At 38.8% G+C, this 144,179-nt stretch overlaps 4 protein-coding genes across 7 annotated transcripts; 1 reads left to right on the forward strand and 3 right to left on the reverse strand.

Moving 5' to 3' along the window:
- Positions 1-816: 816 nt before the first annotated feature.
- On the reverse strand, positions 817-13,330 carry LOC107226395 (calcium/calmodulin-dependent protein kinase type IV). Of its 4 annotated transcripts, none has more exons than XM_015667197.2 (10): positions 12,936-13,330; positions 7,015-7,181; positions 6,856-6,928; positions 6,011-6,079; positions 4,712-4,867; positions 3,632-3,776; positions 3,423-3,498; positions 2,431-2,530; positions 1,751-1,894; positions 817-1,674 (listed from the first exon to the last, which is right to left on the reverse strand). In XM_015667197.2, the coding sequence occupies exons 2-10, from the start codon at positions 7,101-7,103 to the stop codon at positions 1,603-1,605; spliced, it is 924 nt and encodes a 307-aa protein (XP_015522683.1). In that variant the 5' UTR covers positions 7,104-7,181; positions 12,936-13,330; the 3' UTR covers positions 817-1,602. The 4 variants fall into 4 exon arrangements, with proteins under 4 accessions (XP_015522683.1, XP_015522685.1, XP_015522684.1 ...); XM_015667199.2 differs by lacking the exon at positions 12,936-13,330 and adding an exon at positions 12,443-12,807; XM_015667198.2 differs by lacking the exon at positions 12,936-13,330 and adding an exon at positions 7,892-8,011.
- A 6,930-nt stretch (positions 13,331-20,260) lies between these two features.
- LOC107226394 (A disintegrin and metalloproteinase with thrombospondin motifs 12) lies at positions 20,261-75,999 on the reverse strand. The gene is made up of 17 exons (XM_046734054.1): positions 75,589-75,999; positions 66,063-66,268; positions 48,691-49,025; positions 30,796-31,030; positions 27,505-27,824; positions 26,598-26,872; positions 26,362-26,508; positions 26,139-26,289; positions 25,975-26,064; positions 25,559-25,874; positions 25,348-25,475; positions 24,972-25,219; positions 24,776-24,893; positions 24,167-24,429; positions 23,565-24,076; positions 23,242-23,415; positions 20,261-22,889 (listed from the first exon to the last, which is right to left on the reverse strand). Exons 2-17 carry the CDS (start codon positions 66,133-66,135, stop codon positions 22,741-22,743), a joined length of 3,534 nt encoding a protein of 1,177 aa, XP_046590010.1. The 5' UTR covers positions 66,136-66,268; positions 75,589-75,999; the 3' UTR covers positions 20,261-22,740.
- A 17,003-nt stretch (positions 76,000-93,002) lies between these two features.
- LOC107226273 (A disintegrin and metalloproteinase with thrombospondin motifs 7-like) lies at positions 93,003-105,048 on the forward strand. The gene is made up of 17 exons (XM_046735981.1): positions 93,003-93,048; positions 95,781-96,193; positions 99,037-99,199; positions 99,648-99,949; positions 100,335-100,459; positions 100,805-100,954; positions 101,041-101,190; positions 101,269-101,419; positions 101,501-101,599; positions 101,672-101,881; positions 101,962-102,198; positions 102,362-102,482; positions 102,550-102,676; positions 102,756-102,876; positions 103,709-103,852; positions 103,928-104,046; positions 104,143-105,048. Exons 1-17 carry the CDS (start codon positions 93,003-93,005, stop codon positions 104,885-104,887), a joined length of 3,423 nt encoding a protein of 1,140 aa, XP_046591937.1. The 3' UTR covers positions 104,888-105,048.
- A 307-nt stretch (positions 105,049-105,355) lies between these two features.
- On the reverse strand, positions 105,356-113,922 carry LOC107226274 (A disintegrin and metalloproteinase with thrombospondin motifs 6-like). The gene is made up of 12 exons (XM_046735983.1): positions 113,863-113,922; positions 113,624-113,781; positions 113,378-113,536; positions 112,927-113,071; positions 108,235-108,444; positions 108,029-108,143; positions 107,293-107,553; positions 107,072-107,192; positions 106,884-106,998; positions 106,564-106,802; positions 106,075-106,262; positions 105,356-106,008 (listed from the first exon to the last, which is right to left on the reverse strand). Exons 1-12 carry the CDS (start codon positions 113,920-113,922, stop codon positions 105,560-105,562), a joined length of 2,220 nt encoding a protein of 739 aa, XP_046591939.1. The 3' UTR covers positions 105,356-105,559.
- Between the last annotated feature and the right edge of the window lie 30,257 nt (positions 113,923-144,179).

Consider the following 144,179-nt stretch of genomic DNA (forward strand, 5'->3'; position numbering starts at 1 on the left):
ACACAAGGACGATGCAGGTTTGTGACACGAGACAACAGTGACATTTTCTTCATTATCTCTGTTCGCTTGAATCCTGATTTATCAAAAACTACGTTGTTCGAGCACTTTCAGCTGACAAAATACAAACTGTAAATCCGATCGATCCAAAAATTTTTCAAGTTTCGATTACGAACTCTGAGATACATTTGGAATTGGGCTCAGGGCTGCATAACACAATTTTTTCGTTTTACTCTTCAACATATCGCGTGTCTAATGGTGTGACAACGCATGCGCCATTATACGACCTTTTAACACGCGTCAAAGTAAAAAATAGGGCTGTGCGGATACCCGGAATCACGGGCTTGCATCGGGTTGGGTTTTTTGGCAATCCCGAAATTTTCGGTAGTCGAAATTGTCCTTCAGAACGTCTGTTTCGGAAATGACGTAAGTTCGAAACTTTCGAAAATCGCCATCCACTTCAGAAGTCCCGGTATTTTTGGACAAGTGAAAACAGCCGTGACCAAAATTTTCGTACAATTCTCGAAGAATTGAAGAATAAAGAATAAAAAAGAATACACTCAAAAAAGTTAAAATTGAAAAATCGATCAATTAACAGTAAAGAAGTTGTAAGTACTGGTGGTTATGCTTGTTCGTCGCGAACTTTGTGAAGAATAATCACACGGGTTCACGAAAATTTTGAAAATATTATTTCTAACCAATTCAGAAGAGAACGCAATTTTTTCCCTTCACAACTTTGTCCCAAATGCATAATCTTCGAGTTATGGAGGATGAAATCTCAACTACGTACTCCTAAGCGGTAGATAAGAAAATATGGAAAAAATTAGACAATATATATTTGGTGGAGTAGAAGTAGGAAATAAATTGACGGCCAATTCGTCAAAGATCGAGGTCAAACCTTATTCTAATTCATTCGGACTTCCTCACATACTAGTCCATGCATAAACTATATCAACGTAATATTGCGACGTAAACCGATTTTGCAATTATATATAAAGTCACTGTGATCAATACGTCGAGAGATAAACCATAGAACGACGAAATTTTCCTCAATTTTCTACTAGAACAACCATCACTTTCATTTATATCAGATCATGTTCCCTGCAAATCCAAATCAGCGAGAAATGTGAGCCTAATTTAAAAGTTCCAGTTTTCAAATAAATATTGCCGCCAGAGTTGAGTCGGCAATAAAGTACTTTATGTAACGCAGGAATAAAAGTCGACTTTATTCCCTTGTTACATAATGTACTATTTTCAATCATAAAAATTGTATAAAAATTTTGAAACGGGAGAACGTGACCCAATTTATGTACCTATTCTATTCATGAAAATCTTCTAGCAACTGCGTCCTGCGATAGAAGTCCTGTTTTATTGCCTCAAGTTATGGCTCACTAGATTCGACATGTTCTTACATCCATCTCCTTGAATGAAGTTTAGTAATACTATATACGTATATTTGTAAGTAATAAAGTAAAATTGTTCAATTAAAGCGACTGCGATTTTCGATATCCGTATAACTTACATCCAATTCTAGAAACTGTAAGCGATTAAAGCTTATTATATAACAAGGAATAGTTAGCAAAATACAGGCGGCACTGTTTATGGTTAAATCACTGCTTCCTGATAATTTGAAAACGTCATAGCTCGACGTGTGGCTCTCACAGCGAGAGTCGCAGCCTGTAACGAAAAAAATAACGAATGGTTAAAAGCCCGTCATAATTAAACATGCAGACTTCATTCGCTCTCAACCTACTTTAAATTTTCTCCTGGCGTTGAATTCGCGCAGGTGTTTAGCGGTGTTTGGCATTGGAAGCTCGCTCGATTTTTCACCGAGTACCCAAGGGTCCAAAAGGAGATCACGTGTTGTCGGTCTGTCCTCCGGTCGCTGCTGCATCAGCTGCAAAATAATATTATTGTAACATTTTTATTGCCACTTTATCGTTCTCGTTACGCTTTGATATGCTCATCGATTCACATTTTCAATAGGAAAGTAGAAGATAAAATTATGATGCGTAATTTTACGTGATAGTGTGAATAACTCAACTTTAATGCTACCTAACAGAAACTATTTTTGACGCAACTTCGTGCAGAAAATTATTTTTCATTCTTGTGACTACTAGATCCAAACTATAAAATCCACATAGATATTTCAGTACGCAATGCCTTGCACACCATTATGTGAATTAATTTTTTACGAATGTTTTTCTTGTTAGTCGCACAGTTTCTGCCGAGAGATGTGAACTCTTGGCTATTCAAATAATATTGACGTGAATGTTCGGCTGATATTTATGATAAATAAAGTTGAAAATTCGGATTAGAAATTGATTGCAGGTGTCAATACTTGTTAAACGTACGGATGACGTATTTTTCTTTAAATAACGTACGTCTTGAGAAGATCATAGTTATAGGTATTTACGTATTGTTGTAACTTACCCTTCTTATAAGCACCTTTGCATCCGTAGTTTTATCATCCCAATACGGCGATGGGAAAAAGGTTACCATTGTTCCTCGAAAAGGTTCAAATCCGCACAGCCTAAACAGGAAAACATTTCAATGTTCAATCACATTTCAGTCGCAGAAAAAAAAATGCTAATAACAGTAATTAGCAGGTCAAAGAGTGATACACGTAGTGCAGTTAATCCTCTCGTCTTACGATTAGGAAAATTTGTGCCGAAGAAGTTTGGTGGACTATCCAGCAAAATAGATTCCATTGTACGAGTAAATTTCAGAATAATTTAATATTGTTCCCAACATTAAGTATATTCATGATATGCTTCCTTAAGAACACGGTAATGAACGATTGTGTATAAAATCGTAAAAAAATTAAAGCTACATTTATTTTTAGAAATTTTTCGCACAATTTATTCCGTTTTTCAAACACTGTGCAGTGTCGTGTCATTCCGAACAATTTAATGATCTATGGATCTACTATAACCATTAACAAGTCCACTGAGTGAAATTTTTAGTTCCGGTTACCGCTCAGTCCTTAACAATTTTCATTTTTTATCACAATCGAAAAATATAGTTCTCGGTACAAAATGAAAATTAGTTTTGTAGCTGTTACCGGAAAGTCTAGTATCCGTTACTATTCTTTCTCGTTACGTTCACTGGCACTATATTTTCTTGTAACTGTTGCGAAAATTTAATACTTGTGCAACAATAAATTGATGTTAAAACCTTGTTTGCTTAAAAATGTACAGTAAACCGAACAAATTGATTTTGCGTCGCAATTACCAAAAAAGGATCGACAATAGCGCAAAATGGTTACGCGTACCTCGTTTTTCGTAATCCCAACAATATTCAAACAGTTTTTTCAACGATCTCTATTTTACTGAATTTTTCTAGTTACTATAACAAATGGAATTTTTCTCAGTGTATCGGCTGCATGGGTTATATGACGTAATATATTCACATGTTGTACGCACATGATGTAAATGACGACTCCCAGACTCCAGATGTCAGCCGCGGTACTCTCGACATGTCCAACCAACACTTCAGGAGCTAAAACAAACATGGCTGTCAAGTAGTTTTACAGGTTTGGAGAAGTTTTGGAGACTCTTGAATTGACTTCACTTATTTCGTCTGCTATTTTTTTTACTGGACTCGGAGTGAAATTGATCATCGACGTACGAACCGCAGTAAAGAGCGTTGTACCCGTTCAACGAATTTGTGGTGATCCCTCTATCCACCAGCAAGAGTCGCGAATTTTCATCCTCCGTTGAGTATATCAATTTCTCGGGACGAACACTCCCATGCCAAAGCCCCATTCCGTGGAGATACTGAAACGTGGTAAAGCCTATTCTCAATCATGACAAGTCGCATCGAAAAGAGTCGTTCAGCCAGCTGACGATCACTTTAAAGGTTTGGAATTGTTCGAATATCCTAGGTGAAAAACGATGCTTAAGGATGTATGGAATATAAAGTCGAGTTAAAAATATGTCTCAACAAGAACATAAGCTACTGATAATCAGATCCGGACCAAGAAATGTAAATTTTTCGATGATAAACGACAAATGAGAGAATAATCTTATTTCCCAGAAGTTGCGAACGCGATGAGGTTTCTGTGATTAAAATTCAGCATATCATCATTTTCTTCCGTGTGACGAGAACTTTATTAGTTATATGTGACTCGATTCGCACAAGTAAGACTTTTCAAGTCTATGTTGTATCACGTTTTTGTAAACCACTACTTAGACTTGACATCCTCAAACTTCGGCTTACATGGGATTTGACGAATGGTATTGGATTGCCAAAATGCCAAAAACACGAATATCTACACCAACAATAAAATCATCCGGTCTGGTACTCCGGTATAATATAGCTGCAAGCAATTACGTATCTTATTCATGCCTGACGACGAATCCAAGTGAATGTTTGTTCATGTAATACGTTAAACAGGATGAAGAAAAAACTTGTTTTTAACCACGAATAACAACACTTGGACTCTCTTATAGAATCCTAGGTACAAAAATTGAATTCGGCTGATGCGCAAAAATCTATTTGACAAATTCGGTCACATCAGTTTCTCGTAAATACTAATAAGAGGTAAACATATTAGATTTAAATAGATCGTGAATTTTCCTAATAAAATCGAAAACTCACACTAGCGTAAGATATAAATATAAATTTTTTGCGAAACGTGCGTTTATCCTTCGTAGCTCGTTGGACCAATCTTCGTATATTGAGTCAATAGTAACGTAAAGTAACGACTAACATTCAAAGCAGCCAGTGCATCTCGAACAGCTTTAGCAGCGTCTCTCTCTGAGTGTCCTCCTCTTGATGCCAGCCTCTCTAGCAGTTCTCCTCCGGATGCCAGATCCGTTATCACGAACAAGTGTCGTCTTTCGTTGTAAACCGTCTTTACCGAGATCTGGTTTACAGAAAATAAATATGTTACCAAATTTTAGGATAATAAGTATGCGTTTCCGTAATCTACGCGGAATTCTTTGTAGAAAAAAAAAAAATTAAAGGCTTATAGTACTTGGTGAACCGGATTGAAGTACGAAAAAGAAGTTCATAAATACTTAATTCAGTCCAGTGAAAAAATCGATCAACTAATCCAAAACAGCCTCATTATAAAATCATACACCAGGTTATCAGGAGCACTGAGAAAAATTTTATTTGTCATAGTAACTAGAAATATTCAGTAAAGCCGGTATCGTTATGTCGATCTTTTTTTTGTAATTGCGACGCAAAATCAATTTCTGAGGTTTACTCTACTTTTTTAGTCAAATAAGGCTTTAACGTCAACTTATTTTTGCACGAGGATTAAATTTTCGCAACAGTTACAAGAAAATATAGTAACAGTGATCGTAATGCGAAAGAATAGTAACGGATACTAGACTTTCTGGTAACAGCTAGAAAACTAATTTTCATTTTCTACCTAGAACTATATTTTTGGATTGTGGTAAAAAATGAAAATAGATTAGGACTGAGCGGTAACCGGAACTGAAAATATCTCTCAGTGAGTCTATTGAAAATTTAAAAATTTAAAAATTTAAAAAATTTAAAAATCCAAAAAGGTTGTTGAATAAAAATGAGTAATGGTGAGTTGAATTTTATTGTTAGTTGAAACTGGGCTCATTCAATCGAAGCTGCTCGTCATCGAAACACACATTTATTTCGATACTGAAAATACGTAATCTATGCATTGGAACTCCCCACGGAGGAAAATTGTGCCGGCGGTATCAGTTTTTTATTCTCACGTAACTAGAGCGTGGATATTTTAACGTTGGCATACAGCTGGAGATAAACATGTTCACTGATATTTTAAAAATGTAGTACGAATCGGGTAGATTTATCGTCACGTGGTGCCAGATTTTATTCGTCGAGTGCGCGAAGAACTGCTATTCGAAACCTGATTGTCAGTCGATGCTGGGCGTTGTTACAATAAATCACCTGCCCTTCACTTCGTTGAAATCGATAAATTGATACAGGCATGTTCGTTTCACTTGTTGAATTCGTACCGTTTGTGACAGCGAAAAATGTCTGTAAATTTCATCGGTAAACTTACGATATTGTTGTGGCGAAGTTTCAGCAACGTTTCAACCGTACTTCGAACTTCTGATTTGTTCAACCGATCCTGCAACGCATAAAATGTACTGTTAGGAATATGATTGTATTATTTTTTGGTTTTTTTCTTAGCTCAAATCGCCTTTCAGTGTCTTTTTTGCAGGTAAAAATAGTGGAGATTAATGAACCAACGAAAATGCAGTGTGGAGAAATGGAGACCGGAAGAGGAAGAGGAAGTGGTGCAAAAATCTGGGGATGGGAGGAGAGGCTGAGTGTAGAGAAAATACAGGATAAATACATCAGATGGTCACCGAGAGATGAAAAGCTGGAAAATGGTGACAAGCGTTGGGAAAAGGGCATTAAAATTTGAGAACAAGATCAAGTAATGCGAATAAAACTCAACCGGGAAGCTTTGTCTGGAGGAAAGAAGACAGGGCAAGATAAAAGGAAGGTGGTGGAAAGAGAGAGATGGATTCCTAAGAAAAACAGGATATGTTCGTCATGTGAGCTCGAGTGAGCTTTTCAACCGTCACCAGCGGTTTCGAGTATCGTATTTCAAGAAAATTATATCATAAACTGACTGTCGATTCAAGAAGTTGACACTAATATTGTCAAAATAGCAATTGAACCGTTGATCGAACCCATGTGCCTGATGAATAAAATGCAAGACTGTGAATTCGACGGCGATTGTAAATTTTATGTGTCAGGTTAACTGCTAGTTTTACGATCCTCCCTATATCGCAACTACTTAAAATAAACTCACTCTTCTCTACTAATACTTACCACAGAAAAACTAAACCTACAATTTTTACTCTGAACTGAAATGATTGAGCAACTTCTTCTCACCTTGGGTACCATTTTGCAGGCAAACTTTTTCCTTCCCTTGTATAGACAAGTGTAGACTGTTGACACGGATCCCCTTTAATTAACAATAACATTTTTTGTTATAATACGGTATCATCTACCGGTGTAAAAAGTTAACGATACTTCGCATGCGATGTGTACCTTCCTATCATCTCGCCCAGTATGTAATCGTTCTGAAAAGATCCCTTGAAAATATCGCTCGTTAGCCAATCGTCTTCGTCCTCCATCATGGTCACGAGTGCAGCAAGAAATGAATTTGATTATGCACTACAACGATTTTCCGACAATATATTTCCCGGTCTCGGGTCCTAAATGAGAAAAAACGATACTTTATTTCCTTAGTTTCAAATATTTATGTCTAACTATAATTTTAGGCAATCATTTTAGATTCATTGTTGCGATTAAACGAGTTGAAATATTGAAGAAGTACTGCTATTATCGTTAAGTCAAACAAATATTGTCGTAAAGAGTAGGAAAAGAAAAAAGGTTCGAATTAAGGTGAAATTGAAGTACGTCGAAGGTGAATTTGATGAGAAAAGCATTTCTTAAGGTTCGAAAATGTTTAATTGCAAATTTTAGCTGGTAGCTTTCTGAAATTAATTCAATAACTATAATACTGGTCGCAATATCATGCGTTATTTGTTCAAGTGCCAATTGTACATGTATGGATAGTCTGTTGAATTTTAGCAGATATACAAGTTATTTTATTTATAAACAATTACTTTGTATGAATTTAAAATTGTAACATTGAACAAAAAAAAAACCACGATGTCTCATGATGAGGCAGATTACAACTGATAAATTTATGCTTTATTGTCAAACCATTATTAGCCTAATGAAAATCTGTTTTGAACGATTCATGAATGACTCGTTTACAAATGAAACGAAGGTATTATTCATAAAAATTGATGAAGCAATGGGCCGGAAGAGATAGAACAGAGGTATGTATAACAACGTGATCTTTCTGAAGTTGGTCACAATTGCGCTTCATCGATTGAAATTTGCAACTTTTAAATACCTTGTGCATCGAGAGAACGATGGATTCAATCAAATTCGGCACTATTCACTTCGATCTTACCTTATGTACTCGGAAATGTAGAAAAAATTTAACTATATTTTTATTCGACGATATGTTATACATGCATTTTCAATTACTCGTGAATCGATGTTCTCGCGTTGAGAAACGCTAACGCGATATACGTTGTACAATAATCCACAAGTGAGTGAATGTCACCGGCGGAAGCCTTGTTTGGACAGAGTTTCGAGCCAAAGTGTCTGGAGTGTGTGGGATAAAGACAATGCGCGGTTGTAGACGGGATTATAAAAGATCGTTTTTCAATTGGCCAGCTTTGAAAACAAGTAAGCATTTGCACCGTGTTTAGAATCCTCGTGCAGAGGGTAGAGACGGAAATATATTATCAAGTCGATTGAAGAGAATGCTACAAACAGTCCTTACCGACCGAGTCGAATGTCACTTGTTTTGGCTATTCTTCAGAGCCTATATCATAGGTATACAAAGTACGCATGCATTGTTGGCCAAAAAGCATCGCAAATACCGCAGTTCTCCGTGTGTAGAAAAAGCTTGTTCGTTGGTTTAAAGTTTGTGAATTAGTTCTAGATTAATTTAGAGTTATTTGTAAACGTTTGATTGATGGAAAATAAGTTCAAGTTTAATTAACGACGCTCTTTTTTCACGGGATTGTTGTGAAAAGGGAGGAGAAGGCATTCGGTAAAATATGTCGTAGAAATTGAGACGTTTTGGGGACAATAAATAAAGTCATTTACAATTATCATAGCGCTGGTATCATCAAGTTCACTGGAAAAGTTTATTTGAATTTATTATTCAATTCAAATCGATCCATCTCTGTTGTAAAAGTTTATCGGGGAGATTTTGGCAACTTTAGACTATCGAAAAGGAAAAGTCTCCCAGAGAACTAAAGACCAGGATTTAACCAGCTGGAAATTTCAGAAATTTACAAAACTTGAAAGGAAAGATCTTAACCAAATCACCGATTTATCTTAAGATGAATTTATAAGACTTCTCGTAACGAACCAAATAAATAAATAATCGTAATAAAACAAAATGACAGATAAAAATTCGGGAGAAAACACCTTCCATTACATGCGTTCGATCCTAAACACAAATATCCATGGAAAAAATATCGTTCTACGCAACAATAATGCTAAGAAACGCGTTTCTGTAATTAGATTACCACGTATTGTACGAATTTATTTTTTCTTGTCACTCTCGCACCAAAAAAAAAGTTTCGAGGATATTTTCCTTCGGGATTGGAATCGTAGAATCCTGGAATCCTTCGTCGCTGATAATAGCGAAAATAACTGACATTTTGCTCGGTCGGTAAAAACTGACTGCAGCATCTTCTTCAGCCATGTTCCAGGCACAATCAACCTCTCCCGTATCAGTTTCTATAAAGTATTTATAGTTCATACTTCATACTTGTTTTTACAAAGTGCGCAGTTTTTGATCAACGTCTGTATCAACAAGCTTTACGTGCTTTTATATGCGGCGATAAGAGCTGGTGACTCAGCTCAGAGAATTACCTGCACCACGATTCGCTACAGTCGCGTTTTTGCATCAAGATAACAGACGTTGAATGCAGCTGATGATTCAACTTGTGCGATAGAATACGTATAATTTTTCTTCCAATCTTTACGACGATTTAAGAATGAGAAATATTGAGAGAAAGTCGTAAAGTTATCGGTGCAGGTTTTCACTGGGCAATAAAAAGTACTTAAAATTTAACCTGTAAAATTGAGGCGATGATGGAAAACTCACTTCACGAAGGCCATGGACAACCTGCATGTTACATCAGCTATATGCAGGTGGCGGCTTGATCGAATTCTCATAAACACATCTGTTTTTTTTTCGTGTTTAACAGGTCCGTTGCAATTAATTGCACCACCTGCATGCAGCTGTGTGAATTACAATACGATCGCGACAAGTAAGACGACCAGTAGATTATCGATTCAGCCAAAAGAATCGCTATTTTAATTTTTTTTTTTCTAACTATACCAAGTTTGGAGAGTCAGAAAAAAAAAACAACGATTGCGAAGATTATCATACAATTACACAGGCGATGATATTCATAATGACAGGATAGCATATTCATTAGAACAGTCCAAAAAAATGGAATATTTTTCTTCAAAGTCACACTTTTAATAGTTCTAGAAAGAGGAAATGAGACGCCTGTACAAAATTTAAGCCCTTAATTTTGACATTTAGTGATTCCTGGACGCCATTATTCATTATCCATTTGATTAACATGCGCAAATAGTTTTTGTTTCATTCTGAATTCCTTAGCTCAGTGACGAGGCAATCTACATAAACTTCCGATACATGCTTTAGCAGGGAATACAACGCGCCGTAAAAAAGGTCTGTTATAATTTTTTGACAACTCAACTCTTTCAAAAGTTATTCAAGGTTGAAGTTGAAATCATGTAAAAATATACTTTTTTCGAGATTAATGGCGGAAATTATAGATTTTTCAAAAAATATTTCGGGTTTCTTCTGTAAAGCATTTCAACCGCTATAAAATTATGTCATTCAGTTAATTCTCAATTTGAGAAAATTCATTTTTTTTTTTTTTTTTCAAGGTGCTTTTAAAGTGGAATTACATAAATTACATATTAATGGTAACAATTGGAAACTGAATTTTCTAAAGTTGTAAATTCATTGAATAACATGATTTTGTAATGGTCGAAGTGCTTGACGAAGGAAACCCGCAATATTTTTCGATCAATCTAGAATTTTCGCTATTAATCTCGAAAAAAGTGTATTCTTACATGACGTCAACTGTAACCTTGATTAATTTTTACAACTATTGAAAGTGTGATATTGAACAAAAAAAATAGTCGATTATTTGGACTGGTCTAATATACGTAATATAGTTTGTTTAACAGTAACATTTCTTTTTTTTTTTTTTTTTAGTTTACAACAATTATTATGGCTGTAGCATTTCTTTGCTTCTCGAAGTTTGGCCGTTATTCCGACGAAATTCGGTGAGTTCGAAATTTTTAGAACCGCACAAAAGAAATCAGCGACAGATAAAATTGTGTGCAAATTTTTCAAGGCATTTCAGAAATAGATTGATATGTAGTAAAAATCTCGACGTTTCGGAAACGGAAATTTTTTTCAACAAAGTCTTTAAAGTTAGTTGGACCCGAAATTCTTCAGCCAATTAATTCTCTGACAGAAATTTGTTTCCGAGGTGAAATAAGAAAAAAAAAAAAAACAAGAAACAAAAAACCGAAAGCTTCCCAGAGATTCCAAAATGTGTGAGACAAATATCAAACGATCGTAACTTACAGCGTTAAGTTTGCGGTTCGCATAGATCATGATCGACGAGGATTATGCGCAGTTAATCGAGTCGCAAAGTGATATACTACCTACGTGAAAGTTAGAACGTTGTAATAATTTGTCAGTAAGTTCCACACAATAGCGTAACATACATACACGATATTAGGCCAAGATCATCGAATTGAGTTGATGCTGAGGTAACGGGTCTTGCAGAGACATTAAGAAATCAGAACTCGTGTGTAATGGTCATGAGACAAATAATAAACTCGGATTTTGGTTCTCTGCCTATTTGCCAAAACTAATTATCCGGTAATGCTGTAACTATTTATTTTAAAAAGGATTTTATTTTATGTTTCAGATAATTAATCAGTCGAAATCAGTGACATTGTCGAGTGTTTGGTTTGAAAAGTCTAATTTATTTTAGTTACTGCGGTCCAGATTTGATCAAATTTAACGAATCCGAGCGTATCCAGTCGCACATAAATATTTACTTTTTAAATTTGAATTACAACTGGTAAAAGTAATAATTGTTTTATTTGACTAGCAGCTTGCTTTTATTAAGTGTCATTCACGTGTATCACGTTAACGTTCACTCACGAGTTGCTATTCGGTCAATGGAAACAAATTTTATGGAAGTAAACTGGCTACAAATTTCATTAAAAATGATTCAGATGTAAGGTTTTCAACGTTTCGAAAACAAAAAGTGGCAAAATTTGTCTTTGGTTTAGTACAAGGTTATTTATGGAAAAATCGCTGACTTCAACAAGTAAAATCAGATCAATAATTGCAACTTGAAATCTCACAACCACCGAATTATTGTGCTGTATAATTGATGTTTGTTCATTATCACGTAATCAATAACGTTAATCAGCGATGATTAATAAATTGACCATTGACGACGGGATTTCAAAAAGTTCTTTCAACATTCACCCCAATTTCAGATTGTAGTTTTTGAGGTCATAAGTTAAGTTTTCCTCAAACAAGGTAATTGCCGTATGATTGCAGTGACTGACTCGTCAAAAAATTTGGACACTTTTTGTTAATTTTCATTGACAAGATCTTGAGATAAGTAAATAGACACTTGAACCGTGCTTCTCATGATTACCTCAGCACAAAACTAAAAGCGATTAGTTATCTTGTCAAAATGCACGCGGTATCCAAAAATATAATTAGCTATTAGGCACAATTGTTGTTGTTGTTTTTTTTTTTCTTTCTTCTTTTTGTACATATTACAATATTCATCTATCTCACCTGCCAGTCGAATTTCCGGTAATATTCTTCAATCGGTACTAACGAACTTTGAGAAGTGAATGAAATCTGACTAATCACTCCTTATCGCCAGTTTGACATAGTGGTTTTATGTTTTCGTTCCGTTTCTTTTCCATATCCGATTTCGTAACTTGACTCTATGGGATCGAGGATATCGAGAAAGTATAATAATTCGATGCCCGCCGTTTATTGCGTTTCAATGTTTCAATAGCTACGTGGTATCGTTGACATTTGCCAAACTCGACTGGCTGCAACTTGACTTGGCAATAGAACAAACCTAACGAAAATAGACGAGTTTCGATCGAATAAAAGGAGGAACGACGACAAAATCCGCGGTACGAAGCCGATCGAAATGCCTCGAAATCGTTGACCGGTTTCCAAAAATTCGGGAAAATTTTGGAAAACTCGAAGAGGCGACCGTTTTGACAAAATCTTGAAATTACTCGATTCGGCTGCACTTAACTTCACAACTCACCGAGAAATAACGAGTATCGGAATTCCGGCGATCGGCAGGACAGTCCGTCAAAACACTGAGAACGTAACGTCGTCACCACGTTGCTCGTTGCGATGTTTTATGCTGAAAGGTCGCTCGCTCACTGCGGACGTTGAAACCGCATTGAAGAAGGCTGATTATCTCGATCGCTTCGGCGAAGGCCGGAGGTGTAATGAACTGAAATTAATCACTTCCACGCGGAAAATTTCACCCGAATACGTAATTAAGTCCGGGAGTTTTTTCTCCCTCTCTGTGTAATGCGATCGAGCAACCGATTGTCTATTTTGAAATTGTTTCATACTCGGGCGAACGGGAACTTCGATCGAAGCTCGAACTTTCCTGCACTTCTTACTTCCAACACCTTGCACGCGTGACTAGCCGCACAGATTCTGACGTCCGTGGAAAACACTCGTACATCATGTGCCGCAGGTTGCAAAATCTTTAAACTCGCCGTTGATCAACCTCTGAACGACGATCGTTGCAATAAACTGTCCGTTTCATCGACGCGACTTTGAAACGGCGTTAAATGCGTATAACGCAGACTTTGTGTATACATTCATTAGGTTTGATCTTTCTTTACTCGGATCCGACGTCTGCCATGGTTTAGATTTTGCCTCGCGTGATGTGGGACGATTACACTGAGAAAAATATCATTTGTTTTAGTAACTAGAAAAATTCAGTAAGACAGGTATCGTTAAAAATAACTGTTTGAATATTGATGGAATTACGAAAAACGAGGTACGTCTAACCATTTTGCGCTATTGTCGATCCTTTTTTGGTAACTGTAACGCAAAATCACTTTGTTCGGTTTACCGTACTTTTTTAGTTAAATAAGGTTTTAACATCGATTTATTGTTGCACAAGCATTAAATTTTCGCAACAGTTACAAGAAAATATAGTAACAGTGAACGTAACGAGAAAGAATAGTAACGAATACTAGACTTTCCGGTAACAGCTACAAAACTAATTTTCATTTTGTACCTAGAACTGTATTTTTGGATTGTGATCATACTTCGCGATATACTTAAACTGGGTTTTAGCATGAATTATTCATGTAAATCGGCGAGTTGTCTTGCTGCAGATTTTTGTCACAAACAAAACGTGAATTCCTGTAACCAATATCGCTGCGACTGATTTTGAACACTTTGCAAGAAAATTATCAAAATTTTTCTCAACAACTTGAAAATTTATCACTGAAAACGAAAAAATGACTGTTTATTTGTGTTGAAATAATCATGCTTTTTTTATATTCTAAAATATCGTATCTTGGAGTACAAAATATTGTTCAACATATACGTATACATTTTGTTTACGGTACTGTTTATCGAAGATTTAAATTTCGCTTTACGATGATTCGATTTTTATAAACTGAGAAATCATAAGAAAAATTTTGCCTACAATCTTTTTTGCGACGCATAATATAAAAATGAAAGAATCGAACCCCCGAGTTCTTGCTTGTAGAATTAAGAAGTAAAATAATTAGAGAAGCAATCGCAAGTCGATTTCAAGACAACGTATAACGATTAGCAGGGTCTCCCAACAAGTAATACAACTTCTGACGATCGTTGCCAAAATAATTTAGCGAAGGAAATGTTCGCGAGGCGATAAATTGAGGGAGACATCCACATGCTCGTAGTTCAATTTCGTTTGAGTCGGTTTGGCAGCGATTTGTGCGGAAAACATTTGACGCTGAAGGTTCGCGAAATTTTGGCAGGCGCCTAGAGTGACTGTAACAGCATTAGTCTCGGTCTTTGCGAACTTCATTTACTCCCTGCCCAAGTCAACTAACTCGCAAATGACAACCGATGCAAATACAGATCCTATTAATAAGCTGGCGCTAACATAATACATGCTTTGGTCCAACCAACCTCATAGCGATTCGCGTTATTTGTAATTTTTGGCGTTGATTATTTCAGTTTTAAACTAGTTTCAAATCCGTCGCAATTGTTCTTGCGTAAAGATTTGAAACTACCGTACTCCAGATTTATAAGATGATGACGGAATTTCATCGTGACAAAGAGTCAAAACTTGAAGGGTGATTTTAATTTGAAACCCAGTAGTTGGGGTGAATCAACATATCCCTTCTGCAAATTTTTTGCAAGTGATTGAATTTTGACCCTTACGATTAGTCGAGTTGCAACGTTCAAAATTTTGACTACTCGCAGTTTTAGATTCAAAATTCTAGTTTTGACCCAAAAGTTCCTTTTCAAAATTACCAAATCATTGAAACTCAGATTTATCGTTATGTGGAATTACGAATCTTGATTCTTCCTAAGAGTCAAAACTCGAAGTGATTTCAATATGAATTCACTGTCAGAAAGAAAATAAAATGGTAACGCGTACCTCGTTTTTCGTAATTCCAACAATATTCAAACAGTTTTTTTTTTATCGATACCTGTCTTATTGAATTTTTCTAGTTACTATTACAAATGAAATTTCTCTCAGTGTGCCAATTTTTGTTGTAAACTAACAAATGGTTTTTGCTAGTTTGTTGTAACCGATTAGCATCGTTAAGAATTCACACCTTTCGTCGATTTTAACAATAATTTAAGATTTTGAGTAACCGCACTTCTGACTTTTCGAAGTCTCAACTGTTGACAAAATTCCAACCATCCATGGTTTAGTATAATTGTTTATGAATCTTCATTCTGACCATCGGAAATTGCGGCCCACACCCTTCCAGAGCAAGTCATTACAGTCAAACCCAGAAACGCTTACGTCAGAATCGCTCCGGGGGTAATCACGCGATGGAAAAAGGCTTCGTTGCGGTTAATTACATTAAAAAATTCGGATCTCGAAGCGCGCGTGAAAAAGCTCCGGCGATCGGAACGACGTCAATCGGGAATTGCGCGAAAGTTTGAATAAACAATCCGCGCAATTTTCAGTCCCGCTTATCTCATTCGCTCGTAATACCTCTTGGGATTAAATCCCTGGACGAACGACGAATGACGTGTACCTACGTTCCGAGTCCTCAACAGATCGATGGGAATGGGCACAAGTATATGTAACAAACTCTGGTTTGGCACAAGGTCTTCGAGTCGGTCGTTATATTGCAAATTATCGGCAACTCAACACGCGATCCCTGACAGAAAAGACCTGAACACGTATGGCGTGAATTTTTAACACACGATCGTCTCATTTACCCGCATCCATGGATGGTTGGATGGATGGATGGGATCGCTCTTTCACACCGCTCGCCTGCCTGCATGCTCCGATATACTTGTTCAGACCGACCCTGACCGCCATGGAACTCGCGGGCAGTTTGTCATGGGAAATTGAGGTCAATGTTAGACAGGAAATATCCGTTTAACGTTGAATAAAAGGATAATGAACGTTGACCTAACCGGTGATCGTCGAAGTAGAGCTAGGATTTTGAGTTATGAATATTCTTTTCACTTTCAACGAGTGAGGATGATTTAAATTTCGTGGACGGTACGTTAGAGTTTATACCGATCCCACTGACAGACACCTTCTTTTAAATTCAGGGACAATTTTATTTACACTTGTCCACTTGTTTCGCCGACAACTCGGTAAATAATTCTCTTCAGAACTGTCACTTGAATTTCTGTAATAGACTGAAAAACATTATCATTAAAAAGTCGTCTCATATATACGTGTATATTCGACTGAGAACAGTGCATTTCGTTTCACTGAAGTATCTACCTATTCGGAACGAAATATGTCAGACATGTTTCACTTGAAACATGTTATATTTTATTGAAACATTTCAGAAATATGTCAGAATTATGTCCATGTCGGCAAAATATAACCCATCGATATTTCTCAAGCTACAAATACAGACACAGACATATATTTGACACATTTTTGACATGTTGCAGAAACATTTCTGACACATTCATGCCATGTGGGTAGTTAGTATGGAAAATAAATAAAAAAAAGTATTTTTAGGTTATTGTAACTCGTCTTTGGTCCCGAATGTCCATTAAAATGCCTATTCAAAGTCTGCTGTGATACTTCGCATTGTCATATTCGCACATCCTAACCTAAACTACGCTCCACTGTCGCTTCCAAGACCTTTTTAGTTTTTTTTGTATCGTTTTTACCGAAGCAGTAATGAAATTTCGTAATAATAAATTGACTGATTGTTAAAAAAAAAATCAAATTTGTCGGTACACTACATTAAATGGATAATGTATTATAAGATTATAGTTTTGAATGAAGTTTCTCAAAATAATAAAAATGTTGGGTGGCATCTTAAATATGTCTAAAATATTTCAGAAATATTGGACACCGCATATTTGGATCGTCATTTGTTTAAAATGTTTTTGAAATAACGAAACTGTTTCGTTTAAAATAACATATTTCTGAAATTTTTTCGAAATATTCGAATGTTTTGTTGCAGTTGATAAATTTTCGAAACATTTCAGAAATATTCAAAAGGTTACGTTGCAGTTGATACGTTTCTGAAAAGTTTCTGAAATTCTCGTGACGTTATATTCCACCTGAAATATTTCAGAAATATGTTTATCAGATCGAAAATATTATATTGCTCTTGAAATTTGTATGAAATGTTTTTATGATATCGAAAACGTTGTATTGCACTCGGAATATTTCTGAAACGTACCAAAAGTTCCGGCAATGTGATATTGCATTTAAAATATTTTTTTAACGTTTCTAAAATATTCAAAATGTTGTATTGCATTTGAAATATTTCTGAAAAGTTCATGAAATATTGAAAACTTCATATTGCAATTGACATATTTTAGATATGCTTCAGAACTGTTCCAGAAATTATGTAATGGATATGAAATGTCGTAACATTTCTAAAATACTTCTGATATATCTTGTAGCGTGTGGCTACGTATTAAAGTAAAAATCTTCTGACCCAAAGAAGTGTAATAACTGCACGATTCGAGTTGTATTAATTAACTGTTTTTAATTTCTCATTAATCGTAAACTCTTCTTTATATTAGTAGGCATTAGTTCATTTTGTTTAATGTTCAATTAGCTGGAATATAAGCATCTCATTCAACAGGTTCGTTTCATTTCAACAATTCTTATGTATAGCAGACATTTAGTTTGTAAAGGTAAATATTCAGGAAAATAAAAACCACAAACTTGCCTATTGAGATAAATTTATTATGCTGACGTGAACCTGAAATGAATCTGAAAATAACTTTATTCTATTGTTAGATGAAGCAAATTATAGGTTCCAATTACCTACGCGAATCAATCGATTGGATTTACTCATTTTCGTGTATTTATACTTTGAGTTCACTTGAAAATATCATATATCCTAATATTTATTCCCTCGTGCTAAAACCAATTAGGTTGTATCCGTCAAATTTATTCTTGACAGCGTTTCGATTCGTACGATTTCATCATGAACCTCACAGTGAGCGATGATCGCGATTTTCAAGCACGTTTGAATAACCGGTGGGTGCAATTTTTATGCAAAAATATTCTGTTTAAATCAAATATACTCAGCATATTTGAATACCTGTTTTGCGCAAAGAATGCCTGCGTGAATTCTAGCCACTAAAATCGTCGAGAAGATGAGAGAGGGATAGAAAGAAGATAAATGAGATGGAATGAGTCGACTGAAGCAAACTGCGTGAAACTACGTGGACAGGATTACATTATCAGGTAGGTTTTTCCTTACATCATATTGCAGACATGTTTGCGAGCAACAAGAAGGACGAATAAAAAACATCGACCGTATCGTTGCGAGAGAGGAAAAGTATGAAAAAATATCATAGAGTAGGAATAGCATTTGCATAACGTTAACTCACCAGGAACGGTTTCCTTATTCACTTTTAACTGCGACATCAGTCAGCCAGGTGAAAGAAAGAGAAAGAGAATCTTGTCACACCCCTGGGGCAGACCTTCAATTACGCTTTCAGAATTTCATGATGAAACTGTACGAAGCACTTCTCGTAAATCTTGCGCAGCGTACTTGATAATTTATTTGCTTTTGATTTTCAAGGATGATTCTAATTTTTTTTACTGCATTGTTTGGATTGAGCTTGGAAAAGCGGCAGTTGCTTATAACTGTGGAAATCTGTTACATATCGATTTTTGAAAAAAATAATTATCGCGATAATACTCAAGATAATACATGTGACAGGAAAGTAATTCAACAATTCGTTAAACTTACACAAAGCCTTGATAATGGGTATGCAACACTTTAGGGGTGGCTGCTTGTTGCGTATATTCGGCGTGACACGAATTGTCATGGGAATTGTGAACTTGAACAATAAAGCGTTCACAACGAATCACGTTCACGATGGAATTATATCGATCATATTCCATTGTACAACACGCTAAATGATGTAGAATTTTATTGAAATTCTTTCCTATTATCCTAGGTACGCTTATATTTTATCCAGCCATATTCTACGTATATACCATATGAGTTTAGTATAAATTTACTTGCGCAATGTATACATATACACGTATATACATGAAATTTCGCTGGAGGCGGTGAGCTCGAGTGATCGAAGTGGTTGACCATGCAATTGACAATGGGAAGCCAAAGCGGTAGCGCGTGTTCCGATTAATTTGAATAATGTTCTGCTGCGTAGCGAGTCGGTGATGTGAGAAACATGCAACATTCTGTCCTTAACCGGTACAGTGCACAAGTATGATGGCATTGCTGTGGTTAAACTGAGACTGTGAAGGGAAGAATTTTACCTAGATACAAACACCGGAAGGTGAACGCTTACTTCCAAGCTCCGACAATTTGTGCGTGCGTTGCATGCTCACTTGTTGCCCATGTCATGCTTCACTTTTGCAGGGTTCACGGTCGATGAATTTGCTACTTCAATTTTGTTTCAACAAGCACCGATTTACTCATTCTGACTCACTTGATTCATTGCCACGCTAGATTAGGCTGGATTGGGTTGTGTAACAGTCATTTGTGCTGTTTGCAACGGTTACTCTCACCTCTCGAGACTTGTCAAATTTGGTTGTGAATCATGTGTATCACAGTGTTACATCCAGAATGTAATTTGTTGAGTGTCAAGAACAGATTTTAAACAAAAATTGGAGCATTTCACGTGGCAATTGACTGGAAATATTGAATTCGAACTTTATTAAAGTCATATCTTCGCAACGAAAAATTGAAACTATGATTATCACTAATGAACTTTTTGGAAAATGCAGTTAGTATTTAAATCTGATATTCTTTGTTGGCCTATGCTTGTTGAAGAATAGTCGTTTTCAAAAATTTTATCAATTAATCGTCACAAAACCTGACCCACGTAAGTTATTTCCTACAGATCATTAAACAGACCTGACAGACATCAGAATATCGTAAGTCATCTCGTATTATTGCACGTTACAAAGTTTGTGAGATTACAATTTTTTGGGTGAAAAATGGTTCGGTGAATAAATGTCTGTTTAAAGTCAGCAGATATTCATCAGATTGAACTAAGAATAGGTTAGCCAGCGTAAGAAGGTTGGTGGCGTTACGATTAGTAATTGGAATTCACGCATCTCAGTGAAGAAGGTATAACATTCTGGTCATTGAATAATGAACTAACAAAATATTCGCTATTAAATTAGCTTGTAAAGGTTCATCAATGAAATTGATAATACAACGCGTACTGACTACAGTTAAAAAAAAAAAAAAATAGTTGCAAATGTATATGACGATCAATTCGTTACAATTCATTGGATTTGAACTTTTGAAGCATGAAATATTTTGGCTGAATTCGAAACCCTCCAGTTTGGCAGTTGCTAGTCATTGGCCAGTGGTGACTTTGACCTGCAAATGAATCTTAGATTTAATAATTTTCTACTTATTCCGACAACCAATATTCATTTCCAGAAATTCTCATGAATGAAAAATCTCAATGTAAACCAAAACTTTGTGGAATGAGAATGTGTCCAAAAACTGCGAATCATGAAATTTATTGACGTATAGGTTGCAATCAGCTAAAAAGCCAAACTCCTGGTTGTAGGCTTTAGTTTCTCTTATAACGTAAAATCAATAATCTTCTTATTAGTCAGTGGTAATTCACACTTCTGATCTGTTTGAGGAGATGTTATCTCATGCAATGCTCGTTAGTGACCATTATTCTGAACCAAAGTTCGTAACGCATGGAAGAAAAAGTACGAACCAACGAATTATAACAAACCATTTTAGCATAAGCTCCAGGATACGTTCAGATGAAGGTTTTCAGATCGTTGCATGAACCCTTCATACCATTCGAGAGCGGGAATGTAACGACGTGCTCAGTGCAATTAAAATTTTTTCGACTACGATTTGGGCTGTTTCTGTGGTTTGATACGCCGATTCTTTCGTTTCATGAGTGTACGATCTTATTTCGAGGCATATCTTGAGGTGACTCCATCGATAAATGCTAGTTCGTAACAGAAACAGACTTATGCCCGAATGATTAAATAAACATTGCGTATGCTTCCTTCTTTACCGATGATTGGTAACCTTGCACTGAAGCGAATATCTTACCTACAGCTGACTGGATTATCGAAAAAGTACACGGTTTATAGCTACCGACACTTAATAACCAGCCGGTAAAGCCAACCGAGTCGTATTACCGACGGCGGAAAGAAACTTGACTGATATTGAAAGACGTGGCATACGATTCCGTATGTACCTGTTTATACTATAATACATTGCATTCATATCGGCTAGAAAATGTATTAGTAGATGCTCTTCGAAACTGAAAATGATATTTAACCGACATAACATTAGTAACCAGCCTTTGATAATGAGTCATTTGATTTAAATGAAATGCTTTTTTCTCGGGATGATAGAAACCAATATAATTAATTCACTTGTAACTTAGACTATCAGTAATTACGTATAAATCAAAATTAGTAGGTATCAACACTGAAATTCACGCACAGTGACGTGAAAATTGTAAATCCGAATAAACCATGGATAAGTGTATTAGCAATGAATTATTTTAATTAATTATTTATTCTCAGATTGTCGATAGATACTTGGCAATGAGATTATATTCAAATGTCGATTATATCACCCATACTACTATTTCCTTGATTTGTTCAAGCTAAGAAATAGATTTTATTCGTAGAAATTATATTTCCTCCATAAAAAAAATCTATTATACTGATTATTGATACCGGAAATGACTATGTCTGAGCAAAACAGGAAATAGAAAAACAAAATTTACAATTTTTGAGCCCAAACTCTCAATAAATGATGAGTACTTAACATTTCAGTATAATAATCAGGAATTTATCATCATTACGTGTTTGCAAATGAGTTTTGTGTCTCTTTATTTGACATTCTATTTTTCCGTAACCAATACGAAACTCGGTGCTTTTTCTCCATTTTAGTCACATAATAGTAGAGCTGATAAAAAGTTCACCTTTAACTCACCAGAATTTAAGTTAACGATATCTTTGAATCAAACTAAAGCTAGAACGTTAAATGTAAAAAGTTAGGATGTCACTTGGCCAAAGAATGCAGGTATTTGTCGTACTAATTCTGCCCTACATAATAACCGCGGCCGCTTTAAATGTCGCTTGATAAGACGTTACTTTTAAGAATAAGAGAAATTGTACTCTAATGACACTGTCCAGACTACCAGCAACTCGAGATTTGAATTCGTCTTCTAGAAGCGACGTCGTTTCATCAAATAAGTACCGCGTCGAGTTACTCCAATCAAATGCACTCGGTCACTTTCACTTTGTCACATGAACAAGACAGAATTCGATTGTTTAATCTCGCAATTGGGTAGCTACGTTCTCTTCCACATCATCACTGGTCTCTTCGGGCGAAGAGGGAACCTCACAACCGCTGAATCTGACTGCAGCAGTTCCAGCTTCTCCTGGATTACTCTCGTGACAAATGACGTCGATTATGGCGTACGTGTCGTCGCCCCTGGGAGCAAGTTACGCAGCATGACTCCCGAAGTGGCACGGATACGCTGCACATGTGGCTGTACTTGTCGCATGTCGTTGAGTCCAGAGTGTCTCTACAACCTGGAAGAGATTTCACGTTTTTCTTCACGTATGAGACAACGGTAAATCACTGAATCTATTCCAGTAGTTGAGTTATACATTAATATACATATTGACCACAGATTATTATCAAAAGCTGTGGATATGCGTTGAAGCAAGTTGTTTCCACGAATCATTTCATGAGAGAATGATTTGAATCCAACACAGCAAACGTCACGACTCTTTCAAAAAAATAGAAGTCAACGTAGATTTCTGAGTGGCACAATAACGCTGGAACATTTAGAATTCTTTGATGGTAGTAATTGCTTGAAATAAGTATCGATGTATGATTTAAACAACTCAGATAATGGCTCAATATATCTAGACAACTCACTGTGAACTGGTGAGTCACACTGTCTCCTCATGTTACACCTTCGAATGCCCAGTGGACGGCGCGCCGGATTGCAATCCTTGGCCAACGAGTTCGTTATTCTGTCGCGACATTCAACGTTACGTCTTTTGACGCCGGTCTTGGAGGCGCAAGTAGCATTGCAGGATTTCCATTTTCCTGAAATGCAAATGACTGGGATGAGTGATCGGAATTACGATCGGGTCACGTTACACCGCACTATCAACGCGTAAATTGAGTTCTGGCAAAAGGGTGAAGGCAGCTCAGACTGGAGCGGTACCACCCAATTTGGAGAACAGTTATCTTACCAGTGACCCATTTCCCGATCCGACAATCCTCCACTGAAACCGGCTTCGCTAAGGGGTCGCAATCTCCAGAAGCAGGACAGGACACTTCCCGTGTACGTTTTCCATACTGACAGAGGCTCCACTCCGAGACGGTCCACTTCGCCTTAGCGTCGTACATCGAGCTGTCCTTGTTTCCGTCCACGACGTTGTCGAACTCCAAGATCTCCGGTTTCTCAGTAGTTAGACTGCTGATCACAGTTATACCGTAGTTCTCGTTCGACGTTACGTTGTAGAAGGCGTTCTCTTTGCTGCCCGCGTAAACTATCAGCGGGATCTCCGAGGTCGCCTCACACGTCGGGAGCGCCGGACATGCATCGTGTTCCTCGGGACGGATCTCTCCGTTACAATCGCCATCGGGCAGCGCAAGATCTGAACTCTCTTCGCCCTCGCCAGATGACACACACATCACCGACCTTTTGCGTACTCCAATTCCGCATGTCACTGTGCACATCTGCCACGGCCCGACCCACCATCTACGAGAAAAGTGGCATATCTTTGTTCAAAAATCAATGGATCTTGGGATACATAATTTACGATAGTCGAGAACGCGTGAATTTTGTTACCTGGCAGGGCATGGTTTTTGGTTGCATTCCTTTGTGACCGGATCAGGCTGGATTCTATCTTTGCAGAAGTGCTCCTCAACGACGCCACTCTTGCTTTCGTGACAGAATGCTTTGGAAATTTGAAAACCGCCTCCACAAGTCACCGTACATAACGACCAGTCCGAAAATACCCAGGAATATTCTGGGGCACGGTCCGGCTCGGCTTTTGGAACCGTGTATTCATAACGTAGGCCAAAGTTGCGGTAATGACCTCTGCAAATTAACTAAAATAATAGGACCACGTTATTGGAAAGGAGAAGTACAGAACAGGAGCTGGAAATGGAAACGGTGATGAAGATGGGTTCTGGAAAATACAAGGTATGAGCTGTTCAAGCAACAAGGAAAACCAATTCAAGCTACGCAAGACATATTTTGACATTCAAGAAGGCCAGATATTGTGCATTTCGATCAATGAAAATTCGGCTTCGAAATATGCAAGTATACGATACAAGACATTGGGAATTAAATGGCGGGCTACAAGTTCATATTTTCCACCGATAGTTTAATTTAGATACCGTCTTGAGTATAAACCAGAAGCCAGTGACATTTTTTTTTTATATTCAAACTTACGTAGACAACGATATCTTCTTTGATTGGTCCGGGAATCCGCACCTTCTCGCGCTCACGGTCCCGTTCGTAGAGAGCCGGAGTCCCCGCAACTTCGTATTCGCCAGCTAGGGTGATCTGCCTATGCAAAGGAACCTAAGCATCAGACTTTTAATCTTGAAACTCCAGGTTCGCGTCTTTTGCACAACAAATTACACACCGCTTCCCGTTGAGAAAGTATTTTTCCGACTTGGGTACACCAATGCCGATGTAGTTCCTGTTGTTTCCAATCTCCTCGAGATTTATGTTCCTTGATCCGGCCGGAATGACGACCACTTCGTTATATCCTGGACCTTCGTTCTTGTCGTACTGCCCTGTGGTTGTCTTACACTGCGTTCCATCACCATGACACACCCCGCAGCGATCCTCCGTAGCATCTGATTCGACGACCCAATCACATCCAACCTTCTGAAAATTGTTTCATTACTAAGACTCCACTTTTACCTCACCAGCATCAAATTATTTCGATCAATCGGTAGTTTAACTGTCATAATTCGACCAAACTTGTTCATTCTTCGGCTTCTGACAATCGTTACCTTGCATATACCAGCAATGCACATATCTCTTGTTCCTACATTACATGGAGTTCCATCTAGCGCAGATTCACCCCAAGGCACGATGACGCTCTCATCGGTATCAGTACAGTACAGTTCACATGGTTCACCTGCAATTCGACAATACATGAGTACATTGTTGCGTAAAGAAAAATCTGCACGCATTTAATATTTCAGTACGAAATAAACTTACTCTGATCAAAGTATGGCAGCCAAGTGTAATTCTTGCCTTTGTAAGGCTTGTCATTGTAAGCAGAACACTGGACACTTCTAAAGCTCGGTGCTCCTTCGAGACAAGGTTCTGTGTTGCAAATCTTGTATCGACGCCTCTCACCGACGCAAAATTTACCGCCGTGAGCTGGCTCCGGGTGATCGCACTTTCTTTCCATGATTGATACACCTGCTCCACATGTTCTGGAACATGGTTCCCACTTACCCCATTCTCCCCAGCCACCATCAATTGCACTGGGCATGTTCACGATCGGTACGCACTCCTGATTTTGACACCACTGAAAAATTGAACACAGACAGTGAGGTAGAATCTCTTTAGATGTGACGTCATGGCAAGAAATATCTAAATAATAAAATCCAAGCACGGGCAATATTAACCATGTGTCTTCCGCAGTTTGTCCCTGGTGCTGCGGGATGAAGCATTGATGTACAGATTCCGTCCACAACGCACCACAGCTTGGAGCAGATCTGAAATTGAAGAATCGGAATCGAAATACGCGCTCAGGTTGTACATTTCACTATTCGAATTCGGGACAACGCACCTCTTGTAAAGGGGAACACACAGCTGCTTCGCGCACACCAAACTGGAGTCTGCATTGATGTTCTGCGTTATACATAGCACCTGGAGGGAGCTCAGGATATGCGTAGTCGTTATCAGCTGGCTCGTCTTCGAGACACTGTCCTTTTCCTTGACTGAGATGGTATTTGACGTTATGACTGAGAGCTCACTGAAGTAAGGATGGTTGATGTAGTATCAGAACTTACTCTAAGAAGTTGGTAATGTCTCTCCTGGAACACCTCGACCAAGCCACACCCACTGTGTCCACTTCAAATGATGGCGTCATCACGTGTAAGGTGTTCCCGTCCCTCCTGCTACAACCTATCTTCTCTGTGTCATGGTACATTCCGAAACTAAAGAGGAGAATGGGAATTCAGGGTAGAATAAATTTGTATATCATCAAGAAGAACAGAAAAATCAAACACAAAAAAGTTTTACTCACTTGTGCCCCAACTCGTGAGTGATCGTGTGTGCCAGGGTGATACCGTTATCTTCATTAACACTGCAGCTTCTGTCTGGCTGACACATACCGGCAACGTGAGCAACACCTAACGTACTGCAAGGAGTGCTAGCCCTCGAACAAATGTCTTCTCTGGTCACAAGGATGGCGACGTCATGGTGGTTAGGGTGCGAATCATCGCCGGGATTCAGCATCTGTTGCCACTTACAGAAGTTGTAGAGGGTCTTATCCGCGTTGACGGTGACGTTTAATCCTTGCTAAAGTTTTACATAAGAAAAGCAATATAAATTGTGAGCCACTTTAAGGTAAGGTGTTGAAAAATAAGATGAAAACTCGAAAATCAGGCACTAGCCGATGTAATCTCATTTCACAGTTGGTAGGCAGAACAAGAAAAATGTTGGAAACTAAGAAGATACACGGCTTCTATTATCGATTGATTTGGAGAGGAGTGTACATAGAGTTTCTTTTTTTTTCTCTCTTAACCAAAAACTGATTTTAAAAGATTAATATTTTTTCTTATCTCTACAACCCCAATTCTTCTGCCAATTCCGCAAACGTCAAGAAAAATATTTGAAGTCCATCGAAAACTTTATCCAGAGGCAATCACGACAATCTTTCATTAAAAAATTGAAACAAAATACATTTGACTTTAAACGGGTCAATTAAAATTATTTTAACATCTTACGTTTATCAGCTTATCACTATTCTTTGAGATAAGGAAGACTTAGCAAAATAAAGAAGACACGAGATAATACCTAAAATGGTACTATAATCACGGATATTATGAAAAGTAATCAATAACATGACGGAAAAGGTGGCTCAGTTGACAAAGGAGGCCTCATCAACGCGATTCCGTCGTTTTTCATTCGAAGGTTGAATAAATGTTTACCTCGCCATCATCCTCTTCCATCAGGATAATCCTAACGACCACGACGTTAATGAAATTCCCGATAGTCGGGTCGAGGTAAAGGGATGAAACCATGTTCATGATCGTCAGCAAATACGTCTCGACATCTCCGTCCTGATGAAAGGCCATCATCGAGGTATCCGCGACAACCAAAGCTTCGACGTGTCGCGCTCGGCTTACGGACCTCTTGAAACGATGCCACTTCTTTGAGGGGTGGTGCTTTCGCCGTCCTCGACCCTGAACTTGAACCAGGCCAGGCTGCGTTTGCCATTCCAATCGTGTTACCGTCAGTCGTCTCGGCTCTGCAAAGATCGAGGGTGAATGTTTGAATTAATCAGAGGTTTGTCGGTCGATTCCTCTTAGAACAGTTTTTAACTTATGGGACGTAAGATCGAAGCTTCTTTGCTAAAACATGTTTATTACGGCCTGATGAGTGGAAATCGAGGTGATAGGAGAGCCAGGGATAATCGGCACACAGACCTTCATACTTTTTGACCACCTTGTGATTCTATAGTACGATGTATAAACAAATTTTACGTTTTTCAGATACTTAGATTTTCCAGAAAAGTAACAGTTTTTCATATCTTCTTTTCACAACTGTTCCAATTGTTTGCAATTGGTAACTTACTGCAACAATGCGTCAAGTTGGCAAGTTTTCAGTGTTTAATGAAAACGTGCTATTGTAAAAGCTGGTACTAATCCTTTCAATCACAGATGAGGTCATTAAAGGCCTCAGAAAAATTTAGAGTCACAGCTACATGCATGATATTCAAATATCCGGTAATAAAAGTGAGGAAGAAACAGATTTTTAAAGAGTTTGCCAACTATAAGCTCCCGCAGCTCCAGCACTTTTTTTAATGGCTTCATCTGTAATCCACCAGCTTTTCTGGCAAGAAGATTCGTCTGGTGTGATTTATTTTCAATTGGATAAAAATAGACTTTGTATTTAGTTGCGATAGCACGTTAATGTCTGGCCACTTTCCAGACTATATAGTCGAACTCGTTACACTAACGTCTCTCGGACCTTTGTAATCGAGATATCACAGGCGCCAGGATAATTTTCGGTACGTCAACTTGGCAACACAAGTATACAACCACTTCCACACTATGGCGGTCCGCTATTTACACAATGGATGGGGTAGTGATTGAGATTCATTTTCAATTTTTCGAACACTCGGCACGTTCAATAGCGCTGGTACATTCCGGTTAATAATAACAGAGCTCAGTCGCTGGAAGCGTTCGGTATTGGAAATCGGAATAAATTATAGCCGGCGCTTGAGAATCGGATATATAGACGAACAATTCATTACCTGGCCACTCTCTGTCTATTACAAAGTCTAGCTAGCTGACTTAAATGGAGTAGAGTTACGAGTTTCTCATTCCAGTCACTTTATTCTTATACATTTATTGTGACTGCGCAATAACAAAGAGATGCAATAGCGTAACGTAAGATGCCAGATAAGCTATAGTGCGAGTAACATCAGACTGTTATTGATGTTTAATTTGAACGTTGCCATTTATTTATTCATAAGTCACTCGCTTGTGATAATTATTGGTCTTTGTGATTGACGGTATAATTTATTTTTCTCATACATATGTTGCTTCTACAGGAAAAACTTTTGTTGTTTACAGACTGACATTAAAACTCAATTGTTCAATTTACATTTTTCTCCAGAATTTACTTTTATAAATAAAATTCAACTCCATCAATTTCGGTTCTCTTTTCACAAAATTAATTGTAATATTAATATGTTGCCGGCATTAGTATTCTTCTGATGAATTTTTTCCACAGACTGTACCAGCATTACAGCTGATTCAGCGTTGAGAAAAATGATGTTTGCGAGAGTAAAACAACCTGAAAGGTTACGGAAAGAAGAATCTCGTAGCCAGAATAGGTCCGATCTCTTTTATTTTTGATCTGGTACTAAATTTAATAGCCATTAGGTAAAGGGACATAATGAAGTGCACCGCTAAATTTAACCGACGAATGGCAAATTATAACGAGGTATTCAACATAGGATAGTATTAATCACGCCTCGAGCAACAACGAGGGTGAATATAGGGATTCTGTTGAAGTCAAGTTATATATTTTACGCGCCTTCCACCGACTATAAATCGTTGGCTAGAAATTGCGCTATTGGAGCCTCCTTCTGGCGTTGTCTGGTCCCCCAAATCTGCCTGCGTCTGATTTATGCAGATTGAGGGATGGCGCCGTTCACAATTAACATTTGATTTGTAGAAAGTCTCAATGTCGACCTTAAAATCATACCGACACTGGTCATTTCTGAATGAATCTTTTCCATAACAGAATCCAAGATCTAAAGTACAATTAATTATAGGTTCAATCAATCTACGTTAAAAATCTAAAAAAAAAAGTCAAACAATTCAACTTTGCGAAGAATTATAATCCAACAATCTGACAGTTTACAAATATTTTCAACTATCTCAAAACTGCAATATCACAAACATCATGTACTGTCATAATAATCCACTCTACAAGCTGATAATTTCACGTGTAATTAGCCAAGTTTGCCAAACAAGAGAATAGACACAATTATATGTACTGCATTTATAAATATTTGACCAAGCAGATATAATTAGTATGGCTCTTAGTGCCAAGAAACAAAGTTGAACATCTCATTTGGATGACCATTTTCATCAGGTACGTTTAAAAATTAGTGACATAAAATTTACGCGTAAAGCTAAACGAAGAATTAAGGATAAATAAAAAGCTCTCGAAAATTGAAATCATTCTGAATTCGAAAAACATCGTTAATTCAGCGATTCGTAATTCTGACCCATCAGAAATTCCACCGATAAAGAGTTTGCGTTCTCTGAACCGATAAGGTTCAACGTGCCAGTAAAAAGGAATTTCAATTACTCGAGACTTCGTCCGACGGCCTGAAATTGCCGAAGGAATTTAAACAAGCGGATCACATTGCCTGCATAATCTCGAGTTGTCTTCGGCCGAAGCAGGTTCGAGACTGTAAGATCAGCTCGTTGTTTTTTGCACAGTGTTCAACGAGATGTACGAAGAGTGTGACGGTTGTTAATCCGGCTCGGAGACGACGTCTTTGTACCATCTCGTCCGAAGAGAGCGGCCGGCTGATTGCTATTGACTAACAAGAAATCCCGGACTAGCCGATCGGAGAATGGTCGGGGAGAGAAAGAGTGAGAGAGAAAGATAGAAAGAAGAAGAGAAGGGAACCTGGGGAGCCGGTAGCGTCCAGGGGAAAGGAGGGAGCAATTACCGAGGCGTCTATTAGGTCTCACCGCGGGTGCCGCAGTTCTTTTCGTGTTTCTTCTTCCTTTTCTTCCTTCGCCTCTGACCGGCTTTGGCGCCGACCTCCGAGGAGGCGGGGGCGGGATTTGAGCGTCGAAAGACGAGGTGAGGGCGACCCGACGCCGCCGTCGACGTCGTCGCGTGGGCCGAAGCCTCCCAACCTCCGGAGCCAACGGCGACTGGTTCCATCCAGAACTCCCCGTGGTCCCCGCGGAGTACGCCGGTCTGAAACACAACACCAGGGTTAGTCTCTTGTTACGCTCGGTGTGTTGCAAACGCGTCGACCGATCGGACCCTGATCGACCTGCCAGCCAGGCACCGCTTCGCAACTCGTATAGATAGATAGAATTACCTCGGCAACTGAGAAACTTTTTTCTTCAAATTCAACGACGTTTAACTTCGGCTTATGACGAAGATTTTTGTAACTTGTACGCAACGTAACTCGTGCACTTATCGTGCATGGTTTCGTAAGGCGCTTGCCAAATGTCAAGAATCGATTTTTGTATTTATTGTGACATTTCAGCTCAAGTATAGAAAAGGTAGCTTCAAAGATTAGGCCTTGAAGGAAGATAGGCATTTATTACACTGATAAATTAGTCTTTTGCGGTATTATAAACGTATCGAAACCAAGATATATCCTGCATATACCGATTTAATCATGATTCACAAGTCTTATACGAGTTTAGAGCTGTGTTGGGATTTCATTAGCAATGAATTTCCTCGTAATGTCTCATTGTCGGCTCAAGAATGTAATTGACAATATAAATTCAATTAGGGTTCGCTGCATCGTTAAGTCGTACTATGAATGAACGGTAAACTGGTGCAACACAGCATCGTTGTTGAAAGATTTCATTTGCACGCTTCGTTCATCAAGAATTTCTTCTCGTTACGGCTTCACATATATTACACAAGCATTATCCTCCCACAGATATCCTCACTAATCGCTATTCCTTTCTCGTAAACGCAATTAGCCTCACGTACTATTGTTATCAACTGGCGAAGATAACGATTATGTAGGCACATAAGGCAGGTATTTTCATGTGAGCAAGTAACATTTAAAGAGATGATCAATAATATGCATTTTAAATCTGCCGTCTCCGTTTACAAAGAAGAATTGTAGGATCACCAGTATAGTGCATGTGACAGTCTCACCTTTAATGACCTGGTCATTTGTTTAGAATTTAAGACTTTAGGCAATAGTTAAGAGATATTTTAAAACGCTACGTCGAGGTAATGAAAATTGAACGATGTGTTACAGCGCTATTGTCTTGAAATATTTTCACCAGGAATTTTGTGATGTAGATCTCTCAAATTCGAAACACTGAACGAACCAGCATTACACATTCTAGAATTCATAAATTTCAGTCGACAAAATTTCAATCAATTTAATCACAATGTTTAAGTTTCTAATATTAATCACTGCCGAAGAAATGCTATCACAATTGCGGATGAAATACTTCATGCAGAAATTTATTGGGGATGTTTTTCCGGAATACGACGCCCGACGAAGTTGAACTAGGATTGTTGTAAACAACCCTAATAGGGCCTGTTTAGGGTTTCCGAAGCTTGCCTAACTTTCAGAGTGTAAGGGTCACTAATTGTAAAGCCCGCCTACAAGGGCTGGATGAAAGATCTTCGGGGACACGCACCCTAACAAGGACCTGACATACGGAACGTCACGTGTCCGATCAGGCCCTTATTTATACGCATCACTCGGACCGTCAATTAGGGGACTTTTCTAGCCTTGTTAGAATTTCCGCATAGGTAAGTAGACCCGAATAGCTCCTGGCCACCTCCATAAAATTTGTTCTTAAGTAATCAAACTCTAAATCCCTTCAACTGCCCAATATACGACTGAAACCCAACTCACAGCAAGTTTTGGATCAGTGGTTCTTACGGTACTTGGTATACTTTATCGATGAAAAATTCAGTTTCACGTAGATGAAAGCCCTTCTGTACCACTTGTATCCGTAACACCAGATCACTAGTGGTACCAAAATCACCGAAACCGGTAAACCTATCGAACGTTGATAATTTCGTTGCGAAATGGTGTTTTTTTTTTTTTTTCTCTTCTTTTTTTATTCATATTCCGCCGGGTCGACGTAACGAACTTGAACTTCGAGTCAGCCGTCCACTTATTCGTGGCTTCAGGGTCTTGGAAGAAAAGCGAGAGCCGACCGATTCGGTCCGGTGATTTTGTTCGTCGGTCTGCGAGAGATGAGATTCAGCGTCGCGTATCCCCCGCATAGTTCCGGGAACAATGGGATAAAAATATATCTGAAAGGCAATGTTGCTCGCTATTTCGACCGAATGCCGTCTCGGCGACTAGCTGCGGTCACTTTAGCCGCCGCCTTGACCGTCTTAGCGTCAACCGTGAAAAGTCTCTCGGCGCCAGCGTTACAAAGCGTCGAGAAACGATTGCGGGTGGCGGACGGGACGAGAAAAGGAGAAAGAGGGCCCGCGGCCACGGATAAAAAGGGGCCTGACTCAGCACGGCTTGGGCCCCAAGTTCCGCTTCTTTCTTTTGGCTCACCGCAGACGTGACGCCCTTTGATCGCCTCTATAAGGAGAGATTTTCTTGCTGCGTAAGACGGTCCGATCGCTGCGGATCGATATTTTCGCCCGCGTCGATCACTCGACGTTGATCCAATCGTCTGGATCGGTTTCACGATTTCCGCTCCGCCGATCGGATGAGATATATTTTCATGAGATTGATGGTCGACTTCGTCACTCGGGATTCCCGTTACACTGAAAAAATTTCATTCGTCATCGTAGTTGAAAAATCTGTTCTTTACATTTTTCAGTTCAATATGAACTCAACATCAGATTATCGCGGTAGTTGCAAAGAAACATGATAGCGGTGATCGTAATGGAGAAGAACAACAATGTACACAAGAGATTTTTTGATTATAACTGCAAAATTCATTTTCACCTTGGACCAGGAATTAAATATATTTAGGTTATGGTGAAAAATGAAAATAATTAAAGACCGTACAGTAATGTCAACTAGAAATAGTAGCGATGCTCAACCTTTGAAAAAAATAAAATAAAATGAAATTCATAACCTAACGCAACGTTTAAAAAATTTACGTAAACCTTCCTATCAAATGTAATTGCTGAGATTTACATTTGGGAAGCAAAAAAACCGTCATGGAGTACATCAAACTTTTTTTTATTTACAATTTGATAAATTGAAATGTCCAATCGTCTTTCCACGTGAATTATGAAGCGACCAACGGATCTTGGTATAACTGGATATTCACTGCTGGATACTTTGACAATTTCAATTCCAACGCCACCGCGGGTATTAATAAGCAAGTGTTGCAGATCGAAATGAGAAAGGTTACAGAGTCTGCATCCTGCACGCGTGACGGTGTTTCGTTTGTATATTTCATCGCGTATTTTTTCAACGTAGTCGTTTGATTTTTACCTTATTTATTTATTTATTTATTTTTCTTACACGTTCCACGCAAGAAGCATTACGCTCCATTACACCCAGTGTCCATGCATCATGTTGGCATATCCTTGGCGGACCGAGCGTATCGCGTCGATTGGCCACCTACATGACACAGGTAGGTACATACATATATTCATGCATCGTGTATAACATATTCCGAATGAACAGATCGGAAACGTTGTAACTCCGCCATAAGAGATCCGAGGATCCAGAGAAGTCTGGTTTCGTCAGGCTTGCGGTGAGAACTCCATCATTCGTTCTTACCGATAAAGTTGAGTAATTATTCTTACTGGCATCCGTTGTATGAATTATTATAGCAAATCCTTGTTGCTCGGTTTATGAGGTGTGGGATGGGCGGTTTTAGCTGCACCAGGTTCACGCCCATGTTGGCATGTGGGTTAACGCCTAACGTGATTACGCTCACATTGCACCGCGCACATGTTCAAGTGCACTGCAGTGTGCCTCGAGCTGCAGAGGTGGGTGACTTATTACGCGAAAAAGGGCGAGCTTACACTCCGAAGGGGAGAAAATTACGCGGACTTTAAATATGGCGCATCGATTCCCCGTTAACCGTGGAGAAGATGTACATGGGGGTACATAGACAAGGTGGCGACAATTTTCTCAAATAAAACTCCCTCACTTTTCCCCCTGAAAATAATTCAAAATTTTCCGACCTATTTCCACCAAAGGAATATTGACCTTTTGGAATCGCAAACCACTTTGGATAGCAGTCACTTTAAAATCGAATGAAATCAGTTGAAATCATTTCAGTCGCTTGTCACCCGGTTGGGAGTAAATACCTCCTAGATTTCCACTAAATTTAGGTAATATTGGGTGACTTTTACGACCAAAAGCTCCAGAAATTGTGCAATTTCTACACACAAATTTGGATTCAAAGACACATAGTATTGCTTCGTTTCACAAGAATAGTTAGAAATTCAACAATTTTATTTCCGAAGGTTAGCTTGGCTGAATTTACGACGAATAGTTGAAGATTGAAAACAACTTATAAAAAAAGTAAGTTTTTCGCGATGGTCCATCATAAACTCCATCCCTAACTTTTTCCTGATTTATTTCGATACGCAAAATTACCCGACTATTCCCGGTTTTTCCGGTCTGTCTCCACCCCGATATAGAGTCGCAGGGATGAAATATTGAGGGGATCCTGCGAATTTTTTGAAGTTTTTTTTTTTTTATTTTTATTCCTGTTGCGATTAAAAGAAAGTAGGGAGATCCGGAGAAGAGAAAAAACTCATCGGGGAGCTGTACGGGACCTTGGCACCTGGTAAAAGCCAATCAAGCCGTCACGGTAGGCCTGGCAGAGATTTAATTGAAAAGTTAATTGCGAACATGATCAATTTCGTTATTATACCGCGCGCGCTTATATCGGTTACGTAGAATATTCACTTTAATCACCGAGCATGCTAGGTAATTGGAATAATTGGCGGTAATGAATATCCCACGACAAGAGGCTTCCTTTCCAAATTTATTACGTATGCATTTTTTCGCAATTTTTTTTTTTACTCCCAAATATGTTCGAACGTCAATTTTTGTTTTTCTAGCTTCATGGCAGAAATTTTACATCAGTCTCTGTATTTCGGGAATAAAATTTAACTCAGTTCTAAGGTTTGCAAAGGCTTTCGAAGGATTTTGTAAAAAATTAGACCGAAATCAACAAACTATAAAAATAATTCCGAATATCGTTTGTAGTTTGAATATTGGATTGTCTTCTTCCATTTTTTTGTGATTCGTTTTATATTCTTCGAACCCAATGAAACCTTTATCGTCTATTTCAGAGACGATTTTCTCAGTTTTTCTCATAACTTCGAGTAGCGAAAGAAATTTAATAATCGCATTACTTCGCTTGATTTTTAATTAGAATCAACGATTTTCGCATTGTTATTTTAATTCTCTTTTGTTTCTCTTTCATCTCTTCAACGATACGATATTTCATCCCTCGCGTCACGTGGAAGCTACTGCTATTATTACATTCCGTTTGGTTGCAGAATTCATTCAAGAAAATTCTTTCAATTCATCCAACCAATTAATTAGTAAAAATTGTTAAATCGCAGCAATTTGTTCTTCAACGTTATAATAACCTGACATAATACATCCGTGCGTAATAAATATCCACTTTGCAACCGTGTGACAAAATCATTAATTGCAACTGAGTGCTCTTTTTCCATAAACTCATTCAAGCGTTAACAAGTGAACACGTAAAACGCAAAATCGACTGATCTTAGAAGGTTGGGAATCACTTAGCAATGCTGCAAATACCTTGCTACGGGTTCGACGAACTGTTTCGAGGATAGAGCAGTATCGTATAAAGGCAACAACCATCGGGGATTATCATTCACGAAGGGAAGTTATCAAAGGCTGGAATCAGCGGGGGTTAATTGGTTGGGTTAATAGGGAAGGCCAAAAACTAGAGACCGAGACAGTGTATTAATAGCCTGACGGCCAGAGGGTAGATTCGTGGCAATTTTGGTCAGACGAACCCGGCCGGGATTTAGATTTCCAACGAGATATCAGCGAATCTACGCAGAGGAGATGGTAGATTTTTTTGTACGACTTGCTTCACCTGACGACGTAAAATCGAGCCTTATTAAAGGAAGAAGTAAACTCACCGCAGGTCAATAATTACCGACATCCTGTCCCGGAGTTGGAGAGGATTCGCACCGCAGTACGATTAACACGCGCATAATAAATTGTTTGTAACATCAATAATGCTAATGCGCGTTCCGCGTTACGTTTTAATGGCGTCGAGGGTTCCGGTATAAACTGCATGATCAAGGATAATGCGGCAGCTCTCCACGTACTGGACATATTAATTCGATTAAAATGTCGTTGAAGGATCTCTTGACGCACTCTCGAGTCGAGATGTAACTGATAGAACTCGATTCCCCTGGAATTGAGGACGCTATCAATTATATTGCTGTATCAATTTACATATCAATGTTCGATCCGCGCTTCATGCAACCAACAGCGGCCACTTGGCGAGCCACTATTTGCAGATAATGTCCGCACAACCAGAGACCGTTTCACTATTATAAACCTCTCTCGGCAGTTAACAGCCGTTTTGCTAAAATAGATACGATTATCGGAATATCGTTTAACACCATTTGCTTTTGGACTATCATAATTAGTTTTCTTTGGCAATTGTTCAGACTCGTTTCAAAGATGACTGGGCTGGCATTGGACCTATATAGATTTTTCTACGTGATCAAAATCTCGTCTAGGCTTTGGAAAATCTAGTATCACTCAAATCCACGATTTCAAAAAGAGAAATAATTTTTACTCGCGAAATGTACAGATAATTAACCAATTTGTAAATAGTTCAAAATATGCAAACATTGGAAGTGCTGCAGCAACAAGAGCTCAACAAATAATCGATGTTGCAGAAAGTGAAACCCTGCAGTCAAATAAAAATAAGGAGTCTTAAGAATTTTGCAAAATTGGGTTTGTTTATTTTGAGTTTGACATTTGGAATTATCGCATTTTTAGTTTCTCGATTGAACATTCGAGCAAGTACAGTTCTCAATTTTTATTCATTTTCACTTGAATCAGTTGAAATTTTAGGTGACAAAAATAATATAGTTTCGATTTTTGCAATTCTGCGTATCAGTCTTGACATTTCTTAGCGAAGAAAATAAAATCTGAAATTTTGATCACCCGATTGTCAGAAATTTGATTTCACACGTCTTGTCATACAGATTTTAATATACTCATTCGATTATTTTTGATACATTATTATTCGAGTCATCATTCCCCGCGTTGCATGATCCTTTTTAATTCCACTCCCACCCTTCGTTCTAAACAATTCTGTATTGAATACTGATTCAAGAACGGTATAAATCGTGAGTGAAACGGTGCCTCATCGGGGTCCGATATGAGCTTGTAGCTCGCACAACGCAGCGGCGTTTAAAGGCGATAAATAAACCGGCGTCAAAAGTGCCGTTCAAGAAATAATTATCCATAAAATATATCAAGACGCCCGCATCCGCGCCGGTATCCCATAAATCTTGAAATAACCGCACTGTATCCGGCGCGGGCGGCGGTATGCATGATGCGTCTAAGATATAAGTGCCGAACCTCCAGGCGTTGGGGTATGTTAGAATTTTCAGGTGGTTTTATAACGTACTAGACAAATAAGCTCCGCACCTTAAGACGATGCGATGATCCGCCCTTACCGACCGAGTGAAACGTTACTTGTTCTGACTATTTCACTCGTTTGAAAATGTTACAAATTACGCCATTCTACTTCACAATGCTGAGCAAGAATATGGAAGAAGTCTTTTTTCGTGCGAGAATAACGCTAGACATTTATTTCTACTATTAGTCGTAAGCCAATTACATGGTTGCATTCGATGGCGTTATTATTACGTGAAATTAAACGTTTTTTTTTTTCATATTTATGGTTGACATCGCATATAAATTGAACGAGGTACGACTTTTTCCGTTCAACTATAACATATTTTAAGAGATTTCTATAGTCCTTCTTTACCCAGGGAGTAAAGCGGCCATCCTCTTAGGAGTATGCTTACATAGTCAGCTTTTACTGACCGAGCAAAATATCACTTATTGCGTGCATTTATCAGAGCAAATGGACTATTTTAAAGCAATACAATAATGTTGAAAAACTTTTTGAAAATGTATTCTCATATTTATTACTCGTATTAATTTTCTTACAGGGGTACATTATCTGGTCTTACTTTTGCCTAAAACAGTCACGTGTTGATTGTATTTCTGTTGGACATAGCTTTAAAATTGTGCCGAATGCGACCATTTTGGTTCAATCATGCATGGTCTATGAAAATAGCCCAATTAAATGATATTTTACTCAGTCGATAAAGACTGACTACAACATGCAACGAACGCTCTGGACCCGTGAAATATTACCGGAGTAATGTATGAAATTTAGGTATAAAATTTATACGTGGAGTGACGCATTACGGGAGGGGTTAGGAGGCGTTTATAGCCATGGAAAAATAGGTCACGACTACCCCTCCAGGGTGATCGTAAATAAAATCTGCGTGCAGCAGATCATCTTCCCAAGAATTATCTCCTTTTGTTTTTCTTTTTATCCGTGATACATTATAACAATACATTTTCATGCGCCTGTGTATAAAAAAAAATAATAATAATAATAATATCAACCCCCAATGCGGAGATTTTTTCTTCTTTTCTCATATTTTGTTGTTTCATTTTACTTTGTTTTGTTTCGGCTTATTAATTTCGACTCTGGGATATACACCGGATACAAACGTTTTACGACACAGTGTCCTCGCTGTCAAATGTTTTTCGTTTTCTTCTCCATTTTAACGTTTCACAAACAACCGATGGATTGTGATAAGTGCATGTTATTTTATTCGAATTGGGTACAATGTGTTTCAGACGGAGGAAATTCTTTTTTAAACAAATTCGAAAACAAGCATGCCCGCGGGATCTCAATTTTTACTTTGGTTACTGTTGAGGCTATTTTGAACTTTCACTCAACAATCGTTTCAGAATAATTACGGTATGTTGAGGTTTAGAAATTGGAGACACTCATTAATGCATTGCACGAAAACTGCAGTCAGGAAGTTTTGTCGAGCGTCGTTACAAGTTTTAATTGGATATTTTATTTCATGGTCCATATTAATGTTCCTCATCATTTTCAGGTTTTCTATTCAAAACGTGAAGTGCGGAAGAAATATGGAAAAAAATCTGCAAATCAAGACAAAACTTCTTCCCTGTATTATTAATGATTGTCATGCAGTGTATTCGGCTGAGTTCGCTTCACTTTCGTATCTCCGTAAAGTAAAATATTCTATGAGCAATCAAAAGTTCGGAATGGAACATCGTCGCAAGATTGTGAACATATTCCACAGTAGGCAGCCGGAGTTAATAACTGGATACCACTAAGTGACTGTAATGAAGAAAAGTGATAACGAGTATGCACTCGATTTTCTGGAACTGCTGCTGAACCTTTTCAGAACTGTATTTTTCGGTTGCGGTAAAAATGAAAACCGGTAAAGACTGTACGGTGACCACAACTGGGAATCCCCCTCGATGGTCGGTCGGTAAGTTTTGCAACTTTCCGAACCTGTCATACAACCTGTACTAGATTTTCTGGTACTGTTCCTGAACGAGTTCAGAACTGCATTTTTTGACTGTGGTAAAAAACTGGAAACCGGTAAATACTATACGGCGAGTAAAATTTGAAATTTCTTTCGATGCTCAGTCGGTAAGTTTTTTAACTTTGCAAATCTGTCATAGAATCTGTACGAGAGATTTACCGGAAAATTTCCAGAATTACGTTATTCAGTTGTCGTGACAAACGTGAACCGGTTAAAACTGTACAGTGACCACGATTGGTAACACTTCTCGCGTTGCTCGGTCGGTAAGTTTTGTAACTTCGCGAACATCTGTTATATTTGAGGAATGCGTTTCATTGAGCGAACAGGAGTCTGCACTCTGCCTAACGTCACTGTATTACGCTTGTGTCAGGGTGAACTAATAAGCTTTACTAGGCGATAACTCACCGAGGCGAGAGGTGGCGCACTATCTGGCGAACAGCTCGACTCTCTCCTGCAGTGTTGCGTATCTGTACGCGATACCCAGCCAGCTCCCGGGGGAACCCAAGATATCTATCGTAAACGCGGAAGAAGATTCCAGAAAGCGATTTACCTCCTCGTGTACCACGATTGTGTTTCGCACACTACCTCGTTCAATTAATTCAACCTGATTCAGGATAACGTTACGCTATTTACGCCGGGTTCTCATCCCCTTATTATTGTTGCTATTGCTATTATTATATCTCCGCACCGTTGTCTCACGTAAACTGTATTACGCCCTATCTACGTGACAAATTTTACCAACGCATTATGAAGACGTATTTTTCAAGGACACAGGAATTTTGATCTTTAAATACCACCTGGAGTTCAATGAATTTCACCACCCTTGATCGTTTGTTTGCTTTCGGTTTTGTTTTTTTTGAGAAATGAAAGGTCGAAATGTGCCGCTGTCATTTTTCGATTCGAATAAAAAGTTATCAAGTTTTCCAACAAAATAAAGTTTATTGTATGAAAAATGTACATTCCAATCTATACATAATTGGTCAGAACGTTTTCTTTTATTGTTTTTTTCAACTCACCTTTTCACCCTTCTCTTTATTGATATACTATATCTATTATCCCGCCTTTGCTGTTACAAAAATTTCGATTGGCAACGTAACAAAAAGAAATGTATTAACGAAAAATGAAACTGTAATATAATAGCTTGTTCATAATGACTTATCGATGTTTTTGTATCTTTTTTACCGTTATTTGTCAGTGCTTCTACTCCAAACCGGAAAATCAATGTACCGTTTAACCGTAAGAAGGTATTGAAACAAACGTAAACACCAAGAGGGAAAAAAGATATATTCGTCGACAACTTGAGGTAAAACGTGTTTAAACGGAAACTCGAAGTTACGAATAAAAGAAAGACTAATTAACTAATACAAATAGTTTTTAGTCCGATTCGAATGACACTTCATAAACCAACGATGTTTTGTAAATTACATTTCTCTAAAGACTGGTAAAGGGAATCTTGTACTCTTCTTTCATCTCAATCAAGGCGTGATTTGATAAATTTTTTTTTCGAAAGATTTTGGTGAATCGAAAACTTGAAGCTAAGGATCGTTTTTCTCGATGTATGAAAGTATGACTTACAATTAGATGAAGCTCCTTTCAGGCATACATTTCACAGAGGATCGATAAAAAGATTTTGGCCTCTGGACCGAAATACTTACAAGTCACGATACGGATGACGATAAGTGTTTCCTGCTGAGCAAGTGATTTATACGAGAATTAGAATTTTCGTCGCCGGTACTTCCCATGTGGGCGGTGCATTATTCCATGCTACTAACTCGCCACTCTCAAGCTACAGGACGGTGGATTTTAATCGCGACTCCCTCTTTTTGCGCTAAAATCCGGCGTTTGAATACCGCGCCGTTATCGACAGACTAGAACCGCTCGCTAATCACGTCACAATCGTTCGTGCATGTCCTGCCAGTCTATAAATTAATTTTATCGGTAACGATTAGACGGGAAACACGGACTGCGAGTGATATTTACGAGCGAATGGGTAACAATTAGACAATTTGCATTTCGAAAAATTATCACTTTGCAACAGTCGACCGATACAAATTATTTTTGTTTATTTTTTACGTTTATCTTCCAACGATCGTTAACTTGAGAACGTGCAGCTTGGCAGCATGATCATTTTGTCTCATTTTTTCCTAACAAAAATTCCAAACTAATTTTTTTATTCCAATTCACCTGCCGACACTATGATAGACATTTACGTAATTTTCTCAATTTTGTTCAAATTTGCAGAATTGTTTTATATCATGCATTTTTTTAATCACCTGTGCCTTTTTCAGACGGATGTAAAATATTCGGTCAACATTCACATCTTTTTATAATTTCCCAGAACACGATTGAGGTACGAATAATACTCTCAGTTCCACGTTTCAATTTTTTTTTTTAACTATATTATTACGACAGATCGAATGTGTAGGTAAAAACTTAACAGTACTTGCAATAAATTATAATTTGTGGGTTATCAAGAAAATAACAAAATATATACACATTAAAATTATTTGTAGAAATTTTTTGACACGTTCTAAATAATCATATAATACGTAACTGTAATATGAACTAAGGAGCCATTTCAACACAAGAATTATCTGACACGCGAAAGATTTTAAATTCATATAATGCCTCATTTCTAAGAGCGTAGGTGGCGAATTTAACTCTACGAAGAAGAAACGTTTCAACGTGACTCATATATGGCTAATTTCGTTGTTCCATTCTCTATCACCATCTCGTAAATTTATTCAAAAAAAAAAAGTCTGACACGATCACGAGTAAGCCATAACAGTTCGGTTCGTTTGAATCACATGACAAATTGACGAGACGCGGCTCATTTCGCCCTCTGAAACCCAAAATTTATAAACACGTTAACCTTCGCTATTTCGCGAGATGTATCATAATTATCCTCTTTCCGAACGTGCACTTCACGAAATCGTCATCGACGTCACGGACCACGAGGTGGAATTCGTGAAAAATGCAACGCAAATGTAACAAAATATGCGAATATAAAGCCCCTGATTCACGGAATCCTCACGTGCCGATCCATTTTTCTTGTTAATACGCACATTATTACAACTTTTCCCCCATAACGCGTCTAATTGATTAACTCGCGCTGCATGCGCGCCAGTATTCGCATATAATATACGCAACGCTTAAAGTTGCAGATCTTACGAGTGACGTTTCTGCCTACGTTAATTGGACCGGCGTGTGGCCTGTGCTGATTAATAATTATCCGTAATTATATGCTAACTGTATACTATATCTATTCACATATACGCGCACATATTCCTATCCGTCTCGACTCTCGACTTGCCGCGGTGAAAACCTGTTCCTCCACTTGCCATCGCAGGGACCTTAGAGCGATTTTCTCAAACCGACAGTGTATCATGGTTTCAAGATTGTGTGCGTCAAATATGCGAATTGACATGAAAAATGTTCGCATGCGCGTCAAGGGAAAATTGCAGACTCTTTTTCACCACAAAGTTCAATTTTGATGCATCCGTATTAGTTTTTCGAAATTACAAAAAGTTAGAAAACTTCATGTTCGAACAGGTAATGCATATTTTAATCAAGCATAGAAGTACGAGATTAAGAAATTCTGAACACTATGAGTGGTCGAGATTCGTTTGGACACCGTTTTTATGAAATATTCAGTAAAACAGGTATCGGTAAATAAAACTGTTTGAATATTGTTGGAATTACGAAAAACGAGGTACGCGTAACCATTTTGCGCTATTGTCGATCCTTTTTTTGGTTGTTGCAACGCAAAAGCAGTCTGTTCGGTTTACTGTACTTTTTTAGTTGAATAAGGCTTTAACATCAATTTATTGCTGCACAAGCGTTAAATTTTCGCAACAGTTGCAAGAAAATCTAGTAACAACGATCGTAATGAGAAAGAATACTAACAGATACTAGACTTTCTGGTAACAGGTAGAAAACTAATTTTCATTTTGTACCTAGTACTATATTTTTCGATTGTGGTAAAAAATGAAAATATTTAAGGACTGAGCAGTAAGCGGAAGTAAAAATTTCTCTCGGTGCAAATTCGTTATAATATTTGACAACTATTCGCCAGTGTGGCCGAAAAGCTAGCATTTTTGAGCGTAGTTGGACTCTAGGATTCAATTCTCGGGAAGGAATTGACGTTGATGAGATGAAATATTGATGCAGTGAAACGGAAAATACTCCCCGCTAACCACGATCCGTAATAATGCCGGGAATTTGATACGCCGAGGATATTTTTCCGCTGATTTTTATCCCTTTTCGAATCGAGTACAGGAATAATTCCTGTTTCCAATACTCGACACCGTTTACAGGTAGCCATTTTTGCCCGTCACTTCGTCAGCCTTGACTCATTTAATTTATGTATCACCATCGAGCCCACTTGGAACGCAATAGTTGTATCTTCATTCGCCGTGCCTCGAGTGATACGCAATTTATTTCGTCTCTTTCGGTCAATCGATCTTTGATATTTTGCACTTTTGTATTTATAATTCAGCTCGCACAATATAATACTGTAAAAGTGTTTTGGTTAATGACGCGTTGGTTCTCTCGGTGAGTGAATTTTCGATAAAGACACTTCGAGGTGCAAGATAATCGTAATTTAATAGACCCTAAAACCATCAACTACTTTGAATGAATTGAAATTTGTCGTGGAAGTTAAACTGAGTCAAATAAAAGAATCGAAATACTTGTTGAATTTTAACATTTGGAAGCTTCATAGCTTCGAGAAAATTCCGAAACATGTCGGATACTATAGCGAAAATTTTTTTATTCATAGCGACAATTCATTCTGTCATACGTCAAGATATGACATTTCATTGTGAACCGCTCTATACACGATTTTCTGAAAACATCGAAAACACTTTCGAAACGACTTGTTGGCGTGGAAAAGTGTGAAAATAAAAAACTACCGGTGTGTCTCGATTTTCTTAAATACAATTTTATCTTATGCATTTGATACTGTGATTTAATTGTTGGATTGAATGTGATGAAAACGAATTTCTTCGAATCAAATCAAAAGGTTGTCCCATCGAAAGAAAAATTAAAAGTCTACTCATAAATTGTCAAACCCATTTCTGGATACATCAAACCTTAACACGAATTGACAATAACTGTCAGGCTGAAAATAAGACCCATCAAGATTTCAAACCTAGAATCATACTCTTGTAAACCGGAAAAGATAGAAGCGCGTCTCAATGGTTGTGCGTCAGTTATTCATCGCATGTAACGTAATGCCTCGTTAACATTTCATTGCAAATCAGACTGGTAAATTTTCAAAGAGCGAGGTTTCTTTATCGTAATAAATCTCGCACCCGCAAGAATGGTTAATGAATATTATCGCCTCGGCTGAAAGAATATCGTCTTCAACTTTCGTTCAATGTAAAGATAAGCCGTTAAAAATTTGATCGTGACCATAAAAATGATAAAAACTATCGCGTTTTAGGCAAGTCAACATTATTCATTCATTGCAGAATTACATTTCCTTACACATACTCTGAAAAACCCATAAATTCGAACCAACGTGTCGAATGTCGCAACAAAACAGCCACATCAGCAATCTTCTAACACAAAAACAATCGCATGTGAGGAAAAAAATTTAATGACGAAGAGCTCGAGTTCTATACTTCCAAGAAAATGACAACGAGCCAGTCGGTTTGATTTTAATAGCCGGTATAAGAATTTACGTACCCAGATGCTTTTAGCCGAGGACGATATGATTTGTGAACTGGTTCGAGTTCTATGTAATTACGTTTATCAAATCGACGAATCAGAGATGCCTCGCGTTGAGTGAACGCGTATTCCGAGGAGCGATTTTATCCGGCGTTCATGCGACCGCTCGAAGAAGAAGCATCGGGCAGAAATCGCGTTCGCCGGGCAAAAGACGCATCATCTTGCTACTCGCCGCTTGGATTGCTGACCACCGACGTCGGTTATCGGCGTAGCAATCATTCTGAGAATTAATAGACTCGTTAAACAGACGCATCCTTGATCAAGGTACGATAAGACAAGGCGCCGCGTGAGGTCCTGACGTGATCGCACTGACCCAGTCCATGCAAAATGAATCCTCGTTCACCGCCCGAATCGCGAAATTAAGGTGATACAGTTTCTTTTTTGCTGGGACAAGGTCTGAACGTTAGTTTTTGCGGTTAAACAAAAAAATTGTTCTTAACCCTTTCGGTCACAGTGGGATGCCTAGCGTCCCACTTCAAAAATTGCCTAACCTTATCACAGTTTATTTACAACTTCAAATGGTCTTCGCTACTTAGTATGATTATGAAAATATGGAGTAACAAGTTTTAGTCGGAATCATCGAATTTTGATAGTTTTTTTCGACTTTATATTCACCATATCGGATCCGCCATTTTGGATATGGAAATTATCAAATTCCGACATTTATAGATTTGTGATCAACGAAGCCAAAAACCCACGGGTAATGAAATTCGGGCTGGAATATTGAGTTGAAAAATGTAAAACTGAAAGGGTTAAGTGTATGATCACTTTTTGCTCAATTCTAAGAAGTGCCTCAGACATCTGACTTTCTCGTATTCAAATAACATATGTCGATAAACATACTTTATTCTTTAGTTTCCTTGCGTAATTTTCCAAAATCATTGTCAGTAGAGTGTGACATTGATATAGTAAGTGTAGATTATTCAAGTATCTTCAAAAATGATGACAGTTTTTGTTAAGTCGGAGCAACCAAAAATCCAGTATTTGTAAAATTTGGGTTGTTTGTGTATTTTCTATTCAAAGTGAAGCATCGAAGCCTAATATACCTTATAAAGTCCACAAAGACAAATACGTTAATACAACTGTTACTATGTTTTACTAATACTTGATGTTATTACTCGTATTGAGATTAAGTCTGTCCAACTAATAAACCGTAATCACACAATTATTCCAGAAAACTGTACGAAGAAACGGAAATCAGTATATTTTTTGCACGTTACTCTTCAAAGGGAAAAATGCGCTTGGAATGAGGTATCTATTAGACTTGATCCAAAAATCCAATACCTTGGCGGGAATTTCACTTTGGCAAAAACAATCTCTCAGACCATTTTGAAGCAGAAACTAAATACTTTTCTAATCTGAAATGGTCTATTGCACAATTATGCGCCCAGCTAACTACAGGCCTAGGAAAAAAATCCAACCGTGAGATCAACGAACTCAATTTATATCATACACTGTAATTAGCGGGTAGGGCGATTCGCTTCAAGGACAAAGTCGTAGTGCCAGCCTTGGAAGCTAAGCAGTCCGATTGTTCACCGAGCCAATTAATCTAGGTGATGTGCCGTTCTTGGTTGGGTTGCGATGATTCGATGCCGAAAGCCACGCCATCACAATGAGTGGTTGTTACTTTATTCCTGGCACATTCTGCATGTATAATGGAAAGACACATCGACAACGCGTCAGCGAAGTGATTTTAAGGACTTTGACTTACTGGATCCAACTATTCTACATAGGGGTGAAGATCTTTGCAAAGAGGAACCAAATTCACGGAGTCATCTTATAGTGTCGGGTCCAGGAAATCTGCTCATCGCAGAGCGCAATTTATCGTGAGCTCATACTTTGAGGCATTGCTTCGCGTTATTGTAAAAGGTGTCTCTGATCGTCGAAATTTCGATCAACAATGCAATCGTCCTCGAAAGTTATTTTATCCTACTTTTCTATGTACTTTAGTTTAGTACTCTACTCGGTACAGACATAGTGAAACCAAATGCACATATCGATACGATGATACCAGCTCAGTCCATTTCATTCAATTTTAATTCAAATTTTCGGACACTAGACATGTCACTATATTGCTTTCTACAAACGCGACGCATTGCACAATGTGAACAGTATTTAACATTCAATTATCAACGCGTTGACGCAACGAGTTTAACGTGCATTGTACTTGTATAATTGCGTAACAGACCTGATTCACAGCTTCCAATAAGACGGTAGGTTTTCACGTACGGATACAGATTTTTATATTCGAAGAATCTTTAACCGCAAATCTCGTTCTCGAAACTAAGTATATAAAAGTACGACGACTCGGGGATCTCCGGAAATTTGCAGCCCATTCCTTACGATATTTTTGTGGTTCACCACAGACTCATCCTACATGACCTTCGGTGAGTAAATTTCCGTCACGTGTTACAACGGTTCGTCCAGTTTTTTGGGAGGAAGACACGAATTTCAGGAATGAGAAACCGCAAGAGGAGTGCAGCTGTGTACCGGAGTTAATATTCCGGCAAAAAGACCATGAAAAACAATAAAGAGAACAACGCCTCGCGGCGCGGAAAGTAAAAGGCCAGACTTACCAGTCCGTCGCAGGCGGAAATTGCTACGTGAGAATTCTCGTGTCCTCGAATGACGCCACGATAGTGACACTTGCTTCCATGATTTCTCGGGGGCCGTCTAACGTGGACGTCCCTCTTCCGGCGCTCGACAGTCAGCCCAGGGGAGATGAATCCGCGGGAAGGTTTCAGGTCGAGGTGATACTCCGACCCGGCAACCATCATCCGGTAGTGAACTTTAGCTCCATCCTCGTCGTGATGGTGCGTCACGTTGTGAGACAGGAGTTCACCACTTGGGGTCACTTTGTACGGCGTCGCGACTTCGAAGTCGTCAATGGCTTCGCCATGGGTATAAATGCCTGGAATTAAAACGCCCACCTTTTATACCGCATCAATTTACCACTTGATTTTTAAACCCATTCGATCACTAAGGGATGGATTGACGGCTCGACTTCGATCGCACTTTAAAGCTGACTTTGAGTCTCGTTCAGGTTCAACGGTTTTGACTTTGGATGATCTCGAAGAAATTATGCCTTGGTAATAGAATGATTGTCTCGTTTTTTGCCCAATTTGGTACCGCAAATTTAATGGCTTCTAGGAAAACGACGAGTGGCTAGACTTTTTAGATGTAACATACATGTAACGAAAGATACAACGAATTGACTTTTTACGTTAAAATCATAAACTTTGTTGTAAGATTGTGTTGAGTTCTGACCGACATTTCATTCTTGAGATATGGATATAGTGAAAATTATCGGCTCTTGTACTTTTTCAAGTCGAATATCTAAGAATCATGACGTGATGTACCATTTTATGTGCAACAGGCATTTTGATCCCGTGAAAACCTATTCAAAAAAATTTTCGACTTACAAAAGTAAGATAAAGGTGATTTTTGCTGTGCATTGTAGTGGGATACTAAAAATATTGCTCGGAATAACTCAAACGTCAAATAAAATATATTCCTTCGGCAAGTTCCACTGTTTACTTGGAATGTGAAAACGTATGTTTAGTAAACTTACGATGCATAGCAATTATGTCCATGTGTCTACAAACCGAAAAATACAAATTCTTGGAAAAACTCCTTACGAACCATAATTTCTGAATTTTAATTCCTCAGTTCCGGAGGATATGGTCAATGTTATTTCTTTGGATTTCAAATAACTGCTCAGATTTTTAAATTTCTCTTAACGATTCATACTACAGATCATTAATTTATTAGTTCGTTACAGTACGTTGATCATTTAGACTTCTTCAATGAAGATTGAAGCCTTGAAAACTTCGATTTTTCGGAACATAGTGGTTCAGAAACTCGAGTCTTAACATATTACAAAATTTTGGATCACAGACTGCGGAGGAATTTTTCGGTACCGTTGATTTCACCATCAAAATGGCACTAGAGGAATGTTTCCGGTGTTTAGTTTGTTTTTTGGAAAAAACCCGGGATCGATCGTCACTCTAATAACGATGTTCAAGCCTTGGCAGTATAATCTCGGGTGTGAAAGTATTGCAATCGCTCTTACTGAGCGTCAGTTGAGGCTGTTTTATCAATCGACCGCTTTATTAGGCCTATCACGTTGACTGTGATGAATTAGGTAAGCGGACACTTTCAGGTGATTTGTCAACATTGCTCTGTACGGTTGACTCGTTCGGTGATGAATTATTCGCGATAACCAGCCGGGCAGGCAGAGGCACGAGAGACGCCCGTGTCGTATTAAAAGGCAACACGTCGTTGCTCATTGTCTGACGTCGAATTGATACCGTCGTGCCAAATTGACACCGATTCCAAAATTGACTCAATTTTTCCTCGATCTTCCCAATTGATGAACCGTCACCCGAACATCAATTTTCTACCATCTTCCACTTTCGGAAAGTCAAAACTTTGCGGGGAACCTTGCCTAAAACTGTCCTGCTCCACTTAGTGATTTATTCGCACTTCATTTGTGATTGATGGATTTTGAAATGCGTTATACGTGAAATATAACCTTACCACCGTAATTTTATACATCAAAACAACTGGAATAACTTATTATTAAAAGTTCTCTGAAAATTCAGAGAATATCGTTTAAATGGATCAAGTTTTGTTCCAACATAGTTTTACGTTTGTCCTTTATTTCTGGTTCGGAAATCAAAAAAAGAAATCGGAAGGTTATTTAATCTAAAAATGTCTTAATGACCGAAGTTTATCCGTTTGAACATGATGTTTTTGATTTTTCATTGTTTTGAGAAGAGATACTTTTGATAAAATCCGACTAAATGAATTCCAACATATCACTTTTGGAAGCTTGATTTAATCGTTCTTTGTTGTAAATCGTGCTGCAGAAGAATTTGATCAATTCATTCATACAATTGTGAAATTTACCGTTTTTGAAATGAACGAAACTTCAGCAACGAGTGTGAATCAGAATAATCCGAAACTCTCTATCTCGTTCGCATCTTTTGAAAAGCATATGTGTAACCTGTTGACATCTTTGTCACGAATAGCGAAAAGTACACATTTATTCACTCGTCTCATACGTGACTTGGATTTGCCATAGCTTTAGAAACGTTGACATTCTCGCGGAGATCGTAAGGAATTCTCGTTCAAGAATCACTTTCGTGACGTTCACGAGATGTCGGCCGGTATAAGCGAGGAGACCTCGGAAACCGGGTTATACTTATCCTTGCCAATCGTTTTCATCGCAATCATAAATACCGGATTATAGGATCATTTCTATTGTTCGGTCCGCAGACTCGAGCGGCTTTAACGGCACGCCGCTTTTTATACCCACCGAACGTATATCACTACTTATTTATTACCGCATTTACACACAATCCGCGCGAAAATGAAAGGTCCATACTCTATAGGTTCCAAGGGGATAGATTGCATGCGGTTGCGATAGAAGAATGGGAAGTAAAAAATCCCTCAGCAGACATCTATAAGTAAGTCAAACTGCTTTGGAAAAGATATCGCCACTCGGAAACGGTTTTAATTTTTTCACTTTTTTGGTACGAAAAGTCTTTCCAGAACACATTCCGATAGAAAAGGATGAAACTTGACTTACCGCGCATGCGCGAACCTTCTAGAATTTCTTTTTGCACGTTAGCCACCTCAAGTTTCATTTGTCAATCGCAGCATACGGAGGTTATGTAGGTGATGTAAACTTTTTTCGGTCAAGCAGATCTCAAATAGTTAATGTAGCGATTTGGGAAAGCTTGGTGAGATTTTCTGGCGGACTGATCGATGACTGATGACCGTTTCGAGTCGTCGTAACAATTATGCCCGGTTCCAAGTGAGTTGGCTGCCCTGCCTAGTGGCCCAACAGATTTCGTTTATTTTGCGCATGCGCAGTCGGTCACTCAGCGTGCAAAGTTACCGCGTTTTCTCTCGCAAGTATATATATATATATATGTATATGTTTGGAAATGGTTGCATCGCGGTGTGAGAAATGATCTCATGTTTCCCTCCTATCGCTCGTATAGTTTATGACGAAAACACTTCACCTCGACGGAAGTACAGATTGAGGTGATTATCGTCGCATCGCTTATGGCGGCTGGTCTGTAGGTACCCACTTGACGGAGTGGCTGAATGCTCATTTTGACGGCGTGGACTTCTGATTCCCACAGTTGGGTATCGTTCAAGACTAACGTTTCTATCAGCGGACCGTTGTACACAAATATATATAGCATATACATGGGTATATAGGTATACGGTGTACAGACGAGCATTAACAACCGACAGCAAGCGGGCAACAATCGATCGTATCTCCTTCTCCTGTCGTGTGGATCGACGTTCGACCATCAATTTGATACCGGCCTGGACTCTAAGAGCTCTTTGAAGATCCGATCGGCTCTCGTGTTGTCGAAATTCGGTCAGGAAAAAATTGCCATCGGCTGATCGCTCCTGGTCTGGACAGACTGTTTATTCAGGCGCACAGATTCGTTACAGAAGACTTGTAAAAAAAAAAAAAAAAAAAGAAATAGACGCTAATAAGAAAGACCCAATTAAATAACAAACACCTCAACATGCTCAGTCATTCTGGTGTGGAAATCATCAATTACCAAGAATTAAACCATGAGATACATGATCGGACGATAAGTTTCGAAAAGTGATTTTTGTTGGATCGGAAAAAGTTACCATGGAGAATATCACGCGACATTAACGTTGAGGTCATTAGTGTTCGTACAATAAGCTTGAAGGCAAATTCTTCTCAATGATTCAGGAAACGTGATCAGGATTTTTACATATAATAAAGAATATCAAGTCTGTGTCATTGAGTTGGAATAATTATTTTGGTTCTAGTGTTTACCGAAAGATTGTTCTCTGCTAGGCGTAATTATCTATGAAAAGATATCCTTTCGTTAGAATAGGTATAACGGAGAGAAGTTGCGAAATCTTCTCAATCGAATACCCCGAAATGAATTCAGACGTGTGATATGTCCACAGAGCGCGAGGGAGCTTTGGGAATTGGAATATTAACGCTGTTCGTCGTATGATTTGCACTGTCAATGCTGTTCAAACATTGACGAAGACGAGAGTTAAAGAGTAGGTAGGTACATCAAGAAGGCGCGGATTCAGCTGTTGAAGAAAAAGAAATAATAAGGTGAAAAGGTGAAAAAGGAAGGTGAAGACGACTGGCTGATTAAAAATCTTCAAATGGTGACCGAACCGTTATCGACGAGACCAGAAGTTACCACAGAAACCAGTTTCACTCAGTGACTCATTGATGGTCTGACTCTAGCCGCTTGCCTCACGAAAAATGAAACCGAATTAACATATAAAGTTATTGAATTAAATCGTTAAGACTAAAAGTACCACGGCCTGATGTCATTAAAAATTATACGAATCATGAACGTGATGAACAAAAAACTTCACCAGCACGATTTCGCCATACGCGTCACTTTTGACTGTACAGAATAAAACGATTTCCAACTTTTTACTTACAATTAGTCACGAATGGTGCAGCCTTTATATTTCTCAAACTTTCATACCGATCAGCCGTTAAAATTTTGCCAAAAGCGTGAAATAGAAATTTTTACGGCGAATCGATTTGATTGTTTTTGAAGATGCGACTCGATTTCTCAAGCATTAGTTTTCAGCTTGTGTAAAAGTTATCGCACAAGCGAAAATTTCGTTTCTCTGGAAAACTCGCGTCTGTTTTGACGCCGCTCGATTTTCCTGGGCAACTTTTCAAGTCGCACAAAGAGACTGACAATGAGCTTACCTGGAAAAAGTCAAAGTTAAAGGTGACCACGTATAGCTGGAAAGGGACAAGAAGGAAAAGAATAACTTCCATTGAATGGACATCAATCCGCTCGTTGTCTCGTCAAAGCGGCCCAACGTTGCCCAAGAAAATATTGGCAGGCTTGTAAAAGCAGAATCGTCATTCTTTCAGAGTATTTCGTAAAAATTGTAGCACGATTGGATAAGCCGGTTCGAAACGGTGCTTTTTGCGACCCAACTTCTGACCCTTGCAAATGCGGAATCCCTTAGTGGAAACATTGAGTTGAAAAATATATGAGAAAGTAGCTTTCAGTCCCGCTTTTAGTTCCCTATATGTAAATAAATTTCAACGGTTTAGAATATTCTGTGACAATTATCGAATAAATTTTAGAACGCCGGTTAAAAAGCGTAAGAAAATAAGTAATTCTGTGACTGAGGGAAGTAAATCTGTGTTAAACGTTTCCAGAAGATTGATTAAAATCTCTGAGAGCTTTTCAATTCCAATTGCGGTAACTCGGGAGAATTTTTTTGTTGAAAAACTTGGGGCATAAATTTAAAATCGTTTGAAAAGTAACGACTCTGGAATCTTGGTAATATCTTTACAGGAAAAACAAAAGGCTTATACCGTGTCAAATGCATTTCTCAGATGAATTTACTAATAATCGCACACTGGATATCAATAAATTTCATCTTCCTTTCAATCTGCCTGAAAAAATCTTGATATTATTATCAATAGCTTACGTATGAATTTTTCATTTCATATTGTTTTAAAATTAAGAAAAATCCATCAGATTCGATCGATTCCACTCTACCTTGGCTTATTTCGTTTAGCCAATTATTTTCTACAATTTCGCCGTAACGATTAATTTTTTTCGAATGCTTAGACGAATACTGCTATTTGTTGATCCAAATCGATGTCCATTTCATCCCGAAAAATTGAACATTGGACAACAAAACATTATAAAAAAATCGTTTCCGAGTGAAGTTGTTGAAAATAGTTGACCGAACAAAGTGAGCCAAGGTAAAATGAAATCCATCAAATCTGATGGATTGTTCTCAATTTTAAAACACTTTGAAATTAAAATTCATATCCGAGCTGTTGCATATAATTGTAAGATTTCTTTCCGGGATATTTAACGGAAATTCTCTCAGCTCACGAGTAGATAAATGCCATTAATATCCAATACGTGATTCCCGAGTGTGAAATTAATTCGAAAAGTACCGAATCGTGCGTATAAAACACCTTGACCAAAGAATTGCAGCACATGTCTCTCGTTATTTTCAATCAATTAGACAAAGCGCGTCGTTTCACCATAACGGCTAAATTACAGGGTGAAACAAATGAAGACATCAGACACGAGGGTTATGAGATTGTTTCCGCGAAGTTGCGTGCGACACGCCTTATTTGCCGCACTTTCAAATGCCTTGCCGGTTGAGTAATTAGCAGGCTGATATATGTATAATTCCACACGTGTAGTACGTACGTATCTCGTATCTAATTCCTCTACCGGTAAACTGAGACTCAAGTAGTTCAGACAGGCAACTGGCTTCGTCACCTTTCGAATTGAACTTTGATTCGCAACGCAACAAAGATATTGCGGAACAAAGTTTCATTGCACGTGCCAATAAAGTAACAAATATTTCAAATACCATCTTATTTTCCTCGTCTTTCCATCCAAGTTTCTTTCGAACGTCCGAATTGGCTGAATTTTATTTAAAATCCACAAGCTGGAACGCTCTCGTAAACCAGGATGAATTAATTAGTCTCGTGACGTTAACTGCCGGTGCGTATCTGAAGCCAATCTGTATTTCTTGGAAAAGACAACCAATTAGTCGATTAAACTATACTGCTAAATAATTATCGCAATTTTATTTTTTTTTCACCTTTTTTTTTTTTCTCGCATAGGCACGAGAGGCGCGGGAAAATTACCGCGTAGTATTATTCCTCTAATTTCTGCAATCCATGAAGCATAAATCTGAATAATTGCAAATCAGTGCAATCTAGAGTTCGAAGATGAACTTCGTTCGATCCTCAAAAGTTCCTTCGAAGTTTATACGTTACATGTAAAGTATTTTGGCTCGATGCGATGCAAATCGAGGATCGGCTGAATCATCGGTAAGATTCGAATCCTCGGCAGTGAGTTGTAGCGCAAAAAGTGAAAACCGACGATACAAATCGTGTTCGAGATCCTGTGGCGACTAAGCGCGATCGTGAGCATGTGTGAAAATATAAATCTCAACGTGAGCCGAGAGAGGGCAACTTGAGAATTGTCAATTGAAGTATAGATATAATGATTTACGCGGTCTTAGGCAGGCATTTATCATTGATTGGTTTGATTGCGAGGCAAATGCCCGTTAAGCGTACCCTGAGCAACTCACCACGCAGGTAGGTAGGTATAAAGTTGGTCAGCCTGTTCGTTGGTTGGTAGGCTTGAGTGTCCGCAGCATGCGGTTACGGTCACGCTTCATCTGTTCAAGAAACGTCGCCATGATCGGAGACGAGAAAAGGACAAGGGAAGGAGAATCCACGTTACAATTAGGAAACGCTCCAACAGTCGTTTCAATTCGTCTTCGGAATGACTGTCAGCGATAAATTTCATCAACTTTTAGTCGGAAGACGAATTTTCCATCTGTCTGCTTCAAGAAGGTTATGGGGCTGAAGTTAGTAACGTAAACGTAACGATACGTCAGGGTAAAAAATCTTTATTCAGCAATTTGAGAATCATTTTTAAGGAGTTGGATTTTTAGAATCACACTGTATTTTGTTTACAACGATTTACTAAATTTCGGAAAGTCATAAAGGTGCGAATTACAGGTTTTTCCTAAACATGCATCGTTACAGTAACGCTACTAATTCCATCTTTCAGGTTGGTCAAAAGTCTAGATTGTTTATTAATTTTGTTGTTGAGATAATCACACATTCAGTATTCACCGGATTGTAATATTCGTCAGCTGCGGAGGTCGCTTGAAACAGGTAATACTGGATTCATAAACAAAAGCTCGGATATGGATGCTCTTCTAATGAAATCGTTGAAATCCAGCAAGTTCGATCCATTTCACTTAACAATGGCTTATTTTATACAAAAGACTATTTTTCACGTTCACCGTAACCGGTTTTCAGTAGTGGAATCGACGTCACAATTTTTTGATCAGAATCAATTTCGGTGAGATTTTGTAAAATAGAATATTTAACGTCTCAAGCATGACAATAAAAAGTGTTTCGGTAAATTTGTGGAAAACAGTCTTCTGAATAAAATACAGCCATCGTATCCGTCGAATCCAATGAATCATCAACTATATTTTTACAAATTATGAAACAATTTGAATCGAATCATCGATATCTAAACTTTATTATCAATAACTCCAATATCTTCGAATTCTGCACTTTCAAAATCAATCTTCATAGCTTACGAATCCAATACTGTAATCAATACTCGATGTACGACGATCAGAAATCGAATAAAAAGCATCAATTTTTGGCAAACCAAACATCTCACTTATTCCCCAATCAACAGACTCCCAGAGAAGCTCCGTGAGGATAATTAGGATTAAATTGCGATTCGCGGGTAGAAGAAAAGATGCAGCCTCAACTCCAGATGGTTAGTCCTTCAAATTCGTCCTCGAGACTATCTCCTATTATTTCTCGCTCAGCCGGCTTTCTGGCTTTCTTTTTTCGCGCCTCCTCCTCTCCTCTCCGACTCCAACTTCGTCTCTTTTATCATTATCTCTTTTTTCGCCTCTCTCTTTCTCCCTCTCTCGTCGTTCACCGATATTATGTGTGCGGGCGGACGAGCCGAAGACACCGGTCTTGTGTGAGGACTTGTGGCCAGCCACGTGGGACGCGAGGGTCGATAGGTAATGAGTGGTCAAACCCACGCGCGAAAATTTCTTTTTCAAGAGATCCACCCATTCATGCTCTGCCTCGGCCGCCCTGACATCAACATTATCGTCAACGTCAACGCAGCCCTCGGTCCGCGATTCCACAACCTGCAGTCTTCTTTCATTCCTTCGTCCTCTTTCTTCCCGCGTCCCACGATTTTTCACCAACGTGAAAACACCGCGATAATCGTCCGGGTCAAGGGTCACGTCTCTCGGATTTCGACTGACCGTTTATACGCCGAATCTTGTCAGTGGTCGTTGACATGTTTCGCTGTTGAGGTCAAAGTTTTCACGAATAATCACCGACTGACAGTGTGAAGACTGCGAAACAAGCTTTCGAAAGCACAAAGATGGAAACGGGTCGGGTGAAACTTTTTTTTATTTCAGTACGATTAATTCTGACGTTTTAGAAAAATTCACGCTTTATGTTCAAAGAGTAAATATGAATTTCGGAACTTCAAGATCTCCGGAATTCATAACGATCGACGGACGACTGATCCCCTTCGAAAATATTCTAGAGTGGATGTTTCGAGCTTACGAGCTCACACACGTCGGATTAAAAACTTTGATCCTTTGTCGGAAATTGGACCAAGTTAAACGGCAATTTGAAAAAATGTAGATAAAAAGTTCGTAAAGTCCCATAAAATATGAGATGAACTTTGACGACGACGGTTTTCCCTCACGGAAAAAAAACTCCACTTGGGTGTAAATTCGTACCCCCGACTCATAGATAATGCTAATTACCCATAAGAAAAAAGTCAGGGGTACGAATTTACACCAAATTTGGGTTTTTTTTTCCGCGAGGGTTCATTCGTCACAAAAGCCGAGCTGGGTGTTTGAATAATTAGCGCAGAACCAATTTTCAAGCTGGATATAATCAAGGTTTCGAGAGGTTCGATTAGAAGCACCGACAGGATGGAAACATGTTTGTAAATAAATACCCGCAGGCATTATTTACACATACATACATCCCCGTTAGAAATAAAATAAGAGAGAAAAGTTAGCGCGGTGACAACTAGCTCACCTTGACAGTTGGATCCACGTCGATCGGCGTGACTTGAGCCGAAATTTAACCGAGAGTTCAGACCGCGAGTATCGTAATGTTTTTTCAAGGTACCCAGCTCAGACACAGCGATCGAAAGCTGACAGCCGATACCGACTTGTGAATCGATTCTATCGATCAACATACACCGTGAGGTCATCAATTCCTGCATCATCCGTGCCTGAGTTACGCGGATATATTATATTTCCCCACAATTATCGGCAGTCGTTTCGAATTACTCATAGAATAATTGGGTCTGCATTGAAACGACGATTGGTCTTAATCGCTTCTGGCAGCTCAGCTCTTATGTTTCTTGGCTTCTGGCTATGAAGCTGCGCGATTATATAAAAGCGATGCTCTTTTTCATCTTTCACTGTATTACGTTAGTGTGTATCGAACCGTGATTAATTTGATTTTTGGAATTTTCAATGTCGTCTATTTTGCACGTATTAGCAAATCTATTTTTTTTTTTTTTTAAGTCAATCGAGCTTGGCGGAAATTCACATCCACAGCTGTTTTACGTGGAAAACATTAAGATTTCAAGAAAGTTCAGACGAATTCGAATTATTGCATAATCGAACTTTTTTTTCAATCAGGTCCTGCTGAACCTTTGCGTTAGATTCAAAACTTACACGATGGTTTGAAAAATGGGCAGATTCAATGACGATGAGAAGAAATGGAATCGGTGATTATGACAGAAGATATAACTTAAATTTCATCAATTATACGTCAATCGTTATCATAGATGTTTTGTTTTATACCTGAAGTTTCTTTTGGCCTTTGGATTTTTCAAATTTCTCGAATATTGCTAGGAAAAAGCTGAGCACTCTGAATTAGTTGAGATGAACTTTTGTCCCGCCCATAATTCAAAATCGTTGAAATATCTTCAAAGATCGATATCAATTACAGAGCAGAATTACACTTACTTTATACTCTGGAACTGGTGCTAATTGATAATCGGTGATAGACAATCGATAAAGCTAACAATTTTTTGAATGAGAATAGTTTCTTTTCTACATTTTAACACTCGGCTCTGCTCTGGAAAAGAATCTCTTTTGAAATAGTTAAAAAAAAAAAATTTAAATTCATAATAGTGTTTGTAGTCAATCGGCTGGGCTGGAGAAATCGAAAGACCAACAGAGGCAATATTTTGATGGATATCAGCTTGTTCTGCAAAGATTAGAAAGAAATCGAAGGATGACTCGAGGCCAAAAGTTGTGTCGCGTTTGAGAGAAGCCAGGCATCGCGACACATAGACAGGCGTGTGATTCAGCGATAGGAACGAAGCGATTACGCGTCGTGTGACCGATGTAGTTTCAACTATAATGATCCTCCTCCTCCTCTTCCTCTTCCTCTTCCTTCTTTCTTTTTTCTTCTATGTAGACACACGTTTTTTCCTCCTCCTCCTGCCTCTAAATTAATGTCGAGAGCGCGACGAGCAACACACGAGTTGATAGTTCCTGGAAATTCTATCGAATCCAGAAGCCTCTACCAAATAATTCTCCGTCCTCTCTTTCTCTCTTTCTCTCCTTCTCTCCTTCTCTCCTCGTTCACGAGTGCCGTGGAACGCAGTTGACGAAAGATCGTGTCTCTGATCAAAGCTTCCGATATTCAAAGGAAACGGCTGTTAAACCAGGCGGTGATTTTTACTCGTTAACTCGTTTATTTATTTTGTTTTACGTCCGTTTCTTTTATTTATTCATTTCTTTTTTCTCCAATTTTTTTTTTTTTTTTTGTTTGTTTTTTATTGTTATTATCTTCTTCCCAAGGCGAATTATACGAGGCGTCGCCTTTATCGCTAATGTATTCAGCCGCGTTATTCGGACCCCGCGAGTGGGCCCCGGGGCCCCCCGAAGAAGATGCGACGGGTCCATTGACAGGGGCCCACGCACTCCGAGGAGTATGCATTATTTATTACATGGCACCTACGCGCCTCGCGCAGCCATTCACAACTGGGACCGATGCTCGTCAAACGGCCGGCATGAATGGGCCCGTCGTTTCCTCCGCTGGGCCCGCGGGCCCTGGGCCAGCGTGTAAGTCCCGAACCCTGAACCCTGCCCCGGAATTTCTTACTTCACGAGGCCTGGCGCCAAGTAATGAACCGCGTCGCGTGGGCTGATGGGTAATTATGGAAACGGCACTCGAATGCAACCGCGGCGGTACAAACAAGGACATTTTTTTTTACACCGGAAACGAGGTACCACTTGGAGGCTGTGAGGCAAAACACCGAATGTACGAACACTGCTCGATGTGTGATTCAAGTAAATAGAAGGTCTCGCTTGTGGGTTTTTATCGGCGGGGATCAAAAAGTCTAATGCCACGGCCCATGAATCGAATTTCCGAAAAACTAGGAAATCAGTCTAACAGAAATTCGAAATTTTAGCAAATAATTGGACAGGGTTGAGAAAAGGTAAAATGTGAAATCTTCATAATATGCATCAGTGAAAAGTTAACCAAAATGTGAACTTTCGAGTTTTTGGCTTTATGTTACATTTTACCTTACTGAATTTTTTACTATTCTATTATATGTGGACTTTATACACTTCGAAGTTCGATGAAATCGATTTTCGTGTCTTTGAAAATTCGATATTGTGACTATTCTGTTTTGCAGCCATTCCACCTTTTAATCCCTGACAAATCGAAGTTAGGTATTTGTTTTACTGTAAACCAAATAATGACGTTGAGGAATCGAAATTAGTCTGATATTTTGCGTAACTCAAGTTATGCCATTAAATATTGCACAAAAACGCAAAGTTTTCAAAGTAATATGTAGTAGTACGTATCTTTGTATTTCTGATTCCATTTTAAACGCAATAACGTTCATCTTATTCGATTTCCAAAACGATTGAGAGATTAAAGTTAGCAGCATGAAAGTAACGGAACATCAAAACTGAGAACCGCTATCTTCCAACTTCGGAAGTACTTTAAAAGAGTCGAGTTTGGAAAATATGAGCATGTACAGCGTATATTTTTTGCTTTTTTGAAGCTTACTGAATTTTTCACACAATCCTTACCCCATAGAATTTCAAAATTAGTCGAATCACTAAAACTACGACGTGGAATCCCGTAAATGTTTTCGGATTACGTTCGTTGGCTGCGCAGCCACGGAAATATTGAAGAATTTTTTAATGGAACCATGCAACAGTGTTTCAACCGGATGCATACCAGAAAAAGATTATTGGATAAAATCACATCAACTTTATTAAGTAGTCAGTTAATGAAAGTAAACTGCGATAAATCGCCGTTTCACTTCGTTCGTTACCCGAACACCTTTGATCATTTACTTCTATTTTCCGTCTGCCTTTATCGATTATCCACCGATGCTTTTACCGCGTGTCAATATAAACTTCGGTTGAAATTGAATCAGAAAACTGACTCCAATATAAACAAGCTTGGTTAAGCGATTACTCATAGTTTACATAATAGATTTGAAGTATGGTTTCGACGAGTTTTTTAGTAGTTTTTGAACTTCGAATCGTTGTTAATTTGCTCTGATTTCATTTTTCATGACTAGTTTAGCGGAGAACGTGTAACTATAAAAGAATTACGACTCGTTTCCGGTGGTAATCTTTGCGTTCTTCTCTGTTGAACAAAGAGTACTGGTAACAGTTTATTTCATTGTCTTACGAAACCGAGGTAATAGAACAAAGTCTGGCTATTTTTCTTCATTTTTTTTTTTAAATACAAGCTAGTTGTAGGTTTTTCTGTAACGATTATTACTCCAGTGTCTCTGTAAGTATAATGAAGTTAACCTCGAAATACAAAAAATCAAGCTAACGAGTAAATTTTTTTACGCCGCAAGCCCCGCACAAAGTAACGTGGATATTCAGAGTAAATTGCTAACGACTAAAAGGTTTCATGCGCATGCGCTAAAATTCGAGATCACGAGCAGTTGTTTTGTCAGGGCGACCAACATTCGTGGATTCAGATGACAGGTCACCGCGATCTGTGTAACCTCAAGAACGTTGGTCGCCCTGACAAAACAACTGCTCGTGATCTCGAATTTTAACGCATGCGCATGAAATAATTTACTCGTTAGCAATTCACTCTGTACATGAAAACGTGAATTCCTAACGACTACACGTTTTTAATTTACTGCGCATGCGCTACAACCGAGAGCAGTTGTTTGCCAGGGTGTCCAACCCTCACAAATTCAGACGACATCCACGTAAAAACACGCGTGCTAATTTTGCAACAAAAAGACAGCAATGGTTGCAAAGCATTGTTGGAAATATTGAAACAAGATGTCTCCTCAATTGCTATCAAACTCAAGCAAATCATTCTAAACGAGCTTTGTCGGCAAAATATGTGCTATATGCAGGCAACTCTTGCCGTATGTGAAAATAACAAACAATCATTGCTTCAACTTTTGGGTAAGAATGCGACAGCAATCACAGCAAGCGAAAAAAACGATTCACACGCAATGTATATAACTTGAAAATTCTTGACAGTTGTCGCTGGCAGTTTCGCTCAACATCGACAAATGTCAAAATTTTTTAGGTTAATGACAATTGGTCGCCCTGGCAAACAGATGCTCTCGGACTTTGGCGCGTGCGCATTAAATTCTAGCAAAGGCCGGACCATGCAGTCGTTAGGAATTCACTCTGTAGGTATATGTATATCTATACGTGTGTAATATCTTTATGTAGGCACGAGGATGGTGATTACCCGTAGCCGGTGGACAAATTATCCATACCTGCACTTACCGGGGCGAGTAGTTAAGGCAATATAATGTGATGTTGGGTAAACTGCCTCGACGGAGCAATTTTCTCTGATTACGATAATTGGCTCCAACTAGACGCTAATTTCGTAACATCTGGCGTCTCCGTGTGGACGGACACAAACAGAATTCGCACATCCACAGCGCGGGGAAAAGGCTCACATCTTCACGGTTCGACAATAGAACGTTCCTTCCTGATGTTTGAGGGTTTGCTGAACAACCAAGAGCCGTTTTCTGTTCAATTCTAGAACAGCTGTACCGTGTATACGATCACCGGTACAAATATGAATAACGAACGCAGTGATTACACAAATCTACACAAAAATTTTTCGTCCGTTTCCTAAAATTTATTTTATGATTTTTCTTTTCATTATGCTCCAAAATACAGGAAAAGTACCCATATTCCATATAAAGTTTGCTTTTGGAGTAGTTTCGATAATGATACATTTTTTTCAGTTATCGTAGAAATATTAAATAGTTCTGGTACGTTTAAAAATACCGCAAAAAAAAAAAAATGGTTGGAATAGTTTGAAAGCAGTAGTCTCTGGATTTTTAGGGAATAACAAAGATGAAAATTACCAAGCTCTAGTTGAAAATATGTCAAAAAACTTTATAACCATGGGTTGCAGAATGTCTCTAAAAGTACATATGCTGCATGCTCGTTTAGATAAATTTAAAAACAACATGGAGGCGTGCTCAGAAGAACAAGGAGAACGTTTTCATCAAGATATTATGAACTTCGAACAACGTTATCAAGGCCAATGCAACGAAAATATGATGGGTGACTAGATTTGGGGTTTAGTGAAAAAAAGTACTTATGAACATGAAAGAAAAAGTAACAGGGTTCACTTTCAAACTTTTTCCCACTATTCTGTAATTTGATATGACAGTAAAAGTTGATAAAAATTACATATAAATATATTTGTTTCGAGTTATGAATAAATAAAAATTTTAACTATGGATTCTCTAAAATATCTTTCAACCGTTCTCCTGGATAGAAAAGCAAACTTTTTCAGGGCATATATATTTTTTTCATCCAACTATCGATAAATCTATCGAAATTTCATACCCTCTTATCAAAGTCAAAATTCGTGTTTACCTGTGTTATACAAACAGCGAAAACAAGCCTTCTTCGACATTTGAATGAATCTTAAAATGCGATTGAAATGCGTATCGTCAGACGTCAGATACAAATCTTCATTAGTCGTGATATATGCAGATTTCAACCAAGTGTTGTATAAGACGACGAATATCATTATCTGGTTAAAGATTTGATTTTTCGTGCAAAAAATCATCTGAATAATCAAAACGATAACGATAAGAACACGAAATTAGTTAATATACATTTACATGAAAAATTTTTGACGTGCAAAAAAATATCTCCCTCATATGGTAAATAAAATGTATGCTTTTCTTGTGAATAATTTTTTACTCAAACTACAGAGAATTTGGTGAGATTGAATAAAATTCGTTGGACGTGAGAAAATCTTTGTTTTTAGTGATGTCGGTATAAATTCCGAAGAATTTCATTGATAATGACATTTTTGATAAACTATGATCGGTAAATTAATTATGTTCGAAAAATCATGTTAGCTGAGTCTTGATTGTAGATTCATCTTGAAATAGGTCAAAGATGAATTCATCTGAGACGATTGTCTGAGATAAAAATTATCCAGACAGCGTGTAACATTTAGAATAATTTTTTCCCCGCCGAAAGTATCAGCTGCTTGCGCACTTCTTTAAACACCGATTATCCGATGATCGCTGGGACGTTTTATGAATAATTCATCAATTCGATGACGATGTTTTTCGCGATGATAATTACCCGATACATTGCACAAAATCGAACCGCGCATTTGTATTCAGACGAACAACTTGCCCGTCTCTTTCTATTTACCGCTATCGGAAATGAATCGATGACCAATCGCTAATTTATAATATTTTTGCGACGCGGACGAACCGTGCTTCAGGTTTTCAAATATCATAGACGCGTCATCACTGACTGGTTCACGTGATTGGAAGTCGAATCGCACGTAAATAATACGCGAAAATTTATTGTGGAAAAAAAAGAAAGAACAAAAAAAAACAAAAAAAAAATTAACCGGCTTGCTTATTATTGTTTACAAACACTGTCGCAAATTCGAAGGTGAGATTGTGAGTTCGTCTTATACTCACGTTTCGTTTTTTTTTTCGAATGGAGAAACCTTTCAGCTCGACTGTTTTTCGCGGTGTATATATATATATATATAATAATTGCTCCGTAACTGGGTGCGATTAGTTTGATTAATTGGCTCAATTTCATTGTAATTAATCGCGATCGGCGATTAAAGTGGATCTCGCAAACTCGGCCAAATCTCATAATGAAGGATAATCCTTTGTGAAATTCTGTCAGATGATTATGGCCCGGTATAATTGCCGGTTTCTTATCATCACTGGCACGTTGCAATAAGGCATATGCATTTAACATACCGAGTTGGACTCGTGTCGCAGGTATTTTCACACTTCGAAATTTTCGACACGATGAAAATGTGCGAGAAAAAAAATAATTCACTCACCTCTTACAGCTGGTTCGTTGATGCGAACTGCAGCTTGCGCGAGAACAGCTTGCAGGACGAGTAGAATCCACATTTTTTATGAGATTGATTTTCGCTTCGGTTTGTATTACCCGATTTTCTCAATCCCAAATATAACGGACGCGTTGTTTCACTGGTTCCGAGGATGGTTTATTTCGCTCACGATCATTACAACCGTTTGGTTTCTCCTGAAAGAAAATTGAAAATGTTAATTTCTCAGCTAACCTCATCACAATTAACGCATTTTGAAATAACGTGATGGCGATCAATCAACGCGATGCGTTCAAAGAAAAATATACGCAATTGATTCTTTAAAAATGGCAACAAAGAACGTTGTTTAAAATTATCAAAAACTAGTCGATCGTCGTTACTGAATTTTTTTCGGACCTTTTGCAAACAATCGTTACAACACTTTATTATGCGAAATGCAATTTTAATACGGACTCCCCGTACAAAGACGGTTAAAACAAATTTCTTTGATTGAATTACTTCAATTTGAATGAATTAGTTTTTGAAAGATGCATTTCGCGTCAATCGAATTTCCTCCGTTTTCTACAGGCGAATTTCATTATTACGAACAGAACAAAGTGACAAAAGTTTTGTAATTGTCACTGCACAAGTCTTCCTTTAGAAGTTTGCCTCTCTGAGTGATTGTTATTTCACAGAGATGGTTTATGAATTTATCATATTTAAAAATCTTTTGATACACTTTTTTGATGATGAATTCCAATTTAAAAATCACGCTTTGTGAGCTCCAGAAATTTTTCAACCCTTTTCAATAATAAGCCATATTTTCAGTATTTTTAGCTTTCTCCCAAAGCAGCTTTGAAAGTACAAGTTTGTTTCAGTCGTTTCAAATACTACGTTTGCTGAAACTAGACGTTTCATACGAAACGTACGTCCAGACATTTGTTTGTAATTGTTAGTGCATTCCCCCCATTTTAATCAACATTGAAAATGAAAACGAGCTTTTTAATTTCCACATTTCATAGTTAGTTTTACGATCATAAAGATATGCCCAATTCTTTTCAACGATGTTCAATAATCCGAAAGAGGTTTCTTTAGCGTTTATTAAAACTTGTCTTCATCTTCGTTCACTAAAAAAACCTGACTACGCGAATAAAGTTAGCTCTATTTTTCATCGGATTAGTTATCAGTCGCTTCTCCGTCAGCCGCAACATTGACTGCAGCCTCTCGCTTCCCGCATCGGCCAATCAACGTGCGAATAAAGGTGTATAAAAATCGAATCGTGGAATCGGTAGATTTTTTTCAGATTCGATTGGTCATCAACTTTTCGGTATATACCGTATGCCGACTGCGAGAGGCAATTGATTTGCATAAATGGCGGTAAACACTGCGTTCTAATTCGCTTCGTTAGGCACAGGTGATCTCAATCTCGTAGAGGGGAGGAGAAATCAGCACGCAGATGAACTCCCGTCCAATCAGATCTCCGAGCTGTTAGAGGGGACGAATACTTGAATTGATCGCTTATACTCGCGTAGCGGCGATACATGGGCATGAATGTAACATCTTCTCAGAAATCTGAATGGAGCACATCGACACCGATATTATTTTTTGCAAATTCGTATAGATAGACCGAAGTATTCGCCTACCCGTCAAAATCCGCCAATTACATTTTTGCTTAATTAAGGTTATGTGGTATTCCGACTCTTACCGACCGAGCAAATTCAACTTTTTTTTCCTATAATCACTGAACAAACGAACGGAAACGTCCCAAATGTTTGGTTTTTTGACGATTATTGGGATATGAGTAACTTTTCTGAATTTCGCTACAAAGAAGCGATGCACCGTCGAAATTCAAACCCTTTGCGTTCGTTTGTTTATTTAATATGAGAAGAAAAAGGGTGAGTTTGTTCGGTCGGTAAAGGTAGGAGTGACACATAACCTTAAATCTGCCTCTAGTTACGCCTGTTTTGAGTGTTCATGAAGAAGTAAAACTGCTACTTTAATTTCCGTTAATAACGTGATCACTCATGGAGATTAGTTGTCCAAAGTTCAGTACTTTTCAATAATTTTGGTATGAGATAGTCGCACATCGAAAATACAAAAACAGGAAATACTGGAATTGTAAACATAGCTCAGATATACGTTCTTTATTCAAAATCGTTCAAAATTTAGCAGATTCGTGCGATTTCACTCCATGATGGCTGATTTTATTCCGAAGACTATACACTAGAAGTTAGTGAAACAAATTTGCCTTTTTTCTCAATAGTCCGTTCAATTATAACATTTGTTGATCATGATCAATATCAATGTAATATTGTGCAAATCAACATTTAAATCTACCAATACGATGAAAAAAGTGTTTCAGTGAACTAGTAAAAAATAGTCTTTTGAATAAAATTAGCCACTGTGGATTGATATCGAACGGATCGGAAAGATATTTCATAATTTTTGAGCGATTTGAAGTAAAGTTTGGATATTCAAGCCTTTATTCGTAAATTTCGTATCTTATATTTTCAAATTATTAAAGAGATCTTCGTTGCCCATAAATATGATGATTTGATAAATACTGAATGTCACCAGTAACAAATATATAAAAAATGTCGAATCTTGTCCATTGAATAAAAAATATTCACAATTGCTTCTGACCTTGTTTCACTCAAACTTATCGTTCACACGAAAACCGTTTATATTTATACTTGAAATAAATAATAACATCAATCGAGTCAAAATTTATCGCAAACACGTGCGAATATTTTTCGAGCAAGAACAGACGTTAGCGCAGCGATTAGATTAGTGGAAATATATCGCAGTTTCATATTGAGCAATGGCGTCAGCGAATGACGAATGACGATGATCGACAAATGATACGGAAATAATTGTTCAACTTATTGCATTCGGTAGGAAAACTTCACAAGCTGCCTAATTGTTCGGCATCATGTTAACACTTGCCGAAGCTCTTAACGTACAAAAACTTTTGCTCCTTTATCTTTGATAACTTGTGAATGTGAGACGAATCGTTTTTCCTCAATGAAGCCTAAAATTTCCAAGCCCTTGAATTTTTCACGTTTTCAAGTGAAAAAAAAAAAACTGTATATTTGCGTTGCTGTGTTCAAACAAAAACTGAATAATTATTAATTGTGAGATATGCAATAGAGTCGGTTTTTTTCAATTTCTACAAACTTTGATATGCCCAACTATTTACTATTTATCGCTTGTCACTTTATTCGCAAATTTTCAAGAAATGAAAACATTGAACTTGGCCAAAAGATCAGGCTTTACAAATGGTTCAGATATTGACATTGTTTACTGCCCCTTTGAAAAAATACTTGAAATGAATTTTCTGCACGTAGCAGGAAATAAAAAATTTCAACTTTTACGATCAACCAACCAAATCGTGCACTAAAACGATATTCGATTACGCGACGCTGAACACGTGGGTCTATCATTCACGTAGATCCTTCGACCGCAAGATCCAGATAATCGAAGGCGTGCACAACGAGTGGGCGGCGAAATGCTGCTACCTGTTGTTCACCTTCCAATCTACCAGCCTGAATATTCTTTCTCATAATAATAATTGCCAAAGGTGATAAATACGCGTACAATTTTCGTATTCATTTGGAAATTGATCGGACGATTTCCATTCATCAACGTTGTTTCAGAGTAATTACTATTGAGTTCTTTACTTTACCATGTGATTTTCGTTGATTTTTTATGATTTGCCAGCGTTCCAAGGGATTTTAGGTGATTCCGGTTTGGACAGAGCGGCACGGAATGATCACAGCAAACGAACCAATGAAAATAAGCTACAAGGCTGCAGGGAAATAAGTGGAAATGAACGAATATCAATCGAATGTTCACGGATCGAAATCGGTTTTGCGTTCACTGCACGAATTACGATTTTCAAGTGATTTCAATTATCGCAATTCATTTCCTGTTATTTCCAAGAACTTAAGTCCAGTCATCGAAGCTGCCCTCGTTCAGAATTGAATCGATTTTGACTTCAACGAGTGGATTAGCTCCCAGTTTTCCTGCGTTGTTTCCTAAACTTCGGTACGCAAATTGCGCACTGAGGAATTCAAATCTGCAGAGAAATAGTCCAGTCAAAATAAGTCTTAATTAAAAATATTCGGGATGTGGCTGTATTTTTGTGTGTAGAGGTTTTCAACCTTCAGGAACTCAAATCTAAACTCATTTTTGACAACAGTAAAGCTTAACGTTTTTTACGTTTTCCTCAAAAACCGCTATCGATAGATGAAAAATGATTTGACCACCGTGTAGAGCGGAAAATTCTACATCGAATGATGTGTTCGCGTGTCGGAAACAGAGTCGGATTAAAAAATTGCGAAAAATTGAATGATTTCACCAAAATTCCCCAAAGACCGTCGATAAGTGAAATTCCTTTTTTGTCAATTTGTTAATTCGACTTCATTTCCGACATATAAGGACATAATTCGATGTAGAATTTTCCGCTCTACACGATAGTCAAGTCATTTTTCATCCATCGATAGCAGTTTTTGAGGAAACCGCAAAAAATGTCAAATTTTACTGTTTTCTGAAAACGCTGGCTGTGCGGCTAAAAATTGGCTGCAGATTTGAGTTCCTGGGCGTTAAAAAACGGTTGTGCACAAAAATGCAGTCGTGTCCCGAATATATTCAATTCAGTTCTATTTCGACCGGACTAGAGAGCAGAAGAGACGCGTGGATAGCAAAACCCGGGAATCAATCATCTGTGTACATTTGAAACGTACATCCGGTACGCACCGTAAACATTGCTAAAAGCAATAAAAGAGAGAAAAGCTAAAAAAAAAGAAGAAGAGAACGCAGCCCGAGGGTCCGGGATTGCGGCTGTTGGCAAACGATAATTAGCCGATGAACGAGAAGCCCGTACAGTGAAGGTATTACTACCGAACTAACCTGCGACAACATTCGGTTAATTGACACTTCGCCCGCAGCACTTTGCGGGCACTTCCGTTCAATGTTTGTGACACGCTCCCTGCTTCGCGGCGAGTGATTTATTCGCTAGGAACCGAGAGGACATCGCCGATTTCTGATCGGGATAGCCAATTTCCGGTGAACTGATAGAAGCGAATTGATTCGTTCGAAATTCGAAAGATTTTAATCGCCGCTGTGAGTGACCAATCCGCTTTGCGACTTTTACGATTTGTCGGTGGAATCGAGTAACCGGTAAATTCGAGTGAACTGATAACGATTCTGAACATAATCGGAAGATTCGATTTTTTTAGAATAATTATTATAACGACTGTTTAATTCTTTCGGATTTCTCAGTTGATATTTTTTTGAAATTCAAATCCGCATTTTGATTTGTCTCAAATTTGTAAAATATCGTTGGAGATGAATCTGTCAGCGATTTCTGATAACACGATCAAACTGTCGACCAGTTTACGAAAAGCATCAGGTTTCTGTGATTTTGACAAAACTTTTGTGTTCTTGCGTCACGTGACAAGGAAATCAGTGAATGATTCTCAATTGAAAGTCAGAGTAGCTGAATTCAAAGACGATTCATTGAGAAACTTAACGTGGATATCTATTTTGCTGAATATTGAAAACATTGCAGAGGAAAAAAAAAGAAAACTAAAAAGTGGTAGAAAAACGAATTCGCACAATCGATAACTGCAGTCGGTAAGAAAAATAGTTGCGAGAGTTTAATTGAAGCGTGAAGACAAAATTTTTAGCGTCAAAATGTCAGTCAGATATAGCGATCAAAACGAGCCGACATTCTTACGTAACGTTCCTTCGTAATCTTGTATAAAATGATTGAAACTGAAAACAGGTAAAGCATTCTGATTGCACACGAGACTCGGACCGTTCGTGATATTAATTAGAGTTTCAATCACGGTGAAGCCTGTCTGCAATAATGACAGTATATTATCAGGTATAACTTTCTATGCAGGCTCCATATTTGTATCCGCGTTTTAACCTATTGAGAAAAGTAGCGTTCACCCGTCTGGAATAAAAAAAAAAAATGGCAAGTGCAGAATAAGAAAATGAAACTGATCAAGGCAAGAGGCAGAAATTTACCATCTCGGTTGTTGTGGAAAACTGTGGCTTCGAGAAGGAGAAATTTCTAGTTGTGGTTTTTTTCACCTTTTCAATTTCATTTTTCACTATTACCGAAAAATATAGTTCTTGGTAACAAACAAAAATTTCTATTTAGTTCTTTTTTATAATTATTATTGCAACGATGTGCCGTTGTTGTAACAATAAATCGTGATCTTGTTCAACTGTAAAAATGTAATAAATTGATTTAATATTGTAATAAAAATAACAAATGTAGTGTGGACAGTTACAGTGACACTGAACGGTTGTTTGTGCCACATTTTCTTGCGATTTCAACAATATTTGAACCATTATCATAGCAAAACATATTTTACTATGATTCTTTATTTATTTATATCCTCCGAAAATCGGGCGAAATTTTTTTATCGAGTATGAAAAAACAAATCTTCAGTTAGAATAAATAATCACTGAGAATACTCGAATCGATTAATCCTTGCAATAAGTTTCAGTCCGTCATAATAAGTTTGCTGGCAAAATATTTCAGCATTTTACAATCAGGGATAATGCGCGAGAAAAGTTTCGACAAAATATTGGTGAAATATTTGCAATTAGCTTCAAATCGCTCAACTTATAAATCTCAAAGGATCAAATTCTGACATGAAAATTCTCAACAGATAGTCAAGATTTCATAAATATTCATCATTCAAAGATACGAAACATTTGAATTTCCCTCAACTACCGACGACAATATACCTAATGAAATTTATTTCTCAAGGAATGAGTGCTAGTTGGGAAATGGCGAACCTTTTCTCCACTAGTGGGTAAACAGCTATTTTTTTTACCGAGGGTGTAAAGTATCACGCTTGTGGTGCGACTAATGTTTTTCGTCTTGCACAGGCATAAAGGGGATTTAAAGATTTGATTCGCGGGCGGAAAATTTGGTTTCACGCTTAACATGACGAAAATAGTTTTTTGCCCACTAGTGTAAAAATATTTCGCCATTTCCCAACTAGCACTCATGCATTGAGAAATAGCGTTTTTTTTTTTATTCATTTTCAGCATTCGGACAAAATCGCCTAATTTTACATTTTTACAGAAGGACTTCGATTGTCCGAATCATGACTCGATTCATCCGAACTCTAAACTGTCCGAGCTTTGTCTCAAAAAATACATTCTTCTGCGCGACATGTACACACAAGCGCGATTCTCGTCTTCGAATGTTAGTCCATTTAAAAGAGCTTTCACATGTATTTCGATGTTTAATACAGACTGTTTGTGGATACAAATTTGTGTTTAATACATTATCATCACCCACGACAAATAATCTAGGTTTGACTCTAATATTGTGAAAAGTATAGTCTGCAACAAGTGGTGAAAGGTGACGATTCTGATTCGTACGATAACCTAATTTCGCATTCGCTCAGAATCGTTACTTTTCCCACTAGTTGCACAATGTATTATTTTCCCCCAGTGCAGGTACGAGGTTTATTACAAGGATCGGACACTCGGACGTGTTTCTTCTTCACGTCGCGTCGGGTTTTCAACCGTAATTGCATAAAGCATACCTGCGTTGTATAACGAAGAGAGAAGGAAGGCGACACAACAGCTTTGAGTTTGGCATGCGAGGGAGGCGCGAGACTGGCTCTTCCCGCATTGTTTGCCTGCACGCCGTGTGATTGATCGATTTCTTGTGCATATTTATGTGGGCATTTCGAAATTAATCACTTCTGGCGTGGCCGGCAGGCCGACGCTTGCGTTGACGCAAGTCCGACTCGGGGCGCCGCTTACGACGCTGGAATGCGCTTGAGTATCTACGGTTCGTTTTTCCTTCGCCCTCTTCTCGCCAAAGTGACGTGAACAGGGCGCCACCGTGGAAACATATTTCACACCGTCACCCTTGCGCGCCAACCGTGCCTTCGCGAATGAAAAACTTCAACTTGAATCCATTTTTTACATTTTATTCGTATCGCAGTTTTCCTTGCTTTGTACCTGCTTCAGTTATCGAAAAATTCTTCTCAGAACTCGCATTGCCATGCCATCGAAAAATGATGATGGTTTTTCTTCAAGACGTGTGAATTATTTTTCTCGCCTACGTAATCGATTTTACCTTGTTCAAGATTTTAGTTGTAATTATTTTACCGATCCGCGTGTTTTTTTTTTTTTTTTTGGTTCACGTTAAACTGTGGAAAATGAGTTTGCCTGTGTGAGTTTTAATGAGGATATGTCTTGATTGAAAGAGTGAAGATTTGTTAATCAATAAAATCCACTCCACTGATTGATGGATGATAAACATTCGTTTATTATGCGAAGAAAGGGCAATAAAATTGATGAAAAAAAAAAGGAAATAAAAAAAATGACGTCAAATGCGATCAGTGTCAGTAGGTCACTGTTGAAATTTTAATAAATTTCGGAAACTTGTTCTAAATTTATGCAACTTAAAATACCACTGTATTGACTCTGAGTAAAGAAGAACCGCCTACGTCGTAAGAAGGCGTTCATTTAATTTGAACTTTCAGTTGTAAGTTTAATTAATAAAAGTAAACGGAGTAAAAGTTGCTGACAATTTGTTCAGATGTTGGAATCATTCAATTGAACTTGGAATGAATCTTCTTCGGATTCTCGATCAATCCTCAAAGAGATGTTGAGTTTGAAAACAGTTCTAAATTCGCAACAACATATAATTGTGCTTCGCAACGCAATTTTGGCGACAATCTTAAACACGAAAATGGCAAAAATGGGTCAATTGAAAAACTAGCAGAAAATAACGAATCGAAGCATGTCATTCGAATTTAAACATCGAAACACGTTAAGTTGTGATTCCGGGGATCTTTCAATCCAATATTCTTCGTCCTAAGCATCATTGATAAAAAAGTCAGTGGTAAAATCACTCCATTAAAAGAGGAACACATCAGGTTTTTTGGTGAGAAAAGACCATATCAACTATATTTTTTAATACAAATATAACTGATTTGGCTCTGCAGAAAATGATTTTCACCGTTCCGACAGTAAATTCTGCATTTTACGAAGTATGCTTTACGAAAAAACCTGCCGTGTCCCTTTTGTTCAGCAGTTTTGAGTGAAATGTGCTGTTTTATTCCCTCCGTGTAGGAAAATGCAAGTGGAATGTACAGGGCCAACAGGTCCGACTTGTTAAATATCATTTCTCGCGCATCAGTTATCATCTGTATCTGAATCGCTGCGGTGTGAATGTGTGAAATATGAATCAACACCCGCGCTGCAAACTCGTTATCACGCTCGCGCGATCAAAAGTCTTCGAAAGAGGTGCACAGGTTGCATTATATATACCGTGGATGTAGCATAAATTATATCCACCCGTATCAGCCAGCAAAACTCCCGGCGAGACTCTTTAATCCGCGGCGCCAGTTCACAGCGATTATTATATCAAATAAGTCAAGATCTAGAATCACCGAGCCGGAGATAAATCGTTTTTCCAACGAGGTAAACGGTTAAACACATAGCGATAGATGAAAATAGAGAGAAAGAAAGAAGAATTCAAACGTACCCTAGACTCGTGTCAAAGTCGAGCCGATCGCCTGGCGAATCCATCGACGGACCAATCATCTCGATATCACCACACACCGTATATTTTTCGATCACTGATTCGATCGGTAGGTGAAAAATCGGCAAATCGTTTGCCGATCGCCGATCGATACAGCCCTTAGATCGAATCGTTTGTCAGCCTCGAACACAGGGGGGGTTGATCGGTGGTTGCCGATTTTTTTCACCCCGGAAAAACCGCCGATTTTTTCGCCGCACCGGAAGCGAATTGCGGCGCGTGGCCGTCCGATCGCTGAGGCCGCGGGCCGTTTGGTTTGGTTTAGTTTGGTTGCAGGCGGGCGAAGTCGCGGTCGTGATCGCCGCCACAACACTAGTAGAAGAACCTCTCGCCGCGGTTCGACTCGCTCGCTCGCTCGCTCGCTTGTCGACTCGCTCGCCCGACGCAAAGCGACGCAAAACCGACGCGTCGTGACGCGCCGCGATTCCTCTCCACGCCCCGAGCCTGCCGTCCTTCTCCGTCACCCGTGATCCCAGCTCGTCGCGTCCTCCGTCCATTCGGATCATCGCCGCGCAGGATACGAAACGCTGCAGGACTCGCGGAAACGCGATTTCGAAATCGGTACGCGACCGGCCACGTGCTCGGAAAACAGCAGGTGCTTTTTAACATGTGGACTTCTATAAACTATGCAACTCGCTTAACGGGGAGGGAGGTCAAGGAATTCGTTACGCTTTGTTACATGGAAGGGATGTTTGATACTGTCGCTACGTAACGATATATTTTTTCAAAACCTCCCTCTTAACTCACTCACTGTCTTGATAGAGAGTTCAAAAAGAATATAAAAAGAATACCCTTGTCAATAGGTAGCTTTAAATTTCTTCGAACAAAAGGGGTCGTTAATGGTAAGTGTTATGTTATGGGGAGGGGGGGGGGGGGGGGGGGGAGGCAAAAATCCAAATTTTCGCGTCACGTAATTTATGGAAGAGTTCCGATCGAACCCTTATCTGACCTGCGATCGAAACATAAAATCGGTAAATTTTTCCAGCCGATTTCGGAGATCGACGACGATCGCTTGACGATCTCACATTTCTTTGCGATTCGAAATTTGCACGTTTGACTTTGCAGGATTTGGTCCTGTGACGAAGGAAACGGATTTTTGATCCGCGCGAATATCGTCTTGTTCAACTGTAAAGTGGCCGAAACGATCTTGACCATTGTAATAAGTTATTTTATAGTAGAACTGCGGATTTGCATAAATTAACGGAACGTTTTTTTTCGCCATATTGGACAAGGTCAATCGTATTTTATTTTTTTTTCTTCCGTTCACTCGCGAATTGTTGTTGAGAATCGTTGTACAGAGTATTAGAATTATCAGTTGATTCGTCGATACTGAATCGGCGATTGGACCTGGCGGCTGAATTTCAAAATTTATTCAAGTTATTGGGATCGCATGCAGTTGAATGAATCTATACCGATGTTTTCTTGGTTCAATAGATTTTTCATACCTTTCTGACTATGGTGTAAGAATCTATAATGTTACGTCACAAAAATTCACCAACAATTATACAAAACGAAAGAAAGTGGTCATTTATGCATAATCTAGTTATTAAGCGCAATGAACAATGAAAATTTAAACGTACGTACATTGCACTTGAAAAAAAAAAAAAAAAAAACTGATACGTGATAAAAGGTTCGAAACAAAAAATTTTTACTCGTCGGTCGAAAAATAATTTTACCTCAAAGAAATATTGTATTTCCTACTGCAAGTAAAAACATCTGTCGAAAATTACATATAATTGGCATAATTTTATTGGTGATTAATTTTTTTGTCCAAGTCTTAAAAATTTTGCCTCGTATGTTGATTTTACACTTCATTTACTTTATTTTTACACGTTATTTATCAAAGTTCAGAATTAATACCGGGTAATGTGATAATTTCGTCGGAAGTTGAATTTGGCGTAGCAGGTACTATAGTTACGTTCACGCGAAGGGAATAGAACTTACGATTAGAAATGTTGCAGCCGGATGTGATCTGACGAAATCTACGCTAATAATCTCAAGTCATTCAAGGTTATTTTGTAACGCCATTCACAAATGTAGGCTTAGCGGACTTCCGATGAGGAATAAAGTGTAATTGATGCTATCCATTCTCTTACTCATCACAATTATTATTCGTTAATTTTTTTCGGCATTAAAATTAAATTTTAAAATCCCACACGTTTAGCCAATGATTGAATCAATTCGTTCAATCGATTCGTTTTCCCTTTTATAATCATTTTTTTTTTTTTTAAATATATTTTCTTATTCGTAATATCCCGTTGTTGTTGTTTTTTTTCACACCGATTCAACCCTGAAGAATGATAAATTATCGACAAATCCTTACGTCTTCATACATTTTCGGTGAGACTAACGATATCTTGAAATTCAATGTTTTCAAGGTTTCGTGCGAATTTCCGGGAATTATTCAAAGTGCTTTTGAAAATAAAAATGTAAATAATATAGTTATTTAGTGCCATCAGATGTTCTAAATTCAAATTGCGCAGCCAAACAATAAAACAAACAAACATAAATCGTTCCGGGAGAAAAAGCGTTATTGCTACTCGAATAAAATGAGTGAAATTAAAAGGAAGTATTCAAAGCACTAAAGTTTGTTGGTTTTTATTGAAATTATAGATATTTTTCTTTTTTTCCGGACACAAAATCATAAACCGCGCAATGCCCTAATTCTTGTTATTCAAATTTATCTTGCGCTATTTTCAACTGTCGAAATTTATCACGTACGCAGCGCGAGAGGCGGCGTAGATATCGGTTCGCGAAACGTATATAAATAATGCGAAATTAACAGTTCAGTGAGGTTGCGAATGCTTGATCAGTGATCACGAGCAAACACACAAGCGGCCACTCCGCAATTATACGAACTCACCAATGTCAATTACAGTCTTCGACAAGCCAGCAAACAAGGATCTATAATTTATAATACGGATCTCGTCATGCGATAACCGAAGATACATTCGACTTTTATATTTATCGTAACAACACGTGTCGGGCGGTCACTTTAATTTAACTACGATTTTATGTTCAGTATTTTTTTAAATCAATATTCATTGTCCAAATTTTGAAAATTTTGTTCGGATTTTTGCTACAAAATCTAGAGCAGAGCTTCAAGGTTCCGCAGCTGCGTGATTTTTTGAAACGCATGTTAGTATTAGGATTTCATTTTCATTTGGATTAATATTGCATATTGTTCGCAATAACGATAAGTAGCGAAAAGTCAAATGCTCAGATTCTTTTCCCTGCCACTGCAACAACAATAACTGTCACCGAGTCGTATTGTCAGTTTCTATTTTTGTCACATCGTCTTTAAATGATTGTCTGGGCTTGTGAAATAGACCGGAAAAGTGGCATCGCGGTCCAATTAAGAAATACACAAAGGAAAAATCGCTGCATCGAAATGCTAAAAATACTTGTCCGTTATATAGGTGGTGGACTACAAACTGAAGTCTATGATAAATGAATATTCGTTTCTCGAACAAGAATTCTTACTAGAAATTACAGAGAAAAACAACAGGAAATTAGGAATTCCGAAGTAAGTGTAAAAATTGTGAATGAAAGTGGCAAAAAACTTTTGCAAATCTTCATTTTTTTCCCCACATCTTTGTTTTTAGTATATATGCAGATATTCGGACATTTGTAAACAAAAATTTGTCAGAATTTGGCAAGAAGGTCGAAAAATTGAATAATTATACATGTTTTGAATTTAGAAAAATGTCTGTCTCATGTAAAACTAGTTATAACTCATGTAATTGTGATGTTTGTATAAATAAATGTGCTGAGAAGGTTTGTCGGCCTAGAATGTATACTTTTTTGATTGATTCAACGCTGAGGCAATTACCGAATTATTATATTCGTAAGGTACAAGAATCTCCTTACAAATAAGAAAAAAAACAATTGCTGAAATTATAAACAAAAGCTTAGATATCGATGCTCGATTTCGAATAGCTTCAAAATTGTTGAGAATCCAGTAGATTACTAGAATTCTACTCTATAATGGCTCATTTTATTCAGAAAACAATTTTCTACAGAATGACCGAAATAGGTTGCCTTATTTAAATTCCTGATTTAAAATTTCCATCAATTATTGATCGTAATCAAATATTTGGGAATACCAGCAAAAAAAAAAAAAAAGAAAGAAACAGGAAGTGAATATAATCTTCTTTGTATTTTCTTTCTTGATTAACTGGATTTTAAACACTTCTGAAACAAGTCCAAACACATCATCAGCACCTAAGCTTTCGTTCGAAATTCCTGTATTTTCGCATACATAATCTTCCGTATCTTACAACCCCGATAACTTACGAAATGTATAAAAAGTATAAACTCACAAAGAGCCAACTTTTTCAAGGTTAAAAAAAAAATTCGTCAACTTTGCGTAAGTTCGCAAACAAGGCTTGAAAAATTCTCCCCTCGTCACAAACCGGACTAGAAAACTTATCCCAACGTAAAGCGTGACGTGTTAAGGCTGAAAATAGATGTCCTCGACTACGAGGATGGTTGTACGGTGGGTGCAGGACAAAGCCTCAAGAAGGGCAGGGACGGGACGGTGAAGGGCGGGAGGGGGGGTGGAGGCGAGGAAGAGAGGAAGAGAGGAGGAGGAGAGGGGGGGGGGGGGATGGTGGTGGTCAAGGGTTAGAACAGGTATTTATGATGGAAGGACGGGGCCCGACGCGACGCAGCGGTCCCTCGGGCCCAAGATCTGGATTCTCGAACGGCGCAGGAAGATCTATAGATCCGATCGGCGGGAGTGGGCGCCTGGCGTCTCGACGCCCGTCTCGCCGGCCGGCCGGCGCGGATAAGATGATCTCGTCACCTCGTGGCGTCTGTCTACACCGGCGTTTGTCCGCCCGAAGAGCAGAAGAACAAACGAGGCGACTCCGCTCCGAGAGGAACGGCTTAAAAAAATAACCGCACCCATAGCGGTCCAGCTATAAATAGCCCGGGTAGATCTCAGGATATCAAATCAACGAATCTGTGCTCGTTCCCAGCCCCGCATGCGGACGGGACTCGGGATTCAGTAGGTTGGTTCTTCTTTTTTTCATTCCACGTCTATTCATTCGCCCACTTAGGTGGCGCTTGTCAGGACGCGGGATTCCCGCAGCGTTTATCTCGCTTTTCATAGATGTCACGCCGTCGTAGCGGCTGGACTTTGGCCAGAATCTAATACTTACTCGAGTTGAAATCAACTCGATTCGAGCTTTTACGTCGAGTCGGTTATTTCCGAAACACATTGAGAGAAATTTTTAGTTCCGGTTACCGCTCGGTTCTTGACTATTTTCATTTTTTAACACAATCGAAAAATTTCTGGGTAGAAAATGAGAATTAGTTTTCTACCTGTTACCGGAAAGTCTAGTATCCGTTACTATTCTTTCTCATTACGATCACTCGCACTTTATTTTCTGGTAACTGTTGCGAAAATTCAAGGCTTGTGCAATGATAAATTGATGTTAAAGCCTTGTTTAACTAAAAAGACTAGAGTAAACCGAACAAATTGATTTTGCGTCGCAATTACCAAAAAAGGATCGACAATAGCGCAAAATGGTTACGCGTACCTCGTTTTTCGTAATCCCAACAACATTTAAACAGTTTTTTTAACGACACCTGTTTTACTGAATTTTTCTAGTTACTGTAACAAATCAAATTTTTCTCAGTGCAAGGTGGCCACAGAAATCGGATGGGTGGAGTTCAAGTTCTGAATGTGAAAAGTTCCGAAAGTACCTTATTCCGAATTGTTTGGTGAAGATACTTGAAGTACAGAAATCAAATTCTTACGAAACAACAAAGTTACGAATGGTCCGAAAATGCAAGTGACGATAGAGCAAAATTCCGAAAAAGAAAGTTTCGATAGAGCGTAATTTCGAAAAATGAAGTTTCAATGGAGTGAAATATTGAAAGTTAAAATTCTCACATAGCGTAGTTTACTCAACGAGTTGGTGAAAAAAATCAGGAAAACCGAAAATCAGAATGACCAGGATTCCGAGCGTGAAAATATCGAAAATTCAGAACAAAGAAAGATAAAAGTGGTGGAATTTCACCAAGCCAGAAATTCACGGAACTGATAATTATGGATTTTTCGAAACTTCGACGTTTCGGATTTTAAAATTTTTCATATTCGAAACTTTGCACTTTCGGAACTTTGAGCGTCGGGTCATGGACCATTCGAAACTTCATGTTTCATAAAAGAAAGATTTCTTTACTTCAAGTTACGCTACCAAAAAATGCGAAACTCGGCGCTTTCGGGACTCTTCAAAATCGGAATTTCAACCCCGCCCCAAATCGAAGTACGTAATTCTCTGATCTTTGGGACCCATTTTCCGAAATTTGCTGCCATTTTATCACCGTTAACACTAAATTACTATCTTGCGTCAGAAATGATCGTGTAAATGCTGCTTGATTAGGCAATTAATAGAAAATATGATGTGATAAAATTAGGTAGAAGTTGCATCAAAGTCAAAATAAAAACATTCTTCATTTCATCTATAATGAATTTATATTTGATTAATTAATTCGTCGTTAATTATTATTGATAAAACCGAAATAATTTTGACCAACAGAACAGAATTATCTTTTCAATATTTTTCCGAGTTTGTGAGGATTTGACGAATTTTCCAAAGAATTCCCCGATTTCTCGGTTCTGCAAGTCGCTATCCTGCCGAGTCAAGTTTCAATGAAAGAAAACACCATTTTGCAACAATCTCATTAATGTTGAAATTTAAGATCGATCTTGCAATTATATTTTTTCCTGTCTATCGTCACACATTTATCAGTTAAAAATCTATTCAAGTATTATCAAGTGAAAATAGTATAATTTCAATTAGTGATTGAAAGATTTTCTCGCAGTCAAATTACTTGGGTTTGTTCAAAATCACCTAATTATCAATTACAATTTCTGCTTCGAACCCTCATTCGATATTTGACGAAACTTTCTTAATTTCCAAATCACTAACACACGTCTTCATAACATGAACTAACAATAAGATCTTCAGTTCAGCATTTTTTACTGATCTACAACGAGGACTGTAAACGATGTTCGTTTCTTGCCTGTTGTCTGTATTGTGTTTTCTATTCGCCATGCCAGTAGACATCGTTCAGCTCGTAGAAGACACAACGTCAAGAAGTTAACCCCCATTTTTAGTCACAGACGAATTGATTGGTCAATAGACGTCTGGTATCGTTCAAGGTTTGCCAATCCCGCTTCGAAATTTTCCACAACGATCATGAAGCGCCAGCTTTAGCCAGCCACCTTCTCACAAACTTCTCTTACAATTAGCCACGGAATATTTTGTTCCCTCACCTAGAACGATAAGTCAATAGATCCGGAATATTTGACTCCAGATAAAACCCGCAATTACAAACTGAGTTTGATAAACAAGTCCCGATGTACCGCGGGGTGATTTAAGGCCACTGCCTCTGCGTTCGAACTGTATACTTAAGTAAAAATTGAATAATGGGCCAAGACGCAACAGGCGGCGTCGATTTCGATGCCTGGAGCCGGTGCTCTGGCGTCGGTTTCGTCACTGGTGCAACCACAGCTCAATAATTCATAATGTTGACCATTCCTTGTGGGTTGTCGGCGCCAGCTCTCGTCCGATCGGCCACCACTACCTTCGACCATGTCCAACTTATCTCGTCGAAAGGATAAGGCTATACTATATATATATATACATTTATATATATACTATATATATGAGAGCTACATATTACAATATTACACATTGCTGGACACACGTGGAATTCCTGCACGCAATGTGATAAGTGACTCTGATCAACGAGAGAAATTTCCGGTTACTGGTTACTGTGAATTCGTCAATTGTCTGAATTTTTTCACCACAAGCAAAAAGGACAGGGAAAGCAGATAATTTTCCACTTACTATGTCAAATATTATTTTTCTCAGTGCTAAATGGAATAATCACTATTCAGTTCTACGATTTAATTAAATGGCAATTGATTCGCACTAGTGGAAATTTTTAGTCCATAATAATGAATAGTCTTTTTTTATACATTAGATTTTTTGGATTTCTGGGCTGAGTTGTGGATGATTGTTATTGTAACATGGTATAGATTATCTCAAAATATGCATTTTACCGTACATGTAATTTCATTTCATTCGCGATTAGCTATATTCAAAAAACAAGTCGAGAAAACACGAGATTGTTGTTAAAGAAGGTTTTATAGATTCAGACTTGCGTCTCTTGCGAAATAACAAGTATCACAACAAATTGATCAGGAATGAGTTCGTTGATTGAATTTGTTCTAACTTATGGCTTTGAGCAATTATTGTATTGTGAGTAACGATTCTGAAATGAACTTGATTCGGTCAAAAATTAAAAATCACTTGTTCATCTTTTTACGTATTTGCTGATTTCTTTCGTATTTTGAACGGATTTTTGAATGAATATTCATAATCGTATTGCTAAAACGCGATAGATCAATTCTTATGTAGATCATTCATAATTCCACCGTTCAAGCAATTCCGAGGTTCTTTTTTTTTGATACGGATATAACGAATACGTGAACACGGATACTTGTTTTATTTCGATTTAAATTCGTTTTGACAAAACTTCAGTTCTTGAATCAATGTTCGACCATTCTGTCATAATTTTCAAAAGCTGGGATTGAAAATCATAGATTGATCAGAACAATAATCTCGACCAATTCACATTAAAATTCAATAATTCAAAAATAAACATCAATCATGAACAAATTTTTGTATTTGAATATAATCACTGTATGATTGGAAACTTTCAAATTTTCACTCATGATTGGCAGTTTTTTTGATATCTTGATAATTGTTTGATCCACGTAAGATGTCCAATATAATTAAGCCAATTAAAAAAAAAAAAAAGAAAAACGCAGTAATATATGATACGCGTCGATAAGAGTGACGATGAAAGGAACGCTGATCGTGATGAGCGGCCCTTTTATTTTCCTTGCCGAGTGAAACAGCGTCGACCCGCCAACGCAAATTCGCCCACAAATCATTCGAGAATGTGATGAACCGTGATAAAATTACGAGTCAAATAAACCCGACTGCTTACGATTTGCTTCATTGGCGGAAAACAGCACGTCGTTCCAACGCGGCGCCGGACGCACGCTGCGATGCAAGGAAAAGGGTATGATTTACATCTGTGTATAATCTTTCCCCAACACTCACGATCGGAGGCGTTTTTACGATCTTCGTGTAACTCTCCAGAAACAGACGTATCTTAATAGCTCGCACGTCACGGAGTGAAATCGAGTCGATGATGGGCCGAGTTGTAATTAATCGATCATAAATTAATCGAAATAATTTACAAATAGAATTTGTAAATCAGATGGCAGTAGGCACAAGTTGCAATTGTAATTTTCCTAATTCAAGGTACATAAAGTACGAATTACATTATACTTTATAATTAAAACAAAATAAAATACAAATTATATTCGCATTTCATGATTATAACTGAATAAATTCAAATTACATCACAAATATCTAATAATAATGTCTTCGCATGTAATGTATTTCATTTTCCTCTAATCACAAAACGCAAGTGCAGTTTATGTTTCATTTCGTTCTCATTACGTATTTGTGTTTTATTTTATCTCACTTACAAAACACAAATGTAATTCATTTTATAAATAACATTTATAAATAGTAATGCAACTTGAGTTTTCCTGCACCCTGATTATAAAAAAGAAATGTAATTTGTAATTTATTTCATTCCAATTACAAATATAATTTATTTTCATACCGTTTATAAATAGTAATGCAATTTGAATTTTCGTGCACCCCAATTATATAATAAAAAGGTAATTTGTAATATATCTTATCCAAATTACAAGATACAATTACAATTTGGATTTTCTTCCACCCCAATCACAAAATAAAAATGTAATTTGTAACATGTTTCACCCTAACCACAAAATACAATTTGAATTTTATCTCGACCTGATTACAGAATGTAATTTGTAATATATGGTATCCCAATTGCGAAATATAAATACAATTTGGATTTTCTCTCACCGTAATTACAAAATAAAAATGTAATTTGCAATATATTTCACCCCCATTACAAAACACAAATACAATCAGAATTTTCTTTCGCCCCAATTACAAAATACAAATGTAATTTTTTATGTACCGAATCACAAATTTTAGTTAGGCAGCATGCCGAATGCTGTATCGAATATTGGGTGAGCCGTGAAGTGGGGTTTTCGGGTGACTGTAAGGTGAGTGGTGTAGGAGATCGGCTGATACCTCGTGTAATCCGCCAGATTAGGAGGAGATAAGAGAAACCTTAATCTGACGATTAGCAATTTTCCCACTCGACAAATTTATTCTGCAGGCCTCGCAAGACTCTTCTCTTAGTTACATATACATATATACCGACTTGATTTTACACCGAACCTCACTCGTGGGCGTAAATCCTAATCTGACGTGACGCGAGGATCTATAGGGAATTTTACCTCCTTCGTGCGTTCTTTTTTTCGTCTCTGGTTTTTTTCTACGTCTGGAAAACTTTTTGGTACTTACCAAAATATCGTACGTGTATATTAAACTTTAACGATACGTCTCTTAAAGATTGATGTCATAGTGAAGACTCTTCTGATCTACGTAGTCTTACAATTTTGTTAATGAAGAAACTCCATTGGGTTCACAAATTATGACATTGAATCCAAGACATAAGTTTGACTGAGGAACTTGTATTTTTTCTCCAGGATATTCTTCTTTCCGAATTGAAATAGTTCTCACTCACGATTTAGCTATTTTATTGAATTTGAAGATTTTTCTTGGTCGCAGACCTTGGATTCTCACTTGTTGAGCATGCAATGCATAATGCATTCCTATGCGAAATTCGATCAACGAAATTAAATTGAAACAAAGCGTTGTATAGAAGAATACGTCCTATCTGTGTATCGGTTAGTAGAGCTGCTGAGTTCAGTAACGAAAACTTGTAAAAGTTCCTAACGAAACACAGCTGGAATATTGAACTGTTGTCGAATAATGGTCTTTCCATGACTCTTCACCATGCTGGTTTTTGACCGACTTACCATCACGGATTATGCTACCCACGAACAAGACACGTGCGTGTATCAAAAAGTGGCATCCATCATTGATTCTAGGCTTACGGTTAAAATCTTGTCATCACATCATCTTTCGTTCGACGACCACTACTGTACACGACGTAAGTATAATTGTCAGATCACGTCACGCGGACTGAAAGAGTCAAGACTTTCAATTAAATATTCGATCGTTGTACAAATTAACACGAATAATAACTGTGGTTAGTCCGAGGACGGTTGGCGGGTACCTGCCGACTGATTATTTATCTGCCCTATACGGAAGGAGCGGAGTCGGCGCCACAAAGTAATTCCTGATCCTTTTTGGGGAGCCTTGAATGTCGAGCCGCCCGTCGTTGTTGCTGGCCCGCGTGTCACGAAGCGTTGCGACGTTGTATCTCCACGTCGTGATTCGTCGCTTGGACGTGGGTACATTATACCTATGTAGGTAACAAACTGAACAGTATGTATATTGTATATATATATATATACATGCATGTATATACCTATATGTCTTCTGTACCTACGTCTGTATTCGAAGGGGTCCAAATATGGACTCAATCAGCTCACGGTTGTGGGTCCGACGGGTCAGCCTTTGATTACTGCAGCCGATCCAACAATCCCCGCTATTTCTTTTTGGACGAGCCTTCACTTCGATTCAATCCGCTATCAAGGATTGAAAAGATGTGGTTCTCGCTCTGGAGATTCGCTGGAATTTCTCTGTATGCAGATATTCCGCAAAAGGGGCAGTTAAACGCTTACAAGTTTCAGAACCTCCACGGAAATGTCACGAACATGGTCCCTGATTCCGTTACCATTTGGAATCATTGTAACGTACTGTGAACGTTTCATCAATGTTCCAGGAATGATTTGAAGTAACCATTATTGGTTCGACTACTCGTCACTAGGTGCTGATCACTATTTTCTGTATTCTCGTAAGTGCACGACATGTATCCGCTCCTCGAGAACGTGTTAAGGTGTTCGAGAATATTGCACTACCCCATTATTCATATTAGCAACAAAATCAGTCACCTATCAATCTTCGGTCAGCTGTTTATGTAACATGTCCGATACTATATACGTCAATGAGACCATCATGCACCGTATTGACAGTTGACAGATGAAAAATATTCTCACCGAACCTCTTTACCCATGAGATCGAACGTGTTCATGAATTTTGGAGAAGGGACTGGATGGACTTGGTGTCAGGATGCAGTTCGGGATGATAGGATGGCCAGCTTTACAGGGGGAAAGGACGGGCTGAGCAGGGGACATATATTGTAATTCGGTAACGAATTCGGGCTAGAAATTCTTCGGAGGTTTAAATAACGACCAATTATCCGTTTCGTAAGGCGGAGGCGTATTAGTGATGTTAAATAGCTGACGACAACCGACGCCAGGGTTTAGAGCGTGCGTGGCGTTGCTCGCCAACTGAACATGTTAATCCGAGACGCTATTTACGACTGTTACTTGCTCTTCGTTTTACATATATACGTGCCTTGAGCGGAGATTAGGGTGCCACGTTCTCCGATACCGCGCAGAGAGAAAATACGTGCATACCTCATGTGCACCCACATACGTGTCTGTAACCACGGTGTCGTCTGCTCCTCCTGCGCTCCAGCCTCTTCTCCATCGTTTGAGGGGGGCTGATCTCTTGATGCAATTCAGCTCCGCTTCCTTTACGCGTTCAAAAGTGTAACGATTTGCGCACGCTCAGTGAACTCATGTTAATTCCTGCACGAACCAGTCGAAGAAAGTTTTTCCTCTTCTACCATGCTGAGCTGGATGCTCGTATACTCTGAAACCAAAGACGAGACCATGGAACATTGTTTCTCATGAGCGAAAAATCTAAAGAAATTTCGGATAGAAATCATGGATGCTTTGATGTGCGTTTGAAGATCAGCATTGAGCAGACGAAATGTCCTATTTCAATATGGCCGTTATTGACGCACCTGAAATTTTATTTTGCGGATAAGATTATTAACGGTATTTGCCGGTTGTCGACCGCTATTTGACGTGAAATAAAATGATAGCAAAGATAGCTTGGACTCTGTTTCACCTTCACACGAGTCATACCGATTGAAAATTCAGTCCCTGTAGTTCATGAGGTTAACTTTCACGTATCAATTTTCTATTGTTTCGACCGCAGCATGATTGCCTGCAATTCGACTTCGACAAAAACGTTTCAACTGAAATCTGATTTGAGATTGGCGGCAATTGTGTCGAATTAAAATTGACCACCTACTCATATAAATTTAATGAATTCTGTTTTAACCAGCGCTTGTGCTACGACGGATCTATATTTACCCGATACCTGGAATTACTTGGATCGTTTGCGGAAATGGAAATGGCAAACGCATTTGCCATCAACGGTACGCAATGTACGCGGGAATTACTCGCAACAACTGGCTCGTTAAGACATGCTCGAGAGAGGGTGAATGACGCGGACTCAGTTTTACGTTATAGAACGACTTCCTCAACATACGCTTCTAAAGTCTCCCACTGAATCACCAGGGATTAAGATAGAGTTCAGAAGATTAAAATATACGATATTGAGATATCATATTGCAGTTATAATACGGTTTAATATTGAAGTCGATTTAACCCGGCTTACCCATCGCCTCTGCACCCAGGTCTTCTATTACACTCAATCACGACCATATTGGAGGCCCGTTTCATTCCATTCGGTGTCATTCTCATTATATACAGGAGAGTAAAATTTCACAACTAGGAATTGAGACAGTATGACTGAAATCGTACAGGTATTCGACTGCTCGACGAATCGGATGAGAGCACATATCAGCTTATTCCATTAGTGTATCGAGTAGAGCAGAAACTGATTCAAATCCGATGAGAATCAATAGGTTACACATTTCTTCAGGTTCAATGAATTGGATTCATGGATAACCATGACACCATTTCACAGGAATTTGGAACAATACTTGGAAATGTTTTGGTATGAAATTTCCCGAAACTAGGCCAACGTCGTCGATAATGACGATTTCTCTCAAAATCAAAATACCCTTACTAATTCGTATATAATTATACTGATAACAATTAGACTTAATGTTACAAATAATTATTGTTGTGTCATTATTTTTTTAACTAATACTGGTCATCCATAACAGCTTACTAAACTTTACTCACTAATCTGACTGGTTGAATAGTTCCATCTATTAGGTATGATTTTCTAGCCCTTTTTCACACTTCAAAGGAATGCAAATCCAGATAAAAACTTTACGCATCAATTTTCACTGCGTCGATCGGAAACATGGCCGTTCAATTTCGAAGCAATAATGCTAGTTGCGCTCGATGCTAATGAACCAAAGAGTTCCAAGCCCATATGCTAGAAGACAGAATTTACTCAGGATCAGTACTGATAGTTGCGTGTAGTTTTATCAACGAAATGAAGGTACATAAACATGAAAGACTGAGAACCATTTATTACTCGCTTCCATGCTGCACGTACGGTCGATTCCCGAGCGTCACAGCCGTACGATTTCCTGGCTACGGTAACGTAATTAGCATGTTGGCAGTTCCATCGAATCGAGCTACGGCGTAGGCGAGGTGACTTGTCCGAGAAAAATACTCCGGCGTGTCGAGAGCAGCGATATAAGAAACCGCGGCGACCATTGGCTCGTTGTCGATGAAGGAGCGACCCGGACTTCCAGAACAACTCCGTGCAGAGGGAAAGAGAGAGGGAGAGTGCGGGAGACGTGGAGAACCATAAGCAATTTCACGGGGCGTCTAGGCTGTCGGGGACACAGCCATGTCTTATTATTTCACACCGGCAAGACGCTTTTCACCCTCGAGTTCGACTGACTGACTGCCTGTACATAGCTCCCGATACCGATATCGAAGCTCCACATGCATGTTGCGTCAGGTTGTTTCGTCTGTGAGAAGCATTTTCCTTTCTACTCTTCGCCTGAAAAAATTGTTTTACGTAGTTAAAAAGGAATAATCCGACCGAAGGCCATTTCTTAAATGCTATTTTGAAAGGTCCCCTGCACCAAATGTTCATGTGATAAGTCATGAGATGTTATGATCGAAATCAACGTGTAATTCATCACATGATTTGTATTGTATATTCGAGAGAAATACGTAAAAAAATCACTTAATAATATACAAAAGCACAAATCACAAAATGTACTGGATCAAAAATCATATTGGCTTCGTGCTTTTGTAATTTATTACATAATTTTTCACATATTTTTCTCGAATTCATAAGATAAGTAATGTGATATATTACGTGTTGATTTCAGCCATAACATTATATAATTTAAGACGTGGTCATTTTCAGGAGGGTCACTTTCGAAATTCGGAGTTTCCTCATTTTAATCACGTGGGAAAGATGTCGTTTACAACTTCTCACTAACACCTACGAAAAAAAAGGATAAAGGTAGTTATTGTAATCACCCCAAAAATGAAAATTCGAGTTTTCACTAGATCTCAGTATTTCAAGGTCTAGAGTATCATCTCTGGCCGGATGAGCTTTTGGGTGTGTGAATTCATAAATTTGCTCATTTTAGGTTTCAATCGACGAGGTTATTTTTTAACCTAGAACTGACTAGGTTTTGGACATAAGGAATGAAGTGGCTTTCGAGTTATTCGATTAACAAGGACAAGAAATAAACAAAAATGATGATATGTCAAGAGTGAATCAATGGATTTTGGTGATTCTGGTCTTAATCAACGCTGCTTTTCTTAGCTTAGAACTGGCTCGATTTAGGATTAAATTGAGTGTGCAGTTTTTAAGTTATTTGAATACTATAATGAAGGGCATCAAATATTTAATTTGTAATTGCTTACGAGCTCGAAACGCATCTCACAATTAGCAGGAAGGAATCTTAGAGGCTGGCCGTGATAAGGTCAAACAAATTAAGCACTTTTTTGGTAATTTTTACTACTTAGTCACACTTAATAATAAGGACTTCATCCTGAAAGAATTTTGTGGAAAATTTAATTCTTCACGGAAGTGTCGTATGGAATTTTACACAAAATGGTAAGACATCCGCTCAATGCAAGCTCGTGTAAGGTGTAAGCATTTTTATATAATTTTTTTAAATCGAAAAGTTATAAGAACTAGTGTTATTTGAAACAAAGATTTGTTGAAATAAATAATAGGTATAATCCGAATGAATTGAAAAATGTTTTATGCCATATTATAATATGAAAATTGTAAATATTTCCGTTTATTTTTATTTCCTTAATATTGTAGCAATAATCATAAACCACGTTGTATGTTCATTCATCATTCATTCAAATTATTTCTCAAAATGTGTATGACGTTAAATTGTTTCTCTGATATTTCTTGATTTATTTTTGAATAGTCACTCTTCAATTTTTATATATTTCGTTGAAGATGCAATTTGTAAGTGTTTTAAATTATGTTCCTGATAACAACCCGACTTTTTGAGAAAATTTGTAAAGATTTTCTGTCGATGATATCAATAATGGCGACACGTTCGTTAAAAATGTAGATCCACGTTGCTACATTTTCAAAGATAACTCAAGCGAGTTTCATGTCTTACTTCAGACCAACTTGGTTGTTATACAATTAAAGTTTCGTCAAAATACTTGACATAAAAAAATTGTTATAATTATTCTCAAATTTGAACTTGGAAAAAAAAAAGAAAAAAAAAAAATGAAAAATCAACAAAACACTTACGAGGAAAAAAATTTGGCACGTTGTGCCCCAAAGAGAGTTTGGCAGAGAATACGGTTGGGGATTGCGCATAGATGGATACTACGTAATTCACACTGACATCCAGTTTGCACTTGATCATTGTTTTGGTTCCAGGCGGGAATATTTGAATCGTTACAACGGAGATTAATTATTCTAAAATACGTTTGAATGATAACAATTTCAAGAAATATTAACATCATCGTTGTATTGTGTAATTTGAATGAGAAAACTTTGAATTTCAAGAGCGACGTTATACTTGTAAAGCTGCTGGGTTCAAGCAATATCCTATTGCGATATTTTTTGTCTACATATAACAATTTTTTAAAGAAAGAGCGAAATAAAAACGTTGCTTCCGAAAGAAATTCCCTGATGCGTTCTGGAGGAAAATCACAGTATTGAGTGAGTAAATGTGCGTTCAAGTTGACAATATATCACGGGGATGAAGAAGATGCATCCATGAACAAATGCACAAAAACAACAGACAGGTGATCTCGTGACTGTCGCATCACTATCTGTTTGACGTTTAGTCGTCAGTATTTTGGCATACGGAATAAATAATTTATATCAAGTGTTATGAGAGAAGAAGTTGCGGTTTTGATATTTTATACTTTTATCCTCGCTGTTCACTGTGTCAGCTACAAGATGGTGGACAGGAACAGTCCGGAGGCTACCGAAGGACCGTATCATGGTAGGTAAGTGAGTCCTTCATCATAGACGGCTCTCTATATTTACCGTGTTTGAAACCGTCGTGCTGTAATTGCCGTAGTAACTGTCAGACTCACCCTCCTCTGCATTCGATTACGTATTCAGAGGCCACGATGATGTGTAGTAGTCAAATTGAGATCAAATCCTCGCGCGTGTATTCGCTACCAATGAATAATATAATCAAACATTCCTCAATCGGGAGTTGTGTCCACTCGGGGTTTGTAGGAGGTCGATTACACGTTTGAACGAAAAATTTATTCTGGGTGCTGATGCACTTTTACGAAATGTTTCATTGATTCGATAATAACACTGCGGATTTTTAGAATTTTGAATTGAAATCAAGTTGAATTTCAATGCCAGAAAAATTGGTGGGTCATTTTGGTCAAAACTCTTGCAAATTTCGTCTTCATACTTCAAAATTATATTGTAACTTGAAATGTGTACAAGGTGTGAGGATATGATTCGTTCTTCATATCTGAGATCGGAAAACGCATTTTTGTCTCAATGACAGAACTTGGTGTGCCAAAAATTGAATTGTTATAGTATTATGTATTGATTTTAACAAAAGATTTGGACTGTACATCAGTGCTAGAATTACTTTGACTCTTTACGAGTTGAACTATAAAAAGTGGAGTTCGTTGAATTTTGAATATTCATCAATTTTAATAACTATTAAGGGAATGTCAGACCTCCGTCGAATACATCGAACCACATTTTTCACAATATCCAATTTTTCTCATTGTCAGTAACGAAATCTCTTCAAACTTTGGCAAATGATAGGGCGCAGAATGATTGAAAATATCTGATTTAGCTGCAGTATCGTATCGTAACGTCAAATCTGGTGAAAACTAGCTGCAAATACTTGAACGTTTCCATGAATCTTCCGAAACTTTTTCGGTTAACACGTAAGCACAATCATGAGCCCAATCATCTCCGAAAATGTGGAAAGATTTTATTACTTTGGAGAAGGAAATACTGTAAAAAACGATGTATCATATTTGACGGAGGTTCAAAATCCGTTTGAAGACTACTCTCCTTGCGTCCATATTTCAAAACCGTTAACAAGTTCGCCACACAAAAAGGTGTACGAAATGAAAATCAAGCCTGAAATATGAGTCTGAAAAGTAACAATCGCAAATGTCTTGAAATAAAAACGGCAACATCCTCGCTTCGCGTAGAGGAAGAAGGACTTTGGTCGCTATGGGTGGTTGGTAGCAACGGTAATGGAAGGAGAGCACGTTCCGAGAAGAGTCCCTGCGTGATATCATCGAGAGATTGACTTTGGCGTCGTCTGTGGGCGCCAGCCGGGTGTGGTGCACCTTTTGCTGACGTATTGTGTCTGAGGGCTAAATTAGGTTATTTATTGCCAGCTGAATAAGATCGAAGGGAGCAATCAATGCAGCGTGTGGTGAGCAGGCGTCGTACGGACATCGGGAGGAAAAACGCGGGCTCGGTCAGACTCGCGGTCCATGATCCGCTGGCTCCGTCTTTGTCTCTCTCATTGCATCACCGAAAGCATCGCGCACCGCCGGCCGAACTTAGCCCGAGCCCTTTGTACGACCGGACAAAGGAACAGCGAAACCAGGAACGTGACATGCGTGTCAATAATCGCATGATGCATCCACGTTAGCGCAGGACACGTGAGCCAGGAAGTTTTCTCTAGGCTAGGCACAGCTGAATTCATCATTGTTCCCATCCTTGGGGGAATTATTTCACTCACGAATGTATTTCTTTCACTCGCGAAACGGTTTCACGTACGTATATCGGTTGAATTATTACCGGTGTTGATCTTATCTGCTCGCTGCAAGCTCAACGTATCAAGAGAAGGAGGACAGTGAAAAAAGGAAGCAACGTAAAATATCCTTTCACTGTGAATCCAGGACGAGTATAATTCGAACGTAATGAAAGAAAGCTTTAAAAGCTCGGAACTTACCTCTTCTTGTTCCATTTTGTCCACAAATATTTTTCTTTCGTCGGAAGTTAGTTTCACTTTCAACTGACTCTTCGTATCTTGACATTTATTCCCTCGGTTAAGTTAATTCTTTGAACTTTCAAGTTTCGAATAGGTTCTTAATTCAGGTTAGTTTGTTGAACTTTACAATTACATGTTATGATTTGAGTTCAAGTCAGCTTCTTGAACTTTCAAATTCCTCATTATTTTGTAGGTCGATGTTGATTTGTTGAACCTCACAATAACTGAATATTATTTAAGTTCAAGTAAGCTTGTTGAACTTCTATTTTCTTCGTCATTTTTTAAGCTAAAGTTGATTTATTGAAGTTTAGAATAACTTACCTTGATTCAAGCTAAACTGAGCTTGTTCAACATGCAACTGCTTTATTATTTTATTAGTTTGTTAAACTTCAGAATCAATTCATCTGATCGCCATTGAGCCCAATTAATTGAGTATTCGATTTCCTCACGGTGCTCTAAGTTCAAGTAAGTTTGTTCTGAACTTAAGATCGACCTATTACGATCTAAGTTTAAGCAAGCCTTCCGTACTGTAGAATTTCTTCACCGTGCTCCGACTTCAGTTAATTGATTTGTTGAACTTCGGCATAAGCTACTATAAATTCCTTCAAAGTTCAAGTTGACTTTTCCGACTTAAAAATCTCTTGTTATATTCTACATTCAATTTGATTGTTTATTGTTATGAATGAGGAATGTGTAACTCCACGAATCTGTCAGAAATTTATTGCAATCCGTGTAATTTTCCAATTACCAAGGCAGATACACGCGGGATGTCCACAATGCGGAGATGCTGATACCGCGTCGAGTGACAGAGGACGGCAGTTTCCTGACGTTCAACTTACCCAATTTCTACGATCGTCAGGAGCTTGAAGCTCGGAAAAAGCGGGCAGCCGATCCAGATGCCGCGGCTGATGACCTGTCCGACCACAAGCTGCACTTGGTGCTTCCATTCAACGGCGCCGATCACCACGTCGAGTTGACTCCGCACCACGAGTTCATGTCGCCGGAATTGGTGATGGAGACTCGAGGCGAAGGTGCTCGCACTAACCTCGACAATGGCGTACGATTCAGAAGAGCGGACGATATGCAGTGTCACTACAGGGGCCATGTCAGAGGTCACAGGGATTCCAGGGCAGCACTCTCTCTGTGCGATGGTGTGGTTAGTACCGTTCATCTGATTTCCGTCCACCTTAGAGCTGAGGTGCATCAACTCGATGGCGTCTAATAAAATTCACTCAACTTCAGAGAGGCTGATTATAAAAGGCTGAACTCTACCGTGAATATTATAATTCAAGTAACTCTACAGACCCCGATGGTAAAACAGTTGACTCCTCTGTAAGCATGGAAGATAATTGTTTTATCATCGGGGTTCGTAAAGTTACTTGGATTATAATCGTCACGCTAAAGTTGGATCTTTTATAACCAGCCTCTCGAAAGTTTCATCAATTTTATCAGTGGCCATCGAACTGTTCTGTAGAAATTCGAATTGAACCCACCGCTCTTGGTTATGTATACAGCGAATTGGTCGAGATAGATGCATTGCCCCCAAACTGTGCAATACACCTATTTAGAGCTTTGGATAAATCAGAAGGTTTTCATATCGTATAACTTGGGGGGATATTTTTTCGCGAAGTTAGTAGTCACACATTTAATCAATCTATCGATGGTGCACCATTGCGTACGCTTCAGGAATCCTGTGTAAATTCCACGCTTACACCAAATAGTCAACTTCATACCGTTTACTTTTGAATCTAAGACGTATTTACATCAAGCGAAAAATTTTTTGATTCGATTTTTGGAAATTTGCATGCTTAAAATCGTTGTTTTAATGTGAATTTATTTTAATGATTCGTTGGTGGTAATTCGTTTCCTTGAATTGGTGTATGCAAGTCAGTATGCATTACGTCTCAGCTCTTTCTACCATTAAAGTGTTACACAACCTTCTACTTCAAATTCATACCCAGTGATCTGCGTAGATAATTAGATCATAATTCACATAATAAGTAACTTACACTATCTTCTCGTTGTGCGGATTTCACTACTCTGCAGATAACATCTGATGAAATTTCATAAATCCTCTCTTCATTTTGAATCTATTGAAGATACGACTAGTGTTATAAATTGTATGAAATTTCTAACCTTGTATCCAAATTTATAACTCATAGAAAACAGAATTGATGTTGGCCAAATTTTGAGCAATCTCTCCCAATTCATTGTTTCTTTCTATTTATTTGTTTCTCTCTCGCTCTGTTCCAAAGTTTCCTCAGACACCCGGTAGATCTCCTTGAATAAATTTGAATGTATTTATTTGCTTTGGCGAACTTATGCTGCAGCCAGCTTCTAGATGAAGTCAGTCAGTGTATTCCGATTAGCATCACGTTTCAATTCTGAATTTACGATCATCCGCCGCAGTGAATTGGCGACATTGTGGAGCAATGCGTCGATCTATATGCAAATCATCTTATTAATTTGCATGCGTTTAAGATGTAATAAGGATCTTGCGTGAAGAGAAGCGCACTAAAATATCCACGGAGAATCGCTTTTGCGCAGTTGATATACCTGTACGCTCAGCCGTATCAGACGACGCGTATAGTCAGTGATCAAATGATGAAATGAATTCACTTGCGGGTGTGGTTTCAATATAAGTATATAGGCCTGATACAGTTGAAGCCACGCTGTATTTCAAAAAAATTATGAGCATCACTGTAAAAAATACATCCTAATCTCTTATCAAGGGTACAGATGTCTGACCTTCTGAAAGCTGGAAAATATTTTGTATCTGTGAAGATCTTTTCAAGCTGATGATTGGGACGAATAATATCGCAGAATCTTCTTCCGAAACTGCAGTTGTCATAATTAGACTTTCATCAATATCTAATTTCTTCTTCCTTGCCTATTGGTGAAAATATACCGAATAAAACTATTGTTGGCAATATTTTTCGCCGAGAGTTGCAAAATCTCCCTAGTGGTATTATACTGGAAACTCACAATCAGTTTGAAGTGATTCACCATCGTCAGGGGACAACGAAATCTTTTGGAAGGCGTGATGCTGTTGCTTGGATACAAAGAACCATTTTCAGAGTGGCATACCCTTGTTGAGATGTGAGAAATCCTTTCTTGAGTATAGGCATCTTTGTCGGGATACGAGGAACCGCTATTCAAGCTTTTCAAGCTTTCCACCTTTGTCGCGATGCAAGAGATATTTCTCTTATTTCGCAACACCGTGATTATGATCTGGATGTGAAAACCTTGACGATAATGTGTGTCCTAATCGATAAAATCACCTGGACAAAATCATTAATGAACTTGCGTTATTCAGATGTTAAAGTCTGAAGTCAAAGAGACGCATTACTCGGGCTTCCATTACACTTACAATAACAAAATACGAACGAATTAATTAACCCCGAAAACTAACTACTCTAACTTTTATCCAACTCGTGAGTACCGCGTGTATGCTGCAGCTCGGCTCTTAACCTCTGGAGACGTGAAGTTGCATGCACTTATACAACATCCAAAAGCTCGACAAGTACACCATGAAACTTTCGAGAAATGTCATCGTCAGACCGTGTGTCACCTGCAACTGACATTTGGGTAATTTCAAGGGAATCCGGTTGCTCGTACGAAACCCGAACATTACCGCGTCTGCCGAAACTTTTTTTCATATTTGCCCGCTGATTAAGACGTAACTCCAAAATACCAATGCTTGCAAGAATTCAATCGTTGATTCATAACTTTTTGATACAAGGTTTAATTTAGCAAAAGCGATTTGACTCAAGCGTAAAATATACTTTTTTGAGAGATAAAAATGAATAGTAAACTTTCGTCAATTTTCATTTCTTTGATGAGATATTGTTAGAATTACTTCAGACAAAATAAGTACATGAACAAGTATAGAAACTTATTTTGCATACATAATCTCGAAAACTATGCATGGCCGACTGTTGAGTCGCGAATAATAACCGCGAATACTTCAGTGAACGTATGTTTGACTGTTCAATGTAGGCTGGATACTTGCATACGGATCAAGGGCGTTACTTTATTGAACCAGTGAGCCAGGCGGTCCCTGACCGAGAAGGCCAGCACGTCCACATGGTTTACCAACGGAAAGCGCCGCACGAAACCCTGCATCAAACCGAGCGGAGCAAACGTAATTGCGGAACTAGTGGTGAGAGTTTGATGTTATACCTATATTTGAGAGATTTGTGTTCCAATCTTTATTTTGCAACGAGCTGCCACGTTTGGAATCAGACTGGAAGTGCTAAATCTGAAACTCCTCTATTTGGAAAGAAACATTAATCGTGGCGTCAGGCGATTAGTTTTGCCAAATCAACGTCAAATATTCTTCCATCAAACTGCTCGACTTAAGAGAATACAAATTCAATAATTGGGAAATTCGCGTAGGTGTATTCCGAAGACATTTGACAAACTTATTGAACAGTATTCACTTTGTCCCAAGAGAATCGATACATTCTCTTGGCAAGTACCTCAAAAAATAAGAACGTGAGGCCATTGAGACTCTTTGATTTGAAGTGTTTGTTCTCGGGACTAAAATGTTTGTATTTTGTCAGTAGGAGAATTTTTTCAACAGAATAGCCCAACCTTCATTGTTCCAGACGATTGGGAAACAGCCTGGGCTGAGCAGTTGGAGAAAAAGAATCGACGCGATAGACTTGCCGGTAATGGAACGTTCGAAAAGAGAACCCCGTCAGCAGCTACCCACAGTATCCACCGCTACGTTGAACTCACCATAGTATGCGACGAACGGTTTCTGAAGTACCACAAAAGCATAGACTACGAGCAATACGTTCTGACAATTCTAAACATGGTGTCCGACTACTACCACGATTCCAGCTCTGGGAACCAGTTGGACGTAGTTGTGGTCCGAATTATTTATCTGGAGAAAGAAAAGGAAGAGGTAGGGTCACAACCCACGTTATGTAACTGCGATCAGCCTTTACATTCGTTTCGACACACAATTATTAACGTTTTAAAATCATATAATTGCGAACCGAGAAAATCGATGCAGATTTGTTGTCCACCTTTGTGAGAAAGAAAGATAGACATTGGATAATGACTCAAAAGCTCAAAGGTCAAGGTTGTGACATTCCAAGTGTTTTTGAAATGCTTACGCATTATGAATCAGTCAGCACAACGGTTGACATAATTCAATAGATTTTTTCGCCTTTCTCCGTCGCAAACTTTCCCTGTGAAGAGTGTGGCGAATTTATTTTCATACTTTATGTCCGTTGTAAGACACGTGTTATCACCTTCTATATAACCAATTTGATGCGTGCTTTTAGATAGATCTATCCATTAGCCCAGAAGCTGAGAAGACCTTGGACAGTTTCGCCACTTGGGTTAATAAGATGAATCCAAAGGACACAAAGCACCCCAATCACCACGATATCGGCGTATTAATCACGAGGCAAGCATACGATCATAATTATTTGTATGATCTTAGTTTGATCAACGTATTTCATTATTGTGTTCAGTGTTTCACTAACGAGTGTAAGTCCATACCGTATGGATTACTAAAACCAGTAAAAAGTTGGAAAATTATTGATATGAGTATGTTCCATATTTCTTTCTAAAACAAGAGTTTTATTCCATGCCTGGCTGAAGTTTTGCTCCTTTTCGAAAAGATCCCAGCACAATTATTTTATTCACCGTATTAACTCATCTGTTTTACTGAACAAGTACAAGACATTCCAGTTTATCTTTTGTCGAACACTTTGTTTATTCACCCAATCCATCTATTAATGACTCGCAGATACGATATTTGCGCAAGTGATGAGGCAGCGTGCAATCTCTTAGGTCTAGCTTACGTGTCAGCGGCTTGCGACCCTCCAAAGGCTGCGTGTATCAATGAAGATGCTGGGCTCATACTTGGCATAACCGTTACACACGAAGTCGGACACAAGTTCGTATATATACAATATCTCAGCGGTACAGCACTCTACTTCAAAATAGTAACCATGACTTTCAACTGCATTAATTCTTCAACAGTTTGGGATGTTCCCACGATACGGTTGAGATTAGTGGATGTCCACCGCAAGACACATCTGATAAAAGTTACTTCATTATGTCACCGATAGTCGATGTCTTCACCTTAAGATGGTCGCCATGTAGTAGAAAATTTCTCACAACCTTCGTAGAGTAAGGCGTGAATGTACCGGTGGCCTTAGATGGGGCATTATTCACCCATAATCAGCAATCTTAAGCTTATGTTTACAGGACCTTAGGTGACTGCCTTCTGGACAATCACAAGAAGCCCAACGCAAAATACAAACTCCCTGGAATGCTTCCCGGTGCTATGTACGACGGGGATTTTCAGTGCAGGTTGATGCTGGAGGATCCTGAAGCGAGTGTGTGTGAAAGAACTGAGGTGAATTGGCAGCTGGACAGTTGATTGTGTCTAACATGACTTGTCTAAGAATTAATCAAATGTGCGCATGTTGGTTTTTAGTCAATATGCGAAAGTTTGTGGTGCAAAAAGAATAGTAACGCCAAATCATGCAGCTCAAAGGGTGCCCCAGCAGAGGGTACTAAGTGTGGAGAGAACAAGGTACCGTAAAATCAGTTCAATGGCACTCAATTAGTCTTCACTGGAGCGTAATCATTTGTACTTACGGTTTAGTGGTGTATCCATAAGAAATGCGTTGAGATCGGCAAGCGACCATCCGCTGTGCACGGAGGATGGGGTAAGTGGAGCAAGACGAGCGATTGCTCGAGGACATGTGGTGGCGGCGTGAAATATAGTGAAAGAGACTGTGATAATCCGACCCCGAAGGATGGTGGACGGTACTGCTTGGGAGAGAGGAAAAGGTTCAGTACGTGTAATACGCAGGTTAGTAATGGAGTGTGTCATTCAGAGTCCATTGATGCGAATGAGACGCCAAGTTATATCCTCTTAATGCTTTCCAATAGCCTTGCGATCCGAAGAAACCGTCCTTCAGAGCAGCGCAGTGCACAGAGTTCAATACACAGAAGGTTATGCCCGATGGGCTTCATACTTGGATACCACATCCGGGTCCTCCTGAAGCTCCGTGTGCCTTATACTGTCTTAATGAGAAAAAAACTTATGTTAAACTTGCGCCAATGGTTAAAGATGGAACTCCCTGTGAGCCTGGAACGAAGAATCTGTGTATCGGTGGAAGCTGCGCAGTGAGTGTCGACTTCAATGCTTTCCGCAAATTGGTCAGATGCATGTCAAGTTGTCTGCAGTGCATACTTAGGTTGCGATAACAGGTTGACGGTGGACTGATTTTCATCGGTCACACAAGTAGTATTATGAGCGGAATTAAAATAAAATTCTGAAATAATTTAGAAAGTTGGCTGTGACTGGGAGATATATGGGGATGCTCTCGAAGATCAATGTGGAATCTGTAAGGGTGACGGTACTCAGTGCACTCCAGTTGAAGGTGATTACACGGCGACTGGAAAGGGCGGTAAGTGAACAGGCTCCGTCGAAATGCAGAAGAAAATGTCATTTCTAATTGATTCTGTGATTATTAGATTACCAGAAGGTTGTGACAGTCCCAAAAGGAAGTCGGAATATAAGATTTTTCGAAAAAGCTCCGGCAGACAACAGTTTGGCCATCAAGCTAGAGAAAGGAAATACATACATACTCAATGGCGATCAGTGAGTGAATTTTGTTTGAGCCGTCGAGATCAAATCGGCTTTTTAATAACATAGTAATGCGAAATGTCAAAATGAATAGCCGTGAGAATAGAAATGGAGAATATCCTTGTGCTGGCGACATAGCGGTATACAAACACCCTGAACCTAAAAAAGAAGAAGTCCTGATCAAAGGCCCAATCAATGATGACATTCAACTGCAAGTACGTCATAGGTCAAAATACTTTTCTTATATATCGATACCGTTGCAACAGTGACGTACCTGAGGAAAATAACTTCTGTAGCAAGTACTGAAATTGCGCCCCGGTCTGAAAATCGATTGTCCTTTAAGGAGAAGGTTCCGTGCACTTTCTAGTTATAAGAAATACCGGTCCTAGCGGTTTCACGATGATTTTTTTTTTGGGCTTTATTCGTGGTTGCATCAAAACAATACCCCACATTTTAAAAAAAAAATGAAGAAATTTTTGGTGAATTATTTATTATTCGTTTATTTTGTATATTTTTTCTCACGAAGAATTCATTATGCATTTAATGGAAAATATGTATGAAATAAATAAATTATAAATAATACATCAAAATATCCGCAATTTTTTTTTCAACCACGGGGTAGTTTTGAGATGGGAAATTTCGTCTAAATTTTTCACCTAAAAATCAAAACACTGTAATTGCCGGTAATTGTTTCCCGGGGCTCCTGATTTTTTTACGTACATGAAAACTTACTGTCTAAAAAATGATGCATGGGATTAATGATATCTTCATTCATTCGAAAGATTACGAGTCATATTATTCGAAAAGTAATTCTGTACACTTTCGCTACGACAATCTCTTTTTCCTTGTATTTCTAGAAGGTCATTACCATAACAATTTGTTAAAAACTCAAAGTCTGACCGTATTGTCATAAAGCTACCGAAAAAAAAAGTTATCTCCAACTAAGCAACTTCTTTCAAACATGCTTGCCATACCGTAGATACGTCACTGCGTTGCAGTTAGAAAAATTATTCATCAACTATTGCCTCATTTTTCTATCCATGGCAGTATGTCTTTTACAATCCGAAAGTCAACCCCGGTGTTCACTACGTGTACTACGTGCTAAACGGAAAATCTGGAGGGAAACCGCAATATCAGTGGGATTTCTTGGACTGGGAGCCATGTAGCGCGAAATGCGGCGGCGGTACTCAGGTAGACGAATTCCGAACTGGTCCATAAATTTAAGCGACAGCTTCTCGTTGCAATTATTATTTGTGTACTGAGCAGTTGGCGCAAGCATCTTGCATCGAGCAGCAGAGTGGACGAGTGTCCAATTCATTTTGCAAGGACATCAAACGTCCAGAGCCCAAATCCAGGACGTGCAACACTCAGTCCTGTAAAGCTAAGTACGACAAACTGTTCATGCTACCGAAATTCATAACAAATTGATACCACCAGCTTGTTATAAATCACTCGCTTGGTTCTTCCGTTCAATCACATAGATGGCGCGTAAGCCAATGGAGTCGATGCAGCGCGTGCGGAGGGAAAAAAGGGCAACAGCGTCGAAAGGTGCAGTGTGTGAAGCCAGCAGCCCATCCCGGGGGTGAAGATGTTCAGGCTGAATTGACCGCTTGTAAAGGCCAAGTACCAAAGCAGTCACAGAGTTGCACAGGAAATAGAACGTGCAAGAAAACGTGCAAGAAGACGCGAAGCAACGTGTTCGAGGAAGGTGACGCGACCACTGGAAAACCGCAGTCGCTAGAAGAACAGCGAAACGCCATCGACAAGCTGGTGGACATGGGCATGTCGCGGTATCTGGAGAAGACCAATGGCGAACGTTATCGCGGCAAGTCAGAGAAAAGAAACGTCGCGGCTGACTTCAAGCATCTGATCGACGATTGGGTCGCTCCGTCCAGTGACGCGGGTATCGACGCTGGAAACAACTGTCCCGGAAAAGGATCCGCACAAGCGATTCTGGCAACGCCAAAACCCGGCAGCATCGTCAAAGACAATATACCATCCAGCAATATTGTCGTGCTGGAAGCGCCCATCATAAATAATCAACAATCCTCGAATATGTCCGACCAAGCATTCCAAGAGGAAGGAGACGAGGTTGGCTCAGAAATAGACACCAGTCATGAAACGGTATTCAAGGGTTCTGAGGCAGCCAAGCGATTGCAGAGCCCTGAGCATCATGATGGTGCTGAATCTATGGGGTCTGCGACCAACTTACCGAGTGGAGGTTAAATATTTGGCATTGCTGAAAATTCGACGAACGCTTCGCTGTTGGCTGTTGCCAACTGTGTTACTGGAGAATTTGTGAAAGAGGTAAACGATTCCTGCTTTGTTTTCGACATGCCAACGCTCGTTCACAATTTTACCCCCCATCCGTTTTGTTCCGACATTACACTGAACCATGCTGGAGCTGCTTTTAACAACAATTTTAGTTATTGTCATTATTATGAGGAGTTTTTTCTCTCTTATGTCATTTGTATTCGTTGTTGATCGAAATGTCATTATAATAAAGATTCAGACTTATTGCATTTTTGGTTGAATTAAACAGATCTTTGGTAATAATGTATGAGTTAATTTAATGTAGGTTACTGGAGGATTAATTCTGTTATGTAGATAAATTCATGCTGAACTGTAGTTATAAAAAATCGTACCATTACAACGGCATCAACTACACTCAATAATTTTGTTTAAAATCTCGTCTCTAAATCATGGCATGTAGAAATGCTTCCTACCTCTATAAAAAAGAGAATTAAATGTACTTGAGAGCTGTGTACAATATCTAGTTCGCAAAATCTCACTTCGGAACAAGGTGGGAATAATTCGAACGACGTGCGAACGGTCGTTCATATGACCACATATTTACAAGGTAATCAGGATTGGAATCCCTATTGAGTTAAGTCAGCGTTAAGGAGGTTCTGACGACGCGTGGCCCTCCTCTTGGATCCGTTGGATATATTTTACCGCATCCATTCCAACAAGAGTGAAGTCTGTCTCATTGGCCTTCGGTTGAGGGATGAAATCTTTGGGAAAATTGACGATATTGTTGTTCTCGTCTCGTTCAAGGATTATAGTAAGTGTTAAGTTCTTGATGTCCTCCTTGTCAAACACCACTTGGCCCTCCTTTATGTTGCTGACGCTTCTCGATGTAGTCTGACTGTCACTTTGATCGGTCCTCTTTTCTATAATTGATGCGCGATCATTCGTGTCTGATTGTTTCTGATTCGTTCGAAATTCTCCGAAATCTCCTGCCAAGTCAGTGTCCATCTTTGAACCGTCATCATTGCCGTCAAGTTCGTGTACACTGTTTTTCACACCTAAAGAAGTTTCATCAAGTTCGTCCGATTTATCATGCACTGAAAATTCATCGGCATTACTTTCTTCGCGTTCATCTTCATATTCGTTATCGGCACTTTTATTACCACTATCGCGACGTGTCCGTACGAGACACTGTTGTGTATCCTTTGGCTTTGGGCCCTGGCAGTAATTCTCAGCGATGACGTCCGCTTCTTGTTCACCGTGACCGACTGGCCGAATGCATTTGACGGCTCGCTGTTTTTTGCAACCAGGAGTACAGGGGTTGCATCCTTGCCAATCACCAATCATCCATCTATGGAATGCAGTTCGACGAAGGTAATTAAGGGTAGATTAGTCTTGGTGTGATCATTGATTACGGGATTGCCTATTATATAATGTTAACAATATCAAATTACAAGAGAACTTTCGAAATCTGCTTGGAACGTTAATGAAATAAATACCCTGTAGTGTACAACTCAATTCATAAAGGACACGTAATTAATATCAACCCCTTAGAACTTCTGGTTGACCTTTCCGAATCCCGCTGAGTTTTTTGTCTCTTTTAGTTACACGAAACTCAAACAACTTGAACTCAATTGGAACACTTTTCTCACCTGGGGACACATGGTGCCTGATTGCAAGGTTTTACTTTCTCTTCAGGCTTGGTTGATTTCTTACAGTAAGTATCCTCCACTTCTCCTCCAATCTTTTCCACGCATTTAGGTACCGAAACTGCTTCTCCTGGACCGCAGAGTGCATTACAACGTGTCCAATCGATGTAATTCCAGGAAAATTCAGGCTTTCGAGGGGTTTCTTGTTTCAAACCCAGTGAATACTTGAGGGTGACGTTTTCCTTGGGATATATCTAAACACCCATTTTTCGCACTGTCGATCTACCGTAAAGAACAAAGAGTTTTGCTGCACGTCAACTCACCAGTATCACCAACTCCTCGGATACGGGTCCAGGAATGTTAAGTGCCTCCTGCCTCGCTCTGATCATACCAAGCCAGGCCTTTGAACCCGGAAAATCAAACATGCCCAATCGATTGCTGAAAGTATTGCACTATGGAGACCTCAAAACCACTGGCCGTAGTATATGTGATATGAATTCAGACAAGTTACCCGTCGATCAGCACGTTTTTCGATCCCTTTGTCCTAACCACTATCCTCGCCTTTGTGGGCTCGGTTATCTCCACACGGATGTTCTTAGCCTCTTTAGGTACGTCAAGCAATTTCTTCAGACCTTCAAGCGAGGAAAACTTTTGTATTTTTACGCAATCCCGAACGATTCGGGCGATAATTAACGGAAGCTCTGGAGACTCGTGATTGAACGGCGAACCTACGTGGCTGTTGAGCGATGAATTTAGTCCCTTCTTTAAGAAGGCACGAGGTGCTGTCCCCCTTACAAACTCCGCACATATCTTCAACCGCATTGGATTCCATATCCAAGTCGCAAGGTATTTCTCTGCAGTTTCCTCCGATGCAGACGTCCCGTATTCCCCTGTAGCAAGTTGTGCCATCGACGACCTTTGGCTTGAGAGATGTCAGCAGCTTTGTCTCACTCAGACAAAACAGCACGCAGGGATTTTCGGACGCCTTTAAATCTTGGAAAGAATAAACACGTTTTTACTCTCCAGCCTGATGTATAATCAATTTCACTGTCGAACGAATAAACGAAGCTCGTAAGCACGAAGGTAAACATATTGCTCTCAGATTCCTATAAATTATTCAAAAGATTTATTTCGCCCGACTTTTTAGTAGAATCCAAGAACTGACTCGTCCATAATCTGCTTACCTTTCACACGGCCAACCCGAATTACTCGTTTCTGTACACAATTCGCGATTGGAAAAAAGATTTTACCGGTGAAATATTATAATTCATAACATAACGTTGTTTCGTGCTTGGAATCTGAACCAGTAGCTTATGAAATATTTTGCATGATATTTTTTTCTTTCGCTACTTGATCCCAAATTAAGAAATTCAAATTGTGCTTATTTTGAGGGCCATTGACTATTCAAAAAAACTTTTATGGTGTCTCTGACAATTATCTATTCTTTAGGGATTAAAGTTAAGCTCACTTTCAGGCAAATTATATCCCACCCATTGATGAATTTTTCCGTCCTCCGGAAAGACCCAGTCGTCAAATTCTGCGCACTGTACGTCGCGGAAGGATGGTGTTCCGATCTCACACGGCTTTGAAAGACAGTTTAAGTCAAGAATCAATTGTTTCATAACAAACGTAAAACGGTTTCCAGACTATGCGAAATCAACTATGGACGCTCACTTCAGTCGCGCAAATTTTGTGCCGCTTTTTGATGCCTTGGCATATTTCACCGCCGTTTGAAGGCCTCGGATGATTGCACTTTCTTTCAGAAAACGCCACGCCTGAACCACAAGTCCGCGAACACCGGCTCCAGGGTGACCAGGCGCCCCAATTAGCGTCAATGGCTCCGGGACGTTCACCAATCGGCAGACACTTCATTTGGTAGCACCACTGCAATAGAAGAAAACTTGACTCGAGGTGTGTCAATGTAGACGTCATCATTGTGCAGCAATGAGAGAAGCACGAAATGCGTGATATTTGAAAAGGAAAGTGAAGTTATACTCAGATAGTATGAAAGCTTCTTTAGAGCTTTTGAAGAGTCCGTAAGCTTTTCACTAGAATGCCCGAAACGAAGTTGTTGTTTCTCATTTTTAAACCCACGTCTCGTGCCTTTAACTTTACCTAAAATACTTTATGACTTTACGAAAGCTTTAACGAGATTACTAGAAGCTTACTTCGATGGTATGTTTCAGTCACTTACATTGTTGAAAAAATGCGCAAAACTTGATAAAAGTAATTACATTGTGTGATTGATTGCAGAAAAAAAAATCACGAATGATTTCTTATTGGATAACCCATGAAATTATGAAATGTCTGGATCTGCTGACGCCACCTGGCTATGATTCAGAACCAAGGAGATTCGCAGACGTCGTCAGAGCAATTGCCTATCAGCCGGGTTTACAGTTAAGCTAACCATTCTCCACTCTGGGAGCGCCCGGTGTTCCACCGGCTGAAAAGTCGCTGTGTAATATTTTATTACACACACGGGATACTCACGTGAGAATAATCAGTCGCGTCTCACTTTGCACTTTTTTTTCTTATAATTTTTAATGCTGATTTGCCTCAGGGGGTTTGATTTCTCTGCCGAACACTTCATCGAATCTTTAAGATTTCGTCGGGTTATTTGCAATTCTAATATTCCGCAACATTTCGTTCAATGAATCACCACTCTTGTAATTATATCAATAATACAAAGACATGTACAAAATTCCCGCTGCGTAATTGTCTCGATAAAAATGTTCACGAACTGAAGAACTCATTAGCGGAAAAATCTAATCTGCGTACGTCGAATTCTACGGATGGTCTAAAACGAATTGCGCTGTCATTTGAATTAACTATACTGCGTACGTCAAGTTGTGAATAACCTTTACGTTGAATACGTGTACAGCTACTGGCTTGTGTGATTCTGTGAAAAGTATGAAAACGAATTCATCATCATAAATACCATGCTTTTGCGGAGAAAAATTGTACACGGTAATTTCAATGACAAATCTGATTTTTTTTTTAGATTGTTTTTGGGGGACTGAACGAATTACGCATATTATATTTTCATTAAAATGTTCTGGATTTTTGAAATGCCATTTATCCATACCTACAATATGATCAGAAGTTTTTCTTTCTTTCTATACACAGAGGAGAATGAATGATTTTAGTAAATCAAAATTCTCAAATCATCTGAATGTAGCTTCAATTATATAAAGCAGCTAAATCAAGCAAGATTATTGTGATACGAAATATTTTATATGTTATCTGAACTCTGAATTATTATACCTTTACTCGATAATTCTATTTACGAATAATGTCTAAACGTACCACATCCTAAACAGAGGTTAAAATAAATCTGACATCATTTACAGGTACTTTACTTTTGTGCTTGAAACGATATAAAAAATTGTCAGCCAGTTGAAGATAACGAGGGTCAGGAACCGATCGAGTTTAGGTGGATTACCCCATACATCACCGACTGATTTCAATGTTCCGACTACCGTCTCATCGGAATTCACTCTGAATCGATTCTGAGACCTAAGAAATACCCTTGTAAAAATGGTGGAGTCGGCAATGAAAATGCTAGCATCAATTGACATTAAAAACCAAACATTCGGCACAGTTTTTGTTTGCCGAAAGTGTCCAAGTGAGATTTTCGTCAAAAAGAGGAGAGTTTTTACTATAAGAACGGACTTTGTCGTATTTTCTCTACAGTTAATAATCACGGTAAAAGGCCGAACAAAGTGAAAGGTTTGGTGAAAGAGCAAATTGTCACAAAGGAATATTTCACACGTCAGATGCCTGTAGATCAGCTAATTTTTTTACACAAAGTATGCCGACTGTACGGTGAATTTTTCAAGCATATCCGGTTTCCGTTTTATACCATGAAATAAACTTGTCACATGTTGAGGTAAAGCTACGAAGTGTGATGAAATATAATTGAACAGGATTTGGTTCTTTAAAATATATTGTCTAAAGCATGAATTCATCACTAGCGGTTTTTGTTCAACTGTTGTTGTTAAACCAGAACCTAATTTGTCAGTACAAATGTTTCTAAACCCACACGAATATGTTGAATTATACGAGATCATCTATCTTCAGAATATAAACGAAGAATTTTCATAAACATTAACAATTGAAGAGGATGAAATCGGTATGAACAAGAGTAAAGAGTGTTGTCGTAGACTGTACGATGTCAAGATCTGTAATTTGAAAGTCAATCAGCGTTTAAAGCATGCAAGAAGGGCGTCGGTAGTGGGAATAATAAAGTTGTCAGAAGCACGAGGTCGCCAAAAATTGCGACAAGTCTTTGTTTTTTCGAATTAAGCACTTTTTAGTAATTCACCTTTTTTTCTCCGCAAGGCGTCCCCTCCACAGGAGGTGTCCGTTGTGACAGGCAACCTTTCCCAGGAACAGCGCACTTCAATTCCTGGCAGGTCTGAAATTCAAAGTTTATTCTTTATTCCCAGAGACGCAAACACGTCTTTACAGGATGGCACACTCTGCAGCGCTCCGAGACCGATAAGTCAGTCAGCGAAAAAACTGGCTGCAAGCTTCCGTTTTCAACTGCTAGATAGCGTTTGTCTGCAGCATCAGAATTCATCAGAATCGTCGACTCTTTCTGAGACTGATATTCCGAACAGTTTAATTTACAATAAGTACTTGAGTTGTAAATCGTATTCAAATTTAGTCCATTTCGTCAAGCTTTATCAGATTGGAACAGATTCAGACATTCTCCGATTATTTCAGAAATGTTGAAGCACGGAAAGCTTCGAAGAAAAATGTCTCCACGAGTTTCTCTACAGGGACGTTTTCGAAAAATTTCCAAAGATATTCAAACAATTTCAGAAAAGTATAACCCTTTATCCAAGTACTTGAAGAATCACATATTTCTTTACGGTTTTCTGAATCTGATTTCGCGTATCCACACATTTATGAAAAATATGTGAACACACACAAGAATCAAATTTATCTTTTATTTCATAATTTTTTTTGTGATATATGATTTCCATTTTGTATGTTAAATATTTCAGTTAATATTCTGATGTAAATACATTTTACCCAGTTCTTTTCGACAAACGAGAGCTTCTTACAGAAATATCGCGTTCTCTAAAAAAACAAATATAGGCTTTGTTGCATTATGCTTGGCGATAATTAATTCTCACAACTGATTCTCAATGCTAACATCAAAGAACATTGTGAATTCCAATTTTACGAAACCTCCGCTTTTCATCTCGGTAGTTAAGCTCACTGCCTATGGTTGAACGAATCAAAGCGGCGCAAAATATGTGGAGTGTAAAAGCTTTCAGTTGGCTGCATCCTCCGAGAAAATATAATTTGAATTTGGAACGAATGCGCGTTAGGACAGATGCTCAAACACAGAGCGGAGGCAAGCGTACGTCGCTCCACCGCACAAAGTACGTTTTATAATCTATGTTTGTTCAAGGATTCCGCCGAACAAATGAGGCTGTTTTTCTTCCGTACAAACAAGGTTGGAATTTCATCAAATAAATTCAATCCACATCAGAATCGCACACATACACACACTAACGCACACACACACACACACACACACACACACACACACACACAGACTCACACACACATCTAGATCATCAGCGAAGGAATCTATACTCTGGTTAACTGATCAGTACACTGAAATGAAAAGTTTTATAATAATTCGGTAATCTATGGAACGATATTAGAATATCAATTCAAATCTTTTTTTTCAAGCACAGAAACCATGATCATTCAAGCTTATTAATCGGTTTATTGAACAGTTCTCGGTGATAATTTTGTTTTTATCTGCGGAAATATTTTTAGCACTGGTCAAGAAAGATCATTTGCGGATACTTTTTGAGAGGACATTTTAGTGGTGTGAAAAAGTTATTCGTAGGGTTGGAAGTTAAGTAAATTAAGGCCTAGTTGCTCAAGAACCAGGGAGTTTCTTCGCAACGTCTGTTCTTCACGAAGGTTTTATAGCCGGTAGTCGTGAAAGAAAATTTCCATGATTGTCACAGACTCAACCATCATTGAATATAATGTCTCATGATAACAGACAGAAGATTTCGTCCTGTTGCAAACGTATTAAAATGAACCGAGAAAGGTGAGGTAGGATTTAAAATCTCTCGTTTCAAAGCTAACGAGAAGACTTGAAATTCAACAATCAGCACTCATTTGGGTAACCAAATTTTCATCAAAATATTTGTGTTGACTATAATTTTTTGCCTGTTCAATGTATAACAAAAGTCTTTCATATCAACTGACACATGGTCTCTCAAAGTTCTGGTCAAATTGCTCTATTGCAATGTTTTTCGTTTTTTTAAAACATGACATAAAAACGTCCACCATGTACATAGTTGAACAGAATCGATAGTATCTACTCACGAGTCCCAAATCACATTGGCGGACGTCCTGGCGATAGTAAAGTCGGCATTGGTCATCACCGTTGTACATGACACCGGGTAACATCTTGTTACCAATGAACTGATGGTCCTGCGCCTCGTCCTCGAGGCAGGTGCCCATTCCAGATCTGAACATAGAATAACCAGGAGTGAAGTTGACTGGCTGAAATGAACTAGAATATCCGAGCCGAAATCAATTAAACGCAAAGGTAATTCCAGATACGATGAGGTAACTTGTCCTAAGCAACCTAAATTAGTGTTAATGCAGCGCTGATTGGGAGGAAATTGATGAAATACGAGGAGTCGCGTAGATTTGGGAGTGCGAGTTGGGGTTTCTGGAAAGCTCGATGTATAGCGGTTGCGGAAATTTTCACGAGGATGGAAAGGCAGTCACCTGCTTGAGCAGGGGAGCATAAAATTTGCAATTTCCTTACTGTAAGTACGCCTTGATGCTGCTCTGTGAACATTTGGACCACCCTTTTGTGACGTAAGGATTTCCGGAATACATTACGGAAGTTTCAATGTAACCGTCTCGGTGCACAGTGATTCCTGAACAGCCGTTCTCCTCTTTGGAGTCGTGGGACATGCCAAGCCTTAAACAATACTTGAGGTCAGAGGTCGCGAAATCGCAGTCACAGCCGGAGTGCTTCACTGTACAATGTGACTGTGTGATCTCTCACGTGTGTCCGATTTGATGAGCGATGTTGTACCCGGTCCTCAACCCGTCGTCCTTTACAACAGCCGCACCTTTAACGGGGTCGCAGGTACTTCCGATGGTTGTTATGCCAGTGAAACCGCAGAGGGATTGCGTCAAACAGATATCTATCCTGCCAAACTCCTGATTAGGTAATCACATTCGTCGATAGCTAGTGAAACTCAAAGCTCCCGCACAGTAAGGAACACCAACTGATCATCTCACAGGCTGAGGATGAGTGGCCTCAGGATTGAATCGGGAGGTTTTCTCATGAGTGACAAACATTTTGATGAGCCATATGAGCTATGCTTGTATGATTATATTTTTGATACAAAAAGTTGTGATTCGACAGTTGGTCAATGCTCGTGAGCGGCAAGATTAGACTTGCACCTACTTAGTTATGAGTACTGCAGAGTCGTGGTGATTCGGATGAGTGTCGTCCCCCGGATTCATCCTCTGTTGCCATTGTTGAAAAAACTTCAGTGTGGACTCCGCGTCTTTGTTCACTGATAAATTCATCTATGATATTGTTGGGTTGAGTTACGGTGAATCCAGAAAACGAATGTGGTGCAGATGGTTTTCTTATCATAATTCTCAAGTACTTTAGGCTAGGTGTTTCAACGAATTCAAAATTATTGGTAGTACAAACCTCGTCTTCTTCTACTCCGAGTCTCATAATCCTAACGATAGCTAACTCCATTTGGACACCGAGGCTGCTGTCTTGAAACAACCCAGCAGCCTGTTGAAGAATCCGAGAAACCAAAACGTGTAAATTCAAATAAATAAGTAGAAACATCCACATTACTTGCAACGTTTGACGTGACAGACTCACCATATTGAACAGAGTCAGTACGTAATTTTCTACATCAAAATCCTTGTGATATTCCAAAAGCGTTCGATCTAGAACAACCAATAATTCTATGGTGTAGAACGTGGCATTATTTGGCGTGTCTCTTTCCCGTCTACTCGCAACTCGTTCTGCTGTTTTTTTCACAATATGCTGGTTGACTTCGCACATCGCTTTCCCATTTTCTTCGAAATCCTTGCTCGCTCTTTTATAGACTATGTGAGGATGCTCGATGTCTTTTGTGAAATCGTAACCCTCTAGTGGTTCAATTACGTACAACGAACGTTTCGTTCTGATGTAGCCAGCCTGCAAAACGTTGATCAGAAAATAATTTTCAAACGATCTGTAGAGGTTGCAAAAAACGATCATCTGAACTATTCTGTCCATTGTTCAGAATTCCGTTTTGACTTAGCAATAACGGTTTTATATTATACATAAATAAGGTATGAATGATAGTTTCTGAAAAAGTTTCACTCGATTCTAAGAAATTTGGGTCAAATTTCCCTTTTGAGTTGATGCAATATGATAAATATCTCATTAAAGACCGCGAGTTCCGTAGGAACTCGATGGTATAGTAGATAAATCCCAAACGTTCAATCTCAATTCATTCAATGGCTGCTAATTGGCGATTCAAGTAGCCCGTTTATGTTAATGATCCATAAAGACCTACGTAGAAATATGGAATATAGATGTCCTAAATAACCCCTGGAAATAAAACTGTGAAAAAGCGATGCAAGTTTCTGATTTCAAACAATGAATCACGGTTAAGCGCCAAGGATACATCTGTATTAAACGTAAGAATTTGGGAATCTCGAAGATTCTGATCATAAATAAATGAGTCAACCGGATACACCAAAAACGTAAGCTGCACTTGATCAATAATTCCTTATAGATGTTGGAAATTTCGATTACAATTGAAGGGGCACAGGCATTGAGTACTTTAAAATCTTTTTGGTTTTTTTTTATTCCTTTACTACAATCTCTTCCAAAGATATTGGCGCAAGACCAACAAAAAAATTCGAATAATTGAGCTCTTTATACGAGGTCTATAACAGGGAGAAAAAATTTATACTTGAACATTTTCACTCTCATAACAAAAACAAATTCAAGACAATTTCAAATATGCATCAACGAATCGCAATTTGTAATAATTCTAGCTTTCTGATCGCAACCAAAATTGCAACATAGCGTTAAACAAAAATACAGAAGCTTTCAGCTTTTTTACTACTACTTGACCTATTCCTGAGGTCAAATTTTTTAACCATAGACTTGACTGTAAAACTCGAAAACAATCGGTCTTCTTACAAGGTGAACAACTGTAAAGAATGGATCCTTGAATACAAATTTATGGTTCGATTTCGAACACTCAACACAGACGCGCCCCTTTAAATACGGTTAAAGGAGATGCTTCTTCCAATGCCGCATCCAGACAGAGGGTACGAGGTTATTGGTTCAGTGGATATCCGGCTTATAGCTGTTGCAGAAGCACTTTAATCAGAACTAAAACCGATTTAAATCCGCAAACGGATGCAATTAAACTCGCGAAAGCGCTGTTGTGCCGAATCGGTGACATATCGCACCGAGATACGGTTAAAAAAAAATAAATAAAAATAAACGTTTTAATCACAGGTCGTATATAAGTTTCTGGTGTCGGTGATTACGATTCTGAGGCCAGAATTACAGTGTTTAATTTACACCATACAAGTATACGGCATTTAATGAATTTTCTGGTTACGAATCTGGTGTAAGAAATATGGAATTCAAAATGGCAAATATGATACTGCGACGATTCTAATCAGAACTCGAAGTTTTACATGACTGACGTTAGTCAAATTTGCATCAAGTATCATTTGGAGAATGTATGCATTTTTTATTTCTTTCGGAATGATTAGCAAAATCGATGATCTAGGCTTGAGAAGCAGCTCGTTTCATTTTATGTCATGTTTTCAAAATTTCGAATTCTTCAACGTTTTTTTCTGTAACTCAAAGTAACTTTTATTCATATTTATAACGATTGTTCACCAACCCTAGATTTGTAGTAGTTTTTTAATAAATCATTTTACGAAAATTGAAAAATTTCTGGCTAAAAAAAATGTGCGTGCAGAGAATTCTCAAGAAGAGTATCATATATTTTATTTCTGGCTAACTAGATTGAAACCTGGAATGAGCTTAAAGCTTAAAGCTTATAAAATGCCACACATTTTCAAAAACAAATTCTTGCAATTGGACAATTGAAAACGAAATGGTGGCAATTTGAAAAAAGTATGGATTTTTTAATCTCGGAAGAATACAATTTTTATGGAAATTTAAAAATGGAGAAGCAATGATAAAAATTCGTTTGTGATCAAAACACAAAAATACCTATCTTGTGAAATTGCATAAAGATTGATATGCCAAAGTTAAAAATCGGTCGAAAATAGTCGCCATAGAATGATCGGCGAATCCGTATGGACTGGGCCATATTCGAGTGAATTCCTAACGACTGCATGTTCCGTCATCTGCTCAAATTGAACGTGCACGCTCTAGAATCTCAGATCAACTATCCGCCAGGGCGTCCAAACGTCTGCGATGTGTGTAACCTCAAACCGTTGTCTCTTAAAATTTAATGCGCATGCGCTGCAACTGAGATCATTTAGTTTCCAGCGCAACCAACCGTCCCCGATGTATTTAACCTCTAAAACGTTGATAGTTGTCGGTGGCAGAATTGTGCTCAACTCACTACTGCCAAAATTTTTGAGGTTAAATATATCGCGGCTGGTTGGTTGCGCTGGAAAACAGCTGATCTTGGATCGTGGCGCATGCGCATTAAATTTCAGCAGACGATGGACCGTGCAATCATTAGGAATTCGCTCTGTATGAACCACCGCCCTTCAACGGGTCATTAGTGTTGCTCAGACACACACGAGGCCGGAGTGTGGCATAATTATGAGGCTATGTGATGGACTAACAAGACCGTAACACGCTGACAGTGCGCTGTTCTCGTTGTGATCGCGAACACCGCCGTGATAGTGACATTCGGTGTCTCTGAGCCTTCTCATCCTCCCGTTCCTGAGGAATTCTTCTTCGGTCGCTGGTTGTCCAGCCTCCGGTATCCGATCCTCGAGCACAGCTCCAGGGGAGAGTAGTTTGTGGTTGGGATACAACTCCAGGTGATGCTCCTCGCCGTCAATGGCGACTCTATAATGCACCATGTCGTCCGGCGTCATTTCGTCCCTGTGGCGATCCTTGTAGTAGGAGCGTTTGTAGTGGTGGGGCAGTTGGTAGGAAAGGAACTGTCCGTCGGTCAGCACCTTCCTTGGTACCACTATTTCGAATTCTCCCGACGATCGAACCTCCCGGGTGTATCGCCCTGGAAATTGGAACGCGCGTTGAGCGCCGATCAACCCTGATTCTCGACTGCGATAAGCTTAACTGCGAATCAACGGCACGGCTTAAGTAGGTACTTGAGCACAAAGGTCAACTGGATCAGCGAAGAGCAGGTCGATCGAAACGCGATGAGAAGGTTTGCCGTACAGTGGCTACAATTTTTCGAGTACAACGGACTGGGCGCATTTATATTAATATTTCTAGATCCTTCAATTTGGACAAAAATAAAAAAAATATGTAGGGTGAAAGGTTAAGTATTGGCGGAGATGATGAAAGAAGTTTTCCAAGCTTCCACTAGTTCCGGTTACCGAATAGCACATTTTTGAATTTTTCCACAATCATTTCGTATGTCCTAAATTATGGAGATATAGCTAGACGGATTTGGACTAATTCTTAGCGAGTGGTGCAACGGAACTTTTGAAACTACTTCTAGTTGTTGTTAAGTATATCCTAAATTCCAAACAAACGGCCAACTCAATTCGAATAGTATTTGGGAGAAACATCAACTATCCAATGGTGACACGACGCAATTGAGCTTAGCTTTTCTGACCATCGAGCTGGTTACCATCTCTTCTTCACACAGTGGACGAGGCACGCTACGAGTCTGGGACTGAATCAGGGGAATAAAATGTGTCAAAAACAAGCACAGCAATACGAAGGGCAAAAATGGAACTCAATATCCTGGACCGAGGAAGCCATTCGATTAAGAGGTAAAAGGTTCTGAAACGGACAAACCGAGCAAGCGATGTTCGACAGACGAGAAGCTGAGAAAAAGAAACGGAAAATATGTCTTGCGGGAACGCGATCGATGCTATCAGCTCCTGCGGGAAGTAGAAAGGAAAAAACAAGAAGGAAAAAAAAATTGTGGAATGAGGGGTTACTGCAAGCTCAACTTGACAAGCGCAGCTGCTGTATGACAGACCTGCAGTACTGCCGTGTAAAAGAGAGCCGGAAGAAATGTCGTAAATGGAGAAGAACGGATTCACCGATCGCGTCGGCTCCCTCTCCTCTTTCTCCTTCTAATTCTCTCTCGCCCTCTTACCTCTGCATGCAGTCCTCGAGGCCGTGTGTGCACCCTGATATTTTTCCCAGCATCGTACATCAGCGCTGAATAAAACGAGGAGTATATTCAGTGGTAAAAAATTCACCATTATCACACCTCGTTCGATCGAGCACCCGGGAGCTTGCATGATGGTTTATTTTACTGCTCGATGGAATCCAAGAAAAATAATCACAAAATCTCTGGAGACAAGAAGAGGAGCGGATCGCTTTCGAGGAAATTAATTTACAGGTGTCAAATGAAACAAACGAATCCTCGGCGCGATCTGAATTACAGCGATATTCATTCTGGCAATTTCGATACGTTGTCGTCTCTCTCTCTCTCTCCGCGTTTCTAACTTCGCTCCTTGATGGATCAAAGCGTTATTCGAGCTTGGAGGCAATAAAGTCCCGGAGAAATATTCACACCGGAGAGCGTGAGACAGTGAAATCTTAGTAGCCACCCCACAAAAGCCTTCGACTTCTATTCTTTCTCACTCTGTGACGCACGAGCTCCAAATAGAACAAAATCCTAGAAAGGAACCATTTGTTACACGACAGACGTCAGTGGAAATGTTTTTCCAGAGAGTACCCGACACTCGGAGGTCAAGAATTTTTACCCGTTGCAGTTGAAGTATGAGAAGTCGAGAGGAAATCCAAGTCCAGGCTTTCCATTGTCATTTTCATTCTCTGGAGTGGCGGAAGTAAGTCAAATTTTCACTTCACAGGGTATGGTCTTTCCTCCGGAATTCTTAATAAATCTCTGCTTATTGCCGTCGCAAAATAACAGGTGCTAATAATAACAAATGCCGTTCCGCTAATTGAAAAAGATTTTAAGCTAAAGCCCTCACGATTCAACCCAGCTAATGAATTACTCAGAGAACAAAGAGACATGCATGAGAAGAAAGGAATTCTTTCATCTTTTAACAGAGTGCAAGTGAAGAGTTTTTATCGATTTTCGATTAGTATCGAATTGATAAAATTCCAAAGTAATTCGGCACAATCGCATTTTATCAGTTGGTACTTAAAATCTTTATAGCCCTCACGACTTTGCTTAATTGCAGATTGATCGTGAGCTTCGTTCGACTTTCACAAGCCATATTCTAATGGATTAGGTTCGCACTAGAAAACTGGTCGGGATTTTAACCAGAAGCCAAGACAGCGAAAATTCGGGAAGCACGATATACGATTCAAGAAAACGCCCGATGGGCCGAACCGATTCCATCTTTTTACGGGTTTGAAAATTGGATTGAACTTGGGTCTCCATCCTAGGGTTCGTAAGTGGGGATCACCCTTACAGTGACGTGATAAATGATTATACTCTTCATTAAAATATACAGCTTGGGGAGTGGTGAGCTATCGGTGACTGGATCACATTCGAATAAATTCGAATAACGACGTGGAAATATAGAATCAACTACCAGAATATCCGTGTGCAGTGCAGAAGCAATCCGCTGGCAGAGCTGCCGCCCACTTATTATACGCCGAATAATATTAAGCGCAATGTATTCAAGGGAATATTTTAGCAATTCAAAATATTGTTTGGAATTCTTTGCTTCTTTTCTACTCCATTTTATTCTTCTTTTTCCCTTCTTCTTTTTACCCTCTGCCGTTTCAGAGGAATATCCTGCAACATCGTGTGCCGTTATATTCAAAACGTGTGCCGTAAGCGAGCAAACGACTTTCCAAAGAAAACACGTTAAAAGTATCTTCAGTTACTTACTTCGACTTCAGCCTTTCTTCCCAGAGAAAAGAGGTAGACATTTTTGCAATTTCTATCGCCCGTCACACTCGCGTCTTTTGATTTAGCACAATCAAGCTGAAACAACGAAAGTTACTATTAATTAACTCGTTGTCCTTCCAGAGTCACTCAGGAAAAACGCGACGGACCGAAGGTATTTTTTTCGGTCAAAGGGGCGGCTGAAGATGATGGAATGAATGTTTTGCAGCTGCTTTTTGCTATGATATCAAGGCTCGCGGTCCTCGGAGTGCTTCAGACAGAAATGAACATCAATTCAAGTTTCCAGATTTTCCAAGACCGAATACATAGTTTTCCCTGACGTTTTCCGAGTTCTGGAAAGTTGGTAAAATTTAAATCGTTCAGCTGATTAACTTGATATTCGGTTCAAATTACATTAGAATTAGATAAAAATATAACGTACAAAGAAGAAAAAAAAAATCATTTTAAGCCAATTTGTTCTCTCCAGAAAGAAAGTGAACTTGTTGCCTCGAGAAATCATTTCTAATTCCCATGACAGAAAACTGATATTTTCAGTTATTTCCATGACCAAATTAAAAGCCCCTGACAATTCCAGGTTTTCCATGATCGCTTTTAAATACCCTGAAATTTCCAGGTTTGCCACCCTGCATCATAAACTCGCATAATCGACGAAGGTAATCTTTTCCTTTTTTTTTTTGTAATTGACGATATTGGATCCGAACATCAAGATCCGATCAGAATGCGAGCTTTTTCACTCTCACTTAATTCCATCGACAGTTAACGTCACGGATGGACAGCTTACAGCGAGTACTGCAGGGAGTCATGAAGTGACATTATCATAAAGCGCAGATTCAACCTGGAAATTTGTGAAAATTGAATTAAACCTCGGCATACTTGAAAGAGCTGGGGAAGAGGCGCGATGCCACCTCGGGGTTTCATGAAAAGCACTTTCACTGTCGTGGGAACTAGCAAGCGAGCACTCGAAATCCATGCCAGTATGAGAATTCGAGCAGAATTCAACCGCGCCTTGGATTAAATCAGGGCGTCTTCTCGGGCGTCTGCGAAAGACGTTCTCCTTCCTATTGCCCTTTCCCTTCTTTTTTTTTTTCTTCCTTTTTTCCACCATGAGCCATCCTCGCCGAAACGGCTTAAGCGATTTTGCGGTCTAAAGAGATTCCTGAGGAGTCTTTCCCCCGGCAAGAGCCTTCAGCGTTAATAGGTTATTTCGGGAATGCCCCGAGTTTATCTAGCGAATGAACCGAGTTCTGTTCGCCCGATAAACGGTCCAAATATTTTTGCAAAAATAGTAAAAAGGTTGAATCGTATCCAAAGCCGATAAATTAGGAGGACGTCGTTAAACGACGCTTTCAGCCGACGGAAAATAACGGCTAAGATGGAATCTGATTCGCGTTTCGTTCAAATAATTCGACAAAACACTGTCCGTGATATTAACGTCAATCATTTCACTCGGTGACATATTTACCGGTGCCCACTATAAGTATGAAAAAATATTTTTACCGATTTACTTCAAATTTGGCGAAAGTTTTCTCGTATGATCTCTGATTTCTTCTTTCTTATAAGACGTATAGTGACCGTTTGTAATTCTGTCGAACAAGAAAGGAAATAATAATCATTGAAAAAAAAAAAAATTAAGATCTTGGTAAAAAGAGTAAACTATCAAAAAATACAGTTTCTATATTTAAAGTAGATCGACTGAATCATTTTTAAGATGGTGCGGACACTACAGAAAATGTCACCGAGCAAAACCGTCAACACTGTTTCTAATAAGAATGCTTCCTGTTGATCAATTCTAGTAAAAACAAAAAAAAAAAAAAATATATATCAATGAAACTCAGTTTAGATACAATTTTGAATAAAACAAACTTCAACCGAATAGAATAAGATTGGTTGCCGAAAATGGAGGTCAGGATTATTTCTGCAACACCGTAAAGCAGGTGAAAAAAAATCGCAAATCACAGTTTGCCCTTCCATCACTGAAATCTTACGTGTATGGAGGAAAAATAAAAAAAACCTTACAAAGATCGAGTCGTGTTTAATTCGAACACCCCAACCGAGTCGGAAAGGAAGACGCGTTGCGCGGTTCGAACAATGCTTTCATCTGCGGGAAGATGAACGAGCGGAAATGAAATAACTTGAAGGAAATAAGTCTCGTTGTAAGAGAAGATCGGCTGAGCTACTCAACGGCGAATCTGACGTTGAATACACGCCGCGTTAATGGGCTTGCTATTCAAAATGTTGCCTGCACCACTTCCGGTTTTGAATATATACATATACATATATATATATACATAGTCTAATGCACGCTCAACCGTATCGCAAATCGCCATTCATACCTCGACATCTTTTCTCGTGACAGCTGTTCGTAACATTTACAAAACGCTTATTTTAACTCTTTCTTTGCCTCAAAGGCCAATGCAAAAGTTATTAAAAGTCTGGAAATATGACGCGTAGAATGAAGGTTGAAAAATATATTTGACTCTAAAAATGCAAGAATAGTAAATTCTGGAATCTGGAAACTAGTTTTAATCTCTTTCATATCTCAATAATCGAATCTCACTTTATTCTATTCGTTAATTCTTCTATAATAATTCTGATCATTCAATCATCGTTTATGTCACTATTTATTCCCGTTGATGTAATTGTGTGAAAAAAAGTTCCGATCCAGTAGGAAACCAAAAAGAAACTGCATTAGGTTCCTAGTTAAATCCGAGCAGGGAATGGAACGTTGATAACAACAAACGAGAGCCTTCCGGTGATCGTCGAGTTTTTGGTATACGAGGGGCGGGGGTTTGGAAATAAAATTTAAAGAAAAAGAATCGTTTTGGTGAAGAATGGAAGGTCTGAGGGGTCAAGATACGGGGTTGAAAGCAGTTCTTGTTGCCAGACTGAGAGTGAGCGAATCGGGGTGGATGAAGAAGGGATGCGGTCCCGATATTGAGTTGGAATTTTTCTCGCTCAATTTGCGAAGTCTCAGATTCCTGTTACGTGACCGTGTTCTGCGTATGAATGGCGGATCACATTTTGAAGAAGAATTTTTTCCCTCAAATTTCTTTCATTCATAAAACTCTTCCCTTATATATATATATATGTACCAGAATTTCCTGTTCAGAAGCTTAGCAGCGACTTATTTTCACACGTATGATCGTACATATTTCACTAGAATTTTTCCATTCCAGAATCGTGAATTCAAAATTCCATTTCACGGCATCGTGTCGAATTCGTTATAATCCTGGTTCTAATCATCGCTTGACCAATAAATCCTCTCGAACTTTGAAGTGAAAGTAACGCGCAGATCTGCGAAAAAGCGAGAAAAAAAAAAGAAAAATACAAAAATAAAAAAGGAATCGAAAATGAAAAAACGTGCGTTTAAACTCAAGAAAGAAGTTTGCTCGGCTGAAGCTGACTGCAGAGAAATGGAGAGACGTGGTTAAGCTTTTCAGCATTTCTACCAGGTGTTTTGGGCGTCAAGAGGAACGACGTGATTTTTTTATTTATTTTATTTTTTTTCTACTTCTTCCCTGATGGCTCAGCAAAGGAGAAACCGAGAGGGAAGCTGATGGCCCGAGGAGACGTGGGGTGGAGTACCGGAGACAAAACGTAGCCGTCTCGAGATGAGACCGTCTGCGATATCGTGTAAAGGTATAAGTGGTTAAGTAGGCGCCGCGCAGCCATCACTCGGAATGGCTTTTCAAATTGCAACTTCGTTAGCCGCGTATTAAAATTGCGATGAATAGTTCCACTGTATTGTTACATGAAAAATAAGAGGCACCGATACGCGTCGTTCAAACTAGCACAAACACTGACGTTGTTCGTTGCGATTTTGTATTTACGTAATGTGAAAAAAACAAAAAGACGAATCCTGGACCACAGGCACGAAATTTTGCGGATACGAAGATAGTTATCGGTGTAATATACTCGAAACCACCGAGTTTTTCCAAGTAACTACGAATTCGAAAACCTTAGCAGTGACTTTGAGAAATTTCATTTCTTGGCAAGGGAATTTATGAAATTTTATGAAACTTCTTTACGATTTGATCAAATTTTTTGGATCACAATTTTCAATGACTTCGGTACTGTTTAGCAAATTAACGAAGTTCAATCAAATTTTATTTGTACCTAAGTTAACATAATTTTCATTAAATTTTAAGGGAACTTCTAGAATTGCACGAAGCTGGGAGATTTTGCGAAATGTCATCGATTCGATTGGACTTTATGAGAATTCACGATATTTCAAATATTTTACAAGGCTTCGCGGATTTTATTCGATTTCGAGCAACTGCAGCGTATAAAACAAATTAAAATTACTTCGTCGAATATATTTCATACAACCAGTGTTTACAGTATATCAGACAGTATAATCAGACACGATTTTCTTATTAATTGTATGATTGAAATCCGGTATTGATTACACAGGTCAACAATTTCTTTTTTTTTCGAGTTTATAGTGAAATAAATAAATTTCAATTTTATACATGGAATAATAACCAAAATCTTCATTTATTACTTATAAAGTTTGCTTTCGTCTTTTTTAAATTGGTGAATAATTTTGCAAGTTTGGTTGATAGCTATAACCAAAAAGTTTAAGACTTATTTATCAACGTAAAAAAGACAAAAGCAAACTTCGTAAGTGATAAATGAAGATTTTGATTATAATTCTATGTATAAAATCAAAATTTGTTTTTTCAAATACAAACTCGAAAAAAAAAATTTCATTTTGTTAACCTGTGATTGATTATTATTTTCAAATAGAAGTGATTCAAATGCGAAACTAAAGCTGGTTTCATTGTTATTTACAATAAATGTTTGAAGAAATAGGTAATTTTTCTGAAAATCCGAAATATCGTTCTGGTTTATACAAAGTCAAACTTCATCTGATAAAACTATATTTTCTTTCATTAGTTACGTGGAAGAAATGAGAATTTAACATTTAGAACCGAGACTCAAAATTCGTGTTGTCCGGTGTTATCAGTGCAGTTTTTAACAACTCTCCATTCATTTCCATCGAACTTACCGACAAGCCAACCGTGAGATACAGTTGATTAAATTATCGGAATCGATGATCGGAGGTAGAAAAGTAGCGAGTTTCTTGCAAGAATGAATAATTTTGACGGAATGGCTTGTTGTTAATAAATCAACAAATTCCTCGGCTGAGGTGTTTACCGCTGGATGTTGTTGCCCGCTTAAAATGTCCTTTCAAGATTTTTAGTTCGAAGTTGTGAGCCTGCTCAGAAGACCGCGTGACCTGAATGCACCATCATCGCCGAGAGCTTTACCTTAATCACACCGACTGGGTTTCATACGGAGCTTAGTTTTCCACCCGGGCCACCAACTTCCTCGCCATCGTGAGGATTTGATTTTTACGGGGGCGTTGAAAACTCGGGGATTTAGAAAGTTTACGCGTCATCAGCATATCCAACTAAGATAAGGGCGCCCCGACTTCCCTCTGTCTCGTTTTTGTATGTACAACCGGTTCTCCTCCTTCCCATGGGATATCACCTCTCAGCTCAACCCTACATGCGAGCTTCACACCAAAACTGAAAAAAATTCCGAAAAGTTTGAATGGATCCTCGCTCACGCAGTTTCACAGTCGCTTTTAGAGTTTGTACAAAAATTAAATTGACTATCAAGATAGCAATAATTACACTGAAATTAATTTTCACTCTGCATAGTACAAGATATCTAAAATCAATGGTATAACTCACATTACGAACACATGCATATGAGGCATTCTGTACTAAACCAACCTACGTAAAAGTCTCACCATTGACGATTGTTGTTTTTTATATTTTTAAGCATGCCCTGGCAAAAATTTTTTGATTTTCATTGCTCACGAAAATTCGAGAACCCAATTTTCGGATGAATAGCTCAAATCGATTGACTTCGTATTCTTCTCTTGAATTCTTTATTGAAAAAACAAAATTCTGATTTCAAAGTGAAAATGGGCAGGCTATCGGTTTAGCAGCTACGAGTGAAAAAAATTATTTAAAAAACGAAAATGAAGTTGGTGACGTTAATGGAACGATCTATGTTTAGCGAAAATATTAAATGAAACTCTTAATATTGTTTGAAATTTAGTAATCCGCGGTAAGAAAAAAGTATTCAGATTTTGAAAAACCAACTCCTTTAAAGTCGTTTTAAAACTGTGCAACAATGAGTTTTGACAAATTCAGGCTGAAAGGCATTTGAAAAGCGAGAAAAATCTAATCGAATATGAATTAAAGAAATGAAAATCGATATAAATATATCCTGTGTCAATTTTTTATCCTGCCAACTTTTTACCGTTCCGTCTGGTTCGAAATGGAAATCGCAATTTCTAGTAGAGCAAAAGAGCGTCACGTCATCCACCCATCTCTCAAAAGCTTCCTTGGTTTCGGTGCCCTATCTTTCACTGTCTTTTCTGTCCCTCATCTCCGCTTTGTTCACCCATCAGGCTCTTTACCGTGATACTTTTTTTTTCCCCATCTTCTTCTTCTTCTCTCTTTCCTCATTTCTTTACATCGTCGCGCAGCCATCCGTGTCGTATATTCGCAGAGCCGTGGCTGTTAAATCCGTACTATATACGAATGAAATATAAGATCCGACTGAAAAAAATAATTACACGCCCATGAATATTTTACCCTCGTGCTCCAATGTCAGGGAGAAAATGTCGCTTCAATGGGAACAAACAAACGTATAATGTGCTCGAAGCAAAACGAAAAAAAAAAAAGAAGAAAAACGCAGACGTATCGTCGCAAGATGACGACGGCTTTCGGCGTTAGAATGATTTTATTATTCACGCAAAATTGAAGACATCATGAACGGATTATGGAAAAAAACTTTCGATGTGTTATCATGCGGTAAAATTCTTGCACAGCAAAAAGCCTGATGCTTCTTGAGTTGACGATTCGCCGTCCGGTGTTCACCGAATGATTAACTGTTCCGTGTCTTGACCCGTATTTATAGGATAATTCAGCGCCGTCTTGTGGTCTAAAGTGGTACTATAATTCTTATGTACTCAAACTTCTGAGAATCATCCCTGACTTGCCGCCTTGGTTATTCGTACGATGAGGTTGGGATTCATTATTAGGATCTTAGTATGATTTAATTGCAAGCTGTTTCCATTTTCCCGCGGTATAAATTTCGATCGATTGAACATGTTTAAGTTTTCCTCTTATCTTCAGATTCCCCTTGTCTTTTATAAGAGACAGTGAACAGTATAATAAAACTTTCTCGCTCATGGAAAATAAATTTCCTCAAACTTAAACGCAAACTCAAACAAAATACGATGTTTGCTCAACAAACTCCAGCAACCGTTCTCTTTTTTTTTCCCTTTCGAGTACTCGGTAGTTTACGATTACATTATCGTTTTCACAAAATCATAACAATTACAGTTAGAGCAGGCTAACTTATAATTTGATCATTAATTGTACAGCCGCATTGTCCAAAGATATGAATAGACGTGAACATGGCTGAAAAATTGGAGTACCCGATGGTTATTTTTTTCTCATATCTATCTGTAGCGGCTATTGTTCGATTTCAGGGTTTCAGTGTTCAGCGTTGCGTGGTTGCCGGCCTTTTGACCAGGCATCGCTATCGCCCGTATCGCGTGGCGAGTGATTGATGTGAGTCACGTTACACGCGCTCCCCTCGAAATAGCTGCAAGCATCGTGGTAATTGCCTTTACCAAAGTACCACGAAGGTGGCCCTCATGCCCGCATCAGTTTCTCCCCGCTATGTCTGATACTTGCGTTTGTCACCTGACCAAAGCCATTCGTAATGCATTCCGGGTCATTGGCATCATTGGTCACTTCGCCATGCGTCATCTCGTGGAAGAAAATCAAATCGATGCAATCAGGCTGACGGCTGACCGTTGGCCGTGTTTTTTCGCGTGTGGATGGTGCATTGAGAAAAAATTTCATTTGTTACATTAACTATAAAAATTCAATAAAACTGGTATCGTTAAAAAAAAAAAAAAACTGTTTGAATATTGTTGGGATCACGAAAAACGAGGTACGCGTAATCATTTTGATCCTTTTTTGGGTAATTGCAACGCAAAATCAGTTTCTTCGGTTTACTGTACTTTTTTAGTTAAATAAGGCTTTAACGTCAATTTATTGTTGCACAAGCATTAAATTTTCCCAACAGTTACGAGAAAATATGGTAACAGTGATCTGAATGAGAAAGAATAGTAACGGATACTAAACTTTTTGCTAACAGCTAGAAAACTAATTTTCATTTTCTACCTAGTACTATATTTTTCGATTGTGGTAAAAAATGTAAATATTTAAGGACTGAGCGGTAACCGGAAATAAAAATTTCTCTCAGTGTAGAACAGGTTAATTATTGATTACGTTTCATTGATTCATGTGACATGAGTGATTTGAAACCCCGAAAATTACGATTTGCCTCCATTAAAATTAAAAACTTAGGTTATGTGGTGATAAAATGGCGCCGACAATGAGGCTCTGACGTCACGAGGACATTTTCCAATTCTAATCGAAAAATTTCGATCCGGCCTCAATTCGGATGTGTTATGTAGCGCACGCTAATAAAAGATGAATTAGGTATTGGAGTCAGTCATTCATTTTTCAAAGTAGTAATATGTGCAGCCTTCGATCTTCCTCGAGGTACTTGATAATGAAGAAATCACAATTTTCATTCTCTTAAACGGCAAGGCTTCGTGGCCTATGAATTTAGACATTCCTGTAATAAAATGTACACTGTAACATTTCCAAATTATAGCGAAATCGAAGTTTTGAGTCCAAAAAGTTTGGCCAATGAGTTGACAGATCGATTCATATCCATGGTTTTAACCCCTGTTTGACACCCTGGAGTACAAACGACCCCACGCCTTTTCTTCGGTAATGTAGAGTACCTGAATCTGAAAAAATCGGGTCTATGGCGCCATTTGACATTTTGATACTATGTCATATAACCTAAATAGTTTAAAAAAGTAACCCTTTAAAAATATCGAAAAAAAATTTCGAATCATAATATTTAATGGTTCATTTTTCGTAACGTCTTTATCATTGGACCATCACGACCCCGGTGTGTCAGATATGTGATTCTACAGAAGTGTGTCGAACAAGGGTTGAAAATATCCAAACGTTAATGAAATATCGCATAACATAATGATTCACACAGAAGTGAATTCCTGTCAGCCTGACAATTTTTTAAACATTTTCTAAATAGTTGCGTGCACAGTGCACAACGTGATAGGAATTTTCCTTTACGACAAGAAGAAAAATGTTTTGTGGTGAGTTTCGTACCGGGAGATTGGCTCGCTGTTGTCATAGTGTCGACGGGGGTGAAACCTCTTGGTTAATTTATTTAGCCCATAAACTTTCATCTCGGCGTAGAGCCGGGGGTTACGATAATATACGTACACACCACAACCACTTACTCACACATATACACACACAGACACTTACTCTGGCATCGCTTTGCGAGGGGAGTTTTGAAACAATCGACTTTCTGCCTCAACTCTTCCGAGTTGACGCCACGTTAATAAGGAAACCTGCAGCTTCTCACCCTGCAGTTGTTGAAGCGAAAGCTTTATCGTTCACCCGAATATATATTGCAATTATTGGCGTGCGATTTGTGCCTGCGTGAAACCGATTGGCGAAAACATGTTACGGCTCTGCTTGTCCTCGGGACGATGAAACTCTTGTTTATTTCGTATTCCGTAGCTAAATTTCACCTTTTATTGCGAGTCCCGGATATATTCTGAAAGGCGTGCCTTACCGCTTTATTACCGGACTACTGTATTCAGATGGCGTCTTCATTGGCTTGGTTTTCCCCCGATGAAATTCTCGAGCAATTTTTTTTACCCTCCAGCCTTCCGTGGCTCCCCTTCGGTTACTTTTTCCCCATCCCCTTCTTCTTCTTCTTTGCCACCATTATTCTTATTTAAAAAAAAACATGCTCCAGCCCCACTTTGGATGTCTACCTTTATCATGCCTCCAACGTGTAAATGAAACATCTTCATGGGTAGATTTTTCCATACTTGTAGCTGTTGCGGTCGCCATTGCTCGTACACTGAGAAAAATTTTTAGTTCCGATTACCACTCGGTCCTTAACTATTTTTATTTTTTACCACAATCGAAAAATATAGTTCCAGGTACAAAATGAAAATTAGTTTTCTAGTTTTTACCAGAAAGTCTAGTATCCGTTACTATTCTTTCTCATTACGATCAGTTATTAGATTTTTTTGTAACTGTTGCGAAAATTTAATGCTTGTGCAACAATAAATTGATGTTAAAGCCTTATTTGACTGAAAAATTACATTAAACCGAAGAAACTGATTTTGCGTTGCAATTACCCAAAAAAGGATCAAAGTGGTTACGCGTACCCCGTTTTTCGTAATTCTAACAATATCCAAATTGCTTTTTTAACGATGCGATCAGTTTCACTGAATTTTTCTAGTTACTATAACAAATGAAATTTTTCTCAGTGTAAGATATTTGAACGGTGCTACCGAGAAATTTCCATCCTACCAAGCGAAAGAGGATATCTAATTGCTAACAGATTGGAATTTCACCAATCAATCGATCTACTTTGATGCTTAATTAATGCTGTATAACTGCGATTAACAGAACCACAATGGGCCAAAATTTGGCGATGATTGATATAAGATGGTGCGAAATTTAGTTGAAGGAAGTGAAATTGGAGTAAATTCACTTTCGACTTTTTGACAATTGTTGAAGACACTGATTGGAAAAGTTGGAATAACTATTTGGGGTAACGTGCGGGATAAGTAAACGAAGCGATTGAGTATTGTAATCAAATTCGTGTCAGGTAAAATTGGATTGAAGTTCGCCGAATGCATCGATCTATTCCGCGCTGCAGGTACTGCGTTTAGCTCTGTTATTACCACGGTTCATTGGCTGTAATTGATTGAATTGAATAATTTGATTCCAACACCCGTTGAACCGTGTGTAAAACGTGACTAATTTCACCTGTTCATCTCTACAAATGAAACTAGCAGAGCATACCGTCAGAACCCGTGCTAATTCCGAAGAATAATTCATCGCAAAATCTATTTTATTAATCAGCCATGCAATGTGCGCACAGTATTAATAAGGAAAAATATGAACCATCCACGAATACTTGTAGAATTATTTATTTCAAGCGATCAATAATTTAGGATGGTTTTTATAAAGAACATTTTTTAATTTCGACAGATGCAGCTCTCACAAATCGGCTTGAAATAATCAAAAAATGATTCCCTCATTTTTTCAAATTTTCATTTCGACTGTAACCCGTGCCCGCAAAAGGGTCGATCTCCCCATTCAACCCTTTCAGGGGCACATCGAATCTACCGAACCGATTTCTATAAAATTTAATATAGATAGACTTCTTGGGTCACTGATTACGACTCTGAACTCGAAATTACAAAATTCAAAATGGTGGATCCAATATGATGGACCAAAATCCCAAGTGTTGATATTGCCACATTGGATCCATTATTTTGAAATTTGTTATTTCAGGTTCAGATTTGAGTACCGAGTTTTATCAATATCGAATTATTCTTTGGATTTTGGTCCGCTATTTTGAATTCTCCATTTTGAATTTTCAAATTTTTAATACAGATTCGTTATCAGCGACTCAAGAAACCCTTTGTCACCAAATTTGATCGAAATCTGTTCGGTAGATTTAACGTGTACCTGAAAGTGTTAAATGGGGAAATCCAACCCTTTGCGAGCACGGGTTAAAGTTGAGATAAAGAATTGAAAAAATGGGGGAATTAATTGAACTATTTGGTGGGGCAGCCGGTCGAAATTCAAAAATGACATTTTCAAGGCCACCCTAATCAACAAAAATGTTAAAATGGACAAAGAACTCAACGCTGCTTCGCGTAGACTTTCTCACACTGGGAATATCGATCCTTGTTTTGATCAGATCATGAGTTGATTATCTCGAGAAAGGAAGTCACAATTCTACAATAACGGGTCGTGAATTGAAGCTAACTTATAACTGCGGGTTCGAGCCGATATGGGAACAAAGTGAAGCGGTATAACGCGAAGACATCGCGTGACGCGAAACCTGCCGACAGGGTCCATTGTAGTGACATAAAAGCTCGACAGCGAACGGCAAACTGTACCTACCCATAAATTCATTACCCGAGCAATGTTGTTATACATTTCCCCACTGTCTGAGAATAAACTCCGCTATGGCTTCGAGGTATCGCGCAAAAATTAGCCGCAAACTGTAACGATAGCATGCTGCTGCAGTCCTGTAATTACAATGCAGCACGATAACTTCAAGGTCCGAGTAAGGGGATGTGAGAGACGAGGCTCCGCAGTGCTTGCCTGCTTTATGCAAATTTCATTCAAGCCAGTTGATCACTCACATGCAAAAACTGTTCTATGACCGAGTAGACTCACGTGTTCATGCTCGGAGATTTATGAGAGATATGTAATGAAATCGGTAAACCGCAAGATCACGATGTGCTGAGGTATTGGTTTCAACGGTAAAACCGATAATGCGCTCTTACAGTAGAGAAATCTCGTATTTCATCCACGTAAACATTGCTTTAAACAATGCCAGAATGATCAAATTATTTGACTTTTGGTATACTTTGAACTGAAATCAAAATTGCTCATCATCCTTTTCTTTTTTAATAACGAAACGAATGGTAAACAGTAAATATAATTTTATTGAAGTTTAGTTGGTGAAAAATTCAGTTACTACCAAAAAGTGCTTAGAACGGTAGAAAAGTCATTTTTGCAACAAAATTTTCTAGCTTTTTTTGCAATGAACCGATTTCCTAATTTCAAACGTGATTTTGAAGAAGTTACATTAGAACATCAGGAAAGACTTACTGTTATCTTGTCTCGTTCAAAAAGTATGTTTATTCCGGGATATGAAAATGGAAAAAATACGGAACACGGAAATACGAAGAAAGTCAACAAAAACGTAGAAAAAAAAGTGTTTATAAAGGGTGTTCGTACGTTTTCGAGTCTTTTGTCTAAATAATAGCACATAATCAGTGATGATAAATTGAGGAAAAAATAGTACGACTGATTCAACTGCGGTAGCCCAAAGGCAACAAAGCAGCGTTCGACGTTCCTCGCAAATGGCCAAGTTGTATCTTTGAGCCATTTTCTGCGAGAAAAAAAATACAAAAAAAAATACATACAATTTATACAAAATCGCTAAATTCATGTATGTATAAATAAAAATAAAGTTGCGTACTTTTTTTACAAAGCATCCAAGTTCACGGAGAAAATTGCTTCAATGTGTGAAATACATGGCTTTAGATAATATATTTGATTATTGGCGTTTAAATTACGAAATAACAAGTCATATATTTTGATTTCAGTAAGAAAAAAAAAAACTAAATTCACATACCGCCACGAAACTCCAACGGCAAGTTGAGAGTGTGATCGTTATCGACCTCAACTGGTTTGTTTTTTCAATTGTTCAATTACGGAAAACGAGGTACCTACACGTAACCATTTTTCGTTATTGTCGATCCTTTTTTGGTAATTGCAACGCAAAATCCGTTCGTTCGGTTTACTTCACTTTTTTAGTTAAACAAGGCTTTAGCGTCAATTTATTGTTGCACAAGCATTAAATTTTCGCAACAGTTACAAGAAAATATAGTAACAGTGCTCGTAATGAGAAAGAATAGTAACGGATACTAGACTTTCTGGTATCAGCTAGAAAACTAATTTTCATTTTTTACCTAGAACTATATTTTTCGATTGTGGTAAAAAATGAAAATAGTTAAGGATCGAACTGTAACCGAAACTATAAATTTCTCTCAGAGTAGGCAGAATCAGTGATGTAGGGGAACACTGACTATATCAATATGTGAAAGTGACCCGTTCAATCCGAATTGAGAATTTCTCATACGTGTGACTAAATGAGCAGTAACGTCCTTATCTTCATCTTGTATTCCACCTGCAGACGACGCTGCAAAAGACTTTTGAATAGCTCGCGAATCAAACCCCTGAAGTACACTAGTTTTTCATTAGTTCTTGCAGTACATTTTTCAGGCTAAGGAAGGATGAATACTAGCGCTTAAATTGAAAAATCTGTCTAATGCCGCAATTAGAGTGTCGTGGCCAAAAAATGACACGAGAGCTTCAGAGCCGGCACCGACTTGAAGCGTTCGAGCGATATTACCATAATCTTTAAGGACCACACCTCGTTCTCGGTATATAACACGTTCCATTCAACTGATTAATACGAATCACGATTCTGTTGACGATAAGCGATTTACCTTTCCAGCTCTAGGGAAAATTATACAAGTAAACCTGGCCATGAGGTTAATTGATTGGGCAAAATTTCGCACCCGTAAACCAACGAGTCTCTATCTTACGGCTAGATCGTCTTCCGCAAGCAGAGGTCCGGCATTACTATGTGCATATGTATGTATGTGTATATCTACATATAAATAAAGTTTATCGCATTTCACACGCGTTCTCTGTTATAATATTTACGGATTAAGGTGTGAACTGCCGTTCTACACGCGTAGTCGCGTGATATTTGTCTGAGACGCGTTAAGCCCTTGGCATTGTTTACTTGAATGGAAGTACCTAAATTTAGACCACTTTGTTACTATTTTAGGTGATAATTCTGCCCCGAGATTGAAAAATAGTACCTCAATTGGCATCACGAAATTTCGCCGTTCACCTGCGGGGTCTTACTTCGTCCAATTCTACGTTACGCCTTATACAAGAGGGTACCAAAACCACGTGGAGGGAACTTGAAGGGATGAAGTAATTATTAATGCTGGGTGGTTTTGTTTGCGTCATGTGAAACACAACGAGCACTGTGTACGAGAATTTCGGAATACTGCCTGAGCTCAGGATGTTCATGGGTTTGCAGAGGAGGGTGAGACGGTGGTTACGCCAATCGTAGTTTCGCGTTATCGTGACAGTACCAAATTTTCCACGCTGACTAAACAGATCCAAGACATCCAGCCGGCTTGCGGAGCGGTTTATGAGGGAAGAAGCGACCGGTTTAGAGAAAAGCTGCAACTGCGAAAGGGAGTAATTAGTTCTGAAGTTATTCACAGTGAGCGTCGTTAATTACGTCTTTGCCCAAGCGTTGCCTGTCTGCATGGTGAGAGCCAACCGGAGAAAGGCAAGGGAGCCGAGGAATGCCTTCCGGGTACAGTGGTGCACTCATCTCGTAAACACAGTAGCTTCACATGTATTGCCGTAGCGTACATAAAGATACACTCAGAAACGGTCGCGAGAAGAGTCGTAAAAGTTGCCACATCACGAACAAGTCTAAGTGAATTCAAAGCTTTCAGTCAAAGAGATTTCCTCTCCGTGCTGTACAGTTTTGCACCTTTGAATCAGAAAAAGCTCGGCGCGATCTGGGTGACACTCCCGGTTCTTGTACGAAACACCTGAATCTGCCCACAAGTCACATTCACTGATGTCGAATAGTCAGAATTGCCATTCCGAACGCATCGCTAGGTCCTATCTATCCGAGAACCTGGATTTCATTTCTTTTACTCTGCTGGTTAAGTTGCAGACTTAAATTAGATTGGACTAAAGTATGCAGATGTCAATGTTACGGATTGTCATGTTTATACAACTCACTGACCACTATTGACGATACAAATCGTTGGTACGATTTTTCATGATTCGACGTATTTTTAGGATAAATCGAACTCCGCGAATGCATTTGGTGTGGCTCGAATTTGGACTTACATCTCTTTAAGCATGTCTTGTTAGGTACGTGGATACGAGCTGCTCTCAAGACCGTATCAAAGAAATATCGGCTGACGTCCGTATACGCGTAGTCTGCTTACCTATCCCACGGTGCTGCTGCAATGGGTGAGGGAATCTGCGGATCTAGTCCCGGTAGAAATCCCATCCCCGTCTCCGAGCCCTGCGATCCTCTCTGTACCAGCAGATAGAGGCCTTTTATCCGACCAAAGTGCTTATCGCATAGAAATCCGAAACCCGTGTCGTTTCACCCTTCAATTTCTCATGCCACTCTTTAAATCCTCTCTCACACTACTCGGAGAGAGAGAGAGAGAGAGAGTGAGGGGGGGGGGGAAGAGCACTGATCTGCGGGAGGGATGCAGCATCCTCCACTGTCACCCTGTTATGGAATCCCGATCGCATTTGGAAGGCTAATGGTCGATTTTCGCGAAAAGATTTCACTCCCCGATGCGGTCCTCAAGAATCACGAATCCGGCAAACATACCATTCCACCCTCAAATCACACCCCTCGTTGACACTAGTCCATAAGAGGTTACATACTCACGCGTTGCATTTATGACATGATTTGACAACGGGCTAAGAATCGAACCGATCTTGGACCCAGGCCAACAAGTATCACGACTACGGGGTTGGAAATTGAAACAAAAAATCATCTCTCAAGTTCACGAATTGTTTCCGAAAATGTAGATCAGATGCACCGAGGGGTTAGATTGCTTTGGAGAGTTCTGTGAACCAAACTTCACGAGCCCTAATGAAACGTCAAGCGTTCGATAGAAAATCGGCAACTATTGGTATCGATATATATGATGAATAGAATGTCTAAGCGTGTGACATCTCACCAACATAATTTTCGCACACGTAACCCCGTCGTTCTTTTGTATTTTCATCACGTGGTATTATCGTGAGGGAAATCTGTATGGTTATTTGGTGTTTTTGCTCCAGGGCTTGGAATTGGAAAAGTGGGGTGATCGTGAGTTGGAAGAAAAACGGAGATGAAGTTTCCCTTTAAGATACGACAACGGTAACGGAAGTAAACTCGGATACGAGAATTCTCTCTAAAATCTGAGATGCAAATAACGTAGCGTGATTGCCGAAATTACCATCCATCTCCATTCTCCGTACAACTTTGCGGTACGAAGCAAGGCAGCTCCGTCCTGTCAACACATCTCGTCCCCCATCAGTGCCACATTGTATATCGCAAACGCCAGTTCCCCTAACAATGGATTTCACCTATCTGTCGAAATCGAATTGCACGTTTCGCCGTTTCTTGGAACTTATCTTATCGCTTCTACTGCTTGTGTGGATCTCCTCCTATGACATCATTCTGAAATCCCACTCTTGTCACCGACATCCTTTCGATCTTAACAATCCCACGAATGTATGGCCTTAGTCAATGAACGGATAAACTCATCGAGTGGAAATCCAAAAATGATTCCTTGCTCTTTATATGAGGATAGTGCTTCGCTTCCATCTTGGGATGAGCAACATTTTTATCACCCGATCAGAATCGGTTTCGCCAGAGAGTTTTCAAAGCTTTCAGTGACCAATGACCGTACATGAGTCTTCGCTACAGCCAGTGTCCATCTGTCAGCCATTGCGTTCGCTAATCCGACATCCATCGCATCCTCGATTTATTCTCTCAGACGTTTTCTTATCGGTTTTATCGAAGAAATCTTTCCTGCAACGGAAATTATTTCATTCCAGAATGCTGTGTACAGACTTGGCGATATTGCTTTCAACAGAGGAAAACTAAATCAAGTAAAGCTTCCTCGTAGGAAGAAAGGCATGACACCTACTTCCAAACGATCGATGTTTACACATATATTGCACATAGAACTTTGATACTCGTTAAGTCAGCTGTGTTATTTCAGACCAATTTGCAGAGCTTGCAAGTAGTAATTGGATGGTAACTCTCCACGTTCGAAGTCGTTCAAACGAAATTAATTATTATTCATTCCTTTCATTCCAATTGGGTTCTTGTTGAGGAAAAAATGTTGGATACCAAAAACTTGATGTATTCATCAACCTTGTAAATAATTTATTCAGCTTAAGATAAGAAATAAGCTTGCTCAGTGATGTAGCACCAACAACAACTCCACCTCGGATGGGAAAGTTCGAAACAAATTTCACGATTTTTACATTGAATATTTAAACGAATGAATGAAGATGCCAATAATCATTACATCGCCCCACGTAATAATCCATATCATAGAGTGCCGTATATCGAGTTCCATAGATCAAACGATGGAAATTTAGTATTCCACAGCAATATCAGAATGCAAGTGAAGGAGGCGATACATTGTAGCCGAGTGAGATATACCTGCTTTAATTAAGCCAAGTTTCGACTCGGAAGGTTGATACCGTGGTGGTTCAAGCATCTGGAGGAACGAAGGCGAAAAGCCATGTAGTAGTCCATTGTCACGCGAGCAGTGCGATATGACAGATGTTACCGCGAGTATTCAAAGGATTCTCAGAGCATCTCGGCGTCTAACCGAATTTGAATTTCAAATCAGACTTGAGGAACTGTAAAATTCCGTGCATTTTGATAAAGTAGGTACCTATCCACCCGGCCTCGTGCCGTTCTGCTCGTACCACGCCGTAGTGAGGCGCAGCAGTCTGCAGTGTACACAGCGAGGCGAAGGATCGCGGAGCCGCAGCAACGTTTGGCATTCTCTCGGGAGAGTGAGCAGCAACTTTGTTGTTTTCCAATACCCGCGTTCTATTTCTCCGGTGGATATTTAAATATTTATACCTCTCGGAGTCTCGTAAAATCATTGCTTGATTTTCATACACCAGTAGCTATATTATACCGACCTTCTTACTTTCATAGATCCTGCTTTTACCGCTGTTGCTGCAGGACCATAAATTCCATCATAGTTGAAATTTCACTCCCATTGTCTGCGAACTACCATTGTTAACGGATTTAGTGGTGGACGTGAAGAGAAAATTCTTCCAACTCCTCTTCTGCGTCGAGATCGATCCGCATACAAACTCTCAAACTATATTTTTTCTGACATACCGGGTTATTACGTGAAAATGTTACGTGAGCGATTTGACACGGGGTAAATCTGTGTACATTTACCGTAGCTCGCCTGCAGTTATGCTGTTCAGGGTACATTTCAACGAAATCTGCCTGCAGTTATGCAATTCAAGGCACATTTCAACGGAATCCGCCTGCAGTTATGCAATTCAGGGTATATTACAACGAAATCCGCCTGCATCATACAATTCAGGATACAATTCACGGTAACTCGCTTGCGGTTACGCAATTCAGGGTACATATTATCGAAATCAGCCTGCATTTATACAATTCAGGGAATACTTTTATAGAGACCCGCTTGCATTTAGACAATTTAGGGTACATTTTGAGTGAAGCCACCAGCAATTCAGGATATAATTTATCGAAATTGGCCTGCGATAATGCAATTCAGGATAGATTTTCACCAAATCCTGCAAGTATGTTTCCGCAGTTACAAGTATTCATTTTAGTGGCCGGTATTTATTTCACTGGTCACGATTGACCGACTCCTTCACTCGTTCTCTCCAGAATTGTGAACCATGGGACAAATGTTCATTGGTAAAATATACCCTGAATTTTTAAAGTATGGGAAGATTTATCCTGCGTTATACTTCCTATGGAAAGTTTCGACGGAATAACCCGGTATACACGAATAAAGGCGTATACTGTACCTTGTATATTAGCGTGCATATAAGAATCCGTCGCACAGCCAGTTCGGGAGTATATATTGATATTGAGCGAGAGCTCGTTCAGCGTTATGAAAAATGTCAGCTGAAAATACATCCGGTGTACTCAGGCTCCTTCTTATTATAATATATACCGATATCACGCGGGCAATAAGAAAGTTCCTAGACACCAATGTATTCAAATTGGTTCTTCTTTCCATTTCAACTTTCAATTAGCATCCAGATCGGATTCGACTCAATCAGCTATATATTAAAATTTTAAATCCGCCGGACAAAGTCGATCCCTTGCAGACTAACTTCGCCGACTGTCTCGAAGTTGTACGCTCAACTCCATTTCACATTTACCAGAACATTTTATACGCCATGTAATTTATTACCGAGTAAACCTCGATTCGAGTAGCAACCGGTAATGCAATTCTCATTATGTATTCACCAAAAAAAAAAAAAAATTAGGCGACTCAATCACAGGTTGTGACAATCAATTGTGCTTGCAATTATGATATGTATGATTGACGAATGTGACATTGGAAAAATTGTATTATTAAAAATATATTTGATTAGGTATTAACCACAAGTTCTGGATTTAATTATTGAATACAGTCGCTGAAAATTCTTGACTTTTACACCACAAGTGTGTTGTTTGCGAGGCGATCGTAGCGTGAGCAATTAAGTCTTGAATCGATTACAGCGAGAGGCCGAAAAACGCAGGCATTCAATTCTCTATCCAAGTCGATTTTGTGGCGAGCTTACGAAGCCAATGCCTGCGGGGAGTTGAAAAGTATCGAGTCTCACATTCCGCTCTTGTCTGCTGTGTCGTTTTGAACGAGTCCATCGGTTTCTCCACAGCTTTAAAGTGCCGCTGCACGTTTATTCAAGTCCTGATACTCCCAGCTGCAAGCTCAGCCTGTATAGTTTCTGCTACAATTTTGACGAGCACGGAAAGTTGTTGGAAAACAGAAACGTATCTGAGCTTTTGACAAGCCAAAACTTTGACAAAATTATTTCCGCGAAAACCAGGTATTGTGCTGAATTTTTCATTTCTTCTGAAACCCTTGCGGAAAAAAGTTGCTGATAAATTGAACGCATGCTAGCGCGGGAATTATCGTGCAAATGTACAAGTTATTCAAACCTCGTCTCAAATATTTCTTCCTTTCTTCTCTCACAAATTTTCCCCTGCTGTCAAATTAATTGAGTTGCAGTGAAAAGTTGTAACTCGATTGCCGCCTAAGTTTTGACTCGGAAATGGTAAACCTGCAGCTCAGCTGCACTTTCTGTTAACTTGTAGGAATCGTCCATATTTATAGCTTAAGTGAAATTATTCGGAGGTGTTTTTTTAATCCAAACAAATTCGAAATTTTGTCACCTCTCGACGCATGTATCGACGCAGTTTTTCTGCAGAGAACACATTTCTTATACTTTCACTACTTCGTGCGGTGGTGGAATGTCAACATCTTACTCCGATGTAACGTCTAAGCCGTAACAAATATTTACACCTGTTTGAGAGGTTTCTGAAAGCCATTCGCCGAATTGCTTCGGTATAACGTGAGTGTTCATGTTTTTGAAAGGTTTAGGCGTGTTTTGGAATTCTGAGTTCCCAAACATGAGTGAAACCTTGAGCATGTTTTATGGAAAATGAAAATAAAGGCTTGGATGTCATTTCACTTTAGCATAAATATACCGTTCTATTGTCCATCACGAGTCATTTAATATTTTTTAATTACCGATTTGGTGTTTTATGATTTTCTCTCATTCAGTGATCACCGGGAAACATTTTCAAATACACATTCGAAAGAAAAATAATGCTAGCTTCAATTATGTTACATCGTTTATTCTTACTCTTCATCTTCTTTGGTACCTAAATTTTATCTGTCCTAATTATGTGCAGTGAGGCAAATTCATATTCAAAGGAACGAAACGGTTTTGTGGAACTACAAGAATCGCACGAGACAAAGGAATAATTTTTCTCGTAAAAACAAACCGTTTCTCAATGCCAATAGAGACGCGGCGAGTTAAAGCGGCTGAAAATTTACACTTGACAACGGTACAAGTTTTACGGTAACAGCTTCCTTCAACGCCCGGTTAATTAACGATTGTTAGTCCACAGTTACGGAAACGAGTTTCTTTTTAGGGTGATTAGCGAGCGCAAAATCGTGCAAAAGGTAGGAAAATATCCTTGACGTTGGCCCATTAGCCAAAGCCAGTATATACATACATGTTATAAGCTAGCGTAAGTACAAAACCGTCGTCCCGACTTTCCCACTCGGAGCAAAACTTGTAACTCGCCTCTGTCTACGCAGCGCATGTTTAACGATGCAAACTTGACGCTTTCTCAGTTATTAGCTGGCTGCCGTTGACGGGTTCGCTTTTTATTCTCATTCTTCTCATTCTTTATCCCGATTATCTTTGAACCTCTGTTTCTGGCCACCGTAGCACAAACCCTCCGCCGTTGTTTTTGATTCTAGTCACGAGTAGAGTTTACGCGACGTCTCCATTGTGCCTTCCCGGGTCAGTAATGAAGACACGGAACCGAGGGTCGAGGGAAGAAGGAAGAGGACCAACCCATGAATGATTGCCGCTCGATCCTCGAGAGCTTTTCGTTCCGGGCCTGGGAAGGGGTGGTGGGGGGTGAAATTCCAGCGTGGGTAGGGGTCGGTTTTTCGAGAGACGAGAAGCGGCGAGCCTGGCAAACTGCATCTGACTGCGCTGTCGGCTTTTCTTACATCGCCACGGCTTACGCAAGCTACGCTCCTCAATGTCTTAGCTCCGAATGGCCGTATTCTTCCCCGTCCTCGGACGATGGATCATTTTTTTATTACACGAGTTACTCGAAACGGTGCCAGCGTCTCGCCCTCCACCCCGCCACGTACCTTCGGAGGATTAATGACACGGACGATGGGGGGAAATTTGTTATCTTCACTCTTGAAAGCTCGCTTTTGTAATATTATTTATACCATATATGTACGTATACTTCGGCCGCTGGAGTGCTTGATATTATAATAAGAAGTGACTCGAGTCGGATAGAACCAGTCACTCGAGAATACGTGAACTTTTTACTACCAGCTTCGTTTTCTCGCAATTCTCTGTACAGCTGTATTCTTAGTTCATCGAATACCTTCTCGCATTTTCTATCGGGCATTAGAATTCCAGTTCTGTACCATATATATGATACTGAGGCAGAATCTTCTACCGTAAGCATTAAAACTTTCTCAGTTGTAAACTTCTACCAAACGATAGATAAGTATTTCACATTTCACAATATAGGGGCAAGGAATTTCGCGCGCGCTTCTCATAATCCTGAAACATTAATGTCATATTGTTTGCAGTATCTCAGAATATCATCTGAGCGAAGATGTATGTACAAGTTGTTTCCGAGTAAATGCCACAGTATGTTGGGTTGCCTACCACTAAAGGGCACGAATATCGGTAATGCAGATCTACAGAGTTATCGGCAGTGAGCTTTCTACCGATAACTCGGTAGGTCTGCTTTAACGACATTTGTGCCTCTCAGCGGTAGGCACTTTAACACAACCGAAAACGGTCTGTACACCTTATACTACGTATGTATTGTACAAGACTTATGTCAAAGTGAAGCGTCGCTGAAACATTCCGTATCAATATTACGAATACCTCTATAGACACACTTTGAAGTTGTTATTCGATGTATGAAGTACCTCAAATAAATTTCTCATATTCGAGTTGATGAAAGTTTGAAGGTTCAGCTTCAATGATACCAAATTTCCGCCAGTCACACGACAAATGAAAATGCAATATAACGTCAAATTTCGAAGTTTCTATTACATAATACGTAATTTCATGTCATTTTAATGGAAAATTGGAGGATCTGCGTAATTTTGGGCAATCGAAGAATCTTGATACGGTCGTTTCTTATTAATTTACAATCAAGTTAACAAATATTTTCTATTTTTTCACTACGTTAAAAAATATGGCAAAAACCGTACAACATATTTATTATAATGGGGATCTAGTGATAAAGCGCGATGAAATCCTGAAATTGAATATCTTATACTTGAATCGCGGTGAATTCAATCATGCACTATGTTTAAATTGGTGCTGGAATAATTTCTTCGTTGTGTGATTCGAAGGCGGAAGTGGATTCTTTTTCATCTGAAATAACTTGCCCTCAACCATATGTATGTATATATATATGTATACA

This window comes from Neodiprion lecontei, chromosome 3 (assembly GCF_021901455.1).
Source record: "Neodiprion lecontei isolate iyNeoLeco1 chromosome 3, iyNeoLeco1.1, whole genome shotgun sequence".
Classification (NCBI taxonomy): Eukaryota; Metazoa; Arthropoda; class Insecta; order Hymenoptera; family Diprionidae; genus Neodiprion; species Neodiprion lecontei.

Excerpts from the sequence above, each read along its gene's own strand:
- LOC107226395 (XM_015667197.2), bottom strand. The coding sequence starts at position 7,103 with ATGATGGAGGACGAAGACGATTGGCTAACGAGCGATATTTTCAAGGGA. Across the intron at positions 2,531-3,422 it reads GGAGTCGTCATTTACATCAT|GCTGTGCGGATTTGAACCTT; the intron begins GTGCGTACAACA and ends TTTCCTGTTTAG. Across the intron at positions 1,895-2,430 it reads CAAAGGTGCTTATAAGAAGG|CTGATGCAGCAGCGACCGGA; the intron begins GTAAGTTACAAC and ends ATTATTTTGCAG.
- LOC107226394 (XM_046734054.1), bottom strand. The coding sequence starts at position 66,135 with ATGTGGATTCTACTCGTCCTGCAAGCTGTTCTCGCGCAAGCTGCAGTT. Across the intron at positions 26,873-27,504 it reads TGGAAGAGGATGATGGCGAG|CAAGGATTAAACGTCACCGT; the intron begins GTAAACATTTAT and ends GTAAAACTTTAG. Across the intron at positions 24,894-24,971 it reads TACTTTCTCAACGGGAAGCG|GCAGATCACCCTAGCTGGCG; the intron begins GTGTGTAATTTG and ends TCCTTTGCATAG.
- LOC107226273 (XM_046735981.1), top strand. The coding sequence starts at position 93,003 with ATGGTGGACAGGAACAGTCCGGAGGCTACCGAAGGACCGTATCATG. Across the intron at positions 102,877-103,708 it reads ATGATGACATTCAACTGCAA|TATGTCTTTTACAATCCGAA; the intron begins GTACGTCATAGG and ends TATCCATGGCAG. Across the intron at positions 103,853-103,927 it reads AATGCGGCGGCGGTACTCAG|TTGGCGCAAGCATCTTGCAT; the intron begins GTAGACGAATTC and ends TGTACTGAGCAG.
- LOC107226274 (XM_046735983.1), bottom strand. The coding sequence starts at position 113,922 with ATGTTTGTCACTCATGAGAAAACCTCCCGATTCAATCCTGAGGCCACT. Across the intron at positions 113,072-113,377 it reads AGCATCAAGGCGTACTTACA|ATCTGGAATGGGCACCTGCC; the intron begins GTAAGGAAATTG and ends TTCTATGTTCAG. Across the intron at positions 107,554-108,028 it reads GGGATATAATTTGCCTGAAA|ATTTAAAGGCGTCCGAAAAT; the intron begins GTGAGCTTAACT and ends ATTCTTTCCAAG.